The following is a 121,896-nucleotide window of genomic DNA, read 5'->3' on the forward strand; positions in this document are numbered from 1 at the left end:
CAGCCATTACTAGGGGGAGCTCACTACATACAGATTTATACAGCCATTACTAGAGGGAGCTCACTACATACAGATTTATACACCCACCACTAGAGGGAGCTCACTACATACAGATTTATACAGCCACCACTAGAGGAGCTCACTTCATACAGATTTATACACCCACCACTAGAGGAGCTCACTACATACAGATTTATACAGCCATTACTAGGGGGAGCTCACTACATACAGATTTATACACCCACCACTAGAGGGAGCTCACTACATACAGATTTATACAGCCATTACTAGGGGGAGCTCACTACATACAGATTTATACAGCCATTACTAGAGGGAGCTCACTACATACAGATTTATACACCCACCACTAGAGGGAGCTCACTACATACAGATTTATACAGCCACCACTAGAGGAGCTCACTACATACAGATTTATACAGCCATTACTAGAGGAGCTCACTACATACAGATTTATACAGCCACCACTAGAGGAGCTCACTTCATACAGATTTATACACCCACCACTAGAGGAGCTCACTACATACAGATTTATACAGCCACCACTAGGGGAAGCTCACTGCATACAGATTTATACAGCCTCCACTAGAGTGAGCTCACTACATACAGATTTATACAGCCATTACTAGAGGAGCTCACTACATACAGATTTATACAGCCACCACTAGAGGAGCTCACTTCATACAGATTTATACACCCACCACTAGAGGAGCTCACTACATACAGATTTATACAGCCACCACTAGGGGAAGCTCACTACATACAGATTTATACAGCCACCACTAGGGGGAGCTCACTACATACAGATTTATACAGCCATTACTAGGGGGAGCTCACTATATACAGATTTATACAGTCACCACTAGAGGGTGCTCAGTGTATACAGATTTATATAGCCACCACTAGGAGAAGCTCGCTACATGCAGAGTTATACAGCCATTACTAGGGGAGCTCACTACATACAGATTTATACAGCCATTACTAGGGGAGCTCACTATATATAGATTTATACAGCCATTACTAGAGGGAGCTCACTACATACAGATTTATACACCCACCACTAGGGGGAGCTCACTACATACAGATTTATACAGCCACCACTAGAGGAGCTCACTACATATAGATTTATACAGCCATTACTAGGGGGAGCTTACTACATACAGATTTATACAGCCACCACTAGAGGAGCTCACTACATATAGATTTATACAGCCATTACTAGGGGGAGCTCACTACATATAGATTTATACACCCACCACTAGAGGGAGCTCACTACATACAGATTTATACAGCCACCACTAGAGGGAGTTCATTACATACAGATTTATACAGCCTCCACTAGAGGGAGCTCACTACATACAGATTTATACAGTCACCACTAGGGGGAGCTCACTACATAGAGATTTATACAGCCATTACTAGGGGGAGCTCACTACATACAGATTTATACAGCCACCACTAGGGGGAGCTCACTACATACAGATTTATACAGCCACCACTAGAGGAGCTCACTTCATACAGATTTATACACCCACCACTAGAGGAGCTCACTACATACAGATTTATACAGCCATTACTAGGGGGAGCTCACTACATACAGATTTATACAGCCATTACTAGAGGGAGCTCACTACATACAGATTTATACAGTCACCACTAGAGGGAGCTCACTACATACAGATTTATACACCCACCACTAGAGGGAGCTCACTACATACAGATTTATACAGCCACCACTAGAGGAGCTCACTTCATACAGATTTATACACCCACCACTAGAGGAGCTCACTACATACAGATTTATACAGCCATTACTAGGGGGAGCTCACTACATACAGATTTATACACCCACCACTAGAGGGAGCTCACTACATACAGATTTATACAGCCATTACTAGGGGGAGCTCACTACATACAGATTTATACAGCCATTACTAGAGGGAGCTCACTACATACAGATTTATACACCCACCACTAGAGGGAGCTCACTACATACAGATTTATACAGCCACCACTAGAGGAGCTCACTACATACAGATTTATACAGCCATTACTAGAGGAGCTCACTACATACAGATTTATACAGCCACCACTAGAGGAGCTCACTTCATACAGATTTATACACCCACCACTAGAGGAGCTCACTACATACAGATTTATACAGCCACCACTAGGGGAAGCTCACTGCATACAGATTTATACAGCCTCCACTAGAGGGAGCTCACTACATACAGATTTATACAGCCATTACTAGAGGAGCTCACTACATACAGATTTATACAGCCACCACTAGAGGGAGCTCACTACATACAGATTTATACAGCCACCACTAGGGGAAGCTCACTACATACAGATTTATACACCCACCACTAGAGGAGCTCACTACATACAGATTTATACAGCCATTACTAGGGGAAGCTCACTACATACAGATTTATACAGGCACCACTAGGGGGAGCTCACTACATACAGATTTATACAGCCACCACTAGGGGAAGCTCACTACATACAGATTTATACAGCCACCACTAGGGGGAGCTCACTACATACAGATTTATACAGCCATTACTAGGGGGAGCTCACTATATACAGATTTATACAGTCACCACTAGAGGGTGCTCAGTGTATACAGATTTATATAGCCACCACTAGGAGAAGCTCGCTACATGCAGAGTTATACAGCCATTACTAGGGGAGCTCACTACATACAGATTTATACAGCCATTACTAGGGGAGCTCACTATATATAGATTTATACAGCCATTACTAGAGGGAGCTCACTACATACAGATTTATACAGCCACCACTAGAGGAGCTCACTACATATAGATTTATACAGCCATTACTAGGGGGATCTCACTACATACAGATTTATACAGCCACCACTAGAGGGAGCTCACTACATATAGATTTATACAGCCATTACTAGGGGGAGCTCACTACATATAGATTTATACACCCACCACTAGAGGGAGCTCACTACATACAGATTTATACAGCCACCACTAGGGGGAGCTCACTACATACAGATTTATACAGCCATTACTAGGGGGAGCTCACTATATACAGATTTATACAGTCACCACTAGAGGGTGCTCAGTGTATACAGATTTATATAGCCACCACTAGGAGAAGCTCGCTACATGCAGAGTTATACAGCCATTACTAGGGGAGCTCACTACATACAGATTTATACAGCCATTACTAGGGGAGCTCACTATATATAGATTTATACAGCCATTACTAGAGGGAGCTCACTACATACAGATTTATACAGCCACCACTAGAGGAGCTCACTACATATAGATTTATACAGCCATTACTAGGGGGATCTCACTACATACAGATTTATACAGCCACCACTAGAGGGAGCTCACTACATATAGATTTATACAGCCATTACTAGGGGGAGCTCACTACATATAGATTTATACACCCACCACTAGAGGGAGTTCATTACATACAGATTTATACAGCCTCCACTAGAGGGAGCTCACTACATACAGATTTATACAGTCACCACTAGGGGGAGCTCACTACATAGAGATTTATACAGCCATTACTAGGGGGAGCTCACTACATACAGATTTATACAGCCACCACTAGGGGGAGCTCACTACATACAGATTTATACAGCCACCACTAGGGGGAGCTCACTACATACAGATTTATACAGCCACCACTAGGGGGAGCTCACTACATACAGATTTATACAGCCACCACTAGGGGGAGCTCACTACATACAGATAATTATTTAGCTAATACTAGGTTGAGCTGAATGCATAGAGGTGTATCCAGCTCCTACTGAACTCAATATTCGTGATGACAGATCAATGATGATACTGGATACCTTTGTTAATTGATTTATATTCGTACAATTTTTGACAATACACAAATGTGCAGGCTGTAAACAATACTTTGGATAGCACAGTGTGTGAGGACATGACTGCAGAGTCCTGAGCCCCAATGATCCACTATCCATGTGCCGGTATCGGCTCGGCTCAATGACTCTTCTGATGATATGTGAAGGTCTCGGTGTGGTCACATAGCAGCACATCTCATAACACGACTGTAGCAGAAGTGTCGCCAAAAATACAAACCACCTTCATATTTTTTTATTACAAGTCTCAGAGCTTTAAGACTTGCTGTTGCGAGACACAAGTTGCCCGTTTAACCGCCTGTCAATCTAAGCCGTTAAACGTCTGCCAATCGACTTTTGCTCGCCTGTTTACACTGGAAAATTAAACAGTAATGGGGTCAAGATGCTTGCAAATATGATTGCTCTTTCCCTGTACACTATCGTGTAATAGGCGGCACATTACACTGCGCCATGTGCTGCCGATACTGATTATTATTCCTGAATGATCCGAAACTGCAGAGAATGAGCGTTTGGCTAATTCCTCGTATGATGGCTGGGAAAGAGCATAACCACAAACTCTTGGTCACGGATTATTGCCTCGTCTACATGGGCTATGACATTAACTTGACAGGTGAGTCAGTTTCTTATGGCCATATTCACATGGGGCAATTGCACTGATTATCGTAAAATGTTATCGAGTTTACCAAAATGCTTTAAAAAAGACGGCAACTTGCTGCAACATCATGGTATTTTATGGTAATAAACTGTGATGTGGTGGCATTATGTGATTACACGCAGGTTGCGGAAATAATACGGTCCACATTTAGCACGCACACAGTGATGTCCAGGGTTTTAACTGGAACCTCTTATAAGTAGTGTTGAGCGGACCCGGAACTGCAAAATCCGGATCCGCGCGGTTTGAGCAGCAGATCAGAGTCCGACCCGGACGCAGGATTCCAGGTGCACGATCCGGATCCATTTTATTTTTCTCTCTCGCTCTCCCTCGCTTTCTCCCTCGCTCTCTCTCCCTCGCTCTCTCCCTCGCTCCTCCCCCCCCCCCCGCAGCGGATGCGCCGGACCCGGATTATTGCCAGTCCGCTGAACTCTACTTATAAGGACTCTGTCAGCAGATAATGAAGGTTCAAACCAAGCACAGGCCGAGCACCCTTGGCGTAGCCAAACATTTAAAGGTAGTCTGTCAGTGGGATGAACCCTTCTAAGCCGTCTATATGGGCATGTAGGTCACAGAAAATGATGCCTGCAATCCAACTTTTTATCCTGTGAAATGCACATTTTTCTTAATATCTAATGAGCTGATAAGATCTATGGGCCGGACATAGATCCCAGGAGAATCCGGCTCCAGAGATTATTGTAAATGACAGAGGGCGTTACCAGTGTGAGACATGCAGATACAGAGAGCAGACTGTCAGTCATTATATGTCTCACACTGGTAGCGACCTCTGTCATTTACAAGAAGCTCTGGAGGCAGATTCTTAGGAAGATCATTGTCCGGCCCATAGATCTTAACAGTTAATTTACAGATCAGACAATGTGGATTCCCTCAGAATAATACATCAGATCGCAGATATCAAGATATAAAATTGTATTCATTCTCTATGACCTATATTAGTCGAAAATGCGTTCTTTTCCTTGCTTGTCTCCTGAATGATTACGGAATAATTCCATTCTAATTGTTTATGAAGTTTGGAGTGCGGATCCTTTATTTGCTGCATTCATTATGACCGGCATGCACAGGTGAGGAGGGTAGGCCATGCTGCCAGATTCCCCTCCAGTGCACCTCTCCATCTGCTTGTTTTCCCTCTATCTCCTCTTCTTTTTTGCTTGATGACTCTGACTTTATAGAGAAAGAGGACGGTGGAGATAAATGGAGGACAGGTGGGTGGGAAGCTGCTCTTTACGTTGTCTGGTCATGAATTCATTCAGAATTTGCCTCGTCCATGAAGACTCCCTGTAAGAGAATTTCTTCATTATCATTCTGCCACAGTCCGGCCACTTTAATTAAGAATATCATCGACATTTCCCCAATTATGTAGCTTAACAACAATGGTGACCTGACTTACAAAACATCATTCAGGACTATACAGTCCACAGTCTTGTGTCCTAAATGGTCCCTTCATCACTTTCCACCGTCTTGTCAGCTTTTCAATGGCAATGATAAATGGCCCCTACACCAAACCCTTAAGTGGTACAAATTTCCTGCAGCTAATTATGTTTGTCCCTCACCAGGAGAGAATGAATTGTCCCATGCAACATGGAAACAAGAGGTGATGAAACTAAGACCTACCACCATCGACGAATGTTTTCCAACACGGCTGACCCCTCCACGTATCTGCAACCTACCAAGGTAAATGTGATTTGGCGCATTTAAAGGGCATTGACAAATGGAAACGTCTTAAGCGCCTTTCGAGAAATTCACCGACTCTCACAAAGACTTCGCCGATGCTTTAAACACTATCAAAGGACCATCAATTCAGTTTTGAAACGGTCGTCAGCCATAGCCGCTTCACTATTCAATGATGCGGTCAATCTTGTGGAGGAATGTTGAAAATCGCATTGTCACACAACTGGTTTTTTTTCCCAAAAATTTCAAAAAGAAAAACAAAAAACACTGCAAAAAAACCCCTAAAGAAAGACGACAATGTGCCAAGTGCTGGCCGGAATTCATGAGAAAATAAAAACACAAATTACCTCTCTATTTACTTAATGGTGCAAAATACCGTCCCATGAGCCCCCACCCCCCGGGCTTCTCTTCCCCATGACACAGATGCTGGGGAAAGTGGAGCCCCTGTCTAAACTTCTCAGCCCTTCTCACAGCATGGGGTCTTGCATGCTTTTCTATTCCATTGTCCCGCATCTTCATAAAGGAGGAGGAATGAGAGAGTAAGGAGAAAAAAAAGCACAAAAGCTGTTGAAAAACATCCTTCATAACAAATTCTAAATAATTTAGCCTGGGTTGGACACACGGGGTAGGATGCACAAGCCGCAGGTTTACTCACAGCACCGGTCACTTTGCGGCGTCTTGTGGGCACCTCCCGTTACCTGGACCCAAGATCTACGTTGACATTAGGGGCAGTCTTTTTGGTTAAAAATGTTTTTGACTTTTTTTGTTGTGATTTTTGCGTTCCTGCCGCTGCGATGGAGCCTACAGGTGAACTACTGTCAATGCAACCATGCAGTAACGTACCAGGGACATTACTTGGTGACTTCCCGCCGACAGACAAGACATATCCACCACCACAGACCCGGCAGGAGACACCGCCTGAGAGGTAAGAGCCGACCCTGGAGGGGATCATCGTTTTGACCCTTGTTTGGGCAGTTGCTGGAACTAATTTGTGTATAATCCTTGTGACCTGGAGTCTGATATATACACGGCAAGAAGAATCTGAGGTCTCTTATGTGAAGATGTAAGCGCCAGTCCACGGCAGATGAATATTTCGCTTTTGAAAGAGCCTTATGTACAACTATATTTTGTCATTTTGATCACTCACCTTTCTTCCCATTTCCATGGCTGACGACCAGCAGATGCCCATCTATCCGAGGGGATATAACGATAAAGTAGATCATTTTTAGTTTGTCATGAAAAATTAAATCAATGAAAATGGGGAAAAAAAAACTATATTTCATCGTTCAATCGCTACATATATAAGACAATAATTAGGAATTCCCCAATTTTTATTATTTTTTTTTTCCATTTTTATATTACCGGTATTTTCATCTATTTTTTTTTAAAAATGATAATTTACCCAATGTAAATCTCCTTTATGGCGATTTCCGGCTAAGGATCTCCCCCTTTTCAGAGTGACCAATAAAAATAGGAAAAAGGTGGAAATGATGGCATAATTATGGACTGTATCCCAATTCATTACTTTTTCCCAGTAGAAATACTGGCTTTTTTTGTCATCACTAAAATTCAACATTTGTATGTGAAACACAAAGAGGGCGTTCAAGAAATGTGGTTGTGTGATCGATTTTGTTTTATTTTGTGTACACACTTGAGGCAAAAATACAATTCTGCTGTGATTTAGAAAAAAAAGTGTGTCTGTGTGTATATATATATATATATATATATATATATATATATATATATATATATATATATATATATATATATATACACACACACATATACAGTGGGTACGGAAAGTATTCAAACCCCTTAAAATTTGTCATTCTTTGCAGCCATTTTGGTAAATTCAAAAAAGTTCATTTTTTTCTCATTAATGCATCTTGACAGAAAATAGCAGCATGTTTATTAAACAAGAAAAGCTGAACTATCACTATCACATGGTCATAAGTATTCAGCCCCTTTGCTCAGTATATCCCATGGTCATAAGTGTTCAGCCCCTTTGCTCAGACACTCATATGTAAAGCTGGGTTTACACACTGCAACATCTCAAACGACATCGCTGTAACGTCACCGGTTTTGTGACGCAATAGCGATGTTGTTTGCGATGTTGCAGTGTGTGAAACACATCAGCGACCCGGCCCCTGCTGTGAAGTTGTGATCGCTACAAATCGTTCAGGACCATTCCTAGGTCCTTTGTTTCCCGCTGTGCAGCATGCATCGCTAGAAAGTTTCAGTGTGTGAAAGACTTTGCAGCGACTTTGTTAGCAACTTCCCTTTCAAAAAGCTGCTTATCAACGTCCCCAACAACCAGCTAGGTCGCTCTGCAGGTCCGGATCGCTGTTGCGTTGTTGGCCAGGTTTGCCTGTTTGACTGCTCACCAGCGACTCAACAGAGACTTAGGGAGGTCGCTGTTACGTCACAAAACCGGTGACGTTACAGCGATGTCCTTTGCGATGTTGCAGTGTGTAAACCCAGCTTAAGTCCCATGCTGTCCATTTCCTTGAGATTGTTCTCCTCCTTCATTGGAGTCCAGCTGTGTGTAATTACACTGATAGGACGTGATTTGGAAAGGAGCACACCTGTCTATATAAGGCTGCTTTCACACTACGTCTTTTTAACATGCGTCAGGAACGTTTTTTTGCTGCAAAAGCGGATCCTGCTTTTACAGCAAAAAACGCATGCTAACGCATCTGTTATTTTGCAGGATCCTGCCACTGGATGTTTAGGGGCGGGCATTGGAGTCATGTGATCGGGAGTGAGGGGAACTAAACGTGCCAGACTGGGAGCCGGCTTCTTACAACTGCAGACGCTTGTAAACAAGGTAAACATCGGGCTTGGATACCCGATATTTATCTTGGTTACGAGTGTCTGCAGCTGCTAGGAGCAGGGCTGCCTGCACACGTAACCAACGTAAACATCGGGTAACTAAGAGAAGTGGTTACCCGATATTTACCTTGGTTACGAGTGTCCGCAGCTCTCAGGTGGGAGAGAGACGGAGGAGAGGAAGGGGGAAAGACAGAGATAGGGAGGAGGAGAGAGAGACAGGTCACACGAGACTGGTTCTGGGCATGCTCAGTACTTTCTGGGCATGCTCAGTACAAAAGCAGGATCCTGTTACAACGCAACTCAACGCATTCTGCTAGGCAGGAACCAGCGCTCATTGAAATGCATTGCAGCTTGCGGCGCAATGTGAAGGATCCTGTGAGATGCGTTATTTTGACAAAGGTAAAAAACGCTACAAGTAGCGTTTTTGAAATATGTTAAAATAACGCAAAAGTACGGATCCTGTGTCTAACGCACGCAAACGCATGCAAACGCAGGTGGACGCGAGTCCATTGCAAATGCATTGAAGTGAAAACGCATTTGCACTGGATCCGTTTTTCCGCTAAAAAAACGTTATGGACGGATGTTAAATAAACGTAGTGTGAAACCAGCCTAAGACCTCACATCTCACAGTGCATGTCACACCAAATGAGAATCATGAGGTCAAAGGAACTGCCCAAGGAGCTCAGAGACAGAATTGTGGCAAGGCACAGATCTGACCAAGGTTACAAAAGAATTTCTGCAGTACTCAAGGTCCCTAAGAGCACAGTGGCCTCCATAATCCTTACATGGAAGAAGTTTGGGACCACCAGAACTCTTCCTAGACCTGGCCGTCCAGCCCAACTGAGCAATCGTGGGAGAAGAGCCTTGGTGAGAGAGGTAAAGAAGAACCCCAAGATCACTGTGGCCGAGCTCCAGAGATGCAGTAGGGAGATGGGAGAAAGCTCCACAAAGTCATCTATCACTGCAGCCTCCACCAGTCGGGCCTTTATGGCAGAGTGGCCCAACGAAAGCCTCTCCTCAATGCAAGACATATGAAAGCTGCATAGAGAGTGCAAAAAAAATATGAAGGACTCCCAGGCTATGAGAAATAAGATTCTCTGCTCTGATGAGATGAAGATAGAACTTTTTGGTGATAATTCTAAGCGGTATGTGTGGAGAAAGCCAGGCACTGCTCATCACCTGCCCAATACAATCCCCACAGTGAAACATGGTGGTGGTAGCATCATGCTATGGGGGCAGGGACAGGAAAACTGGCTTCAATTGAAGTAAAGATGAATGCGGCCAAGTACAGAGATATCCTGGAAGAAAACCTCTTCCAGATGCTCTAGAACTCAGACTTGGCCGAAGGTTCACCTTCCAAAAAGAGAATGACCCTAAGCACACAGCTAAAATAACAAAGGAGTGGCTCCAGAACAACTCTGTGACCATTCTTGACCGGCCCAGCCAGAACCCTGACCTAAACCCAATTGAGCATCTCTGGAGAGACCTGAAAATGGCGTCCATCAATGTTCACCATCCAACCTGACGGAACTGGAGAGGATCTGCAAGGAAGAATGGGAGAGGATCCCCAAATCCAGGATCCCAAGAAGACTCATGGCTCAAAAGGGAGGAGGGTGCGTCTACTCAATACTGAGCAAAAGGGGCTGAATACTTATGACCATGTGATATTTTAGTTTTTCTTGTTTAATAAATTTGCAAAAATTTTTACATTTCTGTTTTTTTTTCTGTCAAGATGGGGGCAGAGTGCACATTAATGAGAAAAAAAATGAACTTTTTTTGGATTTACCAAATGGCTGCAATGAACAAAGAGTGAAAAATTGAAAGGGGTCTGAATACTTTCCATACCCACTGTATATTTTAAAAGTTGCAATATGACTGCTATGTCTGAATCCACCCTTACAATGCCGTTTATACATTGGGATATCTGACCAATATCTATCCAGTCAAACCCAGAACAATTTTAATTGGTTAATTTAATGGTTAATTGATATAAATACAACATGATTAGGTTGCATTCACACTTTGCTGCCGCAGTACGTTTGCGGGCTGCTATTTATAGGCTGGGAAGGGCCAAATATGCATGGATAATATCAGCCCTCAGCTGTCTGCTGTAACTTTGCTGATTATCAAAAAGGGGTTGACCCTACAGACGACACATGTACTGGAAACACGGATGACTGAAGGGGCCTTAGTTAGAGAATCTTGGAAATCATTGTGCCAGTATCCGTGAAAAATCATCTGATAGACAACTCTGTTATAGGGAATAGGACAATTTTATTTTGGGACAATGGTGACAAAGCTGTCACTATCACCTGCCATTTAAGAAATCTTTGCTTGCTGTCAGTGAATATAAACATTTAAATAAAGGACTGTTGCCAACAATGACCACTGGATATGCCGTAGATTTCTGATATAAGGAAGCAACATTAATAGGACCCGTATTCTGAGCGGAGAAGACATAAATGTACGAGGTGATGATAAATCTTTAATAACCAGATGCTAAAACGTCTTCCTGATGTAACCCTACAGATTGGAGTGTCCTCCCTGTATCCTGTCCATACAATTCTCTCCAGACTGATACATGTGTTTCCTGCTCTGATACATTGTAGCAGATTATCATGGCAGGAGAGAGATGTGTGATGCTGAAGATAACAATTGTTTGGGCTGGATTTAATAGTAACAAACTCTCAGCTGTGAGAAGCATCAGATCAGAAGACAATCCAGCACCTTGATGGATGGACAGTTCAAATTCACTGACAGCTATCAGAGATCTGGACTGATTACGCCAAAACCATGTTAAAAGTTCTGAAATTAAACAGTTTGCTTGTATTGACATCAGACAGAGATTGTTACAGCCCGGCTCTGACGAATTTATATTAGTTGCCCATTTGATAGGGGTCATGTGTGTACGTGTAATGTCGGTGTCCGTTGTCACCTGTCGACACTTGTGGCCTAATAAATCACACATAGGTTGTTGAGGCCACATCAGAACAAGTCTATGAGACGCCAGGTGAGGCTAGAGACCCTCGTTTTTAGTCTCATAGACTTACTTTGAGAAAATGTTATAGATGAGGTGACATGATGGCATAAAGGTCTGGAGCGCTGCTGAAATCGGGAGAAGACGGTGACCGGTGAGGATGTTACAACCATCATTACACACATGATCCCTAACAAAGTGCGGCATTACAGTAGTTAGACACGTAAATAAGCACTTGTATGAAACTGTCTATTGTCTGAAGCAGTGTGACTGTATACGTACTGTAAGTGCGGTAATATACCCACCGATCGCCGTCTGCCCTGGTTTCCAGCTCCGCTTCTCTTCTGGGTCACATGACTTCTAAATATATTAAAAATAAAATGTTTAATCTCTACATTTTATTTAGTTTTAAAAATAAATAACTACATAGTAACACAAAAATAAAAATTGCAACACATTTCAAGGGATTGTCCACTACTAGGTAAACGCCTTCTTAAATACTATATTCCTCTCACCTCGTGCATCGGCAGCGTCCAGCGATATCGGCGCCCGGGTGCTTGAGGCTCACGTGGCATTATTATACCACGTACCACGTGAGCCCTGCAGCCAATCAGCGACTGCTGTGCTCTCACTTCCTTCAGATGTCAGAGGTTCATCCAAAAGAACTGAGAGCGCTGGTAATAATAATATAATATTTATTCATTTATATAGCGCTATTAATTCCACAGCGCTTTACATACATTGGCAATACTGTCCCCATTGGGGCTCACAATCTAGAGTCCCTATCAGTATGTCTTTGGAGTGTGGGAGGAAACCGGAGACCCCGGAGGAAACCCACACAAACACGGGGAGAACATACAAACTCCTTGCAGATAGTGTCCTTAGTGGGACTAGAACCCAGGACCCCAGCGCTGCAAGACTGCAGTGCTAACCACTGAGCCACCACAAGACTGCAGTGCTAACCACTGAGCCACCACAAGACTGCAGTGCTAACCACTGAGCCACCACAAGACTGCAGTGCTAACCACTGAGCCACCACAAGACTGCAGTGCTAACCACTGAGCCACCACAAGACTGCAGTGCTAACCACTGAGCCACCACAAGACTGCAGTGCTAACCACTGAGCCACCACAAGACTGCAGTGCTAACCAAGGAGCCACCGCAAGACTGCAGTGCTAACCACTGAGCCACCACAAGACTGCAGTGCTAATCACTGAGCCACCGTGTCGCCCATGGAAGCGCACAATCCTTTTAAAAAGGAGCAAACAGCTAATGGATTATAGAAAAAAGTGCAAATTCAATGATAATCAGCCTTTTCTCCCCTCCTGTGCGCCATTATTAAGACCCCCACCATCATTTTCACCTATGGGCTGCGGAGTGTCCCATTCTCATCGTATTTCCTGCCCCTTTCTATTACGGGACGCCGCTTTGTCCGGTGATGACGTCACGTCCTGTTTTCATGGAAGGAGGACAATCTGGATGCTTCTTATTGTCCTGGTTGGGAAGAGTTGTGTCCTGGACTCTATTTATATACAAAGTCCATCCATTCTGGGACAAGGAAACTTCCCGGAAATTGCCCTAAATGTGAAAGCTCAATTTCCATGTAAAAAAAGTCTAAATACGACCAAAGAGAGAAACTGGAAGTACAGAGCAGCAATGTCTCCGCTCTCCCTATATAGATTAATGTTATGTATATGGAGGAGTCTGGAGACATGGCTTCCAGCTAAGTGCTGACAATTGTCCATCTTTAGGCCTTAGGCCTGTCCACCTGGGACCACTGTGGTGTGCTGGACGCCAGGCCTGGCTTAATCTGCTGTCATTATGGAGGTGATATCAGCCTGGAGGGAACCAAGGAAAACTGAGCAGTGCTGAGTGCAGACATGCAGGAGAGCAGGAGCTATGGCTGAGGCCTGTCTACTGTGAGGGGCATAGTCAGCAGGCTCCTCAGAGATCAGCTTTCATTATACCACAGCAACCAATCAGAGATCAGCTTTTAGTTTACCAGTACAACCAGAGATCAGGTTTTATTATACCAGAGCAACCAGAGCTCTTCTTTTGAAAGTATCCACACTCAGAGCCTGGTTATCCAGAGTCCTTGCTATTTACCGTAGAGATCCAGGTGTGAGGATGTTACCCAGCGCTCCTGGATCTGGTGCTGGGCACTGCATCTTCCTGCCACAGACTCTCTGTTCACCAGTGTGTACGGTTACCATAGGAGCACAGTGCACACCTCTGACATTACACTACCAAGCCTTATATGCCGACTCAGACTGAGTATTCAGGTATGTCGTGGCAGCTATGTGACAGATAGGAGGTGTTCTCGGTGATGTCACCGGTGATTTCTGCTAATAGATAGGAGGCGTTCTCAGTGATATCATCTCTGGTGATGGATAGGAGGTGTTCTCAGTGATGTCACCGCTGATCTCTGGTGATGGATAGGAGGTGTTCTCAGTGATGTCACTGCTGATCTCTGGTGATGGATAGGAGGTGTTCTCAGTGATGTCACTGCTGATCTCTAGTGATGGATAGGAGATGTTCTCAGTGATGTCACTGCTGATCTCCTGGTGATGGATAGGCGGTGTTCTCAGTGATGTCACTGCTGATCTCTGGTGATGGATAGGCGGTGTTCTCAGTGATGTCACCGCTGATCTCTGGTGATGGATAGGAGGTGTTCTCAGTGATGTCACCTCTGATCTCTGGTGATGGATAGGAGGTGTTCTCAGTGATGTCACTGCTGATCTCTGGTGATGGATAGGAGGTGTTCTCGGTGATGTCACCGGTGATTTCTGCTAATAGATAGGAGGCGTTCTCAGTGATATCATCTCTGGTGATGGATAGGAGGTGTTCTCAGTGATGTCACCGCTGATCTCTGGTGATGGATAGGAGGTGTTCTCAGTGATGTCACTGCTGATCTCTGGTGATGGATAGGCGGTGTTCTCAGTGATGTCACCGCTGATCTCTGGTGATGGATAGGAGGTGTTCTCAGTGATGTCACTGCTGATCTCTAGTGATGGATAGGAGATGTTCTCAGTGATGTCACTGCTGATCTCCTGGTGATGGATAGGCGGTGTTCTCAGTGATGTCACTGCTGATCTCTGGTGATGGATAGGCGGTGTTCTCAGTGATGTCACCGCTGATCTCTGGTGATGGATAGGAGGTGTTCTCAGTGATGTCACCTCTGATCTCTGGTGATGGATAGGAGGTGTTCTCAGTGATGTCACTGCTGATCTCTGGTGATGGATAGGAGGTGTTCTCAGTGATGTCACTGCTGATCTCTGGTGATGGATAGGCGGTGTTCTCAGTGATGTCACCGCTGATTTCTGGTGATGGATAGGAGGTGTTCTCAGTGATGTCACCTCTGATCTCTGGTGATGGATAGGAGGTGTTCTCAGTGATGTCACTGCTGATCTCTGGTGATGGATAGGAGGTGTTCTCAGTGATGTCACTGCTGATCTCTGGTGATGGATAGGAGGTGTTCTCAGTGATGTCACCGCTGATCTCTGGTGATGGATAGGAGGTGTTCTCAGTGATGTCACTGCTGATCTCTGGTGATGGATAGGCGGTGTTCTCAGTGATGTCACCGCTGATCTCTGGTGATGGATAGGAGGTGTTCTCAGTGATGTCACCTCTGATCTCTGGTGATGGATAGGAGGTGTTCTCAGTGATGTCACTGCTGATCTCTGGTGATGGATAGGAGGTGTTCTCAGTGATGTCACTGCTGATCTCTGGTGATGGATAGGCGGTGTTCTCAGTGATGTCACCGCTGATCTCTGGTGATGGATAGGAGGTGTTCTCAGTGATGTCACCTCTGATCTCTGGTGATGGATAGGAGGTGTTCTCAGTGATGTCACTGCTGATCTCTGGTGATGGATAGGAGGTGTTCTCAGTGATGTCACCTCTGATCTCTGGTGATGGATAGGAGGTGTTCTCAGTGATGTCACCGCTGATCTCTGGTGATGGATAGGAGGTCTTCTCAGTGATGTCACTGCTGATCTCTGGTGATGGATAGGAGGTGTTCTCAGTGATGTCACCTCTGATCTCTGGTGATGGATAAGAGGTGTTCTCAGTGATGTCACTGCTGATCTCTGGTGATGGATAGGCGGTGTTCTCAGTGATGTCACTGCTGATCTCTGGTGATGGATAGGAGGTGTTCTCAGTGATGTCACAGCTGATCTCTGGTGATGGATAGGCGGTGTTCTCAGTGATGTCACTGCTGATCTCTGGTGATGGATAGGAGGTGTTCTCAGTGATGTCACTGCTGATCTCTGGTGATGGATAGGAGGTGTTCTCAGTGATGTCACCGCTGATCTCTGGTGATGGATAGGAGGTGTTCTCAGTGATGTCACTGCTGATCTCTGGTGATGGATAGGAGGTGTTCTCAGTGATGTCACTGCTGATCTCTGGTGATGGATAGGCGGTGTTCTCAGTGATGTCACCGCTGATCTCTGGTGATGGATAGGAGGTGTTCTCAGTGATGTCACCTCTGATCTCTGGTGATGGATAGGAGGTGTTCTCAGTGATGTCACTGCTGATCTCTGGTGATGGATAGGAGGTGTTCTCAGTGATGTCACCACTGATCTCTGGTGATGGATAAGAGGTGTTCTCAGTGATGTCACTGCTGATCTCTGGTGATGGATAGGAGGTGTTCTCAGTGATGTCACTGCTGATCTCTGGTGATGGATAGGAGGTGTTCTCAGTGATGTCACCGCTGATCTCTGGTGATGGATAGGAGGTGTTCTCAGTGATGTCACTGCTGATCTCTGGTGATGGATAGGAGGTGTTCTCAGTGATGTCACTGCTGATCTCTGGTGATGGATAGGCGGTGTTCTCAGTGATGTCACCGCTGATCTCTGGTGATGGATAGGAGGTGTTCTCAGTGATGTCACCTCTGATCTCTGGTGATGGATAGGAGGTGTTCTCAGTGATGTCACTGCTGATCTCTGGTGATGGATAGGAGGTGTTCTCAGTGATGTCACCGCTGATCTCTGGTGATGGATAGGCGGTGTTCTCAGTGATGTCACTGCTGATCTCTGGTGATGGATAGGAGGTGTTCTCAGTGATGTCACCTCTGATCTCTGGTGATGGATAGGAGGTGTTCTCAGTGATGTCACCGCTGATCTCTGGTGATGGATAGGAGGTGTTCTCAGTGATGTCACTGCTGATCTCTGGTGATGGATAGGAGGTGTTCTCAGTGATGTCACCTCTGATCTCTGGTGATGGATAGGAGGTGTTCTCAGTGATGTCACAGCTGATCTCTGGTGATGGATAGGCGGTGTTCTCAGTGATGTCACTGCTGATCTCTGGTGATGGATAGGAGGTGTTTTCAGTGATGTCACTGCTGATCTCTGGTGATGGATAGGAGGTGTTCTCAGTGATATCATCTCTGGTGATGGATAAGAGGTGTTCTCAGTGATGTCACTGCTGATCTCTGGTGATGGATAGGAGGTGTTGTCAGTGATGTCACCGCTGATCTCTGGTGATGGATAGGCGGTGTTCTCAGTGATGTCACCGCTGATCTCTGGTGATGGATAGGAGGTGTTCTCAGTGATGTCACCGCTGATCTCTGGTGATGGATAGGAGGTGTTCTCAGTGATGTCACTGCTGATCTCTGGTGATGGATAGGAGAGGTTCTCAGTGATGTCACCACTGATCTCTGGTGATGGATAGGAGGTGTTCTCGGTGATGTCACCGGTGATTTCTGCTAATAGATAGGCGGCGTTCTCAGTGATATCATCTCTGGTGATGGATAGGCGGTGTTCTCAGTGATATCATCTCTGGTGATGGATAGGCGGTGTTCTCAGTGATGTCACTGCTGATCTCTGGTGATGGATAGGAGGTGTTCTCAGTGATGTCACTGCTGATCTCTGGTGATGGATAGGAGATGTTCTCAGTGATGTCACCACTGATCTCTGGTGATGGATAGGAGGTGTTCTCAGTGATGTCACCGCTGATCTCTGGTGATGGATAGGAGGTGTTCTCAGTGATGTCACCGCTGATCTCTGGTGATGGATAGGCGGTGTTCTCAGTGATGTCACTGCTGATCTCTGGTGATGGATAGGAGGTGTTCTCAGTGATGTCACCGCTGATCTCTGGTGATGGATAGGAGGTGTTCTCAGTGATGTCACCGCTGATCTCTGGTGATGGATAGGCGGTGTTCTCAGTGATGTCACTGCTGATCTCTGGTGATGGATAGGAGGTGTTCTCAGTGATGTCACTGCTGATCTCTGGTGATGGATAGGAGGTGTTCTCAGTGATGTCACCGCTGATCTCTGGTGATGGATAGGAGGTGTTCTCAGTGATGTCACCGCTGATCTCTGGTGATGGATAGGAGGTGTTCTCAGTGATGTCACTGCTGATCTCTGGTGATGGATAGGAGGTGTTCTCAGTGATGTCACTGCTGATCTCTGGTGATGGATAGGAGGTGTTCTCAGTGATGTCACTGCTGATCTCTGGTGATGGATAGGAGATGTTCTCAGTGATGTCACTGCTGATCTCTGGTGATGGATAGGAGGTGTTCTCAGTGATGTCACTGCTGATCTCTGGTGATGGATAGGAGGTGTTCTCAGTGATGTCACCGCTGATCTCTGGTGATGGATAGGAGGTGTTCTCAGTGATGTCACCGCTGATCTCTGGTGATGGATAGGCGGTGTTCTCAGTGATGTCACTGCTGATCTCTGTTGATGGATAGGTGGTGTTCTCAGTGATGTCACTGCTGATCTCTGGTGATGGATAGGAGGTGTTCTCAGTGATGTCACTGCTGATCTCTGGTGATGGATAGGTGGTGTTCTCAGTGATGTCACTGCTGATCTCTGGTGATGGATAGGCGGTGTTCTCAGTGATGTCACTGCTGATCTCTGTTGATGGATAGGTGGTGTTCTCAGTGATGTCACCGCTGATCTCTGGTGATGGATAGGAGGTGTTCTCAGTGATGTCACCACTGATCTCTGGTGATGGATAGGAGGTGTTCTCAGTGATGTCACTGCTGATCTCTGGTGATGGATAGGAGGTGTTCTCAGTGATATCATCTCTGGTGATGGATAGGAGGTGTTCTCAGTGATGTCACCGCTGATCTCTTGTGATGGATAGGAGGTGTTCTCAGTGATGTCACCTCTGATCTCTGGTGATGGATAGGTGGTGTTCTCAGTGATGTCACCGCTGATCTCTGGTGATGGATAGGAGGTGTTCTCAGTGATGTCACCGCTGATCTCTGGTGATGGATAGGCGGTGTTCTCAGTGATGTCACCGCTGATCTCTGGTGATGGATAGGAGGTGTTCTCAGTGATGTCACTGCTGATCTCTGGTGATGGATAGGAGGTGTTCTCAGTGATGTCACTGCTGATCTCTGGTGATGGATAGGAGGTGTTCTCAGTGATGTCACTGCTGATCTCTGGTGATGGATAGGAGGTGTTCTCAGTGATGTCACCGCTGATCTCTGGTGATGGATAGGAGATGTTCTCAGTGATGTCACCACTGATCTCTGGTGATGGATAGGAAGTGTTCTCGGTGATGTCACCGGTGATTTCTGCTAATAGATAGGCGGCGTTCTCAGTGATATCATCTCTGGTGATGGATAGGCGGTGTTCTCAGTGATGTCACTGCTGATCTCTGGTGATGGATAGGAGGTGTTCTCAGTGATGTCACTGCTGATCTCTGGTGATGGATAGGAGATGTTCTCAGTGATGTCACCACTGATCTCTGGTGATGGATAGGAGGTGTTCTCAGTGATGTCACCGCTGATCTCTGGTGATGGATAGGCGGTGTTCTCAGTGATGTCACTGCTGATCTCTGGTGATGGATAGGAGGTGTTCTCAGTGATGTCACTGCTGATCTCTGGTGATGGATAGGAGATGTTCTCAGTGATGTCACCACTGATCTCTGGTGATGGATAGGAGGTGTTCTCAGTGATGTCACCACTGATCTCTGGTGATGGATAGGAAGTGTTCTCGGTGATGTCACCGGTGATTTCTGCTAATAGATAGGCGGCGTTCTCAGTGATATCATCTCTGGTGATGGATAGGCGGTGTTCTCAGTGATGTCACTGCTGATCTCTGGTGATGGATAGGAGGTGTTCTCAGTGATGTCACTGCTGATCTCTGGTGATGGATAGGAGATGTTCTCAGTGATGTCACCACTGATCTCTGGTGATGGATAGGAGGTGTTCTCAGTGATGTCACCGCTGATCTCTGGTGATGGATAGGCGGTGTTCTCAGTGATGTCACTGCTGATCTCTGGTGATGGATAGGAGGTGTTCTCAGTGATGTCACTGCTGATCTCTGGTGATGGATAGGAGATGTTCTCAGTGATGTCACCACTGATCTCTGGTGATGGATAGGAGGTGTTCTCAGTGATGTCACTGCTGATCTCTGGTGATGGATAGGAGGTGTTCTCAGTGATGTCACCGCTGATCTCTGGTGATGGATAGGAGGTGTTCTCAGTGATGTCACCGCTGATCTCTGGTGATGGATAGGCGGTGTTCTCAGTGATGTCACCGCTGATCTCTGGTGATGGATAGGAGGTGTTCTCAGTGATGTCACCGCTGATCTCTGGTGATGGATAGGCGGTGTTCTCAGTGATGTCACTGCTGATCTCTGTTGATGGATAGGTGGTGTTCTCAGTGATGTCACTGCTGATCTCTGGTGATGGATAGGAGGTGTTCTCAGTGATGTCACTGCTGATCTCTGGTGATGGATAGGTGGTGTTCTCAGTGATGTCACTGCTGATCTCTGGTGATGGATAGGCGGTGTTCTCAGTGATGTCACTGCTGATCTCTGTTGATGGATAGGTGGTGTTCTCAGTGATGTCACCGCTGATCTCTGGTGATGGATAGGAGGTGTTCTCAGTGATGTCACCACTGATCTCTGGTGATGGATAGGAGGTGTTCTCAGTGATGTCACTGCTGATCTCTGGTGATGGATAGGCGGTGTTCTCAGTGATGTCACTGCTGATCTCTGGTGATGGATAGGAGGTGTTCTCAGTGATGTCACCGCTGATCTCTGGTGATGGATAGGAGGTGTTCTCAGTGATGTCACCGCTGATCTCTGGTGATGGATAGGCGGTGTTCTCAGTGATGTCACTGCTGATCTCTGGTGATGGATAGGAGGTGTTCTCAGTGATGTCACCGCTGATCTCTGGTGATGGATAGGAGGTGTTCTCAGTGATGTCACCGCTGATCTCTGGTGATGGATAGGCGGTGTTCTCAGTGATGTCACTGCTGATCTCTGTTGATGGATAGGTGGTGTTCTCAGTGATGTCACTGCTGATCTCTGGTGATGGATAGGAGGTGTTCTCAGTGATGTCACTGCTGATCTCTGGTGATGGATAGGCGGTGTTCTCAGTGATGTCACTGCTGATCTCTGTTGATGGATAGGTGGTGTTCTCAGTGATGTCACCGCTGATCTCTGGTGATGGATAGGAGGTGTTCTCAGTGATGTCACCGCTGATCTCTGGTGATGGATAGGAGGTGTTCTCAGTGATGTCACTGCTGATCTCTGGTGATGGATAGGCGGCGTTCTCAGTGATATCATCTCTGGTGATGGATAGGAGGTGTTCTCAGTGATGTCACCGCTGATCTCTTGTGATGGATAGGAGGTGTTCTCAGTGATGTCACCTCTGATCTCTGGTGATGGATAGGTGGTGTTCTCAGTGATGTCACCGCTGATCTCTGGTGATGGATAGGAGGTGTTCTCAGTGATGTCACCGCTGATCTCTGGTGATGGATAGGCGGTGTTCTCAGTGATGTCACCGCTGATCTCTGGTGATGGATAGGAAGCGTTCTCAGTGATGTCACCTCTGATCTCTGGTGATGGATAGGTGGTGTTCTCAGTGATGTCACTGCTGATCTCTGGTGATGGATAGGAGGTGTTCTCAGTGATGTCACTGCTGATCTCTGGTGATGGATAAGGAGGTGTTCTCAGTGATGTCACTGCTGATCTTTGGTGATGGATAGGCGGCGTTCTCGATGATGTGATCTCTGATATCTAGTGATGGATAGGCGGCGTTCTTGGTGACGGTAGGGGACTGACTACAATGGGTTCCTTTGCAATGATGTCCATGAACTTCAAATTATGCCACTGACAGCACCACTTCTCTCTCCATCATATATTTGGATATGTGTATTGTGCTCTCTGTGCACAGTCATCAGTCCATGATGAGCTCTGTGTGCACAGTCATCAGTTATGTGTTGTCTTGGGCCACTTACTGTGCTGGGATGTTATAGGGTAAGGCATATACCTTTGTTGCAGACGGGGGCTGCTGCCGCTGCAGGGGCTGCTCGGATCCGGGTTCGCTGCTGCGGCTCGAGTGGTGACCGGACCCCGGGCTCGCACGGCCGTCTGTCCATACAACCGTAGGAAGGGAGTATTTACAGGGTATTGATTTGTTGGTGACGCCACCCGTGGGTTGTGGTGAGAGTGGGTAGCACCATCGCTGCCTGGTGATGGGACGCACGGGGATGATGGAGCAGGGCAGCAGGATGGAATCCCCTCCACGGGTAGGGGAGGTGTAGTCCCGGTGCCCAGGTGTACGGGAGTAATAGCCGCTGGAGGTGGCGTGCCGGGTTAGACCGGGGATAGCTGGTGTACTCACAGTTCAAAGAATCACACACAAGTCCAGTGGTAAACCAAATTGCCAGTGACCGGTCGCCTCCGGCGGGTGTATTCGAGTCCCACACTCGGGTGTAGCAAACAGGGGTCCCTTCCTGCTGCACTTCAATGTTTGTGTCTTCACTCGGACGACTCCGCTTGGAACGGGGAAGTCCACTTCCGGTACTCTGTGTGTTTTGGGAGCTGTGGCCCGCGAAATCTGACCCTTGGGATTTCTGTGGGTTCTGAGGGACACCCTATTCCCCGCGTTGGGCTGCCGTTTCGCTCTCTGGGCTTCTGCGGAACAAGGTCTGAAACCTTGTCCCCGGCTGGTTAATTAACAAGGGGGCTTGCAACCGTCCTCGTCCTAAGGTCCAGGTACCCCGACTGTACACGGCCTCTTGACCGGATTCCCGCTGTCGGCACCGGCGGGCTACAACCCTGCCCCGGTCCACTTAAGGTCTCCCGCGACCGGATCTCCGTCGCCTATGGTCCTGCTTGCCGTCTGCCACCTAGTCCGGTAGTCCACGGACCCCAACCCCTGACTCCACTGCACTTCCACACTCCTCCACTGTCAACTCTCAACTCCACAACTCGACTCTCTTGTTCCCTCCCCTGACATCTCAGGACCCCTAGGTGGGCGCTCCCATCTGCCTGGTCCCGCCCACTGTGTGTTGTACTTGGGTTTTGTGTTGGAATCAAGGCGGGTGGACTACTTCTGTGACTACCTGGTTTTGCCAGGGCGTCACACCTTGGGCACCCAGAATAGTCCGATTCCACTCTAATATGAAGCTTGTGTGCCACCATGCTACAGTGTCTGCACCAGGCATGGACTGGCCCACAGGAAATCAGGAGAATCCTCCGGGGGGCCCCTTTGCAACATCAGTTACCCCCCCCCAACAAAATCAGTAGTTTTCACATTACAGTTGTATCACTGTGGATAGATAAAGTCAGCATCTCACCATTCATTTTACAAACTACCCAGTATATAATTATATAAAAGCATAGGGAAATTTGTGAATGTAATGCAGTTAATCAGTGGGCCCCTAGAGTCAGTGTTAGGGCTGCTTCTCACTTGCGAGTATCTCGCAGTAGAGCAATGCGAGAAAATCTCGCATTGGAATCGGACACATGTGAGTGAATAATTCAGCTCGCATTTGCGATTTTATTTATTTATTTTTTTTCTCAGTCCAAATCGGACTGAGAAAAAAATCGCAGCATGCTGCTTTTTTGCGAGTTTCTACTGCGAGACTCTCCAATGCAAGTCTATGGGAGCGTGTAAAAAATCGGATGTCACGGGACGGCACTCACACCATCCTAGTGACATCCGATTTTCTAAATACATTTCTCGCATGTTTCCTAAAACACTGGAAACGAGTGATGTCTCACAATGTCTGTCAATCACTATTCTCTGTCAGTCGGTCTCTCCCTCCCGGTCTCTATTCTCTCTCTGTCGATCGGTCTGTCGGTCGGTCACTATCTCTGTCCCTCACTCTCTGTCCATGTCGGTCTATCCCTCCCCCCCTCCCCCCCACCCCCTCATACTCACCGGTTCCCGATCAGCAGCGCGGCGCTGCACGGCGTTCACACTGCTCCGGCGGCTTCTCCTCTTTTGAAAAAGCCGGCCGCTCATTATTCAATCTCGTATTCCCTGCTTTACCCGCCCACCGGCGCCTATGATTGGTTGCAGTCACACGCCCCCACGCTGAGTGATAGCTGTCTCACTGCAACCAATCACAGCAGCCGGTGGGCGTGTCTATGCTGTGCATTTAAATAAATAAATTAATAAATAATTAAAGAAAATGGCGTGCTGTCCCCCCCCCAATTTTAATACCAGCCAGATAAAGCCATACGGCTGAAGACTGGTATTCTCAGGATGGGGAGCTCCACGTTATGGGGAGCCCCCCAGCCTAACAATATCAGCCAGCAGCCGCCCAGAATGGCCGCAGCTATTAGATGCGACTGTTCTGGGACTGTACTCAGCTCTTCCCGATTGGCCCTGGTGCGTTGGCAATCGGGGTAATAAGGAGTTAATGGCAGCCCAGAGCTGCCACTAAATCCTAGATTAATCATTGCAGACGTCCATGAGACACCCCCAATGATTAACCTGTAAATTAAAGTAAATAAACACACAGTGAAAAAATCCTTTATTTGAAATAATAAACAATAACAAAGACCCTCGTTCACCACTTTATTAAGTACGCAAAAAACCCATCCTTGTCCGACGTAATCCACGGAGGTCCAGTGTCGCTTCCAGCTCTGCTACATGAAGGTGACAGGAGCTGCAGAAAACACCGCCGCTCCTGTCAGCTCCACGTAGCAACTGAGGTGAGTATCGCGATCAGCTGATGTCAGTCAGGTTACTCGCGGCCACCGCTGGATCCTCCAACAGTGATAGCAAGTCGCCCGAGTGACAGCGATGAAGTCACAGGTGAGTTGCGGTCTCGGGGGGAGGATCCAGCTAGCCGCGGGTAACCTGAGTGACAGCAGCGCTAATCGCGCTGCTCAATTCAGTCACTCGGGGGATTAGCGGTCACCGGTGAGTCCTTCACGGGTGAGCGCTGTCAGGACCGGGAGGACTGGTGGACCCAGGAGGTGGATCCTCTGGACCGAGCACCCCACCAGGGGCAGAGTACACGGCAGCCGGAGCACTGGCGTGGCCGGAACAGGAACCGTGTCCCACAGGGGACGGGAAGAACACAGTCACTGGGGTCTCGGGGTTCCAGGGCACTGGCGTGGCCGGGTAGAAAAGACAAGCAAGAGTCCAGGTAACAGGACACAGCATAAGGGGACCTGAGCACCTAACACAGCCCTATGTCATTTCCTGTTTCAGGTGTGCTGGGCCTATAAGACCAGGAGAGTGGGCGCGGCCTGGTCCTATACAGAGGCATTAGTCAGAGTCAGACTCCTGAGACCAGGAGCAGAACACAGGAGAGCACGAGCGGGGGCGGTAGCCATGACTGGTGGACATGTGGACAGGATCAGTGGTCACGGAGCGGTGCCGGGATGGTGCGACCGGGTCAGTGGGTAAGGAGCGGTGCTGAGGCATCGGGAGCGTGACAGTACCCCCCCCCTCCGTGCACAGTACCCCAGGGGCACCCCGGATCGAGTCACCGGACCAGGACCCAACGCAAAGGCGGGGAAGGACCGCTGACCCCGTACCGCCTTCTTGGCCGCACGACGTTTAGCCGACGATCTACCGGTAGTGGCAACGGGGGCAACGGGAAGCGGAGGACAGACAGAAGTAGGACCGGGGTCGTGGACGACCGGATCGGGCGTCTCGGACCGGGTACAGGACATTGTCACATCCTCAGTAGTCGGTAACATCGAAGTCTCAGTAGCCAGGGACGGTGGAGCGACGCTAGACTGCGTCGTTTCTTCTTCAGGGCCCGGTGGTACCAAGGACTCAAGTGACAGGAGTTGTGGTACGACGCTGGACTGCGTCGACTCCTCTTCTTGTTCTGGTGGCACCACAGGTACAAGAGACAGGAGTTGTGGTACAACGCTGGACTGCGTCGTTTCCTCTTCTTCTTGCGACATGACAGGGTCAGGTGCCAGGGGCTGAGGAACGGGCTGTAGACATGGCACGAGGGACTCCAGCGAGTGATTGCGCCAGAGCGCCAACTGATGTCAGGGTCATGAAGTTGTAGCCAGGGCAGACCCAGCAGAAGCGCGGGAGCCATTCTGGGAATGACATATAAAGCGATAGTCTCAGTGTGCAGAGCACCAACACTGAGTCTCACGGGTTCGGTTGTATATACGACGGGTTCGTATAACGGTTTTCCGTCCACAGAAGCGAACCAGAGGGGTTTTGCAAGCGGGATGACCGGTATCCGATAACGGTCCACGGTAGCTTGTAGGATGAAATTACCCGCTGCCCCCGAATCAATGTGAGCCTCTGCCGTGAACCGGGTCTTCTCAGTCGTCACCTGGACAATCTGTGTAACCGGGACTGAGGGGATTCCGGTACCAAGGGTGGCGGTTCCCACCATCCCTTGAACTTGGGGTCTTCCTGGCCTCTCAGGGCAAGAGCGGAGCAGATGTGAACCGCTTCCACAATAGAAACACAGGCCCCGGGCGAGTCGCTCTGCACGGCGTTGCTCGGCTTGGCTCAGCCGGTCTATTTGCATAGGTTCGGGACTTGAATCACAGGAAGGCAATGGCGGGGGAACGGTAGACTTCTGCAGGACAAAGGAGTGACGGACTGGTCGGTTCTCTCGGGATACCTCCTTGGTCCGTTCCTGAAAACTGAGATCAATCCGGGTGGCTAGTGATACCAAAGCATCCAAGGTACGGGGAACGTCACGACCGGCTAATTCGTCCTTGATGCGACCGGAGAGCCCCTCCCAGAAGGCGGCAGTCAAGGCCTCATTGTTCCAGCCTAGCTCGGAGGCAAGCGTGCGGAACTGGATGGCGTACTGGCCAACAGTTAGGGTCCCTTGGCGTAGCCGGAGGAGCGAGGAGGTAACCGCGGTACTGCGTCCTGGTTCATCAAAGGTACTTCGAAAAGCCTGAAGGAATTCCCGGATGTCGGTCGTCACCAGATCCTCGTTCTCCCACAACGGATTTATCCAGGCCAACGCCTCGCCTTCCAGGTGGGACATCACAAAGGCTATCTTGGCTTGGTCGGAAGCGAAGAGGTGCCGGAGTAATTTGAAGTGCAGCGAGCACTGGTTCAAAAACCCCCGGCAGTTCTTGGGGTCCCCAGCATAGCGAGGCGGTGCAGCGAGGCGGAGTTGCGAGGCCGCAGAGACAACGGGTTCGGACGTAGTCGCTGTTCGCTGAGTTGACGAGGTTGAAGCGGTGGTCTGTAACGTATACAAGCGGCTGTCCACAGACGTCAGGAACTTCAGTATGCGGTGTAAGGTGTCACGCTGTTGCACCAGTTCCTGGCGTAGTTCAGCCAGCTCAGACGCTTGTGCTCCGGCGGAATCCATGGCCTGATCAATCTGTCAGGACCGGGAGGACTGGTGGACCCAGGAGGTGGATCCTCTGGACAGAGCACCCCACCAGGGGCAGAGTACACGGCAGGACAGAGCACCCCACCAGGGGCAGAGTACACGGCAGCCGGAGCACTAGCGAGGCCGGAACAGGAACCGTGTCCCACAGGGGACGGGAAGAACACAGTCACTGGGGTCTCGGGGTTCCAGGGCACTGGCGTAGCCGGGTAGAAAAGACAAGCAAGAGTCCAGGTAACGGGACACAGTATAAGGGGACCTGAGCACCTAGCTTTCAAAACTAAGTTTCAAGACACGTTGATCAGGCCCCGCCCACATGGGAAGGCAAGTCTTATATACCCAGCACAGCCCTATGTCATTTCCTGTTTCAGGTGTGCTGGGCCTATAAGACCAGGAGAGTGGGCGCGGCCTGGTCCTATACAGAGGCATTAGTCAGAGTCAGACTCCTGAGACCAGGAGCAGAACACAGGAGAGCACGAGCGGGGGCGGTAGCCATGACTGGTGGACATGTGGACAGGATCAGTGGTCACGGAGCGGTGCCGGGATGGTGCGACTGGGTCAGTGGGTAAGGAGCGGTGCTGAGGCATCGGGAGCGTGACAACCGCTAATCAGTACGCGACACAGACAGAGCTGCGGCATGACAATGAACTCGGGTGACGTTCACCCAAGTTCATTCTGATTGTGCGGCTCTATCTGTGTCTGCTGTCATCTGCCATTCAGCTCTGCTACATGGCTGTCTGTGTCTGCTGTCATCTGCCATTCAGCTCTGCTACATGGCTGTCTGTGTCTGCTGTCATCTGCCATTCAGCTCTGCTACATGGCTGTCTGTGTCTGCTGTCATCTGCCATTCAGCTCTGCTACATGGCTGTCTGTGGCTGCTGTCATCTGCCATTCAGCTCTGCTACATGGGTGTCTGTGGCTGCTGTCAGCGGCCATGTAGCAGAGCTAAATGACAGATGACAGCTGCTGAGAAAAAAAAGGATCACACGCATTGCACACGCATTGCACACGCACTGCAATCATGAGACAAATCTCAGCATCGCGGTGCAGTTGCATTGCACTCTGACCTAACGTGAACTAAAATCAGCCGAGTTTTTTTTCAGCCAACTCGTACCGATTTTACTCGCATAGATGTGTTTCCAGCCTGGTGGGACCCTGCTGCCCCAGTCTGACAGTGGTCTGCACACATGACCAGAGGCCATTACTTCACCTACATACAGTGCTATCATCATCTTTAACACTAAGGCCGGATTCACACTTGCAAGAGTCTCGCATCGCAGAACCCGGCACGGCCTCACACTCGCGGGTCAGCTGCATAGAAATACATTCAGCTGAGACGCTCCTGTCAGGAGAGTATGCAGCCGTCGTGCCGGGTGATGCGATGCGAGACTCGCGCGAGTCTCTTGCAAGTGTGAATCCGGCCTAAAGGCCACTTTACACACAGAGGTAGATCTGTGGTAGATCTGTGGTAGATCTGTGGTAGATCTGTGGTAGATCTGTGGTAGATCTGTGCTAGATCTGTGCTAGATCTGTGGTAGATCTGTGGTAGATCTGTGCTAGATCTGTGCTAGATCTGTGCTAGATCTGTGCTAGATCTGTGCTAGATCTGTGCTAGATCTGTGCTAGATCTGTGCTAGCAGTGAAATTGTGGACATATTGTTCCATTTGTACACAGCCACAAACCTGGCACTGATTGTCCACAGATCTGCCACAGATCTGCCACAGATCTGCCACAGATTTATCTCTGTGTGTAAAGTGGCCTTAAGAGCAGAGTACTTAAGAAGCAAAGCTTTTAGGTTGGAGCTAGATGGCGACTTTGACAGTGACCCAGGTCCAGTGGCCAAAGATCGCTATGTGCAGCTGCTACATTGCAACGTAATGCAGGGTATTGGGGGTCACTTTGGGAACCCTAAGATGCCATGGCCATGACAAGCAATTTGCAGAAATTCTGACCTATTGTCCCAACCACTCTGCAATATAGAAGCGGCATATTGTGATCTTTGGCCACGCGACCTGTGCCATGAACAAAATCATTGTTACCCCTTGGGTTGCTAACCATCCCAAAATTCTGGAACAATTTGTAAAAATTGGTCACTTTTTTTTGCCCTATTCGTAAAAATTAAAAAAAAAAAAAATTAAATTAAAAATCTGTTTTTGTTTTTTTTTTTGTTTTTTTTTGAGACTGAAGAAACTTATACAGATTATTGTGACTGTAATTATCATCATTTTACAGTGAATCCAGCTGATGTCTTCTATCAGTATTATGGGCTGCAGACAAGGATGTAATGATTGTGGTCACAGAGGTCGCGCCCAGGGGGTGCGGGGTGGCCTGTGACCTCAGCACCTACTTCAGTTGGATGTGTGTCCGAGGCTGCACATCCAGCTGAAGTGTATAGTGATGCAGAGACCCGACTGGTCCCTGCACTGCAATACCCGTTGCTGGACAATGTCATGCATCAACAGCAGGCACGCCAATGTCAGCTGCCAGCCGCTGTGCTTGCTACACCGTGTCATGTGGAGGCCGAGGAAGGCGAGTACAATGCGATTTTTTTTTTTTTTTTTTTTTTTTTTTTTTGGGGGGGTTTTATGCATTGGAGACAAAACAGACTATATGTACAAGGATGGGACCCAGGATAAAGACATATATATCAGGAAGGGACCCAGGATTAGGACATATCTACCAGGATGGGGACATATATACTAGGATGGGACCAGGAAGAGGACATATATGCTAAGATGGGTGACATATATCACAGGATGGGGCACATATATACCAGGATGGGGGACATATATATATATATATATATATATATATATATATCAGGATGGGGCACATATATATATATATCAGGATGGGGGACATATATACCAGGATGGGGAATGTATATACCAGGATTGGGGACATATATACCAGGATGAGGGGGATATATACCAGGATGGGGACATATATACCAGGATGAGGGACATATATACCAGGATGGAGAAAGTTATACCAGGGAGGGGGACAAACATACTAGGATGGGCCCAGGATGGGGACATTTTACCAGTATGGGGAACATATTTACCAAGATGGGCTGCACCTGCTACCTCCGCACCCCCCGTATCTGCTCCAGACTTCTTGGACAAGGTATTCGGGATGTGCTCTCCTATATCTCCATCCATCTGGTGCTTAGCTACACCGCTCATATTTAGCATACTTTGGGTTGATCTATAATAACCTTATTTCTTTGTCGCTCCTAATTGGGAGACCCAGACAATTGGGTGTATAGCTACTGCCTCCGGAGGCCACACAAAGTATTACACTTAAAAGTGTAAGGCCCCTCCCCTTCTGCCTATACACCCCCCGTGGGATCACGGGCTCCTCAGTTTTCATGCTTTGTGCGAAGGAGGCCAGACATACACGCATAGCTCCACTGTTTAGTCAGCAGCAGCTGCTGACTATGTCGGATGGAAGAAAAGAGGGCCCATACTAGGGCCCCCAGCATGCTCCCTTCTCACCCCACTTTTGTCGGCGGTGTTTGTTAAGGTTGAGGTACCCATTGCGGGTACGGAGGCTGGAGCCCACATGCTGCATCCTTCCCCATCCCCCTTAGGGCTCTGGGTGAAGTGGGATTTTACCGGTCTCCAGGCACTGAGACCGTGCTCCATCCACAGCCCCTGGAGAATCTGCTGGAATGGAGCTGAGTATCGTCAGGGACAGGCCCTGCTACGTCAAGGTACTCTGGGTCCCCGTACATATCGCGCGCACACCGCAGCGTTGCTGGGTGTGTTAGTGCGCCGGGGACAACAGCGCTGCGCGCTGGTGCCATTCCTATCTACAGCTTGCTGAGAGGGGACATGTATTTTGAAACTGCCGCGCGGCCGCTGTTGTCAGTTTTGTCGCTGCGGCGCGGCTGGGACTTGTAGTGCGCCGGGGACTTCCGCGCTGGCCGTGCATATATCACGGCCGCGCTTATTACTCGAGTCCCCGGCTTTTGCGGCCTAGTTTCGCTTCGTTCCCGCCCCCAGGCCTGCCAGTCAGGGGAAGGGCGGGACGCTGTGCAGAATGTCAGCACAGAGGGCTGGAGTCTGCTTTACATACTCCACCCCTCACACTGGGCACAGTGGGAAGCCAGTTTCCCGCACTTTTGTTTGAGGCACGCCCACGGTCCACCCCTCTTCACAGGATGCCGGCAGCCATTCCTGTGTGCAGTCTGAGCTGAAGAGAGGAGACTGGGAGGCCCAGACACGGGATTCTGGTGCCCACATACCCGCTTTTCAGCGGGCGGTAAGCTGCCCTCAAGGGCTGTCCCCCACTGGTGCCGAAGTGTATTTTGTATTTTATGCTAGCAGCTTTACATTGCACTGTACGGTCGCTAGGGATCCTCTGCTATATACCCTCCTAGATTTCTCTGAGGACACAACAGCATGTCGACCGCAAAAAGCAAAGGTGCCAAGGCACAGGCTTTCTATGCTGCTTGTACCGCTTGTGGGGCTGTTCTACCGGCAGGTTCCACTGACCCCCACTGTGTGCAGTGCTCGGCCCCTGTGGCACTTGCTCGGCCGGGGCCTCTGCTGGAGGTGACCCAGGCAGAACCTCCTGTGAATACTGTCCAGGTGACAGGGACGGAGTTTGCAGCCTTTGCTGACAGATTGTCTGTGACTATGACTAAAATTCTTGAAACATTGCAGTCTAGACCAGTAACTCAGGCCATGGACACTGTTAACTCATTGCTCCCTGGTCCCCCTCAGTCGGAACAGCTCCGGGCTCCGGGGGTGTCTCATGCATCCCAGGGTGAAGGCTCTGACACGGACGACAGTCCCAGACAGCCTAAACGAGCTCGCTATGAGCGGCCCTCGACTTCATCACACTGGTCAGGGTCCCAGCAGGACTCTCTGTATGATGAGGCGGACATAGCTGATCAGGATTCTGATCCTGAGACCGCTCTCAATTTGGATACACCAGATGGTGACGCCATAGTGAATGATCTTATAGCGTCCATCAATAAAATGTTGGACATTTCTCCCCCAGCTCCTCCTGTGGAGGAGACAGCTTCACAGCAGGAGAAATTCCATTTCAGGTATCCCAAGCGTAAATTAAGTGTATTTCTGGACCACTCTGACTTTAGAGAGGCAATCCAGAAACACCACGCTTATCCGGATAAGCGTTTTTCCAAACGTCTTAAGGATACACGTTATCCTTTTCCCCCGGACGTGGTCAAGGGCTGGACCCAGTGTCCCAAGGTGGATCCCCCAATCTCCAGGCTTGCGGCTAGATCCATAGTTGCAGGGGAAGATGGGGCGGCACTTAAAGATGCCACTGACAGGCAGATGGAGCTCTGGTTGAAATACATCTATGAAGCTATCGGCGCGTCGTTTGCTCCAGCATTCGCAGCCGTATGGGCACTCCAAGCTATTTCAGCTGGTCTTACACAGATTGACACGGTCACACGTACATCTGCTCCGCAGGTGGCACCCTTAACCTCTCAAATGTCTGCATTTGCGTCTTACGCGATTAATGCTGTCCTAGACTCTACGAGCCGTACGGCAGTGGCGTCCGCCAACTCCGTAGTTTTACGCAGGGCCTTGTGGTTAAGAGAATGGAAGGCAGATTCTGCTTCCAAGAAGTGTTTAACCAGTTTGCCTTTTTCTCGTGACCGACTGTTTGGGGAGCGCTTAGATGAAATCATTAAACACTCCAAGGGTAAAGATTCATCTTTACCTCAGCCCAGACAAAATAAACCCCAACAGAGGAGAGGACAGTCGGGGTTTCGGTCCTTTCGAGGCTCAGGCAGGTCCCAATTCTCCTCGTCCAAAAGGACTCAAAAGGATCAGAGGAGCTCAGATTCTTGGCGGACTCAGTCACGCCCAAAAAAGACAGCCGGAGGACCCGCTACCAAGGCGGCTTCCTCATGACTTTCGGCCTCCTCTCTCCGCATCCTCGGTCGGTGGCAGGCTCTCCCGCTTTGGCGACATTTGGCTGCCACAGGTCACAGACCGCTGGGTGAGAGACATTCTGTCTCACGGGTACAGGATAGAGTTCAGCTCTCGTCCTCCAACTCGCTTCTTCAGAACTTCTCCACCTCCCGACCGAGCCGATGCTCTGCGGCTAGCGGTGTCCACTCTAAAAGCGGAGGGAGTGGTGACCCCCGTTCCTCTTCAGGAACAAGGGCACGGTTTTTACTCCAACTTGTTTGTGGTGCCAAAAAAGGACGGGTCATTCCGTCCCGTTCTGGATCTAAAACTGCTCAACAAGCACGTAAAAACCAGGCGGTTCCGAATGGAATCCCTTCGCTCCGTCATTGCCTCAATGTCCCAGGGAGATTTCCTAGCATCTATAGACATCAAGGATGCTTATCTCCACGTGCCGATTGCTCCAGAGCACCAGCGTTTTCTACGCTTCGTGATAGGAGACGAACACCTTCAGTTCGTAGCTCTGCCTTTCGGGCTGGCGACAGCCCCACGTGTCTTCACCAAGGTCATGGCAGCAGTAGTAGCAGTCCTGCACTCTCAAGGTCACTCTGTGATCCCGTATTTGGACGATCTACTTGTCAAGGCACCCTCTCAAGAAGCATGCCAACACAGCCTGAACGTTGCGCTGGAGACTCTCCAGAGTTTCGGGTGGATCATCAACTTTTCAAAGTCAAATCTAACTCCGACCCAGTCACTAACATATCTTGGCATGGAGTTTCATACTCTCTCAGCGATAGTGAAGCTTCCGCTGGACAAACAGCGTTCACTTCAGACAGGGGTGCAATCTCTCATTCAAGGCCAGTCTCACCCCTTGAGACGCCTCATGCACTTCCTAGGGAAAATGGTAGCAGCAATGGAAGCAGTCCCTTTCGCGCAGTTTCATCTCCGTCCACTACAATGGGACATTCTCCGCCAATGGGACGGGAAGTCGACGTCCCTCGACAGAGACGTCTCCCTTTCTCAGGCGGCCAAGGAATCTCTTCGGTGGTGGCTTCTTCCCACCGCTTTGTCGAAAGGAAAGTCCTTTCTACCCCCATCCTGGGAGGTAGTCACGACAGACGCGAGTCTGTCAGGGTGGGGAGCAGTGTTTCTCCACCACAGGGCTCAAGGGACGTGGACTCAGGAAGAGTCCACCCTTCAGATCAATGTTCTAGAAATCAGAGCAGTGTATCTTGCCCTACTAGCCTTCCAGCAGTGGCTGGAAGGCAAGCAGATCCGAATTCAGTCGGACAACTCCACAGCGGTAGCGTACATCAACCACCAAGGCGGCACAAGCAGTCGGCAAGCCTTCCAGGAAGTCCGACGGATTCTAACGTGGGTGGAAGACACGGCTTCCACCATATCCGCAGTTCACATCCCAGGCGTGGAAAACTGGGAAGCAGACTTCCTCAGTCGCCAGGGTATGGACGCAGGGGAATGGTCCCTTCACCCGGACGTGTTTCAGGAGATCTGTCGCCGCTGGGGGGTGCCGGACGTCGACCTGATGGCGTCACGGCACAACAACAAGGTCCCGGTTTTCATGGCACGGTCTCACGATCACCGAGCTCTGGCGGCAGACGCCTTAGTTCAAGATTGGTCGCAATTCCAGCTACCTTATGTGTTCCCACCTCTGGCATTGTTACCCAGAGTGCTGCGCAAAATCAGGGCCGACTGCCGTCGCGCCATCCTCGTCGCTCCAGACTGGCCGAGGAGGTCGTGGTACCCAGATCTGTGGCACCTAACGGTAGGCCAACCATGGGCACTACCAGAACGACCAGACTTGCTATCTCAAGGGCCGTTTTTCCACCTGAATTCTGCGGCCCTGAACCTGACTGTGTGGCCATTGAGTCCTGGATCCTAGCGTCTTCAGGATTATCTCGAAAGGTTATTACCACCATGAGACAGGCTAGAAAACCATCCTCTGCCAAGATCTACCACAGGACGTGGAAGATATTCTTATCTTGGTGCGCTGCTCAGGGAGTTTCTCCCTGGCCTTTTGCATTGCCTACTTTTCTTTCCTTCCTGCAATCCGGGTTGGAAAAAGGTTTGTCGCTCGGCTCCCTTAAAGGACAAGTCTCTGCGCTATCTGTATTTTTTCAGAAGCGCCTAGCACGACTTCCTCAGGTACGCACGTTCCTGCAAGGAGTTTGTCATATCGTCCCTCCTTACAAGCGGCCGTTAGAGCCCTGGGATCTGAACAAGGTTCTAATTGCTCTCCAGAAGCCGCCTTTCGAGCCTATGAAGGTTGTTTCCCTTTCTCGTCTTTCACAGAAAGTGGCTTTTCTAGTAGCGGTCACGTCTCTTCGGAGAGTGTCCGAGCTAGCGGCGCTCTCATGCAAATCTCCCTTCCTGGTGTTTCACCAGGACAAGGTGGTTCTACGTCCGGTTCCTGAGTTTCTCCCTAAGGTGGTATCCCCCTTTCATCTCAATCAGGATGTCACATTACCTTCCTTGTGTCCTCATCCAGTTCATCAATTTGAGAAAGATTTGCATTTGTTGGATCTGGTTAGAGCACTCAGGATCTACATTTCCCGCACGGCGCCCTTACGCCGCTCGGATGCACTCTTTGTCCTTGTCGCTGGTCAGCGTAAAGGGTCGCAAGCTTCCAAATCCACCCTGGCTCGGTGGATCAAGGAACCAATTCTTGAAACCTACCGTTCTGCGGGGCTTCCGGTTCCTTCAGGGCTGAAGGCCCATTCTACCAGAGCCGTGGGTGCGTCCTGGGCATTACGGCACCAGGCTACGGCTCAGCAGGTGTGCCAGGCGGCTACCTGGTCGAGTCTCCACACCTTTACCAAGCATTATCAGGTGCATACCTACGCTTCGGCGGACGCCAGCCTAGGTAGACAAGTCCTTCAGGCGGCGGTTGCCCACCTGTAGTACAGGGCTGTTTGACGGCCCTATCACGAGGTATTCTTTTACCCACCCAGGGACTGCTTTTGGACGTCCCAATTGTCTGGGTCTCCCAATTAGGAGCGACAAAGAAGAAGGGAATTTTGTTTACTTACCGTAAATTCCTTTTCTTCTAGCTCCAATTGGGAGACCCAGCACCCGCCCTGTTTTCTTAGGGATTTTTGGTTTTTTCGGGTACACATGTTGTTCATGTTGAATGGTTTCAGTTCTCCGATGTTCTTCGGATTGAATTTGTCTTTAAACCTGTTATTGGCTTTCCTCCTTCTTGCTTTTGCACTAAAACTGAGGAGCCCGTGATCCCACGGGAGGGTGTATAGCCAGAAGGGGAGGGGCCTTACACTTTTAAGTGTAATACTTTGTGTGGCCTCCGGAGGCAGTAGCTATACACCCAATTGTCTGGGTCTCCCAATTGGAGCTAGAAGAAAAGGAATTTACGGTAAGTAAACAAAATTCCCTTCTTTTCCTGGGCATTGTAATCTAGAAGAGTAGGACAATACCCCCAGCATGCCAGTAGTGAGGGGCACTAAAGCTGCGGACAATGGGGCCCCTAGCACAGCTGTTAACCAGTAACTTTGCATTGTCCTGTGCTTTGTGATGGGAGGGACCTTTGTCACTTTGTTCAGCTTCCCTGTGAGGAAATAGGAAACAGAAGTTTCAGAGCTGGAAGCAGAGGAGGGTCCGAGGGTCCGTGTAATCACCCGAGCCCAGGGATGTGGAAGGCACAGCGCACATAAGGAGCCCGAAATCTGTGGACACTTGGGTGACCCCGGGATCCAGTATGGAGACTTCACTGACCTGTGCTTTATTAATGGTTCTAATGGTGTGTAATGCAAATAATGAGCTGCTGCAAGGTGAGTACTCTGATGCTGGGAGTCCAGCAGTCACTATTCTACATAATCATTCTATGTACTTTACTGATATCATATTGCTGGGAGTGGAGAAAATCTTGCTTTATATTCTACTATACTGCTGAGTGCAAGGAATAATCTTCCACATATACCTCACTGATGGCGATTCTAGGTTCTGTAATTACACCATACTGCTGGGAGTGTAGAGAATGTTACACTATGTTCTTCTGTACTGCTGGGAGTGTAGAGAATGTTACACTATGTTCTTCTGTACTGCTGGGAGGGTTGAGAATCTTACACTATGTTCTTCTGTACTGCTGGGCGTGTAGAGAATCTTACACTATGTTCTTTTGTACTGCTGGGAGTGTAGAGAATGTTACACTATGTTCTTCTGTACTGCTGGGAGTGTAGAGAATCTTACACTATGTTCTTCTGTACTGCTGGGAGTGTAGGGAATGTTACACTATGTTCTTCTGTACTGCTGGGAGTGTAGAGAATCTTACACTATGTTCTTTTGTACTGCTGGGAGTGTAGAGAATGTTACACTATGTTCTTCTGTACTGCTGGGAGTGTAGAGAATCTTACACTATGTTCTTCTGTACTGCTGGGAGTGTAGGGAATGTTACACTATGTTCTTCTGTACTGCTGGGCGTGTAGAGAATCTTACACTATGTTCTTTTGTACTGCTGGGAGTGTAGAGAATGTTACACTATGTTCTTCTGTACTGCTGGGAGTGTAGAGAATCTTACACTATGTTCTTCTATACTGCTGGGAGTGTAGAGAATGTTACACTATGTTCTTCTGTACTGCTGGGAGTGTAGAGAATCTTACACTATGTTCTTCTGTACTGCTGGGAGTGTAGAGAATGTTACACTATGTTCTTCTGTACTGCTGGGAGTGTAGAGAATGTTACACTATGCTCTTCTGTATTTGCTGGGAGTGTAGAGAATCTTACACTATGTTCTTTTGTACTGCTGGGAGTGTAGAGAATGTTACACTATATTCTTCTGTACTGCTGGGAGTGTAGAGAATGTTACACTATGCTCTTCTGTATTTGCTGGGAGTGTAGAGAATCTTACACTATGTTCTTTTGTACTGCTGGGAGTGTAGAGAATGTTACACTATGTTCTTCTGTATTGCTGGGAGTGTAGAGAATGTTACACTATGTTCTTCTGTACTGCTGGGAGTGTAGGGAATGTTACACTATGCTCTTCTGTATTTGCTGGGAGTGTAGAGAATGTTACACTATGTTCTTCTGTACTGCTGGGAGTGTAGAGAATGTTACACTATGTTCTTCTGTACTGCTGGGAGTGTAGAGAATGTTACACTATGTTCTTCTGTACTGCTGGGAGTGTAGGGAATGTTACACTATGTTCTTCTGTACTGCTGGGAGTGTAGAGAATCTTACACTATGTTCTGTACTGCTGGGAGTGTAGAGAATGTTACACTATGCTCTTCTGTACTGCTGGGAGTGTAGAGAATGTTACACTATGTTCTGTACTGCTGGGAGTGTAGAGAATCTTACACTATGTTCTTCTGTACTGCTGGGAGTGTAGAGAATCTTACACTATGTTCTTCTGTACTGCTGGGGGTGTAGAGAATGTTACACTATGTTCTTCTGTACTGCTGGGAGTGTAGAGAATGTTACACTATGTTCTTCTGTACTGCTGGGAGTGTAGAGAATGTTACACTTATGTTCTTCTGTACTGCTGGGAGTGTAGAGAATGTTACACTATGTTCTTCTGTACTGCTGGGAGTGTAGAGAATCTTACACTATGTTCTTCTGTACTGCTGGGAGTGTAGAGAATGTTACACTATGTTCTTCTGTACTGCTGGGAGTGTAGAGAATGTTACACTATGTTCTTCTGTACTGCTGGGAGTGTAGAGAATCTTACACTATGTTCTTCTGTACTGCTGGGAGTGTAGAGAATCTTACACTATGTTCTTTTGTACTGCTGGGAGTGTAGAGAATGTTACACTATGTTCTGTACTGCTGGGAGTGTAGAGAATCTTACACTATGTTCTTTTGTACTGCTGGGAGTGTAGAGAATGTTACACTATGTTCTTCTGTACTGCTGGGAGTGTAGAGAATGTTACACTATGTTCTTCTGTACTGCTGGGAGTGTAGAGAATCTTACACTATGTTCTTCTGTACTGCTGGGAATGTAGAGAATCTTACACTATGTTCTTTTGTACTGCTGGGAGTGTAGAGAATCTTACACTATGTTCTTTTGTACTGCTGGGAGTGTAGAGAATGTTACACTATGTTCTTCTTTACTGCTGGGAGTGTAGAGAATGTTACACTATGTTCTTCTGTACTGCTGGGAGTGTAGGGAATGTTACACTATGTTCTTCTGTATTGCTGGGAGTGTAGAGAATGTTACACTATTCTGTACTGCTGGGAGTGTAGAGAATCTTAAACTATGTTCTGTACTGCTGGGAGTGTAGAGAATGTTACACTATGTTCTTCTGTACTGCTGGGAGTGCAGGGAATACTCTTCTACATACATCTCCCTCATGGCAATTCTAGGTTTTGTAATTGTATCTTACTGTGCTGGGAGTGTAGAGAATCTCCCATTATTCAGTGAGTATATAGGAGGGTGTCCTGTAGCGCTGGATAGAATAGTGTCATTTGCTGCTGGCGATGTATTGTGGAGATTCGGGAGATCCTTGCTTTCTTCTTATTTGCTGTGAATCTTTGACTGTTCCGTGATTCCGGAATGATCTTTAATTCTTAATTCATGGGTGAAATCTGTAAAAGCTGTATTTGGTGAAGACTTTCCCATTGATGTGAGATGACAGTTGGTGCTTCTATAATTCTATGGAGGGGGGGGAGCTAGAGGTGGCAGCAATAGTTAGGCTGTGTTCCACTTTGCATTTTTCCTTTTTTTTCAGGCTGCTTTTTACAATACCATCAACATCTATGAGACTTCAGAAATCTCACGCACACATTTGCCTTTTTTTTTTTTTGCCGACTGAATTGGAAAATTGCAGCGTTTCTGAAATCTGCAGCGTGTCATTTCTTTCAGCGTTATTTTCACAATAGAAAGCAATAAGAAAGTGCAAAAATGCAATCACTGCCTTTTTGCTGCTTTTTTTGGTGAATGAAGCTAACTTTATTAAACATATACTGTAGAAAACAGTAGAAAACTGTAGAAAAAGTAGTGATATTTTCAGATCCCGGACTGCTGGGAGTGTAGAGAATGTTACACTATGCTCTTCTGTACTGCTGGTAGTGTAGAGAATGTTACACTATGCTCTTCTGTACTGCTGGGAATGTAGAGAATGTTACACTATGCTCTTCTGTACTGCTGGGAGTGTAGAGAATCCAGCGCTTTGCTACTGCTGAAACATTTGAAAAGATTTGGAATGAATGAAAAACTGCTAAACTCAACCACACAAAGGATGTTCCTGGAAATCACAGGTTTTCTGAATAAAAATTATAAATGCTGTGCTGCTCGAAGTGTAGAGAATCTCATACTATGCTGTAATACACTGATGAGATAGAATATTTTAATACAATGGGGTTGATGATCGCCTAAATTATGCAGATTCCTGGTTTTCTGCATTGACTCTAGATCACGTACTGCTGAGAGTGTAGAGAATCTTGCTGGCTTCTATTTTACTGCTGGGAATAATTTTAGGTAATGACTATCACGACTTATACTGTTGCTTGAAGTGTAGAGATTCTGTGTTTTCTGCAGTTTTCCGTCCATACCATGTATTGCCTAGACTAGCAAGTCCTAATGTTCTGAATTCAGATCCTTTACTGGTGTTACTGTAGAGATTCCTGCTTTAGAAATTGTGATGGTAATGACTCAATGACTCTAAGATACAGGTATATGTAGGATGTGTCTGGATTGTGCACTACTAGGAACAGAAAGAAATGTGATTAGTTCAGATCCTTTACTGCTGTTACTGTAGAGATTCCTGCTTCAGAAATTGTGATGGTAATGACTCTCAGAGACGGGTATATGTAGGATATGTCTGGATTGTGCACTACTAGGAACAGAGAGAAATGTGATTAGCAAGTCCCTAAGTGTTTGGCTGGGGATTGAGCTAAGCAACCTGCTGACTGTTTCCAGGGGAAACCATCAGAATAGGAAAAGTGCTCTGTGCAGAAAGAGAGACAATACAGTGAGGGGTGTGGGGCTGTTTCTATAGATTGCTACTCAGTCGTCGGTTACAGTATGGCCGATACAAAGGCTGGGACTCTACAGATATTAGATCACTGGTCTCCAGCCTGTGGCCTGGAGCTGTTCAGGAGGACTGGTGTCTGGAGGACCCCGGAGGGGATCTCGGCCTTCACGGCTCTGACACATGAGTATGTTCTGTCCAACATCACAATATTTATTTCCTGCCATTGTCCTCCTCCAGTAAACACAGAGGAAATCTGCCTGTCATCGCTGCCCCCATTGTCCCTCTACTCTCTGCAACTTCATCCTGTTCTGCGTTCCTGGGATTCTTTACTAGGCTACTTTCACACATCAGGTTTTTTCCATCAAGCACAATCCGGAAAAAAACGGGTAAAACGGATCCGGTACCGCATCCGTTTTATCCCCATAGATTTGCATTGTTACCGGATTGTACCTGATGGCTTTGCGTTGCATCCGTTTTTTTCCGGATGCGGCAAAATTAATCAAAGCGGCGGCCGGAGGCAACGTGTCTTGCAACGTTTTTTTGTCCGGCAAAAAAACCGCATCTCGCCGGATCCGGCATGATACGGCGTGTTTTACAATGAAAGCCTATGGACGCCGGATCCGGCGCAATGCGGTAAAAAATGGATGCGGCTGCCGGATCCGTTTTTGTAAACTGCGCATGCACCAAATTAATTAAAAAAACTGATCCATCAAAAAAACAGACAAAACGGATCCAACGGCTCCGTTTTTTTACGCATCCGGCATAACGGATTCATTAAAAACCGGATCCGGTGGATACGGTTTTACATTTTTTTTCCGTATCCTTTGGATCAGGAAAAAAAAGGATTGTGCCTGAATGCATAAAACTGATGTGTGAAAGTAGCCTTATTTGTCATTGATAATTTCACCCATGATATTCAGAAGATGTGGGGGTCTGCTATATATATGCGGGTCTTCTATATACAGTATGTACGGTATATATGTGGGCCAGCCGACCATTAGGGCAAAGCCAAGAAGCCCATGATCACCGCTCCTTGGTGAATATAAGGCATTGATGTTCCCTTCATAGACATAGGGTTACTCTAGGTGATGCCATACTCACAAACGTTCCCAAAACATTGGAGACTCCCTTAAATGGGGAGACCCAGAAGAGTTGGTAAATCCCCCAGACACACGACTAAGCCTCCAGGACAGCAGCATGTCCAGTGTGTAACGCGCTGTCACTAGGCGGTGCCCTGGCATCTTAACGGAAAATTGGAGAGTGTCCTGAAAAGAGGGTGTTAGGGGGGAAATGTTGTCACTCCACTTCCTCCATGACGTGGTCTCATTGCTTTCTCATGTGATATCTCCCCAATTCTGCAGTGATATAAAGGTGACCAGTGCTAAACTATGCAAAAAAAGCATTATATGTACTGGGATTTTCATGGTTTGGGGAGTTCTCAATAATAATATTTGTAATGAATAATCGTTATAATTAGGTTTTCCCAGTAGAAGGATCAATATTACAAATGTATTCTTTTGTTTTAGGCCCCAAATCCCGCACAGACGCCTTCATGCCGCGCATCATCGAGCATCCATCCGACCTGGTTGTACGGCGAGACCAACCCGGCACCATGAACTGTCGTGCTGAGGGGAATCCGGAGCCCACCATAGAATGGTACCGAAACAGCGAGTCCGTCAACTTCTCCAAAGGCCACAACTCCCTCATCCTCGGGGGCTCCTTATTTTTATTACATATCAGAGGAAAATCGGACGAAGGGGTTTACACCTGTGTGGCAAGAAACCCCCTGGGGACGGCCATCAGTCGGAACGCTTCACTCAGCATCGCCTGTAAGAACATACGCAATTATATCTGTGTTTATGTCATTGTATCAATGAAAAGCTCCGCCCCTGAGGAGTCTCGAGAGGCTCTTCAGGCCCAATGCACAATGTACCAGGGTCACTGCTGCCATTTATGTTACTGGTGGCTTCAAAGTCACAAAGGAGCTTTTGACCCCAGTGCCTGGGTCCAGCAGCGACCTCTGAATCCCCTACCCCTCATCTATATGACGTCATTGGACCCGATTCCTTATTTTTTTGCATTTCTTGGGGGGGTTTTTTCATCCACTTTTTTTTTTTCTCGTGGTATTTGTTGTTTTCTTTTTTTCCACCCAAATCTTCAATATCGCTCATGCCGGCTCATGAATTTTGCGCTAAATCAGAAATGCCTTTTTCCTTTATTTTGTGCCTTTTTAAAGCAAAAAGTGTCAGAATCCTTTACATTGTTACATGTAACATCATCCTTTGTGGAGAAATTAGGGCGCACAACTGATCCGGAGAGGGGGGTCTGGAGGACAATTGCGACTTTATAAAAAGTGGATGGAGTCTAAATACACTGCAGAGAGTAAAAAAAGGAACAAGTAGAAAATAGATTTCAAAATACGAGCAACACAAGAGAAGAATTAGGAGCAAAATAGGAAAATTACACCAAAAAATGAGTCACAATTGTAATAGTGACTCGGGCCCATAGTTTGTGCAAAGCAGGAGGATGACTCCTATTGGCGTTTATAGCGGACATAAAAATGGTCCATTATTAGCAAATTCCAAAAATCCAAAAGTACCTTCAGAACAAATGTTTCCAAGATTGATATTAACCCTATCAGTGGCGTCCCGGCACCGTCATGTGAGGCACCTACAATCACTGATCATCCTCCCAGGCTTTCTTATGTATCCGCTGATCCCGAGAACAATGACTAACGAGCCGATTAATTAGCAATGTCATTAATTCCTTTCGAGCATGCAGGCGGCGGCTTTCATTAACACTCCGTTTGCTGTTAACTTTTTGTTTTTGCCTGTTTGGCTCCCACGGGATTTCTATAGAGCCAGCCCCCGGGGTCAGCCTTAATAAATATTCAGCGACCGACTTCATTATACATGTAACATGGCGACGGAGGAAACGAGCGTGAGCACAAGCGAGCCGGGTAGGCAAGTGTCACGGGGTGGTCCAGGGTTCAGCGTGTAACATGGTCTCATGTTTTCATTCCTCACCATTTTCACCAGTAACTTCTCACATACAGTAGTATCCAGTGTAGACAATCCTCTGTGAGCGAAACAGTCTGGACTGCAGAATGATTCCTGCACTGATACATTGCAACAAATATCAGGGCAGAGACGAGGTTTGTGCTGATGACGTGTTTCTCACGGAGGATCGTCCACCGGAGTTACAGCTATGAATCCGAATCGAACATCAAGAAGAAGAAAGCGTTGTCCGAGTAGTGGTCAACACCTAAAAAGACCGATAAAAGTGTCAGAAACTCTCCCAAGGACTGTCAGAACGAGCTCACTGAAGGATTTTCAGTCGCCTCATTATGCAGTGCACAATAGAAACAGACTATAGAAGGGAAATGGTGCAACATTTATAATGAAACTTAATTTCAAAAATGATTTTTTGTAAACGATAAATGTATTATAGTAAGAAAATATAATGTCCCCCCAGGACTAGGTGCACAACCCCTACAGCCGTGTTCACTCATTGTTGCAGCAATGTAATTCTGGTAATACTGCAATGTGTGAATGCAACCTAAAGCTGAGGGGCTGGAACAAAACACCAGGTGAGGAGTTTGTACTGCCCGACCAATGGTCCTTTGACTATAACCAACTGTTGTATATGCCAGGATTTGTGGCTGTAACGCAGAATGTAAATACGGACACTGTACAGTCGTGTGAACCTGGCCTTAAACATAGCAACCAGGATTGTCCACACTGATACAATGTAACAAGCAGAGCTTGATCAAAAAATGCAGGAACTGTGAAAATCCATAAAGCGCAGCAACGCCAAAATTATATTTATGTAAATACTTATTATTTAACAGCTCATCAGTGTTCTAAAATTGAAGTTACTCTGTCTAAAGTTAGTTTATTCTCTGGGAAAGCTCGATGATAGTGGATGGATAGGCGGTAGCTGGATGGTAGCGTGGATGGATAGGTGGTAGCTGGATGGTAGCGTGGATGGATAGGTGGTAGCTGGATGGCAGTGAGCATGGATAGGTGGTAGCTGGATGGTAGCGTGGATGGATAGGTGGTAGCTGGATGGTAGCGTGAATGGATAGGTGGTAGCTGGATGGCAGTGTGCATGGATAGGTGGTAGCTGGATGGCAGTGTGCATGGATAGGTGGTAGCTGGATGGCAGCGTGGATGGATAGGTGGTAGCTGGATGGTAGCGTGGATGGATAGGTGGTAGCTGGATGGCAGTGAGCATGGATAGGTGGTAGCTGAATGGCAGTGTGCATGGATAGGTGGTAGCTGGATGGTAGCGTGGATGGATAGGTGGTAGCTGGATGGCAGTGTGCATGGATAGGTGGTAGCTGAATGGCAGTGTGCATGGATAGGTGGTAGCTGGATGGTAGCGTGGATGGATAGGTGGTAGCTGGATGGTAGCGTGGATGGATAGGTGGTAGCTGGATGGCAGTGAGCATGGATAGGTGGTAGCTGAATGGCAGTGTGCATGGATAGGTGGTAGCTGGATGGTAGCGTGGATGGATAGGTGGTAGCTGGATGGCAGTGTGCATGGATAGGTGGTAGCTGGATGGCAGTGTGCATGGATAGGTGGTAGCTGAATGGCAGTGTGCATGGATAGGTGGTAGCTGGATGGTAGCGTGGATGGATAGGTGGTAGCTGGATGGCAGTGTGCATGGATAGGTGGTAGCTGAATGGCAGTGTGCATGGATAGGTGGTAGCTGGATGGCAGTGTGCATGGATAGGTGGTAGCTGAATGGCAGTGTGCATGGATAGGTGGTAGCTGGATGGTAGCGTGGATGGATAGGTGGTAGCTGGATGGCAGTGTGCATGGATAGGTGGTAGCTGGATGGCAGCGTGGATGGATAGGTGGTAGCTGGATGGTAGCGTGGATGGATAGGTGGTACAGAAATACCTCTCATTTGGTTATATTGGCCTGTAAACTCATATTACAATTAACTCACAAATAAATTCTCAGAAGTATTCGGCTAAAATATGTAATATTTTTATTAGCAAAATTGAACATACATAATATAGACATAAACAGTTTAAAATACAAATACAGTACTGCTAAGTACCAGAAGGTGGCAGGTTAGTCAACCAACATTATACATAAGACCATTCATACCAACTGTAATAATATTCCATCAGGAATTAGATATTAATTAGTGTTATATAATAAATGAAATTATGAGGTCGTATATAGAATTTTTAGTTGCAACCCAACAGTTATAACTACCCATGGACTGGATGTGAACCAATGGAATCACTATGTTATAATTGTGTACTCACATATGAGATGGAGATTTATTAGAGCACATATAAATTGTAGATGGAATATAACTTCCTGATTGATGTATATTAAAAGTACACATACAGTGCAAATTTGAAACCTACAATGCTGCTCCTATTACCATATAGGTGTAAATATAAGAGTTTTGCAAAGTTGCATAAAGACAGCAATTGCATGTGTCAAACTGCAAGCATGGAAAAAATGGAAAAAACAGACTGTCCAATGAAGGGTTAATGCAACTTACAAAGCGAGTAATCCCACCACGTCTGGTCACCTCACCTTGACAGTGACAGTCAACAGTCTTGACAGTGTGAATGGATAGGTGGTAGCTGGATGGCAGCGGGGATAGATAGGTGGTAGCTGGGTGATGGCGGAGATGTATAGGTGGTAGCTGGGTGATGGCGGACATGTATAGGTGGTAGCTGGGTGATGGCGGACATGTATAGGTGGTAGCTGGGTGATGATGGAGATGTATAGGTGGTAGCTGGGTGATGGCGGAGATGTATAGGTGGTGGCTGGGTGATGGCGGAGATGTATAGGTGGTGGCTGGGTGATGGCGGAGATGTATAGGTGGTGGCTGGGTGATGGCGGAGATGTATAGGTGGTGGCTGGGTGATGGCGGAGATGTATAGGTGGTGGCTGGGTGATGGTGGAGATGTATAGGTGGTGGCTGGGTGATGGCGGAGATGTATAGGTGGTGGCTGGGTGATGGCGGAGATGTATAGGTGGTGGCTGGGTGATGGTGGAGATGTATAGGTGGTGGCTGGGTGATGGCGGAGATGTATAGGTGGTGGCTGGGTGATGGCGGAGATGTATAGGTGGTGGCTGGGTGATGGCGGAGATGTATAGGTGGTGGCTGGGTGATGGCGGAGATGTATAGGTGGTGGCTGGGTGATGGTGGAGATGTATAGGTGGTGGCTGGGTGATGGCGGAGATGTATAGGTGGTGGCTGGGTGATGGCGGAGATGTATATGTGGTAGCTGGGTGATGGTGGAGATGTATAGGTGGTGGCTGGGTGATGGCTGAGATGTATAGGTGGTGGCTGGGTGATGGCGGAGATGTATAGGTGGTGGCTGGGTGACCATGTGGATGGGTAGATGGTAGTTAGGAGGCAGCTCACTCAGCACTGTGCTCTGAATAATGACGTCCTGAAGGGGGGCCGTGGCCTGTGATCTTGGCCAGTTGTGGGTGACTGTGGATGTGTTCAGGGAGGGAGAGCAGAGCCTGGAGAGGCGGTGCCGGATCCACAGTAATATCTTATCAGCTGGTGACTGTCCGGTGGGGATGGTGCTGGGTGACATTGTAATAAATGAATAGATTATATGAGCCACTGTACCCTGCAGTACCCTGAGCCCATATGGTTCCGGTGTCTGCACCTGGAACATTACAGACTGCAGGGGAGGGTCAGGATAGCACATACTAGATGAAGTGGGAGGATATTAGAAGAAGCAGCAGCGAGGGCAGCCATTTATCCATCATGAGCCTGTATAGGAGTCTCAGGATGGGGCTTTGTCATACAGTGCACATGCACTGAGTCTGGGAGGCAACTGACAGGGAACGAAGAGCGCACTGCCTGCTGGGAAATGTAGTCTAGAGGCACGGAGGGAGAGCAAGGATGTCTGCAGCTGAAAGGTAACGGGGCCTGATGAGTCCGCACAGGGACAGTCACATTTTTCCCTTATAAATCCCCTTTGAACTTTAGATGGAAACCCCTCAATTACAGTGTAATAACTATACTCACAATATCCTGAAACTTCATCCACATCCAAAACTGCATCCAACTTTTTGCTGTTATTTTAACTTTTTGTAAACTTCTGTCTTTTGTTTTAAGGTGGGAGTGATGTTAGGAGACCACGTGTGTAATGGTGTCATCAGCAGAGAGATGGCACTAGAAGCCAAATCTGCTGATGGATGGTCCAATAGGGGCCGTGTATAGAGAGAAGAGGAGGGGGCCAGGACTGAACCATGAGGAACCCCAACAGTAAGAGCAGGGGGCCTCCTATCTCCCCAGTCACTGAGCGTCCCCCCTCCTCCTATCTCCCCAGTCACTGAGCGTCCACCCTCCTCCTATCTCCCCAGTCACTGAGCACCCCCCCTTCTATCTCCCCAGTAACTGCAGTAACTGAGCGCCCCCCCTTCTATCTCCCCAGTAACTGAGCTCCCCCCCTTCTATCTCCCCAGTCCCTGAGCGCCCTCCCCCTCCTATCTCCCCAGTCACTGAGCGTCCCCCCCCCTCCTATCTCCCCAGTCACTGAGCGTCCACCCCTCCTATCTTCCCAGTCACTGAGCGTCCCCCCCTCCTATCTTCCCAGTCACTGAGCGTGTCCCCCCTCCTATCTCCCCAGTCACTGAGCGTGTCCCCCCTCCTATCTCCCCAATCACTGAGCGTCCACCCCTCCTATCTCCCCAGTCACTGAGCGTGTCCCCCCTCCTATCTCCCCAGTCACTGAGCGTGTCCCCCCTCCTATCTCCCCAGTCTCTGAGTGTGTCCCCCCCTCCTATCTCCCCAGTCTCTGAGCGTCCCCCCCTCCTATCTCCCCAGTCACTGAGCGTCCACCCCTCCTATCTTCCCAGTCACTGAGCGTCCCCCCCTCCTATCTCCCCAGTCACTGAGCGTCCCCCCCTCCTATCTTCCCAGTCACTGAGCGCCCCCCCTCCTATCTCCCCAGTCACTGAGCGTGTCCCCCCTCCTATCTCCCCAGTCACTGAGCGCCCCCCCTCCTATCTCCCCAGTCACTGAGCGTGTCCCCCCTCCTATCTCCCCAGTCACTGAGCGTCCCCCCCTCCTATCTCCCCAGTCACTGAGCGTCTCCCTCCTATCTCCCCAGTCACTGAGCGTCCCCCCCCTCCTATCTCCCCAGTCACTGAGCGTCCCCCCCTCCTATCTCCCCAGTCACTGAGCGTCCCCCCCTCCTATCTCCCCAGTCACTGAGCGTCCCCCCCTCCTGTCTCCCCAGTCACTGAGCGTCCCCCCCTCCTATCTCCCCAGTCACTGAGCGTCTCCCTCCTATCTTCTGCTTTCTTGTTTCAGTCCTGAAGGATGAGTTTCGGCAGGAGCCGTTGGATAAGGTGGTGATCGCAGGGCGGCCGCTGGTGATGAACTGCTCTTCACCTAAAGGACATCCGGAGCCCACAGTGACATGGCGGAAAAATGGAGCGCTGCTGGACAGAAACAACAGCCGCTACACGGTACAGTGTGGGGGGCGTAATGCAACCGGAATCAACGCTCAATACAATAACACATTCAGAGGGAAATGATGGAGGGGATTTGTGCTTCTCAAACGTCGCACTCCACAAAAATAAACAGATTCCAACCTCCCTCTGCTCTGTATGCAGCCAACAAAGTAGATCTTACTGACATTGATTATTTCGCTTTTTAACCCCTAGTTTGCTGACGGGAGTTTCTCCATCCGCCGTACATTGAGCTCTGATGCTGGACTGTATATTTGTGTAGCATCCAATCAAGCCGGTGAGAGGACGAGCCGTGGCGCCGTGGTCTCTGTGCACGGTGAGTGACCGGGCATAGCTGAAATACTCCGCAAGTATAAAGATATCCACTGGGCAAAGAATCAGCCGAAACTTACATATGGTAGACACTAACGTCTTTACAATGTCCATGCTCTGCAAGATGTGATGCCCAAAACTCCCCTATTTTGCTGGTGATTGTGATTTCACCAGCAGAATAGTGAGTGCAGCTCTTGCGTTAAATACCAGATGTAACTTAGGTTTAGTATAGGATATGTACACAATGACTGCACTAGCAGAATAGTGAGTGCAGCTCTGGAGTACAATACAGGAGGTAACTAAGGATCAGTATTGTAATGTATGTACACAGTGACTGCACCAGCAGAATAGTGAGTGCAGCTCTGGAGTATAATACAGGAGGTAACTCAGGATCAGTAATGTATGTACACAGTGACTGCACCAGCAGAATAGTGAGTGGAGCTCTGGAGTATAATACAGGAGGTAACTCAGGATCAGTAATGTAATGTATGTACACAGTGACTGCACCAGAAGAATAGTGAGTGCAGCTCTGGAGTATAATACAGGAGGTAACTCAGGATCAGTAATGTAATGTATGTACACAGTGACTGCAGCAGCAGAATAATGAGTGCAGCTCTGGCGTATAATACAGGAGGTAACTCAGGATCAGTAATGTAATGTATATACACAGTGACTGCAGCAGCAGAATAGTGAGTGGAGCTCTGGAGTATAATACAGGAGGTAACTCAGGATCAGTAATGTAATGTATGTACACAGTGACTGCACCAGCAGAATAGTGAGTGCAGCTCTGGGGTATAATACAGGAGGTAACTCAGGATCAGTAATGTAATGTATGTACACAGTGACTGCACCAGCAGAATAGTGAGTGCAGCTCTGGAGTATAATACAGGAGGTAACTCAGGATCAGTAATGTAATGTATGTACACAGTGACTGCACCAGCAGAATAGTGACTGCAGCTCTGGCGTATAATACAGGATAGCTTTAGGGTTATGATTTGTCCGGGATAATTATTGTATGCAATCTCTAATATGTTTTACCTTTCCCAGTCTTCACAATGTGTTTCTCGTGTTTCCTGAGATATCATGTTGTTTCCATTAACAGAGATGCCGCAGTTCACCAGTAAACCGGCTGATGTGGTTGCAAAGCCGGGGAGCCTGGTACAATTTGCTTGTGGAGCTCAGGGCAACCCAAAACCTTTTGTGCGGTGGAGCAAAGAACAGGGAACACTCCCCCTAGGGAGGTAAGGTTCATTAAAGGGGATTTTATTGATGCTGTGTTTATACATAAGATGCGATGACCAATATAAAATCATAATAATGGTTTCTCCCGGCAGGTATGCAATCACCAATGAGAACACATTGTGTCTCCAGCGAGTGACTGTGCAGGACTCAGGGACATATGTCTGCACAGCAAGAAGCAATATAGGTTCTGTGTCTGCATCCGCAAAGCTTCTTGTACAAGGTAGATGCCGTCATATCTCCATATCTCCAATACAAACCATTTATACAGTAGCACAATGGATCTCTACTGGATAAGGGAAGTATTTATATTGTCACTTGGTTTTCTGAACTGCAATCTGTATTATACTCCAGAGCTACACTCACTATTCTGCTGGCACAGTCACTGTGTAAATACATTACTTATCTGTACTGATCCTGAGTTATCTCCTGTATTATACTCCAGAGCTGCACTCACTATTCTGCTGGTGCAGTCACTGTGTACATACATTACATTACTGATCCTGAGTTACATCCTGTATTATACTTCAGAGCTGCACTCACTATTCTGCTGGTGCAGTCACTGTGTACATACATTACATTACTTATCCGTACTGATCCTGGGTTACATTCTGTATTATACTCCAGAGCTGCACTCACTATTCTGCTGTTGCAGTCACTATGTACATACATTACATTACTGATCCTGAGTTACCTCCTGTATTATAATCCAGAGCTGCACTCACTATTCTGCTGGTACAGTCACTGTATACATAATTACATTACTGATCCTGAGTTACATTCTGTATTATACTCCAGAGCTGCACTCACTATTCTGCTGGTGCAGTCACTGTGTACATACATTACATTAGTTATCCGTCCTGATCCTGAGTTACATTCTCTATTATACTCCAGAGCTGCACTCACTATTCTGCTGGTTACAGTCACTGTGTACATACATTACATTACCGATCCTGAGTTACCTCCTGTATTATACCCCAGAGCTGCACTCACTCTTCTGCTGGTGCAGTCACTGTGTACATACATTACATTACTGATCCCGAGTTACCTCCTGTATTATACTCCAGAACTGCACTCACTATTCTGCTGGTGCAGTCACTGTATACATACATTATATCACTAATCCTGAGTTACCTCCTGTATTATACTCCAGAGCTGCACTCACTATTCTGCTGGTGCAGTCACTGTGTACATGCATTACATTACTGATCCTGAGTTACCTCCTGTATTATACTCCAGAGCTGCACTCACTATTCTGCTGGTACAGTCACTGTGTACATACATTACATTACTAATCCTGAGTTACTTCCTGTATTATACTTCAGAGCTGAACTCACTATTCTGCTGGTACAGTCACTGTGTACATACATTACATTACTGATCCTGAGTTACAGCCTGTATTATACTTCAGAGCTGAACTCACTATTCTGCTGGTACAGTCACTGTGTACATACATTACATTACTAATCCTGAGTTACCTCCTGTATTATACTTCAGAGCTGAACTCGCTATTCTGCTGGTGCAGTCACTGTGTACATACATTACATTACTGATCCTGAGTTACATCCTGTATTATACTTCAGAGCTGCACTCACTATTCTGCTGGTGCAGTCACTGTGTACATACATTACATTACTAATCCTGAGTTACCTCCTGTATTATACTTCAGAGCTGAACTCGCTATTCTGCTGGTGCAGTCACTGTGTACATACATTACATTACTAATCCTGAGTTACTTCCTGTATTATACTTCAGAGCTGAACTCACTATTCTGCTGGTACAGTCACTGTGTACATACATTACATTACTAATCCTGAGTTACCTCCTGTATTATACTCCAGAGCTGCACTCACTATTCTGCTGGTGCAGTCACTGTGTACATACATTACATTACTAATCCTGAGTTACCTCCTGTATTATACTTCAGAGCTGAACTCGCTATTCTGCTGGTGCAGTCACTGTGTACATACATTCAGACACCCCTGCGTCTGAATATTGACTGTAATGTATTGAGTTGCTGTTTGCCTCCGTCCAGTATCTTCTGTTGCCATCATCTTTTCAGACTCTTATGATTTTTACAAGTTGCTCCTAATACTCCTCAAGCCCTGCTGGTTAACCCATTGTTTGCTGTAAGCCTCTTAAACTGCTTCATAGAGACTGATAACATTATGCTGCATTCATCTTGGCAAACTCCTGTGATTGCTATAAACCCTCAGACCTGCTGGTTCAGCCTCGGCTTGCTCCCTGCTATGTAATTCATTGTTTGCTGTGAGCATCACAAACTGTTATGGGAGACTGTTCACATTAAGCAATAATCTGCGGTGGGTCCTGAAGCCTTAATCTGTGTGCTGCTTCAGACCTGCTGCTTTCCTCTGCACCTGTCCTCTTGGTTTCGAGGCTTCTGGTGTCTCCTGCCTCACTTGTTTATCTGCCGTCCAGCACGCCCAGTTGTGTAAAATCTCGGGTCACCCTGACCTGCGGCTCTGTGAGCCCACCTCACCAGTGGACACTAATGGTACTAGTGGAGGATGACTTACTGCTAAAGGCATATGGGACATATTGAAAAAGCTGCACAAAATATCAACTCTGAACTGCAAGATATATCTGCAAGGAACTCAACAAAGAAAAGGATACACATTAGCCCATGAAAACCACGCTGAAAGCAGTGGGTGAGGATATAAAAGACGGCCGTGTAGTAGCCATATTGCTTTGCAGGTCACCTGATACATATAGTGCACGGGTTAATGACGTAGAGACCAGTCTAGAAGGAGTACGGATATCCATCAGGTGTATGACATCTATAGGAATCCTGCATGGAGAGCAGGTGATGGCTGATACCAGAGAGGATAAGTAGTGAGTGAGACCCTGCGTTCATTGACACATGGACAGTACCTACAGGTGTCAGACGTCTGGGTCACAGGCATACAGAAACATGAAAGACCTGCACAAATGGACCCTGACAAAGGAGCTCTAGTGTTCACCAGTCCAAAAGACTCGGGATATCAACGCAGCACAAAGTCCAAAACTGCAAGAACTCCGGCTCTCCACACACAGAAAGCCCCCGGGGGCTAGCCGACGTCTGAACACATGGCTGGAGTCAGAGCAGTCCCAAACACTGCAGAGAGCAGCAAAGATGACACCCAGTCACCGAACCAAGGCGTCCAACTAACCAGCACAAAGGTAAACACCTGCACGTCTCCCATACACACCCTCATCATCATCATCTGGGGAAGACGTAGCCCGCAGAAGGGGAAGCCAATAATGGATTAATGATGATGTGGAAGAAAAGACAAATCTGTAAAATAAGCCGTGGAATTATCAAAAGATTCAGAGAAGAAGGATGAAAAGAAACAGATAATCTTTGAGGGAACGAATAACACAACTGAGACTAAAGAGAGCAAGACACATGAAGATGAGGCAGAAAGTGTCCGGACGTGTTCCAAAGAAAGATGGAAATGCAGATGAAAATCAGCCGCGCGCTCTGAAGGGGAAGATCTGAAGACCTTGACAAGTCAGGACAGATGGAGCGAGCTGCTGAGATTAGGAGGTGGAGCACACAACAGCTGCAGGCTTATGCAGGGAGAGTCCATCTTTACCGGGCAGTAGATGGCGCCGTGCTCTACACTATATTCTATATCCTGTAATCCTCCGTGATGGGGATGATGCCCATAACTGTTGCTGTGTCTCAGGGAAATCCATTTGTTCTCTCGCAACGAGTGACTGTGCTGAAGGCTGAAATCTGCCACACGTTATCATTGTCCATGATCCTGCTGACTGTTTCCATTAGACCCCATCAGAGCTGATTTTTGATCATCAGATTTGATAAATGTTTTGCTTTGTATATTTCAGATCCTCTGGACACGGGTCAGATCGTGCATGAATTATCCGGCGTGGAGCTGTACCTGGACGCGGTGACGCTGCACAATGCCTCCTCGGCCCGGCTGCACTGGATGGTGAGCGCACATTTCCTCCCGCAGGTTACTGATGTCTGGTAGTTTATAGACTGTGCTGGCTGCCGCCTGCGGGTTAAAATGTCCAAAATCTTTGGCCATTTTTTACACCAGAACAGTGCAGATGTCTCAGTGCCCATAACACCGCCACTGGGTGCACAATTTAATATGCACAATACAACCATATAATGAATTGTTCTATGTTTCAGGCTTCTTCATCGTCCCAGTATATAGAAGGCTACATCGTCTTCTACCGCACCCACCCTGCATCAGACGCTGACTGGGAGAAGTGGGGCATCGTCCCTGTTAATGAGGACACCGCCATCATCCCAGGGCTGCGCAGAGGGCAGAAGTTCGAGTTTAAAGTTCGACCGTATGGATGGTCGGTATATGGCGCGGACAGTAACATCCGACACGTCCTGATCCCCGAGGCAGGTAAGATACCAGATGACTACCAGTGTGTGATCCTCAGATACTCCGGGAAAATACATCTCCTCAGACTACAGCAAGATCCGCATTTGTCTCCTGAATTACTCTGTGCTGCTGTGGAGACTACATTCATGATCTTATTAATTGGTTTATAAAATTACCCTGACAAAGGAGGTTCAGTACTAATGTCATCACATCCCAGTGTCCTGGTTACAATGACCGCACATACACAAAGAGTCCACTAGATGGCGACAAATACATGACGAATAATAAAGTAATTGCTAACAGTCAGTGATAACAAAACCCCAACTCCCAGAGTCCTACCCAAATAATTATCCCGCACCCCGAGTGTCAGCGCCATTATCTCATACCCCGAGTGTCAGCGTCGCTATCCTGCACCCCGACTGTCAGCATCATTATCCTGTACCCCCATTGTCAGCGTCATTGTACTGCACCCCATTGTCAGTGTCATTCTCCTGTACCCCCATTATCAGTGTCATTCTCCTGTACCCCGAGTGTCAGCGACATTATCTCATACCCAGAGTGTTAGCGTCGCTATCCTGCACCCCGACTGTCAGCATCATTATCCTGTACCCCCATTGTCAGCGTCATTGTACTGCACCCCATTGTCAGTGTCATTCTCCTGTACCCCCATTATCAGTGTCATTCTCCTGTACCCCGAGTGTCAGCGTCATTATCTCATACCCAGAGTGTCAGCGTCGCTATCCTGCACCCCGACTGTCAGCATCATTATCCTGTACCCCCATTGTCAGCGTCATTGTACTGCACCCCATTGTCAGTGTCATTCTCCTGTACCCCCATTATCAGTGTCATTCTCCTGTACCCCGAGTGTCAGCGTCATTATCTCATACCCAGAGTGTCAGCGTCGCTATCCTGCACCCCGACTGTCAGCATCATTATCCTGTACCCCCATTGTCAGCGTCATTGTACTGCACCCCAGTGTCAGCTTCATTGTACCACACCCCAGTGTCATTATCCTGTACCCCGAGTGTCAATGTCATTATCCCGTACCCTGAGTGTCAGCATCATTATCATGCACCCGAAGTGTCAATGTCATTATTCTGTACCCCAAGATAAGCTGCCCCCCATGTTTTAGCTGAGGTGCTATAGGGTGGGACTTTCCGCCTTCTTACCCGTCCCCCTGTAGACGAGCGTCGCCCTTCTCCCCGGACACTGTGACTGACATTCTCCGATTACACTGTGGAGATTAATTCAGCATAAAATTAATTAGAGCTTATGAGAGGGAGAATGTGGATTCCAGCCGCCTGTCTCCAGAGATCCTGTCACCTCCTCCATCCCTGAGCGTGGCCTGAAAGCAGCGCCCGTCACCTCCTCAGTACCACGTGGGGGAGAAACAGCATTTGTCTTACTCTTTATTTCTCACTGCTGAGGGTCTGTTACAGTTTTATCCTCTGCAAGACAAATACATCAGCAACACGACTCTCTCTGAGCCTGCTGAGGCATTTTTAAGGCTGAGATCACACGTCCAGTAATCGTCCATTAGATCGGATCCAGCAGAGATCACATGTCCAGTAATCGTCCGTTAGATCGGATCCAGCAGAGATCACACATCCAGTAATCGTCCGTTAGATCGGATCCAGCAGAGATCACATGCCCAGTAATCGTCCATTAGATCGGATCCAGCAGAGATCACACGTCCAGTAATCGTCCATTAGATTGGATCCAGCAGAGATCACGCGCCCAGTAATCGTCCATTAGCTCAGATCCAGCAGAGATCACTCGTCCAGTAATCGTCCATTAGATCGGATCCAGCAGAGCTCACTCGTCCAGTAATCGTCCATTAGATCGGATCCAGCAGAGATCACTCGTCCAGTAATCGTCCATTAGATCGGATCCAGCAGAGATCACACGTCCAGTAATCGTCCATTAGATCGGATCCAGCAGAGATCACATGTCCAGTAATCGTCCAGTAATCGTCCATTAGATCGGATCCAGCAGAGATCACGCGCCCAGTAATCGTCCGTTAGATCGGATCCAGCAGTAATACGTTGGCAAAAAAGTTCTGCAAACACAACTAGTCTGTTTTGAAAAAATGGATTTCTTTTTCGCTCCTAATTGGGAGACCCAGACAATTGGGTGTATAGCTACTGCCTCCGGAGGCCGCACAAAGTACTACACTTAAAAGTGTAAGGCCCATCCCCTTCTGGCTATACACCCCCCCGTGGGAGCACGGGTCCCTCAGTTTTTTGCTTTGTGCGAAGGAGGTCAGACACGCACGCATAGCTCCACTATTTAGTCAGCAGCAGCTGCTGACTATGTCGGATGGAAGAAAAGAGGGCCCATACAGGGCCCCCAGCATGCTCCCTTCTCACCCCACTTTCTGTCGGTGGTGCTTGTTAAGGTTGAGGTACCCATTGCGGGTACGGAGGCTGGAGCCCACATGCTGATTCCTTCCCCATCCCCATTAGGGCTCTGGGCGAAGTGGGATTTTACCGGTCTCCAGGCACTGAGACCGTGCTCCATCCGCAGCCCCTGGAGAAGCCGCTGGATATGGAGCTGAGTATCGTCAGGGACATGGCCCTGCTCCGTCAAGGTACTCTGTGTCCCCGTGCATACGCGCGCACACCGCAGCATTGCTGGGTGTGTTAGTGCGCCGGGGACAACAGCGCTGCTGCGCTTGTGCCATTTCCTCACTTCAGCTTAGCTGAGTGGGTAGACTCAGGGAGAACGGTCGCGCCGGCCGCTGGGACTGCGACGCGGCTGGGACTTGTGGTGCGCCGGGGACTTCCGCGCTGACCGTGCATATATCACGGCCGCGCTTATTACTACAGTCCCCGGCTTTTGCGGCCTAGTTCGTTCGTTCCCGCCTCCGCACCTGCCAGTCAGGAGGAGGGCGGGACGCTGTACAGAGCATCAGCGCTGAGGGCTGGAGTCTTTTTTACATACTCCAGCCCTCACACCAGGCACAGTAGGACGCAGTTTCCCGCACTTTGTTTGTGGCACGCCCACGGTCCGCCCCTCTTCACAGAACGCCGGCAGCCATTCCTGCCTGCACGCTGAGCTGCAGAGGGGAGACGGGGAGACCCAGACACGGGATTCTACGGCCTCATACCCGCTGTTCAGCGGGCGGTAAGCAGCCTCAAGGGCTCACCCCCACTTGTGCCGTTTGTATACTGAGTATTTTGTGTTTGCAAATACTTTGTACTGTACGGTCGCTGGTGATTCTCGGCTATATACCCTCCTAGATTACAAGGAGGCAACAGCATGTCGTCCGCAAAACGCAAGGGTGCCAAGGCACAGACATTATATGCTGCCTGTACCGCATGTGGGGTTGCTCTACCGGCAGGTTCCACTGACCCCCATTGTGTGCAGTGCTCGGCCCCTGTGCAACTTGCACAGCCGGGGCCTCTGCTGGACGTGACCCAGAGTGTACCACCTGTGAATGCTGTCCAGGTGACAGGAACGGAGTTTGCAGCTTTTGCTGACAGATTGTCTATGACCATGTCAAAGATTCTTGAAACATTGCAGTCTAGATCAGTAACTCAGACCATGGACACTGGGGCATCATTGCTCCCTGGTCCCCCTCAGCTGGAACACTTCCAAGCTCCGGGGGTGTCACATGCACCCCAGGGTGACGATTCTGACTCAGACAACAGTCCCAGACAACCTAAGCGGGCTCGTTATGAGGGGCCCTCAACTTCGTCTCACTGGTCAGGATCCCAGCGGGACGAATCTATGGGTGATGAGGCGGATGTAACTGATCAAGATTCTGATCCTGGGACCGCTCTCAATCTGGATACACCGGATGGTGACGCCATAGTGAATGATCTTATAGCGTCCATCAATAGGATGTTAGATATTTCCCCGCCAGCTCCTCCTGCGGAGGAGGCAGCTTCACAGCAGGAGAAATTCCATTTCAGATATCCCAAGCGTAAATTAAGCACTTTTCTGGACCACTCTGACTTTAGAGATGCAATCCAGAAACACCACGCTTATCCTGAGAAGCGGTTTTCTAAACGGCTTAAAGATACACGCTATCCTTTTCCCCCTGACGTGGTCAAGGGCTGGACCCAGTGTCCCGAGGTGGACCCTCCAATCTCCAGGCTTGCAGCTAGATCTTTAGTTGCAGTAGAAGATGGAGCGGCACTTAAAGATGCCACTGACAGGCAGATGGAGCTCTGGCTGAAATCCATCTATGAAGCTATTGGAGCGTCGTTGGCGCCAGCTTTTGCAGCCGTATGGGCACTCCAAGCCATTTCAGCTGGGCTTATACAAGTCGACTCGGTCACACGTACATCTGCCCCGCAGGTGGCACCATTGACCTCTCAAATGTCTGCATTCGCGTCTTACGCGATTAATGCTGTCCTGGACTCTACGAGCCGTACGGCGGTGGCGTCAGCCAACTCCGTGGTTTTGCGCAGAGCCCTGTGGTTGAGAGAATGGAAGGCAGATTCTGCTTCCAAGAAGTGCTTAACCAGTTTGCCTTTTTCTCGTGACCGATTGTTTGGTGAGCGTTTGGATGAAATCATTAAACACTCCAAGGGTAAGGACTCATCCTTACCTCAACACAGACAAAACAAGCCCCAACAAAGGAGGGGTCAGTCTGGTTTTCGGTCCTTTCGAGGCTCAGGCAGGTCCCAATTCTCCTCGTCGAAAAGGACTCAAAAGGATCAGAGAGGCTCAGATTCTTGGCGGACTCAGTCACGCCCAAAAAAGACAGCAGGAAGAACCGTTACCAAGACGGCTTCCTCATGACTTTCAGCCTCCTCTCTCCGCATCCTCGGTCGGTGGCAGGCTCTCCCGCTTTGGCGACATTTGGCTGTCACAGGTCAAAGACCGTTGGGTGAGGGACATTCTGTCTCACGGGTACAGGATAGAGTTCAGCTCTCGTCCTCCAACTCGTTTCTTCAGAACTTCCCCACCGCCCGACCGAGCCGATGCTCTGCTGCAGGCGGTGGCCGCTCTAAAGGCGGAAGGAGTGGTGACTTCTGTTCCTCTTCAGGAACAAGGTCACGGTTTTTACTCCAATCTGTTTGTGGTGCCAAAGAAGGACGGGTCCTTTCGGCCCGTCCTGGATCTAAAGTTGCTCAACAAACACGTAAAAACCAGGAGGTTCCGGATGGAATCTCTCCGCTCCGTCATAGCCTCAATGTCTCAAGGAGATTTCTTAGCATCAATAGACATCAAAGATGCTTATCTTCACGTGCCGATTGCGCCAGAGCATCAGCGTTTTCTACGCTTCGTTATAGAAAGCGAACACCTGCAGTTCGTAGCGTTACCTTTCGGGCTGGCAACAGCCCCTCGGGTCTTCACCAAGGTCATGGCAGCAGTAGTAGCTGTCCTGCACTCGCAGGGTCACTCCGTGATCCCGTATTTGGACGATCTACTTATAAAGGCACCCTCTCAAGAGGCATGCCAACACAGTCTGGACGTGGCACTGAAGACTCTCCAGAGTTTCGGGTGGATTATCAACTTTTCAAAGTCAAATCTAACCCCGACCCAATCACTAACATATCTTGGCATGGAGTTTCATACTCTCTCAGCGATAGTGAAGCTTCCACTGGACAAGCATTGCTCTCTGCAGACAGGGGTGCAATCTCTCCTGCAGAACCAGTCCCACTCCTTGAGGCGCCTCATGCATTTCCTAGGGAAGATGGTGGCAGCAATGGAAGCAGTCCCTTTCGCGCAGTTTCATCTGCGCCCTCTACAATGGGACATTCTCCGCCAATGGGACGGGAAGTCGACGTCCCTCGACAGGGATGTCTCCCTCTCTCAGGCAGCCAAGGACTCTCTCCGATGGTGGCTTCTTCCCACCTCATTGTCAAAAGGAAAGTCGTTCCTACCCCCATCCTGGGCGGTGGTCACGACAGATGCGAGCCTATCAGGGTGGGGAGCAGTGTTTCTTCACCACAGGGCTCAGGGTACGTGGACTCAGAGAGAGTCCACCCTTCAGATCAATGTTCTGGAAATCAGAGCAGTCTATCTTGCTCTGCGAGCCTTCCAACAGTGGCTGGAGGGCAAGCAGATCCGGATTCAGTCGGACAATTCCACAGCGGTGGCGTACATCAACCACCAAGGGGGAACACGCAGTCGGCAAGCCTTTCAAGAAGTCCGGCGGATTCTGACGTGGGTGGAAAACACAGCATCCACCATATCCGCAGTTCACATCCCAGGCGTGGAAAACTGGGAAGCAGACTTTCTCAGTCGCCAGGGCATGGACGCAGGGGAATGGTCCCTTCACCCGGACGTGTTTCAGGAGATCTGTCGCCGCTGGGGGATGCCGGACGTCGACCTGATGGCGTCACGGCACAACAACAAGGTCCCGGTTTTCATGGCACGGTCTCACGATCACCGAGCTCTGGCGGCAGACGCCTTAGTTCAGGATTGGTCGCAGTTCCGACTACCTTTATGTGTTTCCACCTCTGGCATTGTTGCCCAGAGTGCTCCGCAAAATCAGGTCCGACTGCCGTTGCGCCATTCTCGTCGCTCCAGACTGGCCAAGGAGGTCGTGGTACCCGGATCTGTGGCATCTTACGGTAGGACAACCGTGGGCGCTACCAGGCCGTCCAGACTTGCTGTCTCAAGGGCCGTTTTTCCATCTGAATTCTGCGGCCCTGAACCTGACTGTGTGGCCATTGAGTCCTGGATCCTAGGGACCTCAGGTTTATCTCATGATGTTGTTGCCACCATGAGACAGGCTAGGAAGCCATCCTCCGCCAAGATCTACCACAGAACGTGGAAGATATTCTTATCTTGGTGCTCCGCTCAGGGAGTTTCTCCCTGGCCATTTGCATTGCCTATTTTTCTTTCCTTCCTGCAGTCTGGGTTGGAAAAAGGTTTGTCGCTTAGCTCCCTTAAAGGACAGGTCTCTGCGCTATCCGTATTCTTTCAGAAGCGCCTGGCGCGACTTCCTAAGGTACGCACGTTCCTGCAAGGGGTTTGTCATATCATTCCCCCTTACAAGCGGCCATTGGAACCCTGGGATCTGAACAAGGTTCTAATTGCTCTCCAGAAGCCACCTTTCGAGCCTATGAAGGAGATTTCCTTTTCTCGGCTTTCACAGAAAGTGGCTTTTCTGGTGGCGGTCACGTCTCTTCGGAGAGTGTCAGAGCTGGCGGCGTTATCTTGCAAATCTCCCTTCCTGGTGTTTCACCAAGACAAGGTAGTACTGCGTCCAATTCCAGAGTTTCTTCCCAAGGTGGTATCTTCCTTTCATCTCAATCAGGATATCACTTTACCATCTTTGTGTCCGCATCCAGTTCACCAATTTGAAAAGGGTTTGCATCTGTTGGACCTGGTGAGAGCACTCAGGATCTACATTTCCCGCACGGCGCCTCTGCGCCGTTCTGATGCACTCTTTATCCTGGTCGCTGGTCAGCATAAAGGGTCGCAAGCTTCCAAATCCACCCGTGCGCGGTGGATCAAGGAACCAATTCTTCACACCTACCGTTCTGCTGGGCTTCCGACTCCTTCTGGACTGAAGGCCCATTCTACCAGAGCCGTGGGTGCGTCCTGGGCATTACGGCATCAGGCTACGGCTCAGCAGGTGTGCCAGGCGGCTACCTGGTCGAGTCTGCACACTTTTACCAAGCATTATCAGGTGCATACCTATGCTTCGGCGGATGCCAGCCTAGGTAGACAAGTCCTGCAGGCGGCGGTGGCCCACCTGTAAGAAAGGGCTGCCTGACAGCCCGATCACGAGGTATTCTTTTACCCACCCAGGGACTGCTTTTGGACGTCCCAATTGTCTGGGTCTCCCAATTAGGAGCGAAAAAGAAGAAGGGAATTTTGTTTACTTACCGTAAATTCCTTTTCTTCTAGCTCCAATTGGGAGACCCAGCACCCGCCCTGTTTTTTCTTAGGGTATTTGTTTTTCGGGTGCACATGTTGTTCATGTTGATAAGTTACGTTCTCCGATATTGTTTATCGGATTGAATTTGTTTTTGAAACAGTTATTGGCTTTCCTCCTTCTTGCTTTTGCACTAAAACTGAGGGACCCGTGCTCCCACGGGGGGGTGTATAGCCAGAAGGGGATGGGCCTTACACTTTTAAGTGTAGTACTTTGTGCGGCCTCCGGAGGCAGTAGCTATACACCCAATTGTCTGGGTCTCCCAATTGGAGCTAGAAGAAAAGGAATTTACGGTAAGTAAACAAAATTCCCTTCTTCTGCTGAACCTGTTTTTTTTCCATTGGAGACTATGGAGGACGGATCCGTTACCTGATCGCTATTTATCTTCTATATGAAACTGATCCAGTAAGAAAAAAACAGATCCTTTATAGATGCAAGAAAAACGGAGACTGAATATTAATCATGTAACGGATCCGACCTCCATAGACTCCAATGGAAAAAAAACAGATCCTGCAGAAATCAATGTTTATTTCAAAACGAAAAGAAAGTTGTGTTTGGTGCGGAATCTGTTCTAATGGACGATTACTGGACGTGTGATCTGAGCGTTACAATGTCAGTGCAGGTGACGTATCAACCGGGAGCCTGCATTGTGTGCCTCACTAAAAATTCACCAGATTGGATATAATTGTAACAAACCCTCAGCTGTGAAAGTATTTAATCTGAACTATGGGGTTGTGGCTGGATCGGAGGTTTTTTGACCCCATTATTGTCTCTGCATTTCTGTAGTTCCTGGACCTGCTCCACAGGAGGTGAACGTCACCTTGGTCAACGGTGGCAATGGATCCATCATTGTGGGCTGGGAAGTTCCCCCGCCGGATGGGCACAGCGGCCACATCAAGGCTTATAAGGTAAATCCGGGGTACAGTGGGAGCAGACACTCCTGGAGCCGTCCTCATCTGTTATAGATGTTATACATGTCTTGTCTGTTCCTGGAAAAGTTGGGTGACAACCTTATTGGGAGTTGGGATGGAAGTCACATTGGTTGTCACCCAACTTTCCCAGAAGCAGATAAACCACCAAAGACAAATGACCAGGGTTCATTTTGCTGCACAGAACACTGAATGCGGAGGAGAAATCTTTCATCTTGGGGTCTTCTCTTCTGATCAGCCACGTCTTTGGCGCCTGCGTTTTTCGGTCCGGTCTCTCCGTTACATATCACACCTGGCTGCTGCGTTTTTTGGTCCGGTCTCTCCGTTACATATCACACCTGGCGGCTCCTTTTTCTGTCCGGTCTCTCCGTTACATATCACACCTGGCGGCTGCGTTTTTCGGTCCGGTCTCTCCGTTACATATCACACCTGGCTGCTGCATTTTTTGGTCCGGTCTCTCCGTTACATATCACACCTGGCGGCTCCTTTTTCTGTCCGGTCTCTCCGTTACATATCACACCTGGCGGCTGCGTTTTTCGGTCCGGTCTCTCTGTTACATATCACACCTGGCGGCTGCGTTTTTCGGTCCGGTCTCTCCGTTACATATCACACCTGGCGGCTGCCTTTTTCTGTCCGGTCTCTCCGTTACATATCACACCTGGCTGCTGCGTTTTTCGGTCCGGTCTCTCAGTTACATGTCACACCTGGCGGCTGCGTTTTTCGGTCCGGTCTCTCCATTACATATCACACCTGGCGGCTGCGTTTTTCGGTCCGGTCTCACCATTACACGTCACAGCTGGCGGCTGCGTGTTTCGGTCCGGTCTCACCATTACACGTCACAGCTGGCGGGTGCGTTTTTTTGGTCCGGTCTCTCCGTTACACATCACAGCTGGCGGCTGCGTTTTTTGGCCCAGTCTCTCCGTTACACGTCACAGCTGGCGGCGGCTCCTGCCGGATTCTCTGATTCATTTACAACATAAGACAATTGCGTATCTCATGTTTCCGGGGCAGGCGGCGGCGGCACACGGCGGCGGCAGACGTCAATCACAGGTGACAGGTGAATCTTTATTAATTACATTGTCGTTTTCACTTCACATTAGCATACACTTCTCTGGAGGCGCGAGGAGATGAAGGAGCGGGGAATCGCTCTCAGCGGGGTGTGATTAGTTTCACCGCAGGGTAAAGTCGCCGGCGGCAGCGCAACGTCTCAGATGTCTACACAGTAAATGACTTGTCCATTTTATCAAACAATGAGAGCGGCTGTCAGACTCCGGAGAAGACACCTGAGCTGTGTCATATACTCCTCAAGAGCTCTGCTTGCCTTCAGTGAATAGAAACATGCACTGATTACATTCAGAGGACACATCTCTGAGCAGGCTGAGTCCTTCTTATGGCCTCTGCCACATTCACGTGAAATTCACGCACGTGGCGAGAGACACGTATTTCCCCTGCGTGTTGCGTGCAGGTAAGTATGTGTCTCTGGTACGTGCGGGACACGTGTGTTCTACGTGTGCTATCCGCGATAGCACACGTAGAACCGGTAATTAACATACTCACCTGGTCCTTCCTGCTGTCCGCGCTGCTGTCCGTGGTGCTGATCCTCGGTCTCCAGCCCTCCCGTCTCCCCGCTGCTGCTGCTGCCAGGCAGTGAAGTGAATATTCAATGAGAATAATGAGCGGCGGTCGGCAGCAAGAGGCAGCAGCGGCAGAGACAGGAGGGTGGAGAAGGTGAGTAAATGTTTTTTTTTCACTGACACGTGTGTTTTCGCCGGCGCGTGTCACACGGGACCGCATCCACACTACACCCGTGTGGTACGGGTGCGGGCCGTGTGACACCCATGCTGCGGGAGAAAACACTGACATGTCAGCGCTTTGAAAAACGCACACACGTACAAACGGACACACGTTCCGTGTGGTTTTAAGTGTGTGTGCCTGCTACAGTAGGGTAGCATTGGTTAACGTGTCTCCGTGCCGCTGGTACGTGTAAAAAATGACAAACACGTACCGGCGGCACGGATGTGTGTCACAGGCCTATAAGAGGGTTTCTATTCAGTGCCTTTCTTAAACCAAAATGTTTTTATTGGAAATTTTATATAATACATAAAACATACAATTCGGGGTCAACATAACCCCTACAGTCCCACCCCTCCCCCCACATGAGAAACCGAGAAACAATAAACATACATTTGACCATTTCACACATGTGTTATATAGATGCCATAGCCCTCCCCCATGAAACATCTGACCTATGAAATACTAGAGGATCAGAATCCTTCATGTTCCCATCTCATGAACCGTCATGTATGCCTCATACCAGACACAAACAGGAAAAGAGTTCGTGGTAGGGGGATGCTGTTTCCATGATCGTTCAGTCTTTCAGCTATTTATATCATAATTTTAAGACCAGCCCAGCCGGAACCTAAATAAATCCCTAGTTGCCAGGCCAGAGTCGTCTAACCACGGGGCCCAGATCTTTTCAAATTTGGCCATACAATTTCTTTTTAAATATATTCCTTTCTCCAAATTTACTATCCAGTTGACCTTGTTAACAAACTCTGATATGGTGGGGACCCGATCCGTAATCCAATATTGTGCTATTAATTTTCTTGCCATGTATAGCATACGGGCAGCCGCCAGTTTACCCTCTTCTCCCAATTTCAGGTCTTCAATATATCCCAGGATACACACCAAGGGGGTAAGACTTAGATCTGTGATATACACTCTGTTAATAATTGAAGACACCCCCCTCCAAAACGCCTCCAAACTAGGGCAGGACCACAGCATGTGGAGCATGGACGCTGAGTCCGCCCCACAGCGTGGACAGGTGGGATCCGGTCTGGCACCTATGTCAAATAGAAATTTTGGAGTCCGGTAGACTCGATGGATGACATACAAATGAGACAACCTGTAGGCTTCCCCCAGGGACAGGGCAGGTGTTCTTTCCAATATTTCCGCCCACTGATTGTCCTCAATAGGCCCTATCTCCTGCTCCCACCTCTGCTTAGAGTTTGGTGAATGATGTGTTAACCTGTCCAGTACTTCGCCGTATAATACTGATATCAGACCAGATGAGCCTCCTGAAGAAGCAATTCTCTGTATTATTCTATTACACTGAATTTTGCGGCCAACCATGCCAGCCTCAGCACGGTATGCGTGTCTTAATTGAAGGTATTTATAGAATTCGCTATTCAAAAAACCAAACTCTGTTTGTAGCGTGGAGAATTCTTTAAAATTATCTCCTTCCATTAGGTGTGTGAGTCGGACCAGCCCCCTCCCTCCAAACCCCAAACCCCTCCAGTTTATTTAAATTGGGCAGCCACAAAGTGTCCCAGATAGAAGTGAACTGCGTTGGCCCCTCAATGTCCTGTATACCTCTGATTTTATTCCATAACTTGTGTATCAACAGAAGGGTAGGCATAGGTTCCGATGATGCGTTAAATTCACCTGCTTCTAGGGTCTCATAAAGACTAAGTGACCTGAAATATTGCTGCAGTGATAGTCTTTGCGAGCCCCCCCCCCCCCCCGGGTCCTCCCACCCTCGGATATGTTGCATCTGGGCGGCTGCAAAGTATGCCCATGGATTTGGCACTGAGGGTCCTCCATCGCGTTTACTCCTCTGTAACGTTTCTAATTTAATTCTTGGACTACGCCTCCTCCATATCAATTCCCTGAAGAGTGAGTTAACTTTATAGAAATATCTCTGGGGTATCCAATGTGGATACCCCAGAAGTATCATTTTTACCAGGTTCGCCCGTGCCACCACCGATAGAGGTAGCCGGGTCCATATGTCAATTTTATCCTTGAATTTTTTAAGGATTGGGGACAAATTAAGTGTGGTATAATCATTCACTCTGGCGGTAACATTAATTCCCAAGTATTTAAACTGCGGGGAAATCTGCAGTCCTGAAGGAGTGTATCTAGGAGTATCAGCCAAATTATCCACAGGGAGTAACACCGACTTCCCCCAATTTATAGTTAACCCGGAGTAACTCCCAAACCTCTGAATCACCTCCATGGCCACTGGCAACGAGACCGATGCGTCTGACAAAAAGAGGAGAGTATCATCCGCATACAGAGCCACTTTTTCCTCTCGATCCCCCCTTCTGAAGCCCGTTATTTTTGGGTGTCTACGCAGGATCTCTGCCATAGGCTCTATAGCCATTGCAAACAGAAGGGGTGATAGGGGACACCCCTGACGAGTGCCCCTGGTCAAATTTAAATGTTGAAGTGAGCCTACCATTAACACGAATTCTAGCTGTAGGCCTGCCATATAGTAATGTAGACCCAGGAGATGAAATCCTCACCCAGCCCAAACCTACGGAGGACTGCCCACAGAAAGTTCCACTCAATGGAGTCGAATTCTTTGGCTGCGTCCATGGAGCAGAGAACTCTGTCCCCCGGGTTATCTACTGGAAGTTGTAAATTGAGGTGGAGGCGTCTAATGTTAACCGCTGTAGATCTAGAGGGCATAAAGCCGGACTGGTCAGAATGAATCAGAGAGGAAATCGCCTTGTTTAATCTAGATGCCAATACCTTGGCTATGATTTTAATATCCGTGGTAAGGAGAGATATCGGTCTATATGAATCAGGAAGCAAGGGGTCTTTACCTGGTTTAAGTATGACCACCACAATTGCCTCCTGCATTGATGGTGGAAGGCGGCCCGTTTTGACCGCTCCTTGGAACGTTTGCAAGAGCTGCGGCAGTAGGATGTCTCCAAATTTTTTGTATATTTCTATTGGAAGACCATACAATCCCGGGGATTTTCCATTAGACATGGAAGTCACCGCCAGCTGCAGTTCCTCCAATTGCAGGGGGCCATTCAGGTAAACTCGATCCGACTCAGAGAGCCTAGGAAGAGGTATACCCTCCAGATAGGAGGAGTCAATCTGTTCCTCAGTAAAACTTAATTTGGAAGTATATAATTGCTGGTAGAAATCGGCAAAAACCTGCAATATCCTCTCTGATTCACTAACCACAGCCCCCGTGGAGTTTTTTATCGCACCCACAAAGGAGCTTCCCTGCTGTGCCCTAGCGATCACAGCCAATAGATGTCCTGCCTTCTCCCCCTCTTCAAAAAATGTGTGCTGCGAGAACATCCGCCTATTCCCGGCCTTTTCCCTGAGGTGAATATCATAGGACTTCTGGGCCTCCTTCCACTCCAGCAGAATCTGAGTGGTTGCCGATTCTATATACTGACGCTCCGTAGACTGAACCCTGCCTTGGAGAAATATCCCAAATTGACGTGACCGAGACTTAGATCTACTAATCCCATTCACTGCCTTTCACCCCTCTGTCAAATGACTGATCGCAGATTTGTTGCTCCGGACGCCTCTACTGATGTTAGGATGATAGTGTTTTATCGTTAACCTGTGATTTTAGAAATATCACTTTTGTCTTCCTCCATGGGTTAGGTATCACTTACTGATTGCTGGGGGTCTGACCATCAGTCGTGAGATGATGGCTCTGCAGCGCAGTGGAGGGACGCATGCTCGACCTCCGCTCTATTCATTGTCTATGGGACTGTCAGAAAAACCTGAACCCAGCACTCCAGTATTTCTGACAGTCCTGTGCACCAGCATTGAAGCGGAGGTTGGGCATAACTTCTCCAGTCAAGACCCAGATGCTGAGATCTCCGGGTCACTCGGGGGGGAAAAAGACCACCAGTCAGACCCCAGGAATCAGCAGCTTACCCTGGACTCAATAGCACATATGCTGTAATAATGCTGAGGCATGGTAGCCTTTGTGACCGGCCGCCTGTAGAGTTAGCCTGATAGAGAATGACAGCGACTGGCTGCAGAAGAGAGGGGTTGCCTCTAAGCCTGGGGTGAGACGAGCCCTTTGTGTGAACTGCAGTCGCTGTGGATGAGGATGCCGCGCCGTGAGACCAAGAGTTGGACCATAATGGCTTTAGAAAGGACAGTGGCGAAACGTGCAGCTCATGGGTCCCAATGCAAAAGCTCCAACCGGGCCTTATTGCCAGTCTTTAATGGCATTGTTTGTTTATTTCATATACGCTAAAAACACTCATGAGGCCCCCAAGGCTCCCGGGCCCGGGTGCGATTGCAGCTCCTGCACCTACTGTAGTTACCGGCCCACAGATCCCCTGCCGGAGGTGTGAGCCCCCCGGTGAGCTGTATGCTGTGATGGGCCATTCGGTGGGGCTCCGGCCTCGCTTCGGGGCTCCTCTACACACTCACACAGCGGACGGTCCTACCCAGAATCCATCAGCAGGGAGTGCCCGTCATACCCTATTGCCAGTGTCTTGGTGTTTCTATGCATTCTCTTTTTTGTGATTTTTGTAGATCTGGTGCCTTGGAAATGAGACCCCTCCTCATGCCAACTGGACGGTGGACAGTGGGACCCGCAGCCTGGAGATCCCCCAGCTGCCAGCGGGCGTGAGATATCAGGTGCAGGTGGCAGCCATGTATGAAAGCGGCATGGGGAAACTGAGTAACCCGAAATACATCTTCATTGGTAAGGAATGGTTACTAGTGAGAAACCATTAATTGGGGTATAGACCTCCTGACAATTATATCTGACGGCTGCCGGTATCTATGAGCAGTAGCCCAATGATCACTGGGGTCTCTGGCATTCTTCCACGTGTCTGTTGGGTTGAGGCCTGTATGTGCCAGTGCCGTCCCCGGTAGGATGTGGGGTCAGATACAATCCCCTCTTGTAGAATCCTGCAGTGTCTTTTCCGCTTTATCCTCACTTTTTTTTTCTTACCTATCATCTCCAGAAACTCCGGAGATGAAAGACGAGATGCCGGACGGTGCAATTCCACTGGATCTCCTCCTCCAAGTGATAAAACACCCGGCCTTCATCGCCACCGTGGGGGGAGCGACGTGGCTGATGCTGATGGCGGCCGTCATCTACCTGTGTCAGAGGAACTCGAAACGTTACAGCAAAAAGAAACACAGCGGTGAGCGGTCATGTGACCACACTCTGATGTCACAGTCACGTATTATACTGTATACTATGGAGTTCTGTATTAGTAATAGAATATTATTACATTGGGCTGTGACAACCTCTCACACATATAGACAGGCAGGTGTCAGCAGAAATGTACAGAAAAGTAAATCTAAAATGTATTTTTATTAATGGATTCAAGTGGAGTGGGAGGGTATGCATAAGACAAACACAAGACCAGGATTAGCAATGGTTAACACCAACCACACACAAAGTACAAAAGTGCAACATGGTGCTTAAATGTAATAGAGAAAAATACAGGCACAGTTATTACTCCAGATGCTATAATGTGGAAATTGGCAGTATATGTCAATAAATATATATAACTGTCTATGATATAACAGAGACCATAGCCTAAACAGTGTGTTACCCCGACGCATGTTTCGGCAGCATGCCTTCGTCAGGAACACACATCGGGGTGACACAATATTGATTATACTTACCATTTACAAATTGATGGTACAAAGTGATTGTCACAAACCACCGGGGGGGTCACTCAGAAATCCCCCGCGCTGGCTACCAGTACGTCACAATCGGGGGGTAACAAGTGGGGGTCACCCCTACTTTATACCTCCCGACCGACAGACAGAGCACGTGACGCGCTCTCTAGCGCCCCTCTTATAGTCAGGCCAATTATGGAATTGCCCGACAATAAGCAAGGAGGCCGCTATACTACTTATGCCGATTATTGAAGGGTCCCCGGTGAGAGTAGGGTATATATTCCCCCGACCTCCGCGGGCGGAATATATAATATCTTCCCGAATCTCACTGGCCTCCCCACAATAATCCTTGGCACAACTCGCTGCCACCAACCGCTTCACGGTAACTATTAGCCGAACACACAGACGTGGGATTCAAGATCGAGATAACAGAACAGCCCAAGATTAATTATATAATTTAATCGCCTAAAGCACACTAGAAACTACAATATATACAATAGGGAATCTACAGAATATACGTATGTCAGAGTACAGTTACAATCAAAGCATGGGTTACAAACAGGTATACAATTACATCAGTTACCTTGTGTGTCTGGCCACAGGGGGGCGCTGTAGACCAGGTTTCCAGGAACTCCCACAGATGTTTCCTACACGTGCCCCCAGCGAGAAGAACCTTGGAAAATGGCCGAAGTAGGGTTATCAACCTGGGCAGATCCAGGTCCCCTCCTACCTTAGTGACCTCACAGGGAAGCACTGCCACTCCCCCTGCATGGATCAGAATTATCCAGCAAAGGGGATTTTGGCTATAACTTTGCCTGGGAGCGTCGTAGGCAGACGCCAATGCTCTCATTGTGACAGTTATGAATTTAGCTACAGAACGAGGGGACTCATGACCTGTCTACGAGTTCCCATATGGCTGATATCACGCCTGGGGCATTTCCCAATGTCCTGCTCCCATAAAAAGGGGGTGCCGGCATCGTCCACATGCGGAGACACCATTTTTATGGTTGCCATATTTATCGGAAATATGGCTTGCGAGATATGAACCATTTTTTACTGGAGTCGTTCTGTCTGGCTATTTCCAGAGCCTTGCTAATTAGATAGCAGCTCCTACTACAGGGTGACGGCAGGGAGTCATCCTGTGTCCATTGTCCCAAAGCCACCTAATTTCCATATCACAGGACATGGCCATGGAGTTTGTTGCTAAACCAGTTGTGTGGGGGAAAGGGGGGTTGACACCAGGAGAGGGCTTCCTGACATACTTGAATATCATGATTTATCGTCATCTCTCCGGATTTACTTCACACCTCCCCCCTTTTGAGGGCGCTAGGGGGCAGCACACTCCGGTGTTCCCCCGTGCGCCCGTCCGCGACCTCTCCTTGTCGGGACAGCCCGTCTGCGTTACCGTGGTCACGGCCCCTTTTGTGGCGAATGGTGAAGTTGTATTGCTGGAGCGCAAGGCTCCATCGCAACAATCGCCCATTCGTCCCAGAGACGGTGTGCAACCAGCTGAGGGGATTGTGGTCCGTCTCCACGATGAAGTGGCGCCCGTATAGATAGGGTTGCAGACGCTGCAGGGCCCACACTATGGCCAGGCACTCCTTCTCCATTGTAGAATAGGCCACTTCCCTTGGCAACAGCTTCCTGCTCAGGTACAAGACTGGGTGCTCTTGGCTCGCAGAGTCCACCTGGCTGAGCACCGCACCGAGGCCGAAGTCACTGGCGTCGGTCTGTACTACAAACGGCCGCGTGAAGTCGGCTGCCTGTAGCACGGGCGGGCTGGACAGGGCGTCCTTTAGGGCCTGGAAGGCTGTCTCGCAGTCCACTGTCCAATCGACTGCAGAGGGCAGCTTCTTCTTGGTGAGGTCCGTCAAGGGCTTTGCCAGGCTACTATAGCATGGAACAAACCTCCTATAGTACCCAGCGGTCCCCAAGAAGGACATCACCTGCTTCTTGGTCCTGGGGGTGGGCCAGGATGCGATGGCCTCCACTTTCTCAGGCTCGGGCTTCAGTGTTCTCCCACCTACCCGGTGACCGAGGTACTGGACCTCGCTCATGGCCAGCTGACACTTTCCCGGCTTGATGGTCAAACCTGCCCGGTGGATCCGCCTGAGCACCTGTGCTAGATGCTCTAGGTGGTCCTCCCAGGTGGGACTGAAGACGGCAATGTCATCCAGGTACGCGGCCGCGTACCCTTCAAGTCCCTTGAGCAGGGTGTTGACCATCCGCTGGAAAGTGGCAGGGGCATTCCTCATCCCGAATGGCATCACCGTGGACTCGTACAGTCCAAATGGGGTAATAAAGGCAGAGCGTTCCCTGGCCTTGCGAGTCAGGGGGATCTGCCAATATCCCCGGCTCAGATCCATGATGGTCAGGTACTGAGCCCCGGCCAACTGATCGAGCAGGTCATCGATGCGTGGCATTGGGTACGCATCGGCGACCGTGACAGCATTGAGCCCCCTGTAGTCCACGCAGAACCGAGTGGTTCGGTCCTTCTTAGGGACGAGGACTACAGGCGAGGCCCAAGCGCTGTTGGATGCCTGGATCACCCCCAGCTTCAGCATCTCGTCAATCTCCTGGCGCATGTGTTGCTGCACCTCCAGGGAGACCCGATATGCTGAACGCCGGATCGGGGGATGATCCCCAGTGTCCACGTGATGGACAGCCAAGTCAGTCCTTCCGGGCTGGTTGGTAAACAACCCCCGGAAGGGGTGTAGGGTGGCCCACAGCTGGGACCGTTGGTCCTCCAAGAGCTGGTGGCCAACCTCTACATCCTCAATGGATCCGCCTGCCCTAACCTGGGCTAGCATATCCAAGAGGGTTTCCGCTTCTCCCTCCTCGGGCAGGTTGCACACGGGGAGCGCACATGCCTCCCGCTCATGATGTGCCTTCATCATGTTCACATGGAAGGGCTTCCGCCTTCCACGGGCAGGGTCCAGGGTGACCAGGTACGTCACAGGGTTGAGCTGCTGGTACACGAGGTATGGGCCTTCCCAGGCTGCCTGAAGCTTGTCCTGTGGTACGGGGACCAGTACCCACACCTTTTGACCCACTTGGTAGGTCCTCTCACAAGCGTTCTGGTCGTACCAACGCTTCTGATCGGCCTGGGCTTGAGCCATATTGTCGTGTACCAGTTGCGTCAAGGCCTGCATTTTGTCCCGGAAGCGCATGACATACTCGATAACCGACACTCCAGGGGTGGCCAAATCCCCTTCCCAAGCCTCTTTCACCAGAGCCAGGGGGCCCCGCACACGTCGCCCGTACAGGAGCTCAAACGGTGAGAATCCTGTTGAGGCCTGTGGAACCTCCCGGTAAGCAAATAACAGGTGTGGGAGATACCGCTCCCAGTCACGCCCATGGGAGTCGACCAACATCTTAAGCATCTGCTTCAAGGTGCCATTAAACCGCTCGCACAGGCCATTAGTCTGTGGATGGTACGGGCTGGCCACCAGATGTCGCACCTGGACTTGCTTACAGAGGGCCTCCATCAGCTGGGACATGAATTGGGTCCCCCGGTCAGTGAGCATTTCCTGGGGAAAACCCACTCGGGAGAAAATCTCCAGCAATGCTGTGGCCACCTTGTCAGCCCGAATGGACGACAAGGCCACTGCTTCTGGGTACCGGGTGGCATAGTCCACTACCGTCAGTATGAAGCGTTTCCCGGAGCTGCTGGGGATGGCCAGCGGGCCGACCAGATCCACAGCCACCCTCCTGAAAGGCTCATCGATGATTGGCAGAGATACTAGTGGGGCTTTGGGGTGTGGCCCCGCCTTCCCCACTCTCTGACAGGTTTCACACGAACGGCAGTAGGCAGCCACATCGGCCCCCATTTTTGGCCAGTAGAAATGCTGGTTTAACCTGGCCTTGGTCTTAGCGATCCCTAGGTGTCCGGCCATCGGAATCTCATGTGCGATCCGCAACAACTCCGTCCGGAACGGATAGGGTACCACCAACTGTCGGTCCCTGGGCCACGCCTCCGGTGAACCCTGCTGGACCGTGGCCCGGTACAGCCGTCCTTGGTCCCAGACCACTCGCTCCGGGTCCGAGTCCGAGGGAGGCTGTGCCGCCTGCTCCTTAAGAGCTTTCAGGCTGTCGTCAGCTTCTAACGCTGCCTGAAACCCCTGACTAGATGTGGCCAGAATCGACGAGACGGTCACATCTTCAGTCAGTACCCCGGGACCTGTGTCCTGGCCTCCACCTGACTCGGCTGCCACTTGGTCAGAAGGGGAAGAGCTATCGGACCTCCGGGAGGCCCCTTGGCTTCCAGCACTCCCACTGCGGGTGACAGCGGCCACAGCCGCTGCGACCGTGGGTCGTGCCTGCTCCTCCTCCGTTCCTGACCAAGTCGCCGGTTCAGGCAGACCTACCTGGCTTCCTGACACCCCGGTTGTGGGGGAACCATGCACCGAGATCTTACCTGGGAGCACTTCCGCTCCTGGACCGGCCCCAATCTCACCTGCCTGTTCCCCTCCTGCAGCAACAGAACCCCGCTGTGAAATCTCTGGGGACCCCACATTTGCTGTGGTAGCCCCCACCCCACACACTGGTCCTCCCCCTGCAGCACCCTGCTCTCTGCTTATCCCTGCAGAGGGCAGCAGATCCCAGCTCACAGGCTGGTTACTTGTAGAGGCATTGTCACACCTTTCTCTGACCCCCTCCCCTGTCACAGCTGCAGCTGTGTGTGTGTCTATGGTGTCTGTGCAAGCAGAAATATCAGAGTTCACTCCCTCCTCCCTTACATCATTCATAGATAACACATTAACATTGTCAGGAGTCATGTCAGCACTGGCTGAAGGTTCAGCCTTTGGGGCGGGGCCAAACTGGGAGGTTATTTGCCCCAAATCTGTCCCAAGTAGCACGTTTGCAGGGATCCGATCAGTTACCCCCACCTCCCTCACCCCTCGCCCTGCGCCCCAGTCCACATAAATGTCAGCAACAGGCAGCGCCGGGTCAATGCCTCCAATCCCGGAGACAGCGAGGGTTTTTCCAGGGATCAAGTCTTGGGGGGACACCATCTCAGGCCGCACCAGAGTCACCTCCGAGGCGCTGTCTCGCAGTCCTATGGTCACAGACTGGCCGACGGTGACAGGTTGGAAGCTGTCCAGGGACCTACCACCACCCCCACCCACACAATACACCTTGGGCGGCCCTTGGGACGGGGACGGAGCCGGGGCCTTGGGACGCTGAGGGCACATGGCCTTGAAGTGTCCAGGTAGGTTGCACTGGTGGCACCGTCTTGGCTCTGCCACGGGCCTGGAGAGGGGAGTTGAGGGGGACACCCCCTGCAGTCTAGGGGCAGGTGGGGCAGTCGCAGAGTTCATCTTACCCCCTCTCCAGGTGCTGCTGGTGGCTGCTCTCCTGGCTTCAGGAGCCCGATTGTTGGTGTAGTCATCTGCCAGGGCAGCTGTAGCCGTGGATCCCTTTGGCTTCTGGTCTCGGATGAACTGGCGGAGATCCTCAGGGCAGTTCCACAAGAGTTGCTCCGTGATGAACAAGTCCAGGATCTCCGGTCCGGTGGAAAGCTGCAGGCCTTGGGTCCAGTGGTCGGCAGCTCGGGCAAGTGCCCGCCGGTGGTCAGCCCAGGAGTCCTTTGGTCCCTTCTGCAGCGTCCGGAACTTCTTGCGGTAGGACTCCGGGGTGAGGTTGTACTGTTGGATCAGGGCCCGCTTGATGGTGTCGTAGCCCTGATCCGCCTCAGCAGGCAAGTCCCCAAGGATATCCAGGGCCTTACCCCTTAAACGGGGGGTCAGGTATTTGGCCCACTGGTCCTTGTTCAGATGGTGCTGCAAGCAAGTCCGCTCAAAAGCAGTCAAGAAAGAGTCCAAGTCTCCATCCTTCTCCAGCACTGGGAAGTCCTCAACACGGACCTTTGGAAGTTTGGTGTCTTGAAGGTCACGTGTGGCTGATGAGGGCCGGAGCTGAGCTAGCTGCAGCTGGTAGTCACGCTCTGCCTGGCGCTCTTCACGCGCTGCCTGCCGCTCTGCCCTGCGCTCTGCCATGAGTATCTCGTAGGTATCCCGGTCTCCAGCCTGGAGAAGGGCCATAGCCATTTGAAGAAGGCTATCCGAGCCTCCCAGGCTCGGTGGAATGGCACGTGGTGATCTGCGGCCCGCTGCGGAGCCTGGTGCTTCACTGTCCATTGCAGAGCGGAGGGCTGGCATCTGGCTCGTTGAGGAACCTTGGGCGAGCTCCTCCTCATCTTGTCCAGCAGTCCCAGGTTGTGCGATGTCCTCTGCAGAGCTGTTCTCTGGCGTCGGGCTCCTGGAGGGCTCGTGGACAACCTCCTCATCGTCTCTGGCCTGAGCATCGGCCATTCCTTTGGCTTTGCTCCTGGTGCTATCAGCCATTGTTGCAGACTTTGGTCACTGACACAGAACTGACACCTGATGCCTCCACACACCTTACAGTATCTGCACTCTGACACTCTAGTGTTGAGCTAGTCTGAAGACCCCAGCAGCCACAGCTGCTGCAGGCAGTCTTTAGTGTCTGGGAGTATGGGTCTCACACTCACACACACTATTATCTCGATCCCACCGCTTGCCACCAATATGTCACAAACCACCGGGGGGGTCACTCAGAAATCCCCCGCGCTGGCTACCAGTACGTCACAATCGGGGGGTAACAAGTGGGGGTCACCCCTACTTTATACCTCCCGACCGACAGACAGAGCACGTGACGCGCTCTCTAGCGCCCCTCTTATAGTCAGGCCAATTATGGAATTGCCCGACAATAAGCAAGGAGGCCGCTATACTACTTATGCCGATTATTGAAGGGTCCCCGGTGAGAGTAGGGTATATATTCCCCCGACCTCCGCGGGCGGAATATATAATATCTTCCCGAATCTCACTGGCCTCCCCACAATAATCCTTGGCACAACTCGCTGCCACCAACCGCTTCACGGTAACTATTAGCCGAACACACAGACGTGGGATTCAAGATCGAGATAACAGAACAGCCCAAGATTAATTATATAATTTAATCGCCTAAAGCACACTAGAAACTACAATATATACAATAGGGAATCTACAGAATATACGTATGTCAGAGTACAGTTACAATCAAAGCATGGGTTACAAACAGGTATACAATTACATCAGTTACCTTGTGTGTCTGGCCACAGGGGGGCGCTGTAGACCAGGTTTCCAGGAACTCCCACAGATGTTTCCTACACGTGCCCCCAGCGAGAAGAACCTTGGAAAATGGCCGAAGTAGGGTTATCAACCTGGGCAGATCCAGGTCCCCTCCTACCTTAGTGACCTCACAGGGAAGCACTGCCACTCCCCCTGCATGGATCAGAATTATCCAGCAAAGGGGATTTTGGCTATAACTTTGCCTGGGAGCGTCGTAGGCAGACGCCAATGCTCTCATTGTGACAGTTATGAATTTAGCTACAGAACGAGGGGACTCATGACCTGTCTACGAGTTCCCATATGGCTGATATCACGCCTGGGGCATTTCCCAATGTCCTGCTCCCATAAAAAGGGGGTGCCGGCATCGTCCACATGCGGAGACACCATTTTTATGGTTGCCATATTTATCGGAAATATGGCTTGCGAGATATGAACCATTTTTTACTGGAGTCGTTCTGTCTGGCTATTTCCAGAGCCTTGCTAATTAGATAGCAGCTCCTACTACAGGGTGACGGCAGGGAGTCATCCTGTGTCCATTGTCCCAAAGCCACCTAATTTCCATATCACAGGACATGGCCATGGAGTTTGTTGCTAAACCAGTTGTGTGGGGGAAAGGGGGGTTGACACCAGGAGAGGGCTTCCTGACATACTTGAATATCATGATTTATCGTCATCTCTCCGGATTTACTTCACAGTGATGCTTAATGAATGATTTCCATTACACTTGGGAACTTTACATTGATGGTTCTATACTTTATCTTCAACGCTGGTGCACATAAACAGTTATATATATATATATATTTATTGATATATACTACCAATTTCTACATTATAGTATCTGGAGTAACAACTATGTCATTATATCAGTGATGTCATCACCAGGGGGCGGGGCTGTATATAAGGGGTGTGGCCTCATGTCTGATCATATGTCATTATATGTTGTCATCACCAGGGGTGGGGCTGTATATAAGGGGTGTGGTCTCATGTTTGATCATATGTCATTATATGTTGTCATCACCAGGGGCGGGGCTGTATATAAGGGGTGTGGTCTCATGTCTGATCATATGTCATTATACCAGTGATGTCATCACCAGGGGTGGGGCTGTATATAAGGGGTGTGGTCTCATGTCTGATCATATGTCATTATATCAGTGATGTTATCACCAGGGGTGGGGCTGTATATAAGGGGTGTGGTCTCATGTTTGATCATATGTCATTATATGTTGTCATCACCAGGGGCGGGGCTGTATATAAGGGGTGTGGTCTCATGTCTGATCATATGTCATACCAGTGATGTCATCACCAGGGGTGGGGCTGTATATAAGGGGTGTGGTCTCATGTCTGATCATATGTCATTATACCAGTGATGTCATCACCAGGGGTGGGGCTGTATATAAGAGGTGTGGTCTCATGTCTGATCATATGTCATTATATGTTGTCATCACCAGGGGGCGGGCTGTATATAAGGGGTGTGGTCTCATGTCTGATCACATGTCATTATACCAGTGATGTCACCACCAGGTGGCGGGGCTGACACCTCTGACACATATGCAGGCTGGTTGTCAGCAGTATTAGATGAGGAGCTGGTGCTGTAGTGTAGTTGTCAGCAGTATCAGAATAGCTATTATAGATGGTTTCTTCAGCGCTCTATTGGGAGACCCAGACGATTGGGGTATAGCTACTGCCTCCGGAGGCCACACAAAGCACTACACTAAAAAGTGCAAGGCCCCTCCCCTTCTGGCTATACCCCCCCGTGGTATCACGGGTTCTCCAGTTTTCAAGCTTTGTGCGAAGGAGGTCAGACATCCATGCATAGCTCCACAGATTTTAGTCAGCAGTAGCTGCTGACTATTTCGGATGGAAGAAAAGAGGGCCCATATAGGGCCCCCAGCATGCTCCCTTCTCACCCGTTGATGGTGTTGTAAGGTTGAGGTACCTATTGCTGGTACGGAGGCTGGAGCCCACATGCTGCTTTCCTTCCACATCCCCCTGGGGGGCTCTGAGGAAGTGGGATCCTGCCGGCCTCAAAGCTCTGACGCCGGGCTCCATCCACAGACCCATTTGAACCTGCTGGATACGGAGCTGGAGTACCGTTCAGGGACATGGCCCTGCACCATTACAGGTACTCTGTGTCCCCGTACACACAGGCACAGCACACTCCAGACTTGCTGGGTGTGCTAGTGCGCCGGGGACAGTAAAGGGTTACAGTCACTGCAGCTTTGCTGAGTGACTTTGTGTATTGGGAACTACCGCGCCGGACGCTCCGGGAGCGGCGGCGCGGCTGGGACTTGTAGTTCGCCGGGGACTGGGCGCCGACCGCGCTTTTACGGCGGCGGCGCTTATAAATCCAGTCCCCGGCTTCTGCGGCCTAGTGCCGCTTCGTTCCCGCCCCCTCCCTGTCACTCAGGGAAGGGGACAGACGCTGAGCAATCAGCAGCGCCGAGGGCTGGAGCCTTATTTACATGCTCCAGCCCTCTCACTGCACACTGTCGGACACCGGATTCCCGCTCTGACTTGGGGCACGCCCACGGCCCGCCCCTCCTCACACGAGCTGGGGAAGACGCCGGCAGCCATTACTGCAGTCCGAGCTCGGACTTTCGGCAACCAGGCAGGACGGTGGCGACCATACACCCGCTTATAGGCGGGCGGTAAGCGGCACACATAGTGCTGACCCCAATATATACTGCAGTGTGTACATGTGTATTTTAACTGCATAGGTCGCTATATGCCCGCTTGGAGAGCGACACATCAGCAGCAGGAAAGCAGGTGTGCTAAGGCACAGGCTTTCTAGGCTGCTTGTATTGCACGTACTGAAGTGTTCATTTGTGTTTATGCTTGTATGCTATACACTGCACTGTACAGTCGCTAGTCTTAGCTATATTCTCCTGGAATGGCTAGACTACAGCAGCAGAAAACCAAGGGTGCTGGGGCACAGGTTTTTTTCTATGCTGCTTGTATTGCATGGGCTGCAGTGTGCATTTGTACTTGTGCTTGTATGCTATACATTGCACTGTATGGTCACTCTTCTGGGCTATATTCCCCTAGATGACTAGTCTACAGCAGCAGAAGAGCAGAGGTGCCAGGGCACAGGCTTCTATGCTGCTTGTATTGCTTGTGCTGCAGTGTTCATTTGTACTTTATGCTTGTATGCTATACATTGCACTGTACGGTCACCAATCTTGGCTATATACTTCTAGATGGCTAGTCGGCAGCGGCAAAAAAGCAACACAGTTTTCAGTGCTGTTTTTACTACATGGGATGCTGTTCATGACACCGTCCCATTGTGTGCATGCTCCCCTGTAGCACTTCGTCTGCCGGGGTCTCTAGCACTTCGTCTGCCGGGGTCTCTACTAGTCGTGGCCAAAGAAACCACCTGTCATCCCTGTCCAAGGACAGGGACGGAGTTGCAGTTTCGACAGATATATTGTCATAAGATAGAGACTTGCAGTCCAGACAGGCCATGGGCAATCTTCCTGACCAACCTCATTTGGAACGGGGGGGGTCCCAGAGGGACTCTCTGTATGATAAGGCAGCTCTCCAGGACTTTGATCCTGACATCGCTATCCATCCGGATACACCGGATGGTAACGCCATACGGAATGATCCTATAGCGTCCATCAATGGAAGGTTGGATCTTTCTCCCTCAGCTCCCCCAGTGGAGGAGTCAGCTTCACAGCAGGAGAAGTCCCTTTTCAGTATCTCAAACGGATATTGAGTATTTTTCTGGCCACGCTGACTTCAGAGAAGCAGTCCAGAAACACCACGCTTACCAGATAAGCGTCTTCTCCAAACGTTTTTAAGATACACGTTATCCCTTTTCCCCTGACGTGGTCAAGCGCTGGACCCAGGGTCCAAAGGTGGATTCTCCAATCTCCAGGCTTGCGTCTAGAGCATAGTTGCACTGGAGATGGGGCTTCACTTAAAGATGCCATTCACAGACAGATGGACTCTGGTTGAAATCTGTCTAGGAGGCTATCGGCGTGTCGGTTGCTCCGGCATTCACAGCCGTATAGGCAACCTAACCTTTTCAGCTGTTCTTGCGCAGCTGGCCTTGAGCACATGTACATCTGTACCGCAGAGGCGTCCGTAACTCCGCAATGTCTGCACTGCGACTTACCCTATTAATGCTGTCCTAAAAGTACAGTCGAGGTTTCGGTTCTTCCCAAGCTCGGGCAGGTCCCAATTGTCCTCGTGCAAAAGGGCTACAAAACCTCAGACGGGCTCAGATTCCGGCCGGGCTCAATCACGCCCAAGGAAGGCAGCCGGAGGAACCGCTACCAAGGCGGTCTCCTCATGATTCTCAGCTCTCTCTCTCTCTCCGCATCCGCGGTTGATGGCAGACTCCCCCGCCTTTGGCGACATTTAGCTGCCACAGGTCACAGACCGGTGGGTGACGGACATTGTGCTCACGTGCACAGGACAGTGTTCTGTTCTCGTCCTCCGACTCCATTCTTCAGAACGGCCCCACCTCCCCACCGAGCAGATGCCCTGCTGCAGGCGGTGGACACTCTAAGAGCAGAAGGAGTGGTGATCCCTGTCCCCCCTCAGGAACGAGGGCGAGGGTTTGTACTCCAATCTCTTTGTGGCTCCAAAAAAGGACGGCTCCTTCCGTCCTGTTCTGGACCTAAAACTGCTCAATAAGCATGCGAACGCCAGGCGGTTCCGGATGGAATCCCTCCGATCCGTCATTACCTCAATGTCTCGAGGAGACTTCCTTGCCTCAACAGACATCAAAGATGCCTATCTCCACGTGCCAATTGCTACGGAGCACCAACGTTTTCTACGTTTTGTGATAGGAGACGACCATCTTCAGTTCGTAGCTCTGCCATTCGGTCTGGCGACAGCCCCACGGGTGTTCACCAAGGTCATGGCAGCAGTGGTAGCAATCTTGCACTCTCAGGGACACCCGGTGATCCCTTACTTGGACGATCTACTCGTCAAAGCACCCTCCCTCGAGGCATGACAACGCAGCCTGAATGTTACGCTGGAGACTCTCCAGACTTTCGGGTGGATCATCAATTTGGCAAGGTCAAATCGGTCACCGACTCAATCACTAACGTATCTCGGCATGGAGTTCACACTCTATCAGCGATAGTGAAGCTTCCGCTGAACAAGCAGCGTTCACTGCAAACAGAGGTGCAGTCTCTCCTTCAAGGCCAGTCGCACCCCTTAAGGCGCCTCATGCACTTCCTAGGGAAGATGGTGGCAGCCATGGAGGCAGTTCCCTTTGCGCAGTTTCATCTGCGCCAACTGCAAGGGGACATTCTCCGCCAATGGGACGGGCAGTCAACCTCCCTGGACAGGAAAGTCTCCCTTTCCCAGACGGCCAAGGACTCTCTGCAATGGTGGCTTATTCCCACCTCATTGTCACAGTGAAGATCCTTCCTACCCCCATCCTGGGCAGTGGTCACGACAGATACGAGTCTGTCAGGGTGGGGAGCAGTTTGTCTCCGCCACAGGGCTCAGGGGACGTGGACTCAGCAGGAGTCCACCCTTCAGATCAATGTTCTGGAAATCGGGGCAGGGTATCTTACCCTACTAGCTTTCCAGCAGTGGCTAGAAAGAGAGCAGATCCGAATCCAGTCGGACAACTCCACAGCGGTGGCATACATCAACCACCAAGGAGGGACGCGCAGTCGGCAAGCCTTCCAGGAAGTCCGGCGAATCCTCATGTGGGTGGAGGACACAGCATCCACCATATCCGCAGTTCACATCCCGGGCGTAGAAAACTGGGAAGCAGACTTCCTCAGTCGCCAGGGTATGGACGCAGGGGAATGGTCCCTTCACCCGGACGTGTTTCAGGAAATCTGTTGCCGCTGGGGGGTGCCGGACGTCGACCTAATGGCGTCTCGGCACAACAACAAGGTCCCGGCATTTATGGCACGATCGCGCGATCACAGAGCTCTGGCGGCAGACGCCTTAGTGCAAGATTGGTCGCAGTTCCGGCTCACATATGTGTTTCCACCTCTGGCACTCTTGCCCAGAGTACTGCGCAAAAAATCAGATCCGATTGCAGCCGCGTCATACTCGTCGCCCCAGACTGGCCGAGGAGATCGTGGTACCCGGATCTGTGGCATCTCACGGTCGGCCGACCGTGGTCACTACCAGGCTGGCCAGACTTACTGTCCCAAGGGCCGTTTTTCCATCGGAATTCTGCGGCCCTGAACCTGACTGTGTGGCCATTGAGTCCTGGATCCTAGCGTCTTCAGGATTATCCCAAGGGGTCGTTGCCACCATGAAACAGGCTAGGAAGTCCACCTCTGCTAAGATCTACCACAGAACGTGGAAGATTTTCTTAACCTGGTGCTCGGCTCAGGGAGTGTCCCCCTGGCCATTTGCATTGCCTACTTTTCTTTCCTTCCTGCAATCGGGGTTAGAAAAGGGCTTGTCGCTCGGCTTCCTTAAGGGGGAAGTCTCGGCACTATCCGGGTTTTTTCAGAAGCGTCTAGCACGTCTTTCTAAGGTGCGCACGTTCCTACAGGGGGTCTGTCATATCGTACCCCCGTACAAGCGGCCGTTAGATCCATGGGATCTCAACAGGGTATTAGTTGCTCTCCAGAAGCCGCCTTTCGAGCCTCTGAAGGAAGTTTCCTTTTCTCGGCTGTCACAGAAAGTGGCGTTTCTTGTTGCGATCACATCGCTTCGGCGAGTGTCTGAGCTGGCAGCTCTGTCATCCAAGGCTCCCTTCCTGGTGTTCCACCAGGACAAGGTAGTGCTGCGCCCTATTCCGGAGTTTCTCCCTAAAGTCGTATCCTCTTTTCATCTTAATCAGGATATATCCTTGCCTTCCTTTTGTCCTCATCCGGTTCACCGGTATGAAAAGGACTTACGTTTGTTAGATCTGGTGAGAGCACTCAGACTCTACATTTCCCGCACGGCGCCCATGCGCCGTTCCGATGCACTTTTTGTCCTTGTCGCTGGTCCGCGCAAGGGGTTGCAGGCTTCTAAAGCCACCCTGGCTCGATGGATCAAAGAACCAATTCTAGAGGCCTACCGTTCTGCTGGGCTTCCGGTTCCTTCAGGGCTAAAAGCCCACTCAACCAGAGCCGTGGGTGCGTCCTGGGCATTACGACACCAGGCTTCGGCTCAACAAGTGTACCAGGCAGCTACCTGGTCCAGTCTGCACACTTTCACCAAGCATTATCAGGTGCATACCTATGCTTCGGCGGATGCCAGCTTAGGTAGAAGAGTCCTGCAGGCGGCAGTGACACCCCCGTAGGGGAGGGCTGTTTTGCAGCCCTAACATGAGGTATTTCTTTACCCACCCAGGGACAGCTTTTGGACGTCCCAATCGTCTGGGTCTCCCAATAGAGCGCCGAAGAAGAAGGGAATTTTGTTACTTACCGTAAATTCCTTTTCTTCTAGCTCTTATTGGGAGACCCAGCACCCGCCCTGTTGTCCTTCGGGATGTTTTTGTTGTTTGCGGGTACACATGTTGTTCATGTTGAACGGTTTTTCAGTTCTCCGATGTTACTCGGAGTTAATTTGTTTAAACCAGTTATTGGCTTTCCTCCTTCTTGCTTTGGCACTAAAACTGGAGAACCCGTGATACCACGGGGGGGTATAGCCAGAAGGGGAGGGGCCTTACACTTTTTAGTGTAGTGCTTTGTGTGGCCTCCGGAGGCAGTAGCTATACCCCAATCGTCTGGGTCTCCCAATAAGAGCTAGAAGAAAAGGAATTTACGGTAAGTAACAAAATTCCCTTCTTTGGGTGTAACCTTTATTACAATATAATTTGCACTCTTCATTTTTAGGTCTTTACCGTTTTGCCAGTGAGGACACCATCATTAAACACAGGTAGGGTCGTGTTATTTACCGGTGTCACTCATCGCCATCTAGAGGCCGCAGATAAGAGTGACTAAAGCCCTGCAACTTTTTGTTGCAATGTATCCAGTCCTCTGAGCAGTATACGCAGCAGCAGCAGCACAGATCCCTCCGTCCTTTTCGCCAGTCACGTTCTACCAGCACTGATACATTGTATATACTCCAGCGCAGAGGATTGTCTACACTGGATACAACTGTAACAGATCGTCAGCTGTGACAACCATTGTTAGGACACGCCGGGTCTCTCCGCCTGCGGTGCCAGTCTTTTGTGTGCCGTGTAATATCCCCCTTCTCATACCGATCATTATGGGATCAGGGAGGCTCCTCCGCACCAGCCGCCCTCAGCTCTGCGCGCGCCAGACAGCCCATAACTCAACATGAAGAATCAGTTAAGAAATGAGTTTGTGGCAGCGCCATTTACCGACTATAAAATATCGCTCTGTTTCAGCGATTCTTCAGCTCAATAAGACTCATTTGCGTTTGTCCTTCACAGGCGGCTGTAAATCGCGCTCTCGGGAGTTATAGTGCGGTGTACATTTTGTGTGACATGTCTCCCACAGAGATATCTGATATCTTACCAGCGCTGACATGTGAGACCCCACTTCAGAGAGTCCGCAGCTCCCCTGCTCTTTATTACAGACAAAGAATTATACTTAAGGATCCTGGGGCACATTTATAGAAGTTTTGTATGTTCTGATAACTTAGGGACTTAATTGCATCCACTAAACGTATACCGTAATTGTATCCTGAATTATACTCCGGAGCTGCACTCACTATTCTGCTGGTGCAGTAACTGTGTACACACATTACATTACTGATCCTGAGTTACCCCCTGTATTCTACTCCAGAGCTGCAATCACTATTCTGCTGGTGCAGTCACAGTGTACATACATTACATTACCCATCCTTTATTATACTCCAGAGCTGCACTCACTATCCTGCTGGAGCAGTCACTTTGTACACACATTACATTACTGATCCTGAGTTACCCCCTGTATTATACTCCAGAGCTGCAATCACTATTCTGCTGGTGCAGTCACTGTGTACCGTACATACATTACTTTACCCTTCCTGTATTGTACTCCAGAGCTGCACTCACTATTCTGCTGGTTGTGGTCAGACACCCTATAACAGTGGAGCTGCGCTCCTTTACTGCTAGGAGCAGTTAGTTTTTTTTTGTAAGTTCGCTCTTGCAGAATACAATGCAGCAGAGGAGTTTCTGCAGAATATAAAATACTGTACAAGGGGGGCTGTTGTACCCCAGATTCACGTGACTTTCTTCCCCACAGAATGGACACTAGTGACTCCCCGTGGCTCTCGAACACCTGGAAATCTGCGTCCTGTTCTAGAAACTACAGCAGCACGATGAGCATGAGCAGCCAGCTACTGTGGATGGAGAACAAGGACGCGACAGACTTCCATAAGTCCAGTATGTGAATGGGGGAGGGGACTTTACTAGTGGGCTCTGCTCATGGGGGGCTGTGCCCCGATTATAGGGGGGTATGTGCTGCTGTCACCCATTTCTGACAGCTCCAGAAGCTGTTCTTGGTTTCCTAATTTCAGATCTGAGCGCATTTTTGGATTTATTCCACAAAAGTGACTCTAATTCCTCTGATGACCGGGCGAGTGCTGCTCCACAATGCTCTATTCACTGATAGAAATATTCTGCACTTATTTCACATTAGTGATTTGGTAGTGAAATATGTTACATTGTCTTCTGAGGAAATCAACTGCGCAGAGTGCAGTACAGAAGTGCGACCACCAGAGGGCGAAACAGACACAGTGAAATTATGGAGGGGGTATAATGTAATATGGTAATACAGCTTCATACATCTCATTACACATAATACAATGTACAGTGACACTGGGGGTACAGGATAATGACGCTGGGGGTACAGGATAATGACACTGGGGGTACAGGATAATGACACTGGGGTACAGGATAAAGACACTGACACTGGGGGTACAGGATAATGACACTGACACTGGGGGTACAGGATAATGACACTGACACTGTGGGTACAGGATAATGACACTGACACTGGGGGTACAGGATACTGACACTGGGGGTACAGGATACTGACACTGGGGGTACAGGATAAAGACACTGACACTGGGGGTACAGGATAATGACACTGACACTGGGGGTACAGGATAATGACACTGACACTGGGGGTACAGGATAATGACACTGACACTGGGGGTGCAGGATAATGACACTGACTCTGGGGGTACAGGATAATGACGCTGGGGGTACAGGATAATGACACTGGGGGTACAGGATAATGACACTGGGGGTACAGGATAATGACACTGGGGGTACAGGATAATGACACTGGGGGTACAGGATAATGACACTGACGCTGGGGGTACAGGATAATGACACTGGGGGTACAGGATAATGATACTGACACTGGTGGTACAGGATAATGACACTGGGGGTACAGGATAATGACACTGACACTGGGGGTACAGGATAATGACACTGGGGGTACAGGATAATGACACTGACACTGGGGGTGCAGAATAATGACACTGACACTGGGGGTACAGGATAATGATGCTGGGGGTACAGGATAATGACGCTGGGGGTACAGGATAATGACACTGGGGGTACAGGATAATGACACTGGGGGTACAGGATAATGACACTGACACTGGTGGTACAGGATAATGACACTGACACTGTGGGTACAGGATAATGACACTGGGGGTACAGGATAATGACACTGGGGGTACAGGATAATGACACTGGGGGTACAGGATAATGACACTGGGGGTACAGGATAATGACACTGGGGGTACAGGATAATGACGCTGACACTGGGGGGTACAGGATAATGACGCTGACACTGGGGGTACAGGATAATGACACTGGGGGTACAGGATAATGACACTGGGGGTACAGGATAATGACACGGGGGGTACAGGATAATGACATTGACACTGGGGGTACAGGATAATGACGCTGACACTGGGGGTACAGGATAAAGACACTGACACTGGGGGTGCAGAATAATGACACTGACACTGGGGGTGCAGAATAATGACACTGACACTGGGGGTACAGGATAATGACGCTGGGGGTACAGGATAATGACGCTGGGGGTACAGGATAATGACGCTGGGGGTACAGGATAATGACACTGGGGGTACAGGATAATGACGCTGGGGGTACAGGATAATGACACTGGGGGTACAGGATAATGACACTGGGGGTGCAGGATAATGACACTGACACTGGGGGTACAGGATAATGACACTGGGGGTACAGGATAATGACACTGGGGGTACAGGATAATGACACTGACACTGGGGGTACAGGATAATGACACTGGGGGTACAGGATAATGACACTGGGGGTACAGGATAATGACACTGACACTGGTGGTACAGGATAATGACACTGGGGGTACAGGATAATGACACTGACACTGGGGGTACAGGATAATGACACTGGGGGTACAGGATAATGACACTGGTGGTACAGGATAATGACACTGACACTGGGGGTACAGGATAATGACACTGGGGGTGCAGGATAATGACACTGACACTGGGGGTACAGGATAATGACGCTGACACTGGGGGTACAGGATAAAGACACTGACACTGTGGGTACAGGATAATGACGCTGACACTGGGGGTACAGGATAATGACACTGGGGGTGCAGTATAATGACGCTGACACTGGGGGTGCAGTATAATGTCGCTGACACTGGGGGTGCAGGATAATGACACTGACACTGGGGGTGCAGGATAATGACACTGACACTAGGGGGGGGGGCAGGATAATGACACTGACACTGGGGGTACAGGATAATGACACTGACACTGGGGGTACAGGATAATGACACTGACACTGGGGGTACAGGATAATGACACTGACACTGGGGGTACAGGATAATGACACTGACACTGGGGGTACAGGATAATGACACTGACACTGGGGGTGCAGGATAATGACACTGACACTGGGGGTGCAGGATAATGACACTGACACTGGGGGTGCAGGATAATGACACTGACACTGGGGGTACAGGATAATGACACTGACACTGGGGGTGCAGGATAATGACACTGACACTGGGGGTACAGGATAATGACACTGACACTGGGGGTGCAGGATAATGACACTGGGGGTGCAGTATAGTGTCGCTGACACTCGGGTGCTGTGCAGATGTGTATGAATTGTGTCCTGCTTTGCAGACATCTCATTTGAGCGTAAGAGTGACGGCAGCCGCAGTCAGATCATCCCTCTGGTTCCGGACAGCAGTATGTATGGAGCGCTGTATGTGGATCTCCCAGGAAAGGACCTGACAACGTTCCAGTGCTCCTCTCCTGTCCGGCCTCCCGGGATGGGAATAAGCTCTAAGTCGGGGATACCTTTAGGACTGTATGATCACAGCCTGTTCCCGCACTGTCATGGCAGTGCTAACAACCTTACACATGGCGGCGCAAGAAGCAAGATATCGGGAAAACCTGTAGTTCCTGTACTGCCCAATGTGGCCCTAAAGGAGCCAAGGAGCCATTATCTCAAGAGAGGTAAATATGAATATGTACTGCTCTGCTGTACTGTAGAGAGGAGGAGGAGGAGCTGTACTGTAGAGAGGAGGAGGAGGAGCTGTACTGTAGAGAGGAGGAGGAGGAGCTGTACTGTAGAGAGGAGGAGGAGGTGCTGTACTGTAGAGAGGAGGAGGAGGAGGCGCTGTACTGTAGAGAGGAGGAGGAGGAGCTGTACTGTAGAGAGGAGGAGGAGGCGCTGTACTGTAGAGAGGAGGAGGAGGAGCTGTACTGTAGAGAGGAGGAGGAGGCGCTGTACTGTAGAGAGGAGGAGGAGGCGGTGCTGTACTGTAGAGAGGAGGAGGAGGCGCTGTACTGTAGAGAGGAGGAGGAGGCGCTGTACTGTAGAGAGGAGGAGGAGGCGCTGTACTGTAGAGAGGAGGAGGAGGCGCTGTACTGTAGAGAGGAGGAGGAGGAGGAGCTGTACTGTAGAGAGGAGGAGGAGGAGCTGTACTGTAGAGAGGAGGAGGAGGTGCTGTACTGTAGAGAGGAGGTGGAGGAGCTGTACTGTAGAGAGGAGGAGGAGGAGCTGTACTGTAGAGAGGAGGAGGAGGTGCTGTACTGTAGAGAGGAGGAGGAGGCGCTGTACTGTAGAGAGGAGGAGGAGGAGCTGTACTGTAGAGAGGAGGAGGAGGAGGAGCTGTACTGTAGAGAGGAGGAGGAGGAGGAGCTGTACTGTAGAGAGGAGGAGGAGGCGCTGTACTGTAGAGAGGAGGAGGAGGAGCTGTACTGTAGAGAGGAGGAGGAGGAGGCGGTGCTGTACTGTAGAGAGGAGGAGGAGGCGCTGTACTGTAGAGAGGAGGAGGAGGCGCTGTACTGTAGAGAGGAGGAGGAGGAGCTGTACTGTAGAGAGGAGGAGGAGGAGCTGTACTGTAGAGAGGAGGAGGAGGAGCTGTACTGTAGAGAGGAGGAGGAGGAGCTGTACTGTAGAGAGGAGGAGGAGGAGCTGTACTGTAGAGAGGAGGAGGAGGCGCTGTACTGTAGAGAGGAGGAGGAGGAGCTGTACTGTAGAGAGGAGGAGGAGGAGGTGCTGTACTGTAGAGAGGAGGAGGCGCTGTACTGTAGAGAGGAGGAGGAGGCGCTGTACTGTAGAGAGGAGGAGGAGGCGCTATACTGTAGAGAGGAGGAGGAGGTGCTGTACTGTAGAGAGGAGGAGGAGGAGCTGTACTGTAGAGAGGAGGAGGAGGAGCTGTACTGTAGAGAGGAGGAGGAGGAGCTGTACTGTAGAGAGGAGGAGGAGGAGCTGTACTGTAGAGAGGAGGAGGAGGTGCTGTACTGTAGAGAGGAGGAGGTGCTGTACTGTAGAGAGGAGGAGGAGGTGCTGTACTGTAAGGAGGAGGAGGTGCTGTACTGTAGAGAGGAGGAGGAGGTGCTGTACTGTAGAGAGGAGGAGGAGGCGCTGTACTGTAGAGAGGAGGAGGAGGAGCTGTACTGTAGAGATGAGGAGGAGGCGCTGTACTGTAGAGAGGAGGAGGAGGCGCTGTACTGTAGAGAGGAGGAGGAGGCGGTGCTGTACTGTAGAGAGGAGGAGGAGGTGCTGTACTGTAGAGAGGAGGAGGAGGCGCTGTACTGTAGAGAGGAGGAGGAGGCGCTGTACTGTAGAGAGGAGGAGGAGGCGATGTACTGTAGAGAGGAGGAGGAGGCGCTGTACTGTAGAGAGGAGGAGGAGGAGGCGCTGTACTGTAGAGAGGAGGAGGAGGTGCTGTACTGTAGAGAGGAGGAGGAGGAGCTGTACTGTAGAGAGGAGGAGGAGGAGCTGTACTGTAGAGAGGAGGAGGAGGAGCTGTACTGTAGAGAGGAGGAGGAGGAGCTGTACTGTAGAGAGGAGGAGGAGGCGCTGTACTGTAGAGAGGAGGAGGAGGCGCTGTACTGTAGAGAGGAGGAGGAGGCGCTGTACTGTAGAGAGGAGGAGGAGGCGCTGTACTGTAGAGAGGAGGAGGAGGCGCTGTACTGTAGAGAGGAGGAGGAGGCGCTGTACTGTAGAGAGGAGGAGGAGGCGCTGTACTGTAGAGAGGAGGAGGAGGCGCTGTACTGTAGAGAGGAGGAGGTGCTGTACTGTAGAGAGGAGGAGGAGGAGCTGTACTGTAGAGAGGAGGAGGAGGCGCTGTACTGTAGAGAGGAGGAGGAGGCGCTGTACTGTAGAGAGGAGGAGGAGGCGCTGTACTGTAGAGAGGAGGAGGAGGAGCTGTACTGTAGAGAGGAGGAGGAGGAGCTGTACTGTAGAGAGGAGGAGGAGGAGCTGTACTGTAGAGAGGAGGAGGAGGTGCTGTACTGTAGAGAGGAGGAGGAGGTGCTGTACTGTAGAGAGGAGGAGGAGGCGCTGTACTGTAGAGAGGAGGAGGAGGCGCTGTACTGTAGAGAGGAGGAGGAGGCGCTGTACTGTAGAGAGGAGGAGGATGCGCTGTACTGTAGAGAGGAGGAGGCGGCGCTGTACTGTAGAGAGGAGGCGGCGCTGTACTGTAGAGAGGAGGAGGCGGCGCTGTACTGTAGAGAGGAGGAGGCGGCGCTGTACTGTAGAGAGGAGGAGGAGGCGCTGTACTGTAGAGAGGAGGAGGAGGCGCTGTACTGTAGAGAGGAGGAGGCGCTGTACTGTAGAGAGGAGGAGGAGGAGGCGCTGTACTGTAGAGAGGAGGAGGCGCTGTACTGTAGAGAGGAGGAGGAGGCGCTGTACTGTAGAGAGGAGGAGGCGGCGCTGTACTGTAGAGAGGAGGAGGAGGAGCTGTACTGTAGAGAGGAGGAGGAGGAGGCGCTGTACTGTAGAGAGGAGGAGGAGGCGCTGTACTGTAGAGAGGAGGAGGAGGCGCTGTACTGTAGAGAGGAGGAGGAGGCGCTGTACTGTAGAGAGGAGGAGGAGGAGCTGTACTGTAGAGAGGAGGAGGAGGCGCTGTACTGTAGAGAGGAGGAGGCGCTGTACTGTAGAGAGGAGGAGGAGGCGCTGTACTGTAGAGAGGAGGAGGAGGAGCTGTACTGTAGAGAGGAGGAGGAGGCGCTGTACTGTAGAGAGGAGGAGGCGGCGCTGTACTGTAGAGAGGAGGAGGAGGAGGAGGCGCTGTACTGTAGAGAGGAGGAGGAGGAGGCGCTGTACTGTAGAGAGGAGGAGGAGGCGCTGTACTGTAGAGAAGAGGAGGAGGCGCTGTACTGTAGAGAGGAGGAGGAGGAGCTGTACTGTAGAGAGGAGGAGGAGGAGGAGCTGTACTGTAGAGAGGAGGAGGAGGAGGCGCTGTACTGTAGAGAGGAGGAGGAGGCGCTGTACTGTAGAGAGGAGGAGGAGGCGCTGTACTGTAGAGCGGAGGAGGAGGCGCTGTACTGTAGAGAGGAGGAGGAGGCGCTGTACTGTAGAGAGGAGGAGGAGGCGCTGTACTGTAGAGAGGAGGAGCTGTACTGTAGAGAGGAGGAGGAGGAGCTGTACTGTAGAGAGGAGGAGGAGGAGCTGTACTGTAGAGAGGAGGAGGAGGCGCTTGTACTGTAGAGAGGAGAGAGGAGGCGCTGTACTGTAGAGAGGAGGAGGAGGAGGCGCTGTACTGTAGAGGAGGAGGAGGAGGCGCTGTACTGTAGAGAGGAGGAGGAGGCGCCTGTACTGTAGAGAGGAGGAGGAGGCGCTGTACTGTAGAGAGGAGGAGGAGGCGCTGTACTGTAGAGAGGAGGAGAGGGCTGTATGTAGAGAGGAGGAGGAGGCGCTGTACTGTAGAGAGAGGAGGAGGAGGAGGCGCTGTACTGTAGAGAGGAGGAGGAGGAGGCGCTGTACTGTAGAGAGGAGGAGGAGGCGCTGTACTGTAGAGAGGAGGAGGAGGAGGCGCTGTACTGTAGAGAGGAGGAGGAGGCGCTGTACTGTAGAGAGGAGGAGGAGGAGGCGCTGTACTGTAGAGAGGAGGAGGAGGCGCTGTACTGTAGAGAGGAGGAGGAGGCGCTGTACTGTAGAGAGGAGGAGGAGGAGGCGCTGTACTGTAGAGGAGGAGGAGGAGGCGCTGTACTGTAGAGAGGGAGGAGGAGGCGCTGTACTGTGAGAGGAGGAGGAGGAGGCGCTGTACTGTAGAGAGGAGGAGGAGGCGCTGTACTGTAGAGGAGGAGGAGGAGGCGCTGTAACTGTAGAGAGGAGGAGGGAGGCGCTGTACTGTAAGAGGAGGAGGAGGAGGCGCTGTACTGTAGAGAGGAGGAGGAGGAGGCGCTGTACTGTAGAGAGGAGGAGGAGGGCGCTGTACTGTAGAGAGGAGGAGGAGGAGGCGCTGTACTGTAGAGAGGAGGAGGAGGCGCTGTACTGTAGAGAGGAGGAGGAGGAGGCGCTGTACTGTAGAGAGGAGGAGGAGGAGGCGCTGTACTGTAGAGAGGAGGAGGAGGAGGCGCTGTACTGTAGAGAGGAGGAGGAGGAGGCGCTGTACTGTAGAGAGGAGGAGGAGGAGGCGCTGTACTGTAGAGAGGAGGAGGAGGAGGCGCTGTACTGTAGAGAGGAGGAGGAGGAGGCGCTGTACTGTAAGAGAGGAGGAGGAGGCGCTGTACTGTAGAGAGGAGGAGGAGGCGCTGTACTGTAGAGAGGAGGAGGAGGAGCGGCGCTGTACTGTAGAGAGGAGGAGGAGGAGGCGCTGTACTGTAGAGAGGAGGAGGAGGCGCTGTACTGTAGAGAGGAGGAGGAGGAGGCGCTGTACTGTAGAGAGGAGGAGGCGCTGTACTGTAGAGAGGAGGAGGAGGCGGTGCTGTACTGTAGAGAGGAGGAGGAGGAGGTGCTGTACTGTAGAGAGGAGGAGGAGGAGGTGCTGTACTGTAGAGAGGAGGAGGAGGCGCTGTACTGTAGAGAGGAGGAGGAGGCGGCTGTACTGTAGAGAGGAGGAGGAGGCGCTGTACTGTAGAGAGGAGGAGGAGGCGGTGCTGTACTGTAGAGAGGAGGAGGAGGAGGTGCTGTACTGTAGAGAGGAGGAGGAGGCGCTGTACTGTAGAGAGGAGGAGGAGGCGCTGTACTGTAGAGAGGAGGAGGAGGCGGTGCTGTACTGTAGAGAGGAGGAGGAGGCGGTGCTGTACTGTAGAGAGGAGGAGGAGGAGGTGCTGTACTGTAGAGAGGAGGAGGAGGAGGCTCTGTACTGTAGAGAGGAGGAGGAGGAGGCGCTGTACTGTAGAGAGGAGGAGGAGGTGCTGTACTGTAGAGAGGAGGAGGAGGCGGTGCTGTACTGTAGAGAGGAGGAGGAGGCGGTGCTGTACTGTAGAGAGGAGGAGGAGGCGCTGTACTGTAGAGAGGAGGAGGAGGCGCTGTACTGTAGAGAGGAGGAGGAGGCGCTGTACTGTAGAGAGGAGGAGGAGGCGGTGCTGTACTGTAGAGAGGAGGAGGAGGCGGTGCTGTACTGTAGAGAGGAGGAGGAGGTGCTGTACTGTAGAGAGGAGGAGGAGGCGGTGCTGTACTGTAGAGAGGAGGAGGAGGCGGTGCTGTACTGTAGAGAGGAGGAGGAGGCGCTGTAGTGTAGAGAGGAGGAGGAGGCGCTGTACTGTAGAGAGGAGGAGGAGGTGCTGTACTGTAGAGAGGAGGAGGAGGTGCTGTACTGTAGAGAGGAGGAGGAGGAGGCGCTGTACTGTAGAGAGGAGGAGGAGGAGGCGCTGTACTGTAGAGAGGAGGAGGAGGAGGCGCTGTACTGTAGAGAGGAGGAGGAGGAGGCGCTGTACTGTAGAGAGGAGGAGGAGGAGGCGCTGTACTGTAGAGAGGAGGAGGAGGAGGCGCTGTACTGTAGAGAGGAGGAGGCGGTGCTGTACTGTAGAGAGGAGGAGGAGGCGCTGTACTGTAGAGAGGAGGAGCAGGAGCTGTACTGTAGAGAGGAGGAGGAGGAGGCGCTGTACTGTAGAGAGGAGGAGGAGGAGGCGCTGTACTGTAGAGAGGAGGAGGAGGTGCTGTACTGTAGAGAGGAGGAGGAGGTGCTGTACTGTAGAGAGGAGCAGGAGGTGCTGTACTGTAGAGAGGAGGAGGCGCTGTACTGTAGAGAGGAGGAGGCGCTGTACTGTAGAGAGGAGGAGGAGGAGGTGCTGTACTGTAGAGAGGAGGAGGAGGAGGTGCTGTACTGTAGAGAGGAGGAGGAGGAGGAGCTGTACTGTAGAGAGGAGGAGGAGGCGCTGTACTGTAGAGAGGAGGAGGAGGCGCTGTACTGTAGAGAGGAGGAGGAGGCGCTGTACTGTAGAGAGGAGGAGGAGGAGGCGCTGTACTGTAGAGAGGAGGAGGAGGCGGTGCTGTACTGTAGAGAGGAGCAGGAGGCGGTGCTGTACTGTAGAGAGGAGCAGGAGGTGCTGTACTGTAGAGAGGAGGAGGAGGAGGCGCTGTACTGTAGAGAGGAGGAGGAGGAGGTGCTGTACTGTAGAGAGGAGGAGGAGGAGGTGCTGTACTGTAGAGAGGAGGAGGAGGCGCTGTACTGTAGAGAGGAGGAGGAGGAGGCGCTGTACTGTAGAGAGGAGGAGGCGGCGCTGTACTGTAGAGAGGAGGAGGCGGCGCTGTACTGTAGAGAGGAGGAGGAGGAGGCGCTGTACTGTAGAGAGGAGGAGGAGGAGGCGCTGTACTGTAGAGAGGAGCAGGAGGCGGTGCTGTACTGTAGAGAGGAGGAGGCGCTGTACTGTAGAGAGGAGGAGGAGGCGGTGCTGTACTGTAGAGAGGAGGAGGAGGAGGTGCTGTACTGTAGAGAGGAGGAGGAGGAGGTGCTGTACTGTAGAGAGGAGGAGGAGGCGCTGTACTGTAGAGAGGAGGAGGAGGCGCTTTACTGTAGAGAGGAGGAGGAGGCGCTGTACTGTAGAGAGGAGGAGGCGGTGCTGTACTGTAGAGAGGAGGAGGAGGAGGTGCTGTACTGTAGAGAGGAGGAGGAGGAGGCGCTGTACTGTAGAGAGGAGGAGGAGGCGCTGTACTGTAGAGAGGAGGAGGAGGCGCTGTACTGTAGAGAGGAGGAGGAGGCGGTGCTGTACTGTAGAGAGGAGGAGGAGGAGGCGCTGTACTGTAGAGAGGAGGAGGAGGAGGCGCTGTACTGTAGAGAGGAGGAGGAGGAGGCGCTGTACTGTAGAGAGGAGGAGGAGGAGGCGCTGTACTGTAGAGAGGAGGAGGCGGTGCTGTACTGTAGAGAGGAGGAGGAGGCGCTGTACTGTAGAGAGGAGGAGCAGGAGCTGTACTGTAGAGAGGAGGAGGAGGAGGCGCTGTACTGTAGAGAGGAGGAGGAGGAGGCGCTGTACTGTAGAGAGGAGGAGGAGGTGCTGTACTGTAGAGAGGAGGAGGAGGTGCTGTACTGTAGAGAGGAGCAGGAGGTGCTGTACTGTAGAGAGGAGGAGGAGGAGGCGCTGTACTGTAGAGAGGAGGAGGAGGCGGTGCTGTACTGTAGAGAGGAGCAGGAGGCGGTGCTGTACTGTAGAGAGGAGCAGGAGGTGCTGTACTGTAGAGAGGAGGAGGAGGAGCTGTACTGTAGAGAGGAGGAGGAGGAGCTGTACTGTAGAGAGGAGGAGGAGGAGGTGCTGTACTGTAGAGAGGAGGAGGAGGAGGCGCTGTACTGTAGAGAGGAGGAGGAGGTGCTGTACTGTAGAGAGGAGGAGGAGGTGCTGTACTGTAGAGAGGAGGAGGAGGTGCTGTACTGTAGAGAGGAGGAGGAGGAGCTGTACTGTAGAGAGGAGGAGGAGGAGCTGTACTGTAGAGAGGAGGAGGAGGAGGCGCTGTACTGTAGAGAGGAGGAGGAGGAGGCGCTGTACTGTAGAGAGGAGCAGGAGGTGCTGTACTGTAGAGAGGAGGAGGAGGAGGCGCTGTACTGTAGAGAGGAGGAGGAGGAGGCGCTGTACTGTAGAGAGCAGGAGGAGGAGGCGCTGTACTGTAGAGAGGAGGAGGAGGAGGCGCTGTACTGTAGAGAGGAGGAGGAGGAGGCGCTGTACTGTAGAGAGGAGGAGGCGGCGCTGTACTGTAGAGAGGAGGAGGTGGCGCTGTACTGTAGAGAGGAGGAGGAGGAGGCGCTGTACTGTAGAGAGGAGGAGGAGGAGGCGCTGTACTGTAGAGAGGAGGAGGAGGTGCTGTACTGTAGAGAGGAGGAGGAGGTGCTGTACTGTAGAGAGGAGCAGGAGGTGCTGTACTGTAGAGAGGAGGAGGCGCTGTACTGTAGAGAGGAGGAGGCGCTGTACTGTAGAGAGGAGGAGGAGGAGGTGCTGTACTGTAGAGAGGAGGAGGAGGAGGTGCTGTACTGTAGAGAGGAGGAGGAGGAGGAGCTGTACTGTAGAGAGGAGGAGGAGGCGCTGTACTGTAGAGAGGAGGAGGAGGCGCTGTACTGTAGAGAGGAGGAGGAGGCGCTGTACTGTAGAGAGGAGGAGGAGGAGGCGCTGTACTGTAGAGAGGAGGAGGAGGCGGTGCTGTACTGTAGAGAGGAGCAGGAGGCGGTGCTGTACTGTAGAGAGGAGCAGGAGGTGCTGTACTGTAGAGAGGAGGAGGAGGAGGCGCTGTACTGTAGAGAGGAGGAGGAGGAGGTGCTGTACTGTAGAGAGGAGGAGGAGGAGGTGCTGTACTGTAGAGAGGAGGAGGAGGCGCTGTACTGTAGAGAGGAGGAGGAGGAGGCGCTGTACTGTAGAGAGGAGGAGGCGGCGCTGTACTGTAGAGAGGAGGAGGCGGCGCTGTACTGTAGAGAGGAGGAGGAGGAGGCGCTGTACTGTAGAGAGGAGGAGGAGGAGGCGCTGTACTGTAGAGAGGAGCAGGAGGCGGTGCTGTACTGTAGAGAGGAGGAGGCGCTGTACTGTAGAGAGGAGGAGGAGGCGGTGCTGTACTGTAGAGAGGAGGAGGAGGAGGTGCTGTACTGTAGAGAGGAGGAGGAGGAGGTGCTGTACTGTAGAGAGGAGGAGGAGGCGCTGTACTGTAGAGAGGAGGAGGAGGCGCTTTACTGTAGAGAGGAGGAGGAGGCGCTGTACTGTAGAGAGGAGGAGGCGGTGCTGTACTGTAGAGAGGAGGAGGAGGAGGTGCTGTACTGTAGAGAGGAGGAGGAGGAGGCGCTGTACTGTAGAGAGGAGGAGGAGGCGCTGTACTGTAGAGAGGAGGAGGAGGCGCTGTACTGTAGAGAGGAGGAGGAGGCGGTGCTGTACTGTAGAGAGGAGGAGGAGGAGGCGCTGTACTGTAGAGAGGAGGAGGAGGAGGCGCTGTACTGTAGAGAGGAGGAGGAGGAGGCGCTGTACTGTAGAGAGGAGGAGGAGGAGGCGCTGTACTGTAGAGAGGAGGAGGCGGTGCTGTACTGTAGAGAGGAGGAGGAGGCGCTGTACTGTAGAGAGGAGGAGCAGGAGCTGTACTGTAGAGAGGAGGAGGAGGAGGCGCTGTACTGTAGAGAGGAGGAGGAGGAGGCGCTGTACTGTAGAGAGGAGGAGGAGGTGCTGTACTGTAGAGAGGAGGAGGAGGTGCTGTACTGTAGAGAGGAGCAGGAGGTGCTGTACTGTAGAGAGGAGGAGGAGGAGGCGCTGTACTGTAGAGAGGAGGAGGAGGCGGTGCTGTACTGTAGAGAGGAGCAGGAGGCGGTGCTGTACTGTAGAGAGGAGCAGGAGGTGCTGTACTGTAGAGAGGAGGAGGAGGAGCTGTACTGTAGAGAGGAGGAGGAGGAGCTGTACTGTAGAGAGGAGGAGGAGGAGGTGCTGTACTGTAGAGAGGAGGAGGAGGAGGCGCTGTACTGTAGAGAGGAGGAGGAGGTGCTGTACTGTAGAGAGGAGGAGGAGGTGCTGTACTGTAGAGAGGAGGAGGAGGTGCTGTACTGTAGAGAGGAGGAGGAGGAGCTGTACTGTAGAGAGGAGGAGGAGGAGCTGTACTGTAGAGAGGAGGAGGAGGAGGCGCTGTACTGTAGAGAGGAGGAGGAGGAGGCGCTGTACTGTAGAGAGGAGCAGGAGGTGCTGTACTGTAGAGAGGAGGAGGAGGAGGCGCTGTACTGTAGAGAGGAGGAGGAGGAGGCGCTGTACTGTAGAGAGCAGGAGGAGGAGGCGCTGTACTGTAGAGAGGAGGAGGAGGAGGCGCTGTACTGTAGAGAGGAGGAGGAGGAGGCGCTGTACTGTAGAGAGGAGGAGGCGGCGCTGTACTGTAGAGAGGAGGAGGTGGCGCTGTACTGTAGAGAGGAGGAGGAGGAGGCGCTGTACTGTAGAGAGGAGGAGGAGGAGGCGCTGTAGTGTAGGGAATATTAGGGTTACGTTCCCTCAGGGCCACCCTCTCGGTTTCTCCTTTGCCTCTAGATATTTGCACAGTCGGAATGGTCTTTGTTACTGTGTTAATGATGCGTTTTTTCGCCCCTAGAGCTGCATCATGTGAACAGCGCCCCGCTGCCTCCCTGCTGCCAGACAGACGGCTGCAGCGTCCCCAGCGTGAAGAGCTTAGATGGCAACCCAGCAGGAAAAGGTGAGTGTTTCCGAAATGTCCCTGACAAACAGTTACCGGCCGCGGCAGTGACTGGCGGTGTCTCGTGGACGTTACCAGAGATTCAGCGGAGCCGCAGTCTGTGCTAGGGGGTCCGCCAGCCCAGAAATGGGGACGTTAAAGGGACTGGACATGTTGTATCTGTTATCTGATCTGCAGGCAGGAGCTGAGCGCTGATTGACAGGTTTATTTATCCATTATAATTCCTGGTGCTTGTATGTAGAGGAGTCCAGTGGGCGGTCCTACTGGGTGGCGGGCTGCATGTTAAGACCCCCAGTCCTGGAATGTGCGGATACAGCAATAACTGGAGAGAATTGATGAGAATTTCTCTGTCCAGGAGATTATGCAAAAGTAATGAAGACGTTCAGCTCCCCCAAGATCCTCCACTACACCACATCCCTGAAAGTGATGGACCTCCTGCCGTATGGCAGCCCCCTGCCGCCACCGCCAGCTCCTCCCCCGCCAGAGGAAGAACCGAGGGGCCGACCAGATAAACAGTGAGAGCTCGAAACCTCTGTCTGTCTGTCCTCCTGTCTGTCTATCTATGTCTCTTATCTGTTTGTCTATCTATGTCTCTTATCTGTCTGTCTATCCATGTCTCTTATCTGTCTGTCTATCCATGTCTCTTATCTGTCTGTCTATCCATCTCTCTTATCTGTCTGTCTATCTATGTCTCTTATCTGTCTGTCTATCTATGTCTCTTATCTGTCTGTCTATCTATGTCTCTTATCTGTCTGTCTATCTATGTCTCTTATCTGTCTGTCTATGTCTCTTATCTGTCTGTCTATGTATGTCTCTTATCTGTCTGTCTATCTATGTCTCTTATCTGTCTGTCTATCTATGTCTCTTGTCTGTCTGTCTATCTATGTCTCTTTTCTGTCTGTCTGTTAGTCTAATTTCCTATCATAGAGATATCCTCCAATAAGTGAATGTTCAGCTGTGAGATGTAATAATAATGTTCTATTTGCTGACAGCAAGCTGAGATGTAACACTTGTGAGCTCTTACACTCCGGGTATATGAGGTTATAAGGAGCGCTGTATGTGCTTTATTATATGTTCTATACACTGCACTGCAGCGCCCCCTGCAGGTACCTCTGGCTGATGATGGGGGTGATTGTCCTGCCGGAATACACAGCCCTGATGCTGTGTAAGTGGCTCCTTCGCGTCTTCCTATGAAGGTCACCAGCGCAGTATATGCTGTGCATTATGTATAGTACAGGTGGAAGGTTCCTGGAGACTATTGTGGAAACCTCCATTGTTCCCGCTTCTATTCCCATAAATGCGCTCACGGACGGTCGTTCTGGAAACCGCTTTTATTACTTTATGGCGTCATCGTACTAAGTGCTTCACTGTAGAGCTGAGCATCTACTGCACGTATTCATGTGTGCACAGTGCGTGCCAGCGGCACAGAGTATTTCAGCAGATACACATCTACCTTGTACCTGTACAATATATTCCATATGATGGGCGGTGCTAGGTTATACGGAGTGAATATGTAGTGCATGCTGCTGGTTTCATGTCATGAGATATACCGTGATGGCCAGATATTAATATGTGACTACAGCGCAGCTCCTAAAATGCAAGGCAGTGCTCCACAGCTGAAGAATCATGAGTTCAGCTCTGGAGTACAATTCTGGGTGTAGCTCAGGATCACTACAGGCTAACGCCTTGGAGGAAACTGTAAGTGAAACGCACATCGGGGTGTTCATTTTGACACAAGATTCATTATCGTTCTTTAGTCTGTTATTTGTATTGACCTATTGTGCCCTGATCATGGGAGTTACCGTACCAAGTGGCTTCATATTCTCTGAAGATTCAACAGCACTTTGATTATGGCATACTTGGATGATGTTTTATATATCGTTTATGTTTGATGATCAATTATTGAGGGATTCCTGTGGTTCTAGCCCCGTCTGTCATTCTCCTTTTCATTGTTTTATCTCTTATGTCATTATTTTTCAATAAAGATTCATAGTAGGTTACTCTGACTGTTTCACTCCTGATACTTTTGAAGGGTGTTTTAAATATAATGCATGTACACAGTGACTGCACCAGCAGAATAGTGAGTGCAGCTCTGGAGTATAATACGGGATGTAACTCAGGTCAGTAATGTAATGTATGTACACAGTGACTGCACCAGCAGAATAGTGAGTGCAGCTCTGGGGTATAATACAGGAGGTAACTCAGGATCATTAATGTAATGTATGTACAAAGTGATTGCAGCAGCAGAATAGTGAGTGCAGCTCTGGAGTATAATACAGGAGGTAACTCCGGATCAGTAATGTAATGTATGTACACAGTGACTGCACCAGCAGAATAGTGAGTGCAGCTCTGGAGTATAATACAGGAGGTAACTCCGGATCAGTAATGTAATGTATGTACACAGTGACTGCACCAGCAGAATAGTGAGTGCAGCTCTGGAGTATAATACAGGAGGTAACGCAGAATCAATACAGGATCAGTAATGTAACTCTATTGTCCCATTTGCCTCATTTTGTTTTGGTTTTTTTTTTGTTTTTTTTTAGGGTCCCTATATTGGCTACTGAACAGGATAACAGTAATAAACAGAGCCAGTTTTGTAAGAAGTCTCCTCCGGAGTCGCTGCTCTTCAGACGCACGTCATCGGTCTCGCTGTCCGTCCATGACGATGCGGTGCTCACTCCAGATGACGTGGCTCATTACCTGGAGTTTAATGAACATGGAGCTCGCACCAGGTTAGTCGAGAGCAGTGAGCTTTCTATGAATTAATCTAAATGTATTATGCTTGCTCTGGGGTTGTCACGGTAACATCAAGACTTTGTCATGTGACCACCACTTATAAGAAGCGTTCAGTCTGTCAATGCTAATAATGAAGTCTCAGACTTTCCACCATCATGTGGCTGTCCAGCTGTTGGGACACTACTACTCCCAGCGTGGCCTTCATTTATATCCAGGATTTTGTCCGATGGTAGGTGGCGATACTGTCAGCGCCATAACACCAGACTTGGAGCAGGAGCAGGAGACAAGTCTTCCCTGAGACGGTGGATTCCCTTTATCATGCCGCCCGGCACGGCGAGGTCCGGCGGAGATGATTGCTCCTCACAATTAGCTGCGCTGGCTCGGCACTTTTCTGCCGTCCTGCACTTTAGGTGACTTTCCGCAGTCAATCAATGGTGGACTAACGTCTCGCTGCAGAGTTTACTGGAAATGTATTGATTAGATCATAGAAGGATTTTACAGAAAGATTGCAGACCGGGCACATTGTGAAGTGGCTCATCCCGGTGTCGCTGCCAAGACCTAGTGTAATCCACCAATCCGACCGTGAATGGAGGCCAGTAATGAGGCTGGTGTTAGCTGCACTTATAGATACATTGCAGGGTATCCATTTACCCCCTTACGTTTCACAGATGTTGGACCAGCTTTATTCATAATTTTACAAAAAATCTCCAGCACCAAATGGATTGAAAGCGTCATCAGTTTTTTCAATGTTATGACGCTGTGCACCCTATTATATTAGGAGTGCAGGATCGTGCCCAGGAGCACATGCACTGCAGCGGCGTGCAGGATCACGCCCAGGAGCACATGCACTGCAGCGGCGTGCAGGATCGTGGCCAGGAGCACATGCACTGCAGCGGCGTGCAGGATCACACCCAGGAGCACATGCACTGCAGCGGCGTGCAGGATCACGCCCAGGAGCACATGCACTGCAGCGGCGTGCAGGATCGTGGCCAGGAGCACATGCACTGCAGCGGCGTGCAGGATCACACCCAGGAGCACATGCACTGCAGCGGCGTGCAGGATCACACCCAGGAGCACATGCACTGCAGCGGCGTGCAGGATCACACCCAGGAGCACATGCACTGCAGCGGCATGCAGAATGGCGCCCAGGAGCACATCCACTGCAGCGGCGTGCAGGATTGCGCCCAGGAGCACATCCACTGCAACGGCGTGCAGGATTGCGCCCAGGAGCACATACACTGCAGCGGCGTGCAGGATCGCGCCCAGGAGCACATGCACTGCAGCGGCGTACAGGATGGCGCCCAGGAGAACATGCAGTGCAGCGGCGTGCAGGATTCTGTCCATGAGTACATGCACTGCAGCGGCGTGCAGGATTGTGTCCATGAGTACATGCACTGCAGCGGTGTGCAGGATCGCACCCAGGAGCACATGCACTGCAGCAGCGTGCAGGATCGCACCCAGGAGCACATGCACTGCAGCGGCGTGCAGGATCGCACCCAGGAGCACATGCACTGCAGTGGCGAGCAGGATCGCACCCAGGAGCACATGCACTGCAACGGCGTGCAGGATCGCACCCAGGAGCACATGCACTGCAGCGCCGTGCAGGATCGCACCCAGGAGCAAATGCACTGCAGTGGCGTGCAGGATCGCACCCAGGAGCACATGCACTGCAGCGGCGTGCAGAATCGCACCCAGGAGCACATGCACTGCAGTGGCGTGCAGGATCACACCCAGGAGCACGTGCACAGCAGCGGCGTGCAGGATCGCACCCAGGAGCACATGCACTGCAGCGGCGTGCAAGATCGCACCCAGGAGCGCATGCACTGAAATCTGTATGAAAGGGATGATCAATCTGTCCATCCAGTGCCTCCTGGTTCATGAGTAATGCTTCAGAACTTCAGCATAGACTGAGTAAAGGGACATGGAAGTTGGATAGGAGAATTAATGGAGGGATAAATCCTGAGGGTTAATGAGCAGGAGTCGCGTGCCTTGTGTACAGTCACCGCAGACCACACATCTCTGGGCGTCTGCAGATTTCCTTCAGTAGACGCAGGGTTAATGCAGTCATGTTTTCTGGTCAGTCTCTGCATTAGTCCCCTCTGCCGCCCCTGCTTCTATCTGATGAGATTAATTAGATTGGGACGTATTGATTAACGCCGAGACTTTTGTCACATGCCATGCATTATTGGGGGGGGCACCGTGTACTTACTTCTGTCACTCAGACTTTCACTATGAGACTGGTGGCGCCACCTGTAGATGTAGGGGTGATTATACATAGGAGAGCAGCCAGTACCTGTCTACAGTGAATGAGGGGCATCCTGAAGCCCCTCGTTTGGGCACAGCATCCCCTTCTCCCCACATCTTAGAGGTTTAGGGCTGACTATTCGTTACTTCTTTTATTGTGTGCCAATGGTTTGTATACTGAAGTGGTCACAGAAATTAACATCTGCTGTACAGGAGGCTGCCTCTCCATGCTGCACAGACTTGTTTCAGATCTATTCTTGCTTTCCGCCTGTGATTGTGATATTTTATGTGTTTTTTCTATTTCCCATAGACATCCCTCTGATAGCGACTCCACCCTCCCGCAGCCGTTCTCCGCTGCCTCCAACACGTACGGCTACATCTGCAGCCCCTCAGAACTGGCAGACGTGGAGGACGCCCCCGATGAAGACGACGACCTGGACCTGGGAGAGCTCAGCTCCTTAAAGTCCTACAGAAAGTATTGCGAGACGCCGACCTCCAGCATCAGTGACTATGAGAGCTCCATGGCGGGGTCTCTAGTCAATGGTTGGGGGTCCGTATCGGAGGATAACTACACCAGTGCCCGCTGCAGCATGGTCAGCTCTTCAGATGGCTCCTTCATGATGGATGCCAGCTTTGCCAAGGCCCTGGCGGTGGCAGTGGATAACTTCTGCCTCGGCATAACCCAGTCTGAGTCTGCAGGTGCGGACCGGATTTCCACCGGTGAGTATAGACGCAGCAGGTCTATCGTAGGCGATTCCATAAAATGATTCCATAGGTAACAAGCAAGATGTGCGGCAGAGTCTATATGCTGTGCCCCTATGACAACACTTCCTGTCTGTCCTCTGTGCAGATAATCATCCACATGCTGACTAGCATGGGTAGGTGTAAGCATTGGTGTCCCAATGCCAAGGCTGCACAATGGCGGCACACAGACAGGAAGTGTTGTCATGAGTACATAACAGTGCAGCCCCAGGTTTCATGTTTGCACATTTGTCATGCGTGCTCCTGATGACCGTCCCGGGCACTGGGGCATATTGATCTGCTGCAGCCGCCCGGCAGAGTTATTGGATTGCTCTAATTCTGATAATGGACGTATAGAAGGGAATTGCTGCACATGTAGTTCCCAAATACACTAGTGACGGCCGGCGTCCTTAAAGGAGAACTACCGCTAATATGTGTGTCCGTGCCGTTATCCGCACCGCAGGCCGGCGTGTGTCTGAGCGCGATGCGTCGTCCTTCTATTTCCTATCTCCTTCCTGCAACTCTGCTCTGTTACTGATATATTGTTCCTGTCGGTGATTCTCCGATAGCGGTTTCCATAGTAACCGTCCTGTGTACAATGTATCAGCTGATAATTGACAGCTCCGAGGTTCCAACCACCAGACCAGCGAGAGGGTCCTGTCCCCCCAGAGCCCATTACTCCCCACTAATTATTAGCAGGATATAGAATTTACCTTCTGATCCGTTTTCCTTCCACCGTTTCATTGCAGGGCGGAAAGATAAACCTCCTCGGAAATTTGGGGGGGGATTGATGACCTGTGCAGTGTCCCTTAGGTGGAGAATGGATAAACAGCGCAAAGCTGAGCCCTTTCCTGACATGTATTTTCCTGACTGGGTTAAGTAAGGTCACGGATGAGACACTGCCGTCATCGGCCCCATATGGCGTGTTTACACCGGCGCGGTCCTCCATCGCCTCCCAATACATCCCAATCATTATTATTCATGGCTGCAGCACTAAGGTTATTGGATATAGATAGGGCCCGGGGCCCATGGGTGACCTCTAAGAGGCCTTATACCAGCGGACAAGGCAGCGGCATGTTACCCCCAGATCTACGACATATGCACGTGATAGGAAAGGAGACCCGAGATGAGAAAAGGGGTCGCTGGCCCTTTAATGAGCGTTTCCCCTTTCAATTATATGGAAAGTAAAGTCCCTTTCGTCCTCTTAGTAAAGTCGTTCTCTACAACCTGTTCTTCGGGGCATGCTGGGAGTTGTAGTTTACATCAGCTAGATATCCACAAGTTGCTTTAACCACGCTGGGGGATTCTAGAGCAAAGTGTCGTAAATCCGGGCAGTAAAACTTCCGTTTAATGCCTCATTTTCCATAGCCGCGCGCCAGTGACCGGTCTGGACTATGATTATACGTAGGTTTAATGGAGCAGAGCTGACAATCTGCATATTACAATTCATGGAAGCCATAAATCCAAGCCCCGGCGCAGAACACAAATCATCTTTACTCCAGCACCCGTTAGTCACTTGGATTTACTGACGCTTTCTGGCAGCTGGAGAGTTAATTTCACATTTTTACAAACAACTTATTTATGTTCAGAGCGAAATCCTGAATTATCAGATAAAATCTGATTATTTTAAGCGGCTTTTCTGGAACATCTGTCTGACACCGCGCACAAAGCAAAGTGAGATCCAATGACTGCCAAGGTCAAGGAAGATTAGTATCCAGCGAGCGAACAAGCCATCGCCGATCACCGCATTACTGGCAACACGATGGCTCCGTATATAATGTACAATGTAATGTAAAGACGGGCGACGAACTACAGTATTACATAATGTATTCTTACTAGAAGGATATTCATTATTTGTAAGTATTGTCTCCTATGTACAAGAATATAACTACTATATACAAGAATATAACTGCTATAATACTGCCCCCTATGTACAAGAATATAACTACCATAATACTGCCCCTATGTACAAGAATATAACTACTATAATATTGCTCCTATGTACAAGAATATAACTACTATAATACTGCTCCTATATACAAGAATATAACTACTATAATACTGCTCCTATATACAAGAATATAACTACTATAATACTGCCCCTATGTACAAGAATATAACTACTATAATACTGCCCCCTATGTACAAGAATATAACTACTATAATACTGCTCCTATATACAAGAATATAACTACTATAATACTGCCCCCTATGTACAAGAATATAACTACCATAATACTGCCCCTATGTACAAGAATATAACTACTATAATATTGCTCCTATGTACAAGAATATAACTACTATAATACTGCTCCTATATACAAGAATATAACTACTATAATACTGCCCCTATGTACAAGAATATAACTACTATAATACTGCTCCTATATACAAGAATATAACTACTATATACAAGAATATAACTGCTATAATACTGCCCCCTATGTACAAGAATATAACTACCATAATACTGCCCCTATGTACAAGAATATAACTACTATAATACTGCTCCTATGTACAAGAATATAACTACTATAATACTGCTCCTATATACAAGAATATAACTACTATAATACTGCCCCTATGTACAAGAATATAACTACTATAATACTGCTCCTATATACAAGAATATAACTACTATAATACTGCCCCCTATGTACAAGAATATAACTACTATAATACTGCCCCTATGTACAAGAATATAACTACTATAATACTGCCCCTATGTACAAGAATATAACTACTATAATACTGCTCCTATGTACAAGAATATAACTACTATAAAACTGCTCCTATATACAAGAATATAACTACTATAATACTGCTCCCATGTACAAGAATATAACTACTATAATACTGCCCCCTATGTACAAGAATATAACTACAATAATACTGCTCCTATGTACAAGAATATAACTACTATAATACTGCCCCTATGTACAAGAATATAACTACTATAATACTGCTCCTATGTACAAGAATATAACTACTATATACAAGAATATAACTAGTATAATACTGCTCCTATGTACAAGAATATAACTACTATAATACTGCCCCTATGTACAAGAATATAACTACTATATTACTGCCCCCTATGTACAAGAATATAACTACTATAATACTGCCCCCTATGTACAAGAATATAACTACTATAATACTGCCCCCTATGTACAAGAATATAACTACTATAATACTGCTCCTATGTACAAGAATATAACTACTATAATACTGCTCCTATGTACAAGAATATAACTACTATAATACTGCCCCCTATGTACAAGAATATAACTAGTATAATACTGCTCCTATGTACAAGAATATAACTACTATAATACTGCCCCTATGTACAAGAATATAACTACTATAATACTGCCCCTATGTACAAGAATATAACTACTATAATACTGCCCCCTATGTACAAGAATATAACTACTATAATACTGCCCCCTATGTACAAGAATATAACTACTATAATACTGCTCCTATGTACAAGAATATAACTACTATAATACTGCTCCTATATACAAGAATATAACTACTATAATACTGCTCCCTATGTACAGGAATATAGCTACTATAATACTGCCCCCCATGTACAAGAATATAACTGCTATAATACTGCCCCTATGTACAAGAATATAACTGCTATAATACTGCCCCTATGTACAAGAATATAACTGCTATAATACTGCCCCTATGTACAAGAATATAACTGCTATAATACGGCCCCTATGTACAAGAATATAACTGCTATAATACTGCCCCTATGTACAAGAATATAACTGCTATAATACTGCCCCTATGTACAAGAATAAAACTGCTATAATACTGCCCCCTATGTACAAGAATATAACTGCTATAATACTGGCCCTATGTACAAGAATATAACTGCTATAATACTGCCCCCTATGTACAAGAATATAACTACTATAATACTGCCCCCTATGTACAAGAATATAACTACTATAATACGGCCCCTATGTACAAGAATATAACTGCTATAATACTGCCCCCTATGTACAAGAATATAACTGCTATAATACGGCCCCTATGTACAAGAATATAACTGCTATAATACTGCCCCCTATGTACAAGAATATAACTGCTATAATACTGCCCCCTATGTACAAGAATATAACTGCTATAATACTGCCCCCTATGTACAAGAATATAACTGCTATAATACGGCCCCTATGTACAAGAATATAACTACTATAATACTGCCCCTATGTACAAGAATATAACTGCTATAATACTGCCCCTATGTACAAGAATATATCTACTATAATATGGCCCCTATGTACAAGAATATAACTGCTATAATACGGCCCCTATGTACAAGAATATAACTGCTATAATACTGGCCCTATGTACAAGAATATAACTGCTATAATACTGCCCCTATGTACAAGAATATAACTGCTATAATACTGCCCCTATGTACAAGAATATATCTACTATAATATGGCCCCTATGTACAAGAATATAACTGCTATAATACGGCCCCTATGTAGAAATTTCCTATGTGAATACTCCTTCCCATCATGACGGGGCTGTATTTCTCCCGCATGATGCGGTGACTTCAGGGTTTTTTGCTCGTGGCGCGGGTGATTCTGGAGACGTGTTCTCTGCTCTGTATGTGGTGAGGTCTGAGCGTCTCCTCCGCCATCCCTGACTGCGACGATCTCTTCTCTGGCAGCGGATCCGTGTAATATTATAACTGCTGCAATGCATTTACCATCTAAAGAACTTTACTTGTACAGTCACTTACTGAGAATAACATAATGGAAGGAGCGGTGTCCTCTGAGGAGCACAGAGTCTTTAAGGAATGTACTGATACTTTAAGTGGGCAGGGTCGTTCCATTCCCCATATCACAGATCTGATGTGTCCTGTGTTTTATCTCCAGACTTTTCGGCTTCTGCGTCCCCTCTGGATGGATTTCTGGCCGCTCAGAACCCAGGGAACAGCTCTGAACCGAACGGTAGAAAACCCAAAATGAATCCGCTGCCGGTTCTGGACTGGAACATTGACTGGATGGACGAACTGGAGGCGAAATACCGACACAAAAGCCAGGCGAGGCCGCAGTACCCGTTCAGTAAGAAGGTGTGGACACGCCTGGTATAGGGGCGCGGGGGCGATAGAAAACAGCGGGGTTAAGAGTATGAAAGAGTGTCGTATTGGGGCAGTGGTCTGGGTTGTAGCAAAGAGGGGTGTAGTAATTGGGGGTGTACCTATAGGGGGCGCAGTGTCTGGGGTGTAGCTAGGAGTAGTACAGTAATACCCATAGGGGGCGCAGTGGTCTGGGTGTACCTATAGGGGGCGCAGTGTCTGGGGTGTAGCTAGGAGTAGTACAGTAATACCTATAGGGGGCACAGTGGTCTGGGTGTAGCTATAGGGGGTGCAGTGGTCTGGGGTGTACCTATAGTGAGTGCAGTAATTGGGGTGTACCTATAGGGGGCGCAGCGGTCTGGGGTGTAGCTATAGTGAGTGCAGTAATTGGGGGTGTACCTATAGGGGGCGCAGCGGTCTGGGGTGTAGCTAGGAGGAGTGCAGTAATTGGGGGTGTACCTATAGGGGGCGCAGTGTCTGGGGTGTAGCTAGGAGTAGTACAGTAATACCTATAGGGGGCACAGTGGTCTGGGGTGTACCTATAGGGGGCGCAGTGGTCTGGGGTGTACCTATAGGGGGCGCAGTGGTCTGGGGTGTAGCTAGGAGGAGTGCAGTAATACCTATAGGGGGCGCAGTGGTCTGGGGTGCACCTATAGGGGGCGCAGTGGTCTGGGGTGTAGCTAGGAGGAGTGCAGTAATACATATAGGGGGCGCAGTGGTCTGGGGTGTACCTATAGGGGGCGCAGTAATTGTGTACCTATAGGGGGCGCAGTGGTCTGGGGTGTACCTATAGTGAGTGCAGTAATTGGGGTGTACCTATAGGGGGCGCAGTGGTCTGGGGTTTAGCTATAGGGGGCGCAGTCTCTGCCACCACATAGATTCTTTCGTTTTTGTGGCCCTGCGGAGCTGCAATCTTGCTCTCAGTATTTTGCGGCTTGGCATCCTGATATTGAGGTCTGCAGATAGTTCCTCGTCTTCTCACTGTCAGATCACATTTTCTCCTGTCGTCTACACCTGACCCCGCAGCGCAGAATCCCCCCGGCCGCCATCTACACATCACCCGACACCAGGGAAGCTGCACTAATCCGAGACTTCTCTGCCGCGTGCACAGCGAGCGCAGGATCAATATACGGCACTTTACGCCTCCTCCGGGGTCTTTTCTACACATCTGGGGTCCTAATGTCAGATATTCACACACATCTCATGTAATTTTCTGCCCCCAGACGGCTCCTGAGTATCTGGGTGAAGCCTGCGCATGTTATTAGGGGGTGACTTCATGGAGACGGCTGGTCTCCTGCATCCAGACGGCCATGACGGGGGACGGGGGTCCGTGCCTGACGGGGGTCCGTGCCTGACTGGGGGGCAGCAGGGTGGTACGTTCTGGGTTATTCGTTGTGCTGTAGATTATTGGCACGTTGCTGCGTCCGGTGTCGCTGGCTCCACACACAGTGAATATACGGCAGCGCTGGCCGCAGAGCTTTGTGCAGAATGGCCGGTTTTCTCTGACGTCACCTTGTGATTGTGTCTTTACCTCGTGTTTCAGGTGGAATCGTTCAAGTAGCGACCGGTGATCTCCGACAGCCGAGGGTCCGACCGTCCGACCAATTCCAGGTCCATGAGCGGCACATGCAGAATACACAGAGCACTCACCGGACCTGGGACCGCGCTGCGTGAGGATTCCTCTATATCTTTATAGTTGACTTTCTAGAACCTTGGCGCCTTCTACATAGCAGCCAGCGGACAATGGCGGGCGATGACGTCACTGCGGGCGGCCGCCTATAGGTGCTGATCCCTGGACCCGGTGTAGGGCGGCGTATATAACCATACACTGTGATACATGGGGGGGGAGTAGTCATACGAGTCCAATATTCTGGATTATCAGACGGTCCGGACCAGCAACGGCGCATGGTGCGCTCTGATCTTTTTACATCAGTAAATCGTAATCAAGATCTCTGTCGCTGTCAGTGAATGAAAACCGCTACAGTCAGAGGCTGAATTAATACTTCACAGCGGAGATTTACGCCGCAGCACTATCGCATCTAACACTCGTCACACCGTGATCCTGCAGCGTAAACAGGCGGCTGATTCCCCTGTAACAAACCCTCAGCTGTGACAATGGTTTTAGCGTCTGAATATCCCCATTCACTGACAGCCAGCAGAGATCTTCAATATCTTCAATCATCAAACTATTTTTTGCTCCAGAATTTTGCTGAGATCACAAGATTTTTGCACAGCTCCGAGTTCTGCAAAACTTCTGCGACTTTTTGCCATTTTTATATCAGTTCCACAACTTTTTGAAAAGCGATTGCAGCATGGAGGGGATTCGGCCCAAAAATATCTCCATCATTTCCTCGCGGCAGCTGAAAGATGTGACCGGCTCTTAATGAACGTGGCGCATCTTACCCCAGAGGACCGGAGTCTTCATGAATCCTTGTAGAACTGCGATATAAAATAGACTGTACTGGCCCTTTAAATATACTAATCCCGCCATAGTATATGTCATACACAGGTCTGTAATATAAGGCTCCCATCAAACCTGGATGGGCACAATCCAGCCCAGAAAATCCCTTCAAATCCACCTGACAACTCAGAAGCAGAGAACGCGTATCTTATGGTAGTCAGAGATTTTTTAAAAAAAAACATTTTTAAATAAAAAAAATGATTTTTTTTTTAATAATTTGAGTAATGATGATAATATCTGTAACTCGGGGCTCCGCATTGGACAAGCTACAATCTCCAGCTAGTTGTGGCTTCCCCTGCTGGGAGTTGTAGTCCCTCGTCCTCGCGCGCCCAGAGGTAGATGTTACTGGATGTCTGTAGTGAGGACTTTGTGTGTTCGCCTTGTTTACACTTTGTGTCTATTTTTGATAAAGTTATATTTGTACGTCTCAATATCCGCTGGTCACATGACTTTCTCTCCCGTCCGCGGCTTCATCACAGAGTTTAATCCGTTTGGTGCAAATGCTCCATTCATTGTCTATGGGGCTGCGGAGCTCTGCGCTCGGCTGGTTCCAGCAGCTCCATAGACAATGAATAGAGCGGTGATCGGGCGTCCGTCATACTGCCACATCTTCTCACAGGGATTAAAGTTGTTAATTTCCCAGATCTGCCGATTGGAGTCAGATCCCCACCGATCTGCCATCCTGTGGATACATGGTAACCTGTTTTCGCTGGACGACCCCTTTAAATTTCACATAATTGTCATAAAGATGGAGGAGCAGCAGCCGCCTGGCATTGTGCGTCCCGGCAGCCATCGTCCTGGCATTGTGCGTCCCGGCAGCCATCGTCCTGGCATTGTGCGTCCCGGCAGCCATCGTCCTGGCATTGTGCGTCCCGGCAGCCATCGTCCTGGCATTGTGCGTCCCGGCAGCCATCGTCCTGGCATTGTGCGTCCCGGCAGCCATCGTCCTGGCATTGGGCGTCCCGGCAGCCATCGTCCTGGCATTGTACGTCCCGGCAGCCATGGTCCTGGCATTGTGTGTCCCGGCAGCCATCGTCCTGGCATTGTGCGTCCCGGCAGCCATCGTCCTGGCATTGTACGTCCCGGCAGCCATGGTCCTGGCATTGTGTGTCCCGGCAGCCATCGTCCTGGCATTGTGCGTCCCGGCAGCCATCGTCCTGGCATTGTACGTCCCGGCAGCCATGGTCCTGGCATTGTGTGTCCCGGCAGCCATCGTCCTGGCATTGTGTGTCCCGGCAGCCATCGTCCTGGCATTGGGCGTCCCGGCAGCCATCGTCCTGGCATTGTACGTCCCGGCAGCCATCGTCCTGGCATTGTACGTCCCGGCAGCCATGGTCCTGGCATTGTGCGTCCCGGCAGCCATGGTCCCGGCACATCGTGAGGCTTCTCTAATTAGATATGTTAAATGTTGAGATCTGGAGTGTGGCGCCCCCAGGCCGGGTGTGGTGAGGTGTGGGCAGTGATGACGCCGCGTGTCAGTGATTACCGATCATTACACAAGGACGTGTGGAGGTCACCGCATCATTGAGTGGAGCCATATCCCCTGCGAGCCGCGGGCACCGGCGCTGATTAATTGGTCATTTTCATTAAATAAATTCATTGTTGACCTTGGAGGAGAAAAGTCTTCACATCCTGCGCTCAATGGAGACGAGAGGAAAACAGCGGCCGGGGAAAAGGGAACATGGATATTGGGGGCTCTGAGGAGGATATGGTGAGGGTCATGGGGGGTATACAGGATCAATAATCAGTGTATACAGCATAAAGGACTGTGTACAGCACAGTATATACAATGTACAATGGTTCATATTGTGATATATAAAACATCACCAGACACTATACGGTATTATGGGATGTAATGTCACCGGGCAGTATATGGTATTATGGGATGTAATATCACTGGACAGTATATGGTATTATGGGATGTAATATCACCGGTCACTATACGGTATTACAGAATAGCATGTGATGTCACAGTATACAGTATTACAGGATGGGATGGGATGTCACAGTATACGGTATTATGGGATGGGATGTCACAGTATACGGTATTATAGGATAGAGTGGCACAGTATATGGTATTAGAGGATGGGATGGGATGTCACAGTATACGGTATTATAGGATATAATGGCACAGTATATGGTATTAGAGGATGGGATGGGATGTCACAGTATACGGTATTATAGGATGTGGTGTCACAGTATACGGTGTCACAGTATACGGTATTACAGGATGGGATGTGATGTCACAGTATACGGTATTATAGGATGTGATGTCACAGTATACGGTATTATAGGATGTGATGTCACAGTATACGGTATTATAGGATGTGATGTCACAGTATACGGTATTACAGGATGGGATGTGATGTCACAGTATACGGTATTATAGGATGTGATGTCACAGTATACGGTATTATAGGATGTGATGTCACAGTATACGGTATTATAGGATGTGATGTCACAGTATACGGTATTATAGGATGTGGTGTCACAGTATACGGTGTCACAGTATACGGTATTACAGGATGGGATGTGATGTCACAGTATACGGTATTATAGGATGTGATGTCACAGTATACGGTATTATAGGATGTGATGTCACAGTATACGGTATTATAGGATGTGATGTCACAGTATACGGTATTACAGGATGGGATGTGATGTCACAGTATACGGTATTATAGGATGTGATGTCACAGTATACGGTATTATAGGATGTGATGTCACAGTATACGGTATTATAGGATGTGATGTCACAGTATACGGTATTATAGGATGTGATGTCACAGTATACGGTATTACAGGATGGGATGTGACGTTATTGGACAGCCCTGTGGGGTCAGATAATGATTCTGGTGAGCACAGTGAATATTAGGCGCCTGCCATATACTGTGATGTGATTACATTATGGATTGCACTGACCCCCCTCCTCCAGCTCCAGCAGATAACACTGGACGCTGTGTCTGGCTTCAATCACACAGGTGCAGCCCCATGATCGTCTGCAGCAGGTGAGTCCTCGGTAATGGAGAACAGGTGGATGATGAGATCCGGGGCGGCAGAGGAGAGCTGCGCAGGAGAAGGAGCAGCGCTGCGGTCAGTCACCTCTGATAGTACAGCGAGACTCTGCGTGTATGCGATATGGCGGGGCTGCGCCTGTCGTCACCAGCTTTGCTCAATGACGTTGCAATTCAACCACATTCACTTGCTGCGCTGCAAGGACAAGTCGCAAAAAGTCAAACAAGGTCGGACTTCTTTTGACTTTCTTGTCGCTGCCTCCTTGGGTCACAACACAACCCCCTTCACATCTATTCCACTGTCACGGTCGCACAATAGGTGTTGTTGTGAAAGTGGCTGTGTAGGGTGTACAGTCTGATAGGTGATATGGTGACATCATACACGACCCGATGATGTCACGCTGCACCCACATAGTGTATGCCGCTGACGCCTTTTATTTATTTTTCCCCAGAATTCAGTTAACTGTCTGTGATGGTTTTATTTTTTATTACATCCTATATACAATTATTATTTTATGAAAATATGAAGGCCGTTTAGTGTTTGGTTATTATGTGGTTATGAAGCCTGGGTTGTGCACGCCGCCCTTTTTCTGGTTTTCATTATCTTTTTGCTGTCAGTGAATGGGAACCTTTCTGTTTGCTTTTAGAGGGTGAAAAGTCAATCAGACAAAATAATTCCCACAGCGATGGTCACTTTCTGACAAATTGATCTTATTTTACCAAAAGGCCTACAGACATTAGTGGTCGGCTTCTTATGTCTACAGGGAGTGGAGGGCAGCACTTTGCCTCTGCTTCTGCTCTGTCTGTTAATCTGCATAAAGGCAGAATGGAGTGCTGGGTTTTCAGTGTCCAGGGCATAGTATTTTGCCTAGAGAGTTCCAGAACTTATAGTACTGGAAGAATGCTGATAAGTAATTATTAAAAAAGGGGAGATGGCAAGTTACAGAGTTGGACATATTAGACTGAAATGTGCACTAAAAATTGACCTTGTTGTGGGGGCTGAGGGCAGTAATAGCAGTATCATTTTTCAAAGGTTCTCAGTAAAAACAAAGGGTTGTATAGATATTTATTGTTTATATACAGATCAAGCCCAACACAATCCTTCTTTTCTGTACCTTTTGGTCTCTTCACCTCTATTGTTAAGCTCTCAGTGCATCATATCTTCCCGGCTGAAACTAAGCTCAACTCTCTGCCCTCCTCCACAATGAAGCTTGTAATTACTTGGCAATGCGGAGCTGAGCTGTGTTTGTTGCCTGCATCAGTGATACAAAACCCTCTATTGATGCATATGGCAGAGGATTATTGTCTACCACATCCATCAGCAGAGCGACCTTTGCAGTTTTACATCACTGATCTGTCAAACAGCTCAGCTCTGCACTGGCCAGTAATTACAAGCTCTGCTGTTAAGGAGGGCAGGAGAGACGAGCTCTGCTAGAACCAATGATGTATAACCAGAGAGGCAGCTGTACTGATGTAAATGGCAGAAGATAACATGAACCAGGCAGAATTGTGTTTAGGAGCAGAGAGTGCACAGAGACCGTGTATTCTGCCTTTTATAATACTCTGTCAGGAAGCTGAGACCCTGCATTGCGCATGATCTACCCGGAGCACTGGAAATACAACAGACTGGCTCCAGTGGCAACTGGGAAGTACATTATAATGCTTGGAGAGGCATCATTTATGAAGAGGGGGAGATATGGGCAAAATGGGGCAAATCTCTGCATTATATTAATATATGTTCATGTCATTGATAAGACCACACTGTGCTTCTAGGAATAAACCTTTTAAAGAGAAATGTTTGTTGTGACTCTGTGGCTACAGAGTGCTGAATCATGACAGTGTGTGATGTGTACACTGTCAAGATGCCCCTGCATTCCCTGTGTGAGTTTGTGATGTGTACACTGTCAAGATGCCCCTGTATTCCCTGTGTGAGTTTGTGATGTGTACACTGTCAAGATGCCCCTGTATTCCCTGTGTGATGTGTACACTGTCAAAATGCCCCTGTATTCCTGGTGTGAGTGTGTGATGTGTGCACTGTCAAGATGGCCCTGAATTCCCTGTGTGAGTTTGTGATGTGTACACTGTCAAGATGCCCCTGTATTCCCTGTGTGATGTGTACACTGTCAAAATGCCCCTGTATTCCTGGTGTGAGTGTGTGATGTGTGCACTGTCAAGATGGCCCTGAATTCCCTGTGTGGTGTGTGCACTGTCAAGATGCCCTGTATTCCCTTTGTGTACCGTCATATGTCGACTAGTATCATCACATACTCTTCTGTGCAGATAAAGCAGGTGAGACTAGTCAGTATGTGACCCCAAAGGATGGAAATGGCTTGACTGTGGTGACGGGACGGCCCACCCGCACAGGGAATACAGGGGATTACGACGGGGGTCACATTGCACCGTCACGATTCGGCAGTTTGCAGCCGCAGAGTGACAGACTTTTCAGTTTCCTCTGGACTCCGGACTGATCCATTGTAACCAGCCGTCTGGACTGTTCAGGGAACAGGTCAGTTCTTTTTAAAGGGAACCTGACCGCTGTGGTTCGTGCAGCATGACTCTGCAGACACGTTCCCTTTAAGGGCCGTTTAGAGGGTGATGATCCCTTGACTGATTGATCCCGTTCATCAGTGATGATTTGCTTGTTACAAACCATAATGTGGAGGATTTCCTCCGGATGATACAGAGTGCGCACGTTTATTAGATCCGGCCATATCCGGTAACCCTGCGGCGATCACTCCCTGTACGGTGTATGGGCTTTATACGGCAGGACACCTGTACGGTCAGTGCTGAGTGTTCTCTCCCCTCCCCTGCCAGCGCTGCCGTCACCTCCATACACTACGGGGCTGACCCCCCCCCAATATCTCGCAGGGGTTGATTTTCTGAGATATTCGCAGCGGTCGCCCCCTTTTCTGGTTTGGTTGCGTTTACGTTTTTCTTATGGCTGCTTCTGACATGCAGCTTTTTTCTCCTCCATCGGCTCCGCTTTGTCCATCATCTGATTATAACCCCTCGGCGGTCGCGGCGGAAACGGTCGGACTTTTCTACCTTCGCCGGTTTCTCGTCTGGGCTGTGATGGTCGGATTCCCCCAGTGGACGCACAGTCAGTGACCAGAGAAGAGTATAGGTGTAAAGGTCGCAGCTCTCGCCCGTCTTCCCCATTATCTGCTCCCTCCGCTCGGCTGGAGGCTGTTACTGGCGCGTTATGGAGAATGGGACTTATTCTGCTCCGATGCACAAAAAGGACACGTGTTACAGGCGCAGAAGCGTTTCCAGATCTCAGCAGGATCCTCTGCCCCGGACTGATATAACCCTGGAGTTACTTTATTATCTAGATATTAATACGACGTCTGCGAGTGATGCACTCCAGTCCCCTGCAGAGCTGCAATCACAATTCTGCTGGCTTCTTGTCACTTCTGTGCAGTGCATTATGGGAGATGGCAATGATGGTCATGAGCAGCGATCCCCCTTCTTCCTGTCTGGTTTATTGTTATAAAGTACCAGAAAATTGCCTTTTTCGTGATCCTTTGTAGTTTTTACCAAAGTGATACATGATGGAGGAGGTCACCTGTCGCTTAGGTTGTGACGACCTCAGGCAATCGGCTTAGCTGCAATAGATACTATGATGTGATGACTCACGCTGGGTCACATGACTTGATCAATTGTAAGCCCCCATTACAAGGAAAGCAAGGATGAACTGAGGTGAGGTAAGGGACCTCTGTATTTGGGTTGAGTTTCCCT

At 49.7% G+C, this 121,896-nt stretch overlaps 1 protein-coding gene and 1 long non-coding RNA gene across 3 annotated transcripts; one reads left to right on the top strand and one right to left on the bottom strand.

The window, feature by feature from the left end:
- Positions 1–5,604: 5,604 nt before the first annotated feature.
- On the bottom strand, positions 5,605–12,409 carry LOC142256885 (uncharacterized). Its single transcript, XR_012727574.1, has 3 exons — positions 12,354–12,409; positions 7,387–7,428; positions 5,605–5,846 (listed from the first exon to the last, which is right to left on the bottom strand). It is a non-coding gene; the product is annotated as an uncharacterized LOC142256885 (long non-coding RNA).
- Positions 6,610–115,567, top strand: ROBO4 (roundabout guidance receptor 4). Of its 2 annotated transcripts, none has more exons than XM_075328845.1 (20): positions 6,610–7,164; positions 42,945–43,247; positions 49,736–49,893; positions 50,092–50,212; positions 51,311–51,449; positions 51,543–51,670; positions 55,297–55,400; positions 55,607–55,832; positions 64,444–64,565; positions 70,890–71,061; positions 71,327–71,509; positions 86,881–86,923; positions 88,240–88,379; positions 91,160–91,495; positions 101,748–101,849; positions 102,205–102,364; positions 104,393–104,581; positions 107,140–107,549; positions 112,481–112,677; positions 114,227–115,567. In XM_075328845.1, exons 1-20 carry the CDS (start codon positions 6,987–6,989, stop codon positions 114,242–114,244), a joined length of 3,429 nt encoding a protein of 1,142 aa, XP_075184960.1. In that variant the 5' UTR covers positions 6,610–6,986; the 3' UTR covers positions 114,245–115,567. The 2 variants fall into 2 exon arrangements, with proteins under 2 accessions (XP_075184960.1, XP_075184961.1); XM_075328846.1 differs by lacking the exon at positions 6,610–7,164 and adding an exon at positions 37,096–37,281.
- The last annotated feature ends 6,329 nt before the right edge of the window (positions 115,568–121,896 follow it).

The sequence above is a fragment of the Anomaloglossus baeobatrachus genome, chromosome 11, assembly GCF_048569485.1.
Source record: "Anomaloglossus baeobatrachus isolate aAnoBae1 chromosome 11, aAnoBae1.hap1, whole genome shotgun sequence".
Taxonomy (NCBI): Eukaryota; Metazoa; Chordata; class Amphibia; order Anura; family Aromobatidae; genus Anomaloglossus; species Anomaloglossus baeobatrachus.

What these genes read in the sequence shown, in the direction of transcription:
- ROBO4 (XM_075328845.1), top strand. Translation starts at nt 6,987, where the DNA reads ATGTTTTTGACTTTTTTTGTTGTGATTTTTGCGTTCCTGCCGCTGCGA. An exon ending in CAGGAGACACCGCCTGAGAG is followed by an intron (nt 7,165 to 42,944) that starts GTAAGAGCCGAC and finishes CTTTTGTTTTAG; the next exon opens with GCCCCAAATCCCGCACAGAC. An exon ending in GACAGACTTCCATAAGTCCA is followed by an intron (nt 88,380 to 91,159) that starts GTATGTGAATGG and finishes CCTGCTTTGCAG; the next exon opens with ACATCTCATTTGAGCGTAAG.